The following is a 121,896-nucleotide window of genomic DNA, read 5'->3' as shown; positions in this document are numbered from 1 at the left end:
TTGCCTCTTTGCCTCAGTCTGTTGGCCAAGTGTCTCTTCAAACTGCCAAGCAGGCCGCTCAGAGGCCAGGGTTTCCTATCTGTTGAGGTCCACTCCTGAGGCCTTCAGATCCCTCTTGCACATGTCCTTGTATTGCAGCTGTGGTCTACCTGTAGGGCACTTTCCTTGCACGAGTTCTCCATAGAGGAGATCCTTTGGGATCTGGCCATCATCCATTCTCACGACATGACCGAGCCAACGCAGGTGTCTCTGTTTCAGCAGCGCATACATGCTAGGGATTCCAGAACGTTCCAGGACTGTGTTGTTTGGAATTTTGTCCTTCCAGGTGATGCCGAGAATGCGGCGGGAGGCAGCGCATGTGGAAAGCATTCTGTTTCCTCTCCTGTTGTGAGAGAAGAGTCCATGACTCGCTGCAGTACAGAAGTGTACTCAGGATGCAAGCTCTGTAGACCTGGATCTCGGTATGTTCCGTCAGCTTCTTGTTGGACCAGACTCTCTTTGTGAGTCTGGGAAACGTGTTAGCTGCTTTACTGAGGCTCCCTGCAAAACTTAGTGCTTTGTCCCCCCTCTAGCTACGCCACTGGGTCCCAGGCAGAAGCCTGGACCGAGTGATCCTCATCTTACAGTGTGCTTGCTGCAGGCTACAATCCCATCCATACTTTCCTGAGAGTCAGCCCCATTGACTATAATGGGGCTTACTTTCGAGTAGGCATGCCTAGGACTGGGCTCTGAGGCTGCAATGTTAGCCACAGTTTCCTGGGAGTAAGTCCCATTGACTAGAATGGTACTTACTTCAGTGTAGGCACGCACAGGACTGGGCTCTCAGGCTGGGCAGAAGAGCAACCTCAGCTCCTCACTCCGCCCACGTGGCGTCTCTCGCGCCCCACCCAGGACGCTCCCGTGTCGTCATGTGGGCGTGTCTCTCTCGCCATCGGCTTCCCGTCCCCACTTCCGGCGTGGTCATTTCTACTTCCGGCGGACTGACTGTGCACATCGGTGCGCGGAGCTGCGTCTTAGCTGTGCACGCGAGTGGCGCCGCCTGCCTGGCTGCGGCCGAGGGCTCTGCATGCCTCCCCCCGCGCTCCGGAGGGCTTGCTGGGCAGCAGCCGCGCGCTTCAGCGCTGAGAGCAGGGCGGCCGGAGCCTTCCGCCCCAGGCTGCCGAATTCCGTGTTGGGGAACCTGCGAAGGCCGGTGAGTTTTCCTGGTGAACGCCAGGGACGTGCGGGGGGCGGGGAGGCGGGTGAGGCAGTGCCTCCCCACCGGAGTCCTTCGAAAAGCGCCGCCCCGTGGCAGGGGCCAGGCACCCTCCACCCATGCGGTGAGGTGTGCAAGGTGTGGTGGGTGGGGAGGCAGGTGAGGCAGTGCCTCCCCACCGGAGTCCTTCGAAAAGCGCCACCGCTGTGTGAGGTGAGGCAGAGCCTCCCCACCGGCACCCTTCGATTCCGCAGGATTGGGAGGTGCCCAAGCACCCGCAGCCCACACGAGGCAAGGGGTGCAAGGTGTGGTGGTGGTGGGGGGCACATGAGGCAGAGTTTGCACATCATTGAGTGTGCTTGAGCCCCTCACACGGTGGCAGCTTTTCAAAGGACTTTGGTGGGGAGGCCCTGCCTCCTCACCCACCACACCTTGCAGACCTCAGCGCACGTGGGTTGTGGGTGCTTGGCACCTCCCATGGCTGTGGAGCTTTTCAGAGGACTCTGGTGGGGAGGCTCTGCCTCACCTTGTACACCTCTCTGCATGTGGGTTGTGGGTGCTTGGGCACCTCCCACGGTAGTGGTGCTTTCCCAGGGATTCTGGTGAGTACGGGTTGAGTGTGGGACTGTGGCAAAGCACATGGTTGAGTGTTCTTGAGTGCTTCACACAGTGGCAGCACTTTTTGAAGGGCTCCGGTGGAGAGGCTCTGCCTCACCTGCCTGTCCACCCACTGCATGTCCCTGGTGAATACCCAGGTGATACTTTGCCTCTTCTGTGAGTGCCATGGAACTGTTCAGAAGATGACTCTACTACTATTATTGATTTTCATACAGTTAGGTAGGTGGGATCTTGGTTTGTTTTTATCCACACAGTGAGTTCTTCTCAAGGTCCTTGACTTTTATCCTTATTTTGCTGTTATAAATATCATTACGTCAGCTGTTCCCAGTAATGTTGCTTTTTGCAGTTGATTTATGGTAATTTCTTTGGGGGGGGGGCATTCTGTTCAGGTGCTCTTCCAGCTGTTTTGGAATGGCACCAGGGGTGCCAATCACCACTGAGATCATTTTGATCTTCTGCTACAGCCTTTCAATTTCTATTTGTAAATCTTTTTATTTTGTTTTTTCCCCCTGATCTGCTATCCCCTGGTTCTGCTATTTCAATGATTTTGACTGCTTCTTCTTAACAACAGTGATATCTGGTGTATAGAGTGATAGATGTTTATTTGTCTGTATTGGAAATCCCATAATATTTCAGCATCTTCATTCTCAACAACATTTTCAATTTGTGGTCTCACCAGTTTTTGCTTGTAGGTAGTTTGTATTTTATTTTTTTAACAGATGTGCCAGTGTTGTTACACTATGTTGAATGTAGGTATTCATTGCTGTTACCTTATCATGCCTTTGTCTGTGGTCTGTCTGTCCATTCTTTTTACAGTAACCTATTAGGTGGTGTACTGTTTCATCTCTTTCCTTTCAGAGACTGCACTTGCTGTTTGTCGTTTTTTCACTCTTGCTTTTATTGCATTTGTTCTTAATACCCGTTCTTACGCAGCTATTATTAGCTGTGTCCTTCTTTAAGTTGTTCTGTTTCTTTCTTCTTTGCCCCCCCCCCTTTTTCTGGAGTCACTGCCAGGTCGTGGTGGTAGTAGTAATGATAATAAATATTTGCATTTTTATTTGCAAACTACTTGTAGAAGTTTGAATTCTAACCAAACCTGAGACTTTAGCAATGACTCAGGTTGTCTTAATTTTCTGGGCACTTTGACTGATGTTTAAACAAGCTGCAGAACTTTGTGTACAAGTAACAGCTTAGAATGTGCATATTTTAAATTCTTTTTTTAAAAGTCATCAGGTGTGAATGATGTGTCCCTCAAAGAGAAGCGGCACAAAATCATGGCCAGAGGACTTCCGAAGCAGAAGCCGATGGAAGGAGTTAAGCAAGTCTTGGTTGTAGCTTCTGGGAAAGGGGGTGTTGGAAAGTCAACAACTGCTGGTAAGTCTTTTGCATCTGAGTATGTTATTTTGCAATTTGCTTGTAGATTTTTATACATCACAGTGCAGTTATAGCAATATGGTTGACATGTTTTAATAGAGAAGATAAAAGCTATACTTTTAATCTTCTATATACATTTGATATACAAAATTGATTACAAATGTATCTATATTCTAAGCCAGGGTTTCTCAAACGGTGAGCCATGACCCACTTGGTGGATTGCAACCTGATTGTGGGTGGGTCGCGAAGCTGCAGCTGACAGGCAAAATGCATTGAACCCTATGGAAGGTGAAACAGAGCGATAACATGCATTTACTTGCATGTAGACAAATGTGCCTTGATCCATTGCGGAGGACAGGCCATAACATCACTTCTGGTAGATCTCGAACAGACTGTCATTCTAAAAAGTGGGTCCTGGTGCTAAAAGATTGGTGGGACCACAAAATTGAAAACGTTGAGAATGACGATGCAAAAAGAGAACCACTCGTCTGCGAGCCATGGCTCCCTAGGGAGCTGTTGAAACCAGCCAGGGGAGCACTACAATCCTCGCGAAAAACCCACCATCCTGTACAATGTATAAGATTGTAGCCCTAATGGGGAGCCACAGGCAGTGGCCCAGTAGATTAAGTGAGCCACCAGCCAAAAGCATTTGAGAACCACTGGTCTACTTGACTTAAAATTCCAATTGTAATGTTTAAATAATGGTGAATGCTTGGGATTGTTTTTTAAGCCTGTTGGGCTGTATTTAATTCTAGATCTATATGTTAATTTCATTTTCTGTACTACCAGGCATGAAAGGTCTGAATAGTAGGTTACAATGAACAGAAGAAATTCTTGAGGTTGTTGGTGATTAATTTTATTCAAATATTATATTACAAATGATGTCGGCAACGCATAATCACTTGTCATAAAATTTTGCACGTACAAAAGCACATAACACACTTTTTAGTGACCTCAGGAAGATGAAAATTAAAAGAAAAATAAAATCAATCCTTTTTTTTCTACTGCAGTGAATAAACATGCTACAGTATTGAGCATTTATCAATATGGGGGGGAGAGACTTGGGAGAATTGCATGATCAGTTCTATATTCATGTCAAGACACTAGGAATTTCTGGTTCTTTATCAGTGAGCAAAATAACTATATGTGTATGTAATCATGGATTAAAGCGGTTTTTCAGTCATCAAAGTGCACTTATTCATGAACTGGTGCACTTTGATGGCAGACTCTTAAAAAATGCTAGTATTCATTTAAAGAAAAGTAACAGAATGCCACCTATCAAATAGAACAGTGGTTCTCACACATTTAGCACTGGGACCCACTTTTTAGAATGAGAATCTGTCAGGACCCACTGGAAGTGATGTCATGACCGTAAGTGATATCATCAAGCAGGAAAATTTTTAACAATCCTAAGGCTGCAATCCTACTGCCACTTACTGAGAAGTAAGAAGTTCCATTTCAGTTGTTCAGTTGGCAACCTTCAGTCTCAAAAGACTATGGTATCGCGCTCTGAATGGTGAAGGCCACTGAATCCTATCCCCTGTCCCAGGGCTTAGACGCTCGACTTGGCTTCTTGAGTCTGGGCCTGCTGAATAAATGGTGCAGCTCTGAGAAGTCCCATTGAGCAGGCTGGAGCTTTACTCAGGGTAAGGGGACAGATGTCTTCTTACTCCAAGGAGGCCTCCAGCCTGCTCATATCCAGCACAGGATGCAGCAGTAACTGTTTGGCACTGCTGTTCCTGTGCTGGATAGGATTGGGCTCTTAGGCTGCAATCCTATCCACACTTACTTGGGAGTAAGCCTCATTTACTTTAATGGACATGTCTGAGTAGACATGCGATTGGGCTCTTAGGCCCACTGATCTCAGAGATGCTTCTTCTGAGGATTGCAGCTGGCCATAATTCCTCATTCTTTTGCTATATATTTAGCCAAGGCCCTAGAACTTTCTGGTTATATCCTAGCTAGTCTTGTCATTGTTATATAACTAGATGGGCCTTTAGGGTGAACTATTCCTGTTCTCAGTATTAGTGTCAAAATGATTATTTCATAGATCAAGTTTTAAGCAAATTGGACCTGCTTTCGCAGTCTATATCTGCTATTCATTAGGAATTTTTGTTACTGCAGTAAATGGTTGACTTCAAAGTGTCTCCTCTGCAACCTTCTTTGTTTTTGTTCCCACTGCTCTTTTTTTCTGTGTTTCATTTTGACTTAGTGCCAAAGACTTAAGGCATCTCACAAAATCAAAAACACAGAAACAGTAAGCTTCTTGTTGAAATGTTTGTTTAAACCTGGTGACTATTGTAAATTTCTGAAACAAGGACTTTCCAGTAGCACAACTGATCAGAGTTGTACTACAGCCCATCAGAACATCTGTGTTACTCTAAGGTTACTGTTCACATTTGGCTGGCTGTAGTATTCAGTCGGCTGAATATAGCACATTCCTGAAATAAACTCTTTTATCATCTGATTGCACTAATAATATGGTCAGGTCAGATGGAACGCTGGGTGCAGCACTACTCTGAGCTATATTCCAGAGATAAAGTAGTCACCGAAGAAGCGCTGAACAACATTGAGTGCCTGCCTGTGCTGGAGGAGCTTGACAGTGAACCAACCCTAGAAGAACTTCACGTGGCCCTGGACTCCCTTGCCTTTGGCAAGGCACCTGGAAAAGACAGCATCCCTGCTGAAGTCCTAACGTGCTGCAAAGAGATCATCGTCACTGAGCTGCATGAAATCCTCTGTCTCTGCTGGAGAGAAGGTGGAGTACCTCAAGACATGAGAGATGCAAACATCATCATGCTGTACAAGAACAAAGGCGACAGGGGTGACTGCAACAACTACCATGGCATCTCTCTCCTTAGCGTTGTAGGAAAGTTGTTTGCCCGAGTTGCACTAAAGAGGCTCCAGGTACTTGCAGAGAGCGTCTATCCAGAATCGCAGTGTAGACTCAGAGCCAACAGGTCCACCACTGATATGGTATTCTCCCTTAGACAACTGCAGGAGAAATGCAGGGAGCAACGACAGCCACTCTTTATAGCCTTCATAGATCTCACGAAGGCTTTCGACCTGGTCAGCAGAGACGGCCTCTTCAAGATTCTCCCCAAGATTGGATGTACACCCAGGCTCCTCAGCATCATCAGATCTTTCCACAAGGACATGAAGGGCACTGTTGTCTTTGATGGCTCCACATCAGACCCCTTTGACATCCAAAGCTGAGTGAAGCAGGGCTGTGTTCTTGCACCAACCTTGTTTGGGATTTTCTTCGCTGCCCTGCTGAAGCATGCCTTTGGAACTGCAACAGAAGGCATCTATCTCCAGACCAGATCAGACGGAAAGCTCTTCAACCTCTCCAGACTGAGAGCAAAGTCCAGCTGAAATGTCTGCGTGACTTCCTCTTTGCCGACGATGCAGCTGTCACTACCCACTCTGCCAAAGATCTCCAGCAGCTCATGGATCGTTTTAGCAAGGCCTGCCAAGATTTTCGACTGACAATCAGCCTGAAGAAAACACAGGTCATGGTTCAGGATGTGGACTCACCTCCCTGCATTACAATCTCTGAGCATGAACTGGAGGTTGTCCATGACTTTTTGTACTTTGTCTCAACGATCTCCGACACTCTTTCTCTCGATACTGAGCTAAACAAACGCATCGGTAAAGCAGCTACCACGTTTTCCAGAATCACAGAGCCTGGTCCAACTAGAAGCTGACAGAACATACCAAGATCCAGGTCTACAGAGCTTGCATACTGAGTACACTTCTGTACTGCAGCGAGTCATGGAATCTTCGCTCACAACAGGAGAGGAAACTGAACGCTTTCCACATGCGCTGCCTCCGATGCATCCTCGGCATCACCTGGCAGGACAAAGTTACAAACAACACAGTCCTGGAACGAGCTGGAATCCCTAGCATGTATGCACTGCTGAAACAGACTCCTGCGTTGGTTCAGTCATGTTGTGAGAATGGATGATGGCCGGATCCCAAAGGATCTCCTCTATGGAGAACTTGTGCAAGGAAAGCGCCCTACAGGTAGACCACAGCTGCGATACAAGGACATGTGCAAGAGGGATCTGAAGGCCTTAGGAGTGGACCTCAACAGGTGGGAAGCCCTGGCCTCTGAGCAGCCCGCTTGGAGGCAGGCTGTGCAGCATGGCCTTTCCCAGTTTGAAGAGACACTTGGTCAACAGACTGAGGCTAAGAGGCAAAGAAGGAAGGCCCATAGCCAGGGAGACAGACCAGGGACAGACTGCACTTGCTCCCGGTGTGGAAGGGATTGTCACTCCCGAATCGGTCTTTTCAGCCACACTAGACGCTGTTCCAGAACCACCTTTCAGAGCGCGATACCATAGTCTTTTGAGACTGAAGGTTGCCAACAACATGGTCAGGTTTGTAGAACTGTGCCTTAATAGGATGGTATTTAATATCTGTGTGAGGAATATTAATGACAGTATTTGACTAACTCTCAATAGATTAATGATGTCAATGCAGATGACTTTTTAAAATTTACTGTAGTTGAGCGTGGGTTTCTGATGCACAATAGCTAATCTACTGCAAATCATCCAGAAATCCACCATTGGATCCCTGTCTGCCTTTTACGCCTGCCCCTTCTTTACAGAATATGATAGCCAATATTTGTTTATCCCCTGGGGGCTGGGGATTAGAATAGGCCCTCAGTTTGGCTGTACTTGTCGTAAGAGGCGACTGAACAGCCACCGGGTAGATGGGACTCGTCAGCCTGGGAAGGCAGCTCATCTGAGAGAAGGAAAACTCTGATCCCAAACCTCCACTGCCTTGTGGCTACATCCAGTTAAGGAAAAGGCTTCAGGAGTCAACCTTGAGGCAAAATCCGAAGCCGGAGTCCCTGAGGCAGTTCGTGGCTGAACACAGTCACGTTCTGGCAACTCCTGCGACGCCGCTGGAACCAACCGTATTGGCTTCTGCCTTTCCATTGGACCATTTCAGCGACGTGGAGAGGGGGGATTTGCTGCATGGGTAACAGCCTATCCTCCATACCTACTTTACCCCGGCTTCGCGCACTGGAGAGGACACTCTGTTCTAGAACCACCATTCAGAACGTGACACCATAGTCTTTCGAGACTGAAGGATGCCAACAAGAGATTTGTTTATATCCAGAAACAAAAAATAAATAAATACTGTTATTATTATTATTATTTCAGCTCAGCCATTATTAAGAATTTTTTTCTTGGAGATTATCTTGCTGTAAAATTTTCATAACAATGACATTCTGCTTAATCCTGTCTTCTCTGTTTTCAGTAAATGTTGCCCTTGCACTAGCAGCAAATGATTCGGTAAGTGATCACCTAATGATTGTTTCAATACTATTACTTAATTATTATTATGTAATTATAATACAGAAATATTACAAGGTAATGTAGTAATTAACTTTTAGGTACAGATATTTTAAATGGTTGCTTCTGAACAGGAGGAACAATATAGAAATTTCTTTTTGATGACGATAGCTACTTTTTTTTCTAGAATTCTTGCCATATAGCAGTTCTTGTGTGGGAATGATAGAGAAACTTAAGTAAATGTGTATATTTTTAGTGATGATATATTTTGCTGTGTGTGTGTGTGTATTTCTTCCCAAGGTACAGTTGAAAATTATGGCTATAGTATTATAATAAGAATGCTGTATAACAGGTATACTTGCATAGCACCTTTGACTACTCGAAGCATTTTGTATGCATTATTTTAGTAATTTATAGAGTAACCCTATAACGTAGGTCAGTATTATTATCCTCGTATGGCAGCTGTGGGAGTTGAGCCATGTTTCATGCTTTTGTTGCTAACCCACAATTGTGGTTGCCTCAAAGGCAGGCAGCCCTCTCTCCAGCCCCAGAGCAGGAAAAGCATGGCAGGGGTGGTGGTTCAGTGACTGTACTCGGTGAAGGCACCTTGAGTGCTTCAGTCCAGCATGGCCAAACAACTTAGCCCCACACTTCCCTTTCCTGCTTCAGAGCAGCAAAGGGGAGTGGGGGGGAGGTCTCATTGAGCATGACCATGAACACCTGCCCAGTCTTTCATTCCTTCTCGCTCTGGGGTAGGAACAGAACGTGCAGGGCTCAAGTTCTCTCAGCTGAGGTGTCCATTGTGCTTCCACCGAGTGCAGCCAAGGCTTGCTCAGCCCCTTTTACAAAAGCCATCAGCCTACTTACCATGGTAATGGTAGATTGAACTTATGTGTGGACTCTTGGAGTTGAGGCTGAGAGGTATTAGCTTGCCAAAGGCCATTTCATGAGTTTATGAGACAGGTGTGTTTGGAGAGAGAGGGTTTGGGGCTGTTAGTTCCGCCCCATATACACATTTTGGCTAAAGGTGGGAAAGAGCTGATCTGTGTACAAGCTATGAGCATATACTGTGGTCTTTGCCAACAACCGTCATGGATCCCTGAACAGACAGAATCCATAGTCATGTGAAAGCCATCTATGTACCTGTAGTATGTACATGAGTAGGCTCTTTCACACCTTCCGCCAGATGAATGGGCATGGGGCCAGCAGGCACAATACCACTTACTCTGTTTGGCTGAAAGGGGCTGGTTGGCAACCTTCAGTCTTGAAAGACTATGGTATAAGCCTACAGCACCCGGTATTCCCAGGCGGTCTCCCATCCAAGTACTAACCAGGCCTGACTCTGCTTAGCTTCTGAGATCATGGTATAAGCCTACAGCACCCAGTATTCCCAGGCGGTCTCCCATCCAAGTACTAACCAGGCCTGACTCTGCTTAGCTTCTGAGATCATGGTATAAGCCTACAGCACCCAGTATTCCCAGGCGGTCTCCCATCCAAATACTTACCAGGCCTGACCCTGCTTAGCTTCCGAGATCAGATGAGATTGGGCATGTGCAGGGTAACAGAAAGGGGCTACAGATAACTTTTGAACTGGGGATTTCTGGCTCGCAATCAGCTTCTAAGCTGCAACCTGATGCTGAGCCTTTATGAAGAATAAGGGAGTATTACACCCTAGGAAGTAAAGTGGCAGTATTTTCTCATGTTGGCATTTGAACAATATTTATGTTGTGTTTGAGTTTACAGAAAATAAACTCAGTATTAAATTGAGGCTGATGAAACAAGGTTAAAGTGTACCTCATCAGTTCACCAGATAGCCTGAGAACTGCAGTGAAAAAGTGCCTGTTGGCAGTTGATCTGTCAGGTTTGCAGCAACAAAAGGGGAAAGACAATTTAGGAATAACAGATGTTACATTAATGTTTGATATTTAACTAATTTTTTATCATTTCATATTGGAATTCATTGTTTGACACTAATGGGAGTCACCTGGCAAATCCTCAAAGACTGCATAGAAAATGTTTCCTAATTAAAGACTGATGATATTGCAGAGGGTGCAATTCACAAAAGACATAATTGATTTAGCACTATAGTAAGCAAGCAGAGAATTGTTTTAGTTAACAGTAGTTGATATGGAGTAATTTTTCTGCATCCGTGCTCTTCAAAATAAATAGAAATTCTACAGTCCATTATTTTTCCAGTTTATTTTATCTCATTAAAACAATACAGGTCCAGCCTATTTATACACGGATTTTTTATACACGGATTTGACTCAACACAAATGGTCACTGCAAATAAGAAGGAATATGCTGATCCCTGGAGAAGGGGAAAAATGCATCCCTTTAAAATCAGTTTAAAAAACTGAACAGTCCTTTAACAATAGCCTCGTTAATATATATGAGAGAGAGAGAGAGAGCAGCTGGCTGACAATCCATCAATCCTTCTCTCTCCAGTGGACCCCTCCCTTCCCCATGAGCATGTGAAAGAAAGGTGATCACTTTGCATTGGTGAAGGGAAGGGCTGAGTGGATTGTCTTCTTAATGACTCTTACCTTACACCACAAAGGTCAGCAAGGCTGTTTTTAAATCACTGGAGCAAAAAAACTTTGTTTTTTAAATTGATTTGCTATAGTGCGTTTTTTGCCATCCACGTGAGTGCTTGGAACAGAACCCACGCAAATGAGTCTCAACCTGTATACAGTCAGCCCACCGAATCTGCAGATACCAGAATTCACATTTAAAGCCCTTTAAAAACAAAAAAGGAGCCAAAATAAGGGCTCCAACCTTTTTGCTGCTAAATGGTGCCATTTCCAAACCAGTATTGCTGTTTTTAGCACTGAAAGACCCACCATGATGCTTTCTGGGGCGAGCCAGGAAGATAAATGTAACTTCCATAAGAACATAAGAACAGCCCCACTGGATCAGGCCATAGGCCCATCTAGTCCAGCTTCCTGTATCTCACAGCAGCCCACCAAATGCCCAGGGAGCACACCAGATAACAAGAGACCTCATCCTGGTGCCCTCCCCTACATCTGGCATTCTGACATAACCGACCTCTAAAATCAGGAGGTTGCACATACACATCATGGCTTGTACCCCGTAATGGACCTTTCCTCCAGAAACTTGTCCAATCCCCTTTTAAAGGCGTCCAGGGTAGACACCAGCACCGCATCCTGTGGCAAGGAGTTCCACAGACCAACCACACGCTGAGTCAAGAAATATTTTTTTTTGTCTGCCCTAACCCGCCCAACACTCAATTTTAGTGGATGTCCCCTGGTTCTGGTATTATGTGAGAGTGTAAAGAGCATCTCCCTATCCACTCTGTCCATCCCCTGCATAATTTTGTATGTCTCAATCATGTCCCCCCTCAGGCATCTCTTTTCTAGGCTGAAGAGGCCCAAACGCCGTAGCCTTTCCTCATAAGGAAGGTGCTCCAGCCCCGTAATCAACTTAGTCGCTCTCTTTGCACCTTTTCCATTTCCACTATGTCTTTTTTGAGATGCGGCGACCAGAACTGGACACAATATTCCAGGTGTGGCCTTACCATAGATTTGTACAACAGCATTATAATAATAGCTGTTTTGTTCTCAATACCCTTCCTAATGATTCCAAGCATAGAATTGGCCTTCTTCACTGCCGCCGCACATTGGGTCGACACTTTCATCGACCTGTCCACTACCACCCCAAGATCTCTCTCCTGATCTGTCACAGACAGCTCAGAACCCATCAGCCTATATGTGAAGTTTTGATTTTTTGCCCCAATGTGCATGACTTTACACTTACTGACATTGAAGTGCATCTGCCATTTTGCTGCCCATTCTGCCAGTCTGGAGAGATCCTTCTGGAGCTCCTCACAATCACTTCTGGTCTTCACCACTGGGAAAAGTTTGGTGTCATCTGCAAACTTAGCCACCTCACTGCTCAACCCTGTCTCCAGGTCATTTATGAAGAGGTTGAAAAGCACCGGTCCCAGGACAGATCCTTGGGGCACACCGCTTTTCACCTCTCTCCATTGTGAAAATTGCCCATTGACACCCACTCTCTGCTTCCTGGCCTCCAACCAGTTCTCAATCCATGAGAGGACCTGTCCTCTAATTCCCTGACTGTGGAGTTTTTTCAGTAGCCTTTGGTGAGGGACCATGTCAAACACCTTCTGAAAGTCCAGATATATAATGTCCACGGGTTCTCCCACATCCACATGCCTATTGACCTTTTCAAAGAATTCTATAAGGTTTGTGAGGCAAGACTTACGCTTACAGAAGCCATGCTGACTCTCCCTCAGCAAGGCCTGTTCATCTATGTGTTTTGAGATCCTATCTTTGATGAGGCATTCCACCATCTTACCCGGTATGGATGTTAGGCTGACCGGCCTATAGTTTCCCGGGTCCCCCCTCTTTCCCTTTTTAAAAATAGGCGTGACATTTGCTATCCTCCAATCTTCTGGCACCGTGGCCGTTTTGAGGGACAAGTTGCATACCTTAGTCAAGAGATCTGCAACTTCATTCTTCAATTCCTTAATAACTCTTGGGTGGATGCCATCAGGGCCCGGTGACTTATTGATCTTTAATTTATCAATGAGGTCTGAAACATCTTCTCTTTTAACCTCTATCTGTCTTAACTCCTCGGTCAGGAGGGGCCATTCGGGCAGCGGTATCTGCCCGAGGTCTTCTGCCGTGAAGACAGATGCAAAGAACTCATTTAATTTCTCTGCCATCTCTAAGTCTCCTTTTATCTCCCCTTTCCCTCCCTCACCATCCAGAGGGCCAACCGCTTCTCTGGTGGGTTCCCTGCTTCTAACATATTTGAAGAAGCTTTTATTATTCCCCTTAATGTTGCTGGCCATGCGTTCCTCATAGTCTCGCTTGGCCTCCCGGATCACCTTCTTACATTTCTTTTGCCACAGTTTATGTTCCTTTTTATTCTCCTCATTAGGGCAAGACTTCCATTTACGGAAGGAAGCTTCCTTGCCCTTCACAGCCTCTCTAACTTGGCTGGTTAGCCATGCGGGCACTCTCCTGGATTTAGTGGAACCCTTCTTTCTTTGCGGTATACACCTCTGTTGGGCCTCTATTACTGTTGTTTCAAGCAGCCTCCATGCACTCTGGAGAGATTGGACTCTTTTTACCCTCCCTTTCAACCTCCTTCTAACCAGCCTCCTCATTTGAGGGAAGTCCACTCATCGGAAGTCAAGGGTTTTTGTTAGAGATTTGCCTGGTATTCTTCCCCCAACGTGCATGTCAAAACGGATCGCAGCATGATCACTATTCCCCAATGGCTCAGTAACGTTTACATCTCTAACCAGGTCCTGCATACCGCACAATATTAAATCCAGAGTCACCTGTCCTCTGGTGGGCTCCTTGACTAGCTGCTCTAAGCCACAGTCATTTAGCAAGTCAAGAAATCTGGTTTCCTCATCGTGACCAGAACACAAATTGACCCAGTCAATATGAGGTTAATTGAAGTCCCCCATGATTACAACCCTGTCCCTCCTTGTCACCTCCCTGATCTGTCTCCTCATTTCAAGGTCCCCATCTAATTTCTGGTTTGGAGGACGATAGCACGCCCCCAGTATTACATTGCTGCACAAGCCTGGTAATTTAACCCACAGAGATTCTACGGTGGAGTCGGACCCACCTTCAATCTCTACTTTGCTGGATTCTATCCCTTCCTTAACATAAAGGGCCACCCCACCTCCAACACGCCCCTGCCTGTCCGTCCTGTAGAGTTTATAGCCCGGGATTGCGGTATCCCACTGATTCTCCGCATTCCACCAGGTTTCCGTTATGCCCACTATGTCAATGTTTTCCCTTGTCACCAGACATTCCAGTTCTCCCACCTTTGCTCGTAGACTTCGGGCATTCGCATAAAAGCATTTATACACGGAATGCCCCAGGATGGCCTGCTTATTCGCTCCTTTGTCCCCGCATCCTCTCATTGTGCCAAACCGTCTGTCACATCCAATCACTCTACCTTTGCCAATTTCTTCTCCTACCCTGCCTTTGTCTTGTTGTTCTCTAACCTCCCCATCCTCATCTCATAGGGATGAGGAGTCCCGAACCGGATGCCCCTCGGCTCCTGTCGGCCTTCCCCCAGGGATCAGTTTAAAAGCTGCTCTGCCACCTTTTTAATGTTATGTGCCAGCAGTCTGGTTCCATTCTGGTTCAAGTGGAACCCGTCCCTCTTGTACAGGCCCCGCTTGTCCCAAAAAGTTCCCCAGTACCTAATGAATCTAAACCCCTCCTCCCTACACCACCGTCTCATCCATGCATTGAGACCCCTGATCTCCGCCTGCCTAGCTGGCCCTGCGCGTGGAACAGGTAGCACTTCAGAGAACGCTACCTTTGAAGTCCTGGCTTTCAGCTTCCTGCCTAAAAGCCTAAATTTGGCCTCCAGGACCTCCCAGCTACACTTGCCCACGTCTTTGGTGCCGACATGCACCACAGCTGCTACCTCTCCCCCAGCACTGTCTACTAGCCTGTCTAGACGAGAAGTGATGTCCGCAACCTTCGCACCAGGCAGGCAAGTCACCATGCGGTCCTCACATCCGTCGCAAACCCCCCTCTCTATGTTTCTAATAATCGAATCCCCCACTACAAGAAGCTCCCGAACCCCCTCCTGCCGAGGAGTATCCCGAGTGCGTTCGGATATGGGCCCATCCCCTGGAGAAGGGGTCCTCCCTAGGGGATTGTTTCCCTCTTCTCCAGGATGACGTCCTCCAGTCCCGAGACTTCCCACCCGGGCAGCCGAGGAGCTGCACGCCTGAGGTTGGGACGAAGCCTGATCGTCCCCAGAAGTCTCCCCACGGTCCTCCTTTGCCTGCCTGCGCTTCTCCAGGTCGGCCACCAAGGCTTCAAGGGAGCGGACGCGTTCCCTGAGACCCTGGAGCTCCTTGCACCGAGGACACACCCATGACTTATGCCCCAGAGGCATATAATCATACATGTGGCACTCAATGCAGAACACTGGATAGCCCCCTCCCTGCTGCTGGCTGCCTGACTGCATAGCTTTTTTGTTCTTGTTGTTTTATTTAGGGGTACTTTTATAAACCCTACACTGGTTAGCAGCCCTCTTCTCAAGGGAAGAGGAAGGGCAGTGTATGGGGCCCTGGCCTCCTCGCCCTGCTACTGAACTCGCCTAGATGCTAAACTCTCAGTTTACCTGGCACTTGGGGTCCCAGAGGCACTTAGGGTTCCCAGAGGCCACACACGTCTGGAGAGAGCCTCACACGATGGCAGGCCTAGCTTTATGCTCCTGGCTGGCTCCTCTTCCCTCCTTCTTTCCTGATTGAAAGGGGGGCTGGTCTTCCCATGCCACTGGGAAGTGGGGCTTTTACTACTAAAAATAGCTAGAGACTTGGAAACAGGACCATTTGGCAGCTTAAAGGTAAGAACCCCAATTTTGGCACACTTTTGAAAGTATTTAAGTTCGGGCCCCAGTATCTGCTGGCAGCTACAGTGCGTCAAACCCACAGACACTGGATTCACAGATACTTACCTGTAACAACCTATCTGTTAAAGACTCGAGCAACATGTTAAATTATGTTTTAAACTCATCCAGCCATGAAAGCCTTTGTATGCTTGTAACCTAGCTATTGATTCCATCCATCCTCTACTGGATAAAATAGACACTCTCCTTTAGAAAGGTGTCGTTGAGTCAGTGCCTCTCAGCCAAAATCATTGAGGCATTTACTCAAAGCACTCCATAATATCAGAGCAAGACAGTGGCCTGCGTCCAATATTAGACCTGAAAGATATAAATAATGCTTCTTTATAAACTCCATACCAAGCATCCTGATGTTCCTTTGCAGAGATGCTGTTTGTATAGTTCATTATGTCTACAGCATCATAAGTATTGATGTTTTACAGTCTTCACCAAGTGCTTCCAATAGCAAGCATTTTCCTTCAGCATCTCTATAGAACTGAGGGTGTTCACAAAGTATATGGCTGAGGTCACTGTGTTCTTGTGGTATTGAGAGATAATGATTTTCTATACCTGGATAATTGGCTTGTAGTGGCAGAATCCAAGCAGCATCTTCTAAGATACCTAGACTTCACTGTGACTCTGCTAACATCCTTGAACCACAAGAAGTTTCAATTGAAACAAACTCAGCGGATCCAGTTTATAGAACTACTGCTGGATTATACTCTCTGGCATGCATATTTCCCAGAATCAAAGGGTCAGATAATATATCTCATCACAGAATTTTGTAGACCACAGTCTCGGTTGGCGTTTCAAATCCAGTGACTTTAGCACATGCCATTAATCACTGCAGATGTCCTGTTTGCACAACTGCCAATTAGAGGACAGGTCCTCTCATGGATTGAGAACTGGTTGGAGGCCAGGAAGCAGAGCGTGGGTGTCAATGGGCAATTTTCACAATGGAGAGAGGTGAAAAGTGGTGTGCCCCAAGGATCTGTTCTGGGACCGGTGCTTTTCAACCTCTTCATAAATGACCTGGAGACAGGGTTGAGCAGTGAGGTGGCTAAGTTTGCAGACGACACCAAACTTTTCCGAGTGGTGAAGACCAGAAGTGATTGTGAGGAGCTCCAGAAGGATCTCTCCAGACTGGCAGAATGGGCAGCAAAATGGCAGATGCACTTCAATATCAGTAAGTGTAAAGTCATGCACATTGGGGCAAAAAATCAAAACTTTAGATATAGGCTGATGGGTTCTGAGCTGTCTGTGACAGATCAGGAGAGAGATCTTGGGGGGGGGGGGTGGATAGGTCGATGAAAGTGTCGACCCAATGTGCGGCGGCAGTGAAGAAGGCCAATTCTATGCTTGGGATCATTAGGAAGGGTATTGAGAACAAAACGGCTAGTATTATAATGCCATTGTACAAATCTATGGTAAGGCCACACCTGGAGTATTGTGTCCAGTTCTGGTTGCCGCATCTCAAAAAAGACATAGTGGAAATGGAAAAGGTGCAAAAGAGAGCGACTAAGATGATTACGGGGCTGGGGCACCTTCCTTATGAGGAAAGGCTACGGCGTTTGGGCCTCTTCAGCCTAGAAAAGAGACGCCTGAGGGGGGGAAATGATTGAGACATACAAAATTATGCAGGGGATGGACAGAGTGGATAGAGAGATGCTCTTTACACTCTCACATAATACCAGAACCAGGGGACATCCACTAAAATTGAGTGTTGGGAGGGTTAGGACAGACAAAAGAAAATATTTCTTGACTCAGCGTGTGGTCGGTCTGTGGAACTCCTTGCCACAGGATGTGGTGCTGGCATCTAGCCTAGATGCCTTTAAAAGGGGATTGGACAAGTTTCTGGAGGAAAGGTCCATTATGGGGTACAAGCCATGATGTGTATGCGCAACCTCCTGATTGTAGAAATGGGCTATGTCAGAATGCCAGATGTAGGGGAGGGCACCAGGATGAGGTCTCTTGTTATCTGGTGTGCTCCCTGGGGCATTTGGTGGGCCGCTGTGAGATACAGGAAGCTGGACTAGATGGGCCTATGGCCTGATCCAGTGGGGCTGTTCTTATATTCTTATGTTCTTATACACGATGTACACAAGAAAAGGGGCACAGCTTCAAGGAATCTTTGCTTCCTGATGTGCACAACTTGTGACTCCTGTTTTCAGCAGCACATTGCCTTAATAGCCATTTGTCTGGCCAGGGTATCCAGCAGCTTGGCAGATGCCATCAACGCAAAAAGAATCAAGATGCCTGTCTGCAAATGAAGCATCAACGCTGATGTCTTTCAGTCTGGGATGCATTGCTGCAGTTGCCCTACTGTGGATTTATTTACAACAACCAGTCTCAGTTCCAAGTGCCAGAGCTTTTGCAGCCAAACCAGACATAAACATTCCACAGGGGAAGCATCTCTAATCCTGTGAGAAGGGCCTATGCTCCCCCCCACACACACACACAGATCACCAAGATCATTCATACGATATGGAAGTTCAACTCTGACAGCATTCTGGTAATGCTACGGTGGTCATGGCAGATGTGGTGTGCAGGTAGATCTGGGAAAGTCCTTTGTTTAAATGGAGATCTACTCTCAGAGTAGACAGTACTGAGTGAGGTGGACCAATGGTGTGAGTACAAGGCAGTTTTGTATGTTCAATTACTATTTTTGAAGTTTATTGTTGGTTGTGGTTTTTTTGCTCATCAGATGTAAATAGCTGTGACGGGTGGGGATGAGCAGAGCCATAACACATCTATGGAGGAGTATTTAATCCTTTTTCCTTGCCCCATGATCCAAACAAAGATGAGCTCCATCCCTGAAGCTGCCAGTAGCCCTGGCAGGGAAGCTTCCATGGTTGCTCTTCACCAGTTTTCTGTGTCCTCAGAAGCTTGCCAAAGGAGTAGGTTAATGTTTCTCCTCCCCATTAACTCCACCATAGTGCGGTTTTGATCATGTGGACTCTCCAGCCCATATTTTTCCTAGACTTGATTTTTTTGCAGCAGTCACAGGTATGTATACGGTGGATTGATATCTGTTGCTGCTCAACCCTGCCACGGAGATGTGCCTGACTTTAGTGGGATGTGTGTAGCACTGCACATCTGTAATGACTTCAAGTCAATGCAGGTATCTTCTGTTGAGCTGCTTTTAATACTCATATTCCAAAGCTGCTCCAAATAAAAAAATGCTACCTCTCACTGTGAACAGAACAATTAAGTTGATGGAGAATTTTGCTTAAGTCACTGAATTAACAGATCTGCCATGTCAAGTACAGCTTTAAGCAAATGGAGCATTTGGGCTGTCCTGGGTCACTAGATCTATATCACCCTTGAATTACCAAGTTGTTGTAGCTGACTTTGTTAATTAGCGGCAAGAATGTGTGACTCCTTTAAGGCTGTCCTGAGATTTCTAAATCTTCGCTGCTTTCTTCTGCAGGATAATAGGCTTTGCCCTGGTCTCCTCCTCCCTAATTGCCTGTTTTAGTTTTGACAGCAAATTCTTTTTTAATTCCTTTGGAACAGCAGTAGCCAGTTCCACTCCCCCAGGAGCCCTCCGTGGGACTCTTGGTTCTTCTGCCATGCTGACTCACGTACATACTCAGGCAGCTATTTATGAACGTTATCGCCACAGACAATTTATTATAGCAGAAACAACTCAAATTAATAGAAGCCAACCATAATAGGATTGCGATTGCTTGTTTATGAACAGAGTATTTTAGTGAGCAAACACCAGCTGTGCGTGACTAAGGGTGGCACACATCCAGTTGGGAGATTATGCTTATGTTTCACTGTGTGGGAAAACTCTCTCGTCAACCTGCTTTAAAAATTCCTCCATCGAGAAAGACTGTGATGCAGCCCCGCGTTGCCAGTGATTCTCTGCTATTGTTGCTATTTTGTATGTGAGCAGCAAGCATCATTTGCAGTTTAGTCTCAGGCAAGAATGTGGCAGATGCCAGTCTTGGTGGGTGGGTGTTAGTGCATTTCTTCTGAAATATGAAATGCACAGATCCAGGCTCAGCTTTTGGGAAGCCCATGGGAGGGAGGGGTTATAGAAAGTGAGAGTGAGTGAATTTCATACGCTTCAAGATCTCCCAGATGAAATTGGGATACTCTTGTACGTTTGTAACACCCTGTAACCCTAATCTAAGAGTCACCCCACACCCCACACCCAGTGTTCCTGCTAAGGTGCATGGCAGTGCAGTGGCACACCATCCCATGCAGTGTGGAGCTCAACAAGTCAGAGGTTCAGCGATGGTTTGATGTTGTCTGGAGGCAGCATAGAGGTGCTGAGCAGCTGCCGAAGAGATCCACACACTAGCTCAGACGCCTTGGGAACAGCACCCACATCCTGTTCACACAGCTGAAAACTTTTCTGCTGTTCTACAGGAGCAAATGAAGCAGGGTGGAATAGTGAACAGACTCCTCCTCCGCTCAGAGATTTAATTTATAGAGACCAGACAGGAGATGCTGAAACCTGAAGATTGGCAAGTCTTGTGTGTGTGGGTGTGCATTAGTATGTTATTTAAAAGGCTTCTCCAAAAGGCAAAATAGGGACAGAGTACCGATAGTCTGAAGGCACATGATGCAGCCACATTACTGAAGCTGAACAGGTGCGCGCTTGATCAGTGCAATGAGAGACCACTTGGAAGTCTTGCGTAAACTATCTTAAGGGGTCTCATGGAAGAACTGTGAAGTAAAAAATGCTGGGGAGGTGCCTTAGCTTAGTGGCAGACCCCTGCTTTGCATGCTGCCAATCAGTGTAGACCAGGGGTCTCCAAATTTTTTGACCAGAGGGCCGCATCAAATATGTGGCGTGGTGTGGAGGGCCGGAAAAGAAATTTAAATATAAAATTTAAATAAATAAATAAATTAGAGATGGAACTTAGGTAAGTGAATAAATGAATGAATGAGCTCATTCATTTAACCTCTGTGGTCCTCAGAACACCCTCTGAGCACAGTTCTGGTCAGGTTCAGTTGAGTGGGCCAGAGGCTTTCATGGGACAAGAGGTTGACCGAGGGCTGGAAAGAGGCTTGCTGTGGGCCGCATCTGGCCCCCCGGGCCGGGGTTTGGAGATCCCTGGTGTAGATAATACTGAGTTAGTCAGACCAATGGTCTGACTCGGTTTGAGACAGCTGCATACTCTCAGTACTGGAGACAGTTTCCAGAAAATCATGCTGGCTCTTGCTAAGCATGGATCATTGGACTCTTTGGCATTTATTCCTTTGTCATTGACCACTTCATCCTTCTTCTTAAGCATGAGGGTGAGGCTACTGTGAGACGCGGGCATTTATTTTCTACTGTGAAGAATGGCTTCTGATCTCTAAACTATTCTCTAGTTTTTGAGGAATCTAACAAAATCGAGCACCTTCAGTGAGGGATTTTACTGTAACCGACAGAGGCAGCCAGCAGAGGGAGCGCAACAAACCAAATTCTGTGTCTGCCCATCCCCCCATAACACTTTGATACTGGTCATGACATCATAAAATGATTTTTTTTAAAAAAATGCGGAGCAAAATCCTCTTAACAGAATCTACTTTAAGAACAGGAAATGGGCAAGCCAAGAAGAATGATAAATCACTCCATGTTCAAGAGCTGTTATATAGTGAACCCTTGTATCCACAGGGGATCTGTCCCAGGAGCCCCTGTGGATACTGTGGTCTGAGGAAAGTGCTTAAAGGATTTCCTGCATACAACTAGAAGTGCCTCCTGGTTGCATCTGGGAGGTCAAGTGAGACCTCCAGCACAGGTCGACACCCGCACTGAGTCAAATCCATGGGTTCAGACCCCACAGATAAAGAGGGTCCACTGTAATTGTGATAGACATAAATGGACAAAGAGTTGACACAATTGAAAAAAAATCTACACTTTGGAGAGTGTTGATCAGATTACAGTTTGTTATATACTATTATTATTATTGGCAGCCTTCAGTCTCGAAAGACTCTGGTATCGCGCTCTGGATGGTGGTTCTGGCACAGCGTCTAGTGTGGCTGAAAAGGCCGATTTGGGAGTGACAATCCCTTCCACACTGGGAGCAAGTGCAGTCTGTCCCTGGTCTGTCTCCCTGGCTATGGGCCTTCCTTCTTTGCCTCAGTCTGTTGGCCAAGTGTCTCTTCAAACTGGGAAAGGCCATGCTGCACAGCCTGCCTCCAAGCGGACCGCTCAGAGGCCAGGGTTTCCCACTTGTTGAGGTCCATCCCTAAGGTCTTCATAACATCCCTAAGTTTGTTATATAAGTTTGTCTTATCAATCTACTTCAGGGGTTTGAATGTAATGTATTATGTTTTTTCAGAAGAGTCAGTGATGGCTGGGCATAGATAAAAATATTTGCCTAATTAGTGTAAGTATTAAATAAACTTGAAATGGAAAGATAAGGAGATTTTTTTTTAATGGATCAGTTTGTCCCTTTAGGGAGAAGGGCGAGATATAAATAAAGTTTATTATTATTTATTATTTATTTGTGGAATTCTGATTTCAGTAATAACTTTATATAAAATCAATAGGTCTTACTTTTGGTGCATGTTGACAAAAGCAGCAAGATTGTACATAGGATAAGATTCTTTTAATTTAATGAATGTATATCCTGTCTTTTTCCTAGTACTCAAGGCAGCTTACAGATTAAAAATTTAACAATAATGAAACATTAAAAAGCAAGACAGAAACATCCAGTGGATTGCATAAAATTAAACAGTTAAAATTACAAACAGTTAAAACGCCAGTCCATCATGTCAACCGTCAAAGGCCATCCTGAATCAAAAGGTCTTAAGGCCCCACTGAAAAGTCTCCAAAGAAGGAGCAGTTTTTAATTCCAGGCGGAGGGAATTCCACAATCAGGGTGCCACAGCTGGGAAGGCCCCATTCCTTGCTGCCGCCACCCTCACCTCCATCAATGGATGGATATATATTCTATGCTATCACTTGTGGTTTCATCCCTACCTTGGAATATGTGGGAATATTTACGCTTATCTGCAAATGCACCTTGAAAACTGGAGGCCCAACATTAGGGGCTAAATACATAGAATTCAGAAGAGGTGGGATGAAGGTCAAATGTAATTCTCTAGTAGTGAAAGGGGGCATTCCTAACCAAAACTGTGGTTCATCTTGTGCTTGCCCTTTCCCATTGTTCTCTCTTTTCAGCTAAATACAAATTGCAGCCGGAGGCATAGCTGGAGGGGGGTCGGAGCGCTCAGGCTGGCAGGGAGCCTCAGCGAGGCGGGCAAGCGGCCCCTCCCTTCGGAGCCATTCTGAGCCGCTTGCCCTCCTCTCTGAGGCTCCCTGCCAGCCTGAGCGCTCCGACCCCCCCTCCAGGGACGCCACTGATTGAAGCAAACATCAATTCATGCAAACAGTATAATGATTATAACACGGCATACATAAGCACCATTATAAACGTTTAACACAGGTGAGTGTATCTTTCAGATGATTCCTATGCCTTTTTCCTTCCTTATGCAGGAATACTGTAATTTAAAACTGAGGTTGTGCTCACAGGAACAAATGCAGTAGTGGAGGCCATTCTGGAGGGCATGTTTGTCTTCTGTACTATTCATATATTCTTTGGCCCTAATTTGGAGAAGGGAATCTGCACGACATGGCAGTTTGCATGTACAGATTCGTGTGGGGGCGGGGCGGTTGTAATCGGTGGAGCTTTGTTCCCTGCCCCCCAGACCTTCCCAGCAAGGGAGAGGAGGCCTAACGAAGGGTGGAGGGGAGTGCTTCAGGAGCCTCAGCTGGGTGACCAGAGGGAGGGGGTGACAGCCCCCTTCTCCTCCTCTCTGTCTCTTGAGGGTGGTCTTCACCAGTGGGGCAGCAGGAACTGCTCTACACTTTGCCCCCCTCACCCTCATCACAGGCTTCCCTTATGAAGCCCTCTCTGCTTCCCCCTTCTTCCCTCACCTTCCTCCCACTTCCTTTGTGAGAGCCTTAAAGGGGCCTGGAGCTCTGGTCCCTGCCTCCCTTCTTTCCCTTGTGTTTGGTGGAACGGGCAGCTGGGCGGGCGTGCCCGGGGTCCAGGCAGCCTCTCCACCTCCTCCTGAGGCTTTTGCTGCCAGCCTGGGGACCCTCCTCCAGCCTCTCCAGGTAAGTCAGGGCAGGAGGGAAGCAGCCGACCCTGACACAGATCTTTCTCTGGATTGAGAATTGTGGATTCCTAAATCTGATGTGCATTTATATAAAGATATTGTCCATCAGCATTGTATTGCTTTCAGCGTATCCCTATCTGCGGTCTGACTCGGAGCCCAATCCTATGCATGTATACTCAGATCTATTATAGTCACTGGAGCTTACTCCCAGATAAGTGTGGATAGGATCGCAGCCTCAGGGCCCAATCTTGTCCAACTGTCCAGCACTGGTGCAACCCCAAGGTAAGGAAACAAATGGTTCCATACTTTGAGGAGGTCTCTGTTACTGCCTCCCCACCACAGGATACAGTGCATGTCCCATTGGCACGGCTGCACCGGCACTGGAGAATTGGATAGGATTAGGCGCTTAGTCATCTGCAAATAGAGCTGAGTTGGAGTATTATGTATACAGTAGGAGAACAATCTCTTCCATACATGGAATAAATACCATGTTCAGGGAAATCACATGATATTGTGCCAAAGTTGTTCTGTGCCTTGATTTCTTGAGAGGAACTGGTCTGCTATCAGTTGTTGCTGCAGACTTCAGAACTTGTAAAGCCAGTGGATTACAGCAGTCATGTTTGGAGAATCTCCTCTAGACTGGCATTATTAGCTTAGGTTGCAGTCCTGTATATTTAGTAGTCAGCTCCATTGGACACAGTGGGGTTACTGCTAAATAAACACGTATAGGGCCGAACTGTTAGTGCACCTTAACCTGTTTTGTGTTTGATTCCATGTGTATTTGTGTTAGATGTGTGGAGGACTTAATCTTAAACACAACTCTATAAATAAATAAATAAATAAATAAAATCCACATGCCTTATTGGAATCTTGCAGTAAAGCATACACTTCTGAAGTCATTTTGTAATCTGATGTGTGCCATGTCCAAAGAAGGCACTATCAGTCTTATTCTAAGGCTTTTTCTCCCCAGTCTGTCATAAGAACATAAGAACAGCCCCACTGGATCAGGCCATAGGCCCATCTAGTCCAGCTTCCTGTATCTCACAGCGGCCCACCAAATGCCCCAGGGAGCACACCAGATAACAAGAGACCTCATCCTGGTGCTCTCCCCTACATCTGGCATTCTGACATAACCCATTTCTACAATCAGGAGGTTGCGCATACACATCATGGCTTGTACCCCATAATGGATTTTTCCTCCAGAAACTTGTCCAATCCCCTTTTAAAGGCGTCCAGGCTAGATGCCATCACCACATCCTGTGGCAAGGAGTTCCACAGACCAACCACACGCTGAGTAAAGAAATATTTTCTTTTGTCTGTCCTCACCCTCCCAACACTCAATTTGAGTGGATGTCCCCTGGTTCTGGTGTTATGTGAGAGTGTAAATGTCTTCATTTTCAGACAGTTGTAAGAAAGATGCTTCAGAATCCATGCTTAAGAATCCATTCCAGGGTGTTTCTGGTGGTTAAAAATGAACTTGCAGATTGAACAAGAGTGCTACTTAGATGCAAGCATGAGGCAGGCAGTTCTCTAAATATTTAGTCTTTCAAACAATAATTAGGGAATAAAGCATTAGGGTGCCTATTTGAAGGGATTTGATTAGCTGTGGATGAAGATAAAAGAAATGAGTCATGAATCTTCATAATCAGGTAAATTATGTGTTTTGTCTGAGAACAAAGGAGTTAGAAAATGGTGGTGTAGTCTTCGAAATCTAGCATGAAAATGTGGCTTTCCGATCTTTAAAATTGCAGCTTTCCTCCCGTAGACATGAAACAGCATAATCTGTCAGAGTAACTCCAGTGGGTTTTTAAATAGCTTTGTACAGTATAAAGAAACATGATTTTTTTTCTTACAAAAAGTGCTAAATGAGATATTTGCTTTGATCTGCACGATTCACCTAAATGATACTGTCTCCCAGTTGACATGTGCATTGAGAGGTTTAAGAAAAGGTATTGGTGGATTGTGTAATGATGACTAATGATGGGGGTGTACAGACTATAATTTTTTTAGAGTATTGGATGGTATAATAAAGGTATTGTTGCCCAGGTACACACATCCTTTTTCTGTTCAGTGGTAGAATGTGCAGCTTTTGTAGTGCTTCAGGGTCCGCAGCAAATAGGCTCTGAAAAAGAAACTGTTCTGGGGTGAAGTTGTCAAGAGAAACACCACTCAGTGGCATCATTAAAGGGGGTGGTGCAGTAAATATGGCAGGCGTGGCACTGTGCCGTGTAAGTGGCCCCTTTCACTTGCCGTCAGAGCCATTCTGGGCAGTAATGACAAGTTGCCGTCACTGCACAAAATGGCTCCAACAGCAAGTGGGAGGGGCCCCTAACATGGCACGGTGCCACGCCTGCCATATTTACTGCACCACCCCCCTTTAATGATGCCATGATTGTCACACCTGCAGTACTTACTGCGCTACCCCGTTAGCTATACTACTGATGCCTCTTAACCCAGTTAGCAGAAGTGTAGTACTAGCGCTAGTTTCAGATGAAATCTGCCACCTGCCAGGGCTTGAAGTGACCGAGTGAGTCATGATTTGCTAAGCAGTAACATTTTTTACATTTATGTGTAGTCGTAAAAGGCTGTGGGATAGATGAGAACCGAGGGCGAAGCTTTCAGCAACCTGGGCTTTATAGTTGCATAGAAGAAAGAATTGCTGCAGGTACAGCTTAGGTCACGGTGTGAAAAACTGCACCTGCCAAAATTTTCTCCTACGCAACTATTGAAGATATAGGTGCCATATAGGGAAAACCTACTTATAAATAACGCTCTGATTAGGGGGTCCTAATTAAACCGTAAATACGGTTGCCAGTGGCAACTCTACCTTTAATTCTGGAATCAGCAGGAAAAGTCTTTAATCTGCTTCATCATTACACAAACAACATAAGAACATAAGAACAGCCCCACTGGATCAGGCCATAGGCCCATCTAGTTCAGCTTTCTGTATCTCACAGCGGCCCACCAGATGCCCCAGGGAGCACACCAGATAACAAGAGACCTGCAAGGCATTCTGGGAATTGTAGTTAAGAACATAAGAACAGCCCCACTGGATCAGGCCATGGCCCATCTAGTCCAGCTTCCTGTATCTCACAGCGGCCCACCAAATGCCCCAGGGAGCACACCAGATAACAAGAGACCTCATCCTGGTGCCCTCCCTTGCATCTGGCATTCTGACATAACCCATTTCTACAATCAGGAGGTTGCGCATACACATCATGGCTTGTACCCCGTAATGGATTTTTCCTCCAGAAACTTGTCCAATCCCCTTTTAAAGGTGTCTAGGCTAGACGCCAGCACCACATCCTGCGGCAAGGAGTTCCACAGACAGACCACACGCTGAGTCAAGAAATATTTTCTTTTGTCTGTCCTAACCCGCCCAACACTCAATTTTAGTGGATGTCCCCTGGTTCTGGTATTATGTGAGAGTGTAAAAAGCATGTCCTTATCCACACTGTCCATCCCCTGCATAATTTTGTATGTCTCAATCATGTCCCCCCTTAGGCGTCTCTTTTCTAGGCTGAGGAGGCCCAAACGCCGTAGCCTTTCCTCATAAGGAAAGTGCCCCAGCCCCGTAATCATCTTAGTCGCTCTCTTTTGCACCTTTTCCATTTCCACTATGTGGACATTTTTTGAGATGCGGTGACCAGAACTGGACACAATACTCCAGGTGTGGCCTTACCATAGATTTGTACAACGGCATTATAATACTAGCCGTTTTGTTCTCAATACCCTTCCTAATGATCCCAAGCATAGAATTGGCCTTCTTCACTGGCGCCGCACATTGGGGCGACACTTTCATTGACCTGTCCACCACCACCCCAAGATCTCTCTCCTGTCACAGACAGCTCAGAACCCATCAGCCTATATGTGAAGTTTTGATTTTTTGCCCCAATGTGCATGACTTTACACTTACTGACATTGAAGCGCATCTGCCATTTTGCTGCCCATTCTGCCAGTCTGGAGAGATATTTCTGGAGCTCTTGAAAAGATTCTTGAAAAGATTCTGGCAGAACAGGAAGCCAGAGTGTGCCTCTCAAGATGCTGCTAGTCAGGGAAGAGGGAAGAGGATGCTACAAACTAGGGAGCGCACCCACCACTCCTTCTTTATAAAACCCTCTTCATGGGCAGTGGGTGCAGAAGGAGCACACTTGCTTTGTTTCTGTGTAAGTAAACTTTATGGGCACGCAGGGGACGGGCCTCCGCAGATTTGGATCTATGGTTAACTGAATCTGCTGATACCAGATCTGTGGATACGGGTCCGCCTGTACAGTCTTGGTGGAAACCAATTAGTAGTGCTACAGGAATGATTAACAATAGCGACTTTAAGGTTCATCTTGAAGTTGCTGTGCTTAAACCATAAACCTTATCTAGTCTCATCTTAACCACCCAAAGAAAATAAATGTATATGTTTCCTTAGCTGCTTGCTTCATTGTTCAATCGCTCTTGTAGTTAAAAACCATTCCTAATGTTTTATCTGAAGTTCCTTTCGTGCAGTTTATTGCCTGCTGTCCATCAGTCTCTGGTAATTGAGTCATTACACTCCATCATGCTGGTGGCTATCTCTTTTAAAAACTTTTATAGAATTGTAAAGCTGGGAGGAACCTGAAGGTAATCCTACCACACCCCTTTACAGAATAGCCTGTCTCCTCTCTGGCTAATAGAGTATGGCAAATAAAGATCAGGAACTACTAATGTGCATCCTGTCTGAAGTGCCTTCAGGTTGAAGAAATAACTTGTTAAAGCAAGTAAACTGTATTTGGCTACAGGAAGGAGAACATACCCTGGTCTTCCAGTTCCTTCATGATCCTAGTTGCAGAATTGACAGTTAGAGCTGAGTGTGGATTTAGCATTTTGCAGTCCTATCTCTATAAACGTTTTTTAAGGACGATCATCATTCTTATAAAATTTTGATACGGTTCGCTCTATTTTTATTATAAGTTTACCTCGCTTTTAAAAATAAAATAATTTTAAAGGCAATTTCAAAATTAACAAAACAAACGCCACAAGTTGCAAATGAATTTTATAGCTCTATAAACATGAAACCATCACATTTCTTGAAGCAAGCAGGGTATGCAGTAGATTCACCAAAAAAAAAAAAATTAGAAGTGCTAGCAATTAAAAACATGAGCATCTTTTTATTACAACTTCTGTGCAAAAAAAAGTGGAAAAAAAACACACAAAACCCTGTTTTCACTTGCTATCCAAAACTTGATCCGAGGAGAACATTCCAGAGCTGGGGTGCCATAACAGAGAAGACTCAGTCCTGGGTAGCCATCAGATGAATAGGCAAATTTCTTTTGAAACAGCTGGCCCTTGAGATTTGGCTTTGGAGCAGGCTATACAGCTTCATAGGCAGAAAACAGCACTTTGAATTGAACTTGGAAACCCACAGGGAGCCAGTGAAGCTATTTTAAATAATGGCAATTACCCGTGCATTTTGAACCGGTTGAAATTTCCAAATAGTCTTCAAAGGCAGTTCCACATGAAACCCATTGCAGTTCCACATGAAACTCACTGCATGAATGTTACCAGGGCACAGGTAGTGTTGCTGTTGGTGAATCAGACTTGGCTGACGAAGAGTGTTTTGTGGAATAAATGCCAAATCGAATGACACTCCTGAGGTGTGAGTGAGCCTGACTCTTAATGGGGAGTGTAGCCCCATCTAGGACAGGTTGAAACTGCGCTTCCTTGGCCATCTGCCATCAGTCTTGTGTAGCCTGAGTTTCAGTTTAGACTTGATCATTGCCAGTTGTAGTTTTTACACTAGATAATTGTCCCTCTCTTTGGTATTAGCATAGCAAGAAAGGTAACATTATTGCTAATAGATGCTTTTAGGAGTGGGTCATTCTGACTTACTTCTTATGTAGATAATAAGGCTACAGCGTTTGGGCCTTTTCAGCCTAGAAAAGAGGCGCTTGAGGGGGGACATGATTGAGACATACAAAATTATGCAGGGAATGGACAGAGTGGATAGAGAGATGCTCTTTACACTCTCACATAATACCAGAACCAGGGGACATCCACTAAAATTGAGTGTTGGGCGGGTTAGGACAGACAAAAGAAAATATTTCTTGACTCAGCGTGTGGTCTGTCTGTGGAACTCCTTGCCACAGGATGTGGTGCTGGCGTCTAGCCTAGACGCCTTTAAAAGGGGATTGGACAAGTTTCTGGAGGAAAAATCCATTATGGGGTACAAGCCATGATGTGTATGCGCAACCTCCTGATTTTAGAAATGGGTTATGTCAAAATGCCAGATGCAAGGGAGGGCACCAGGATGAGGTCTCTTGTTATCTGGTGTGCTCCCTGGGGCATTTGGTGGGCCGCTGTGAGATACAGGAAGCTGAACTAGATGGGCCTATGGCCTGATCCAGTGGGGCTGTTCTTATGTTCTTATGTGTTCTGTGTAGAAATGTGTAAAAACCTCTTGCGGTTCACAGCCTTTTGGTCCCCCTATTACCAAAATCTGCTTCCTTCTCTATAATCACGTCTCTCCCAACCTGGACTAGGACACAGCTTCATATACCTGAGAAAATACTCTAGTCCCAACACGGGCAGAGCCTTCAGGTTTATGGAATCTGTTTTGTATTTTACTAGAGCTACTAAAGTCTACTCACGAGTCCTAGCTGTAGAATATTTAATTTTTTCATATTCTACTTTTCTCACTAAAGATAAGTGAAAAATAGGCTCAGGGTAGGGATAGAACCAGACATGAAATGGTGGCTTGGGGTGGAGCCACTTCCCTTCTGAACGCCACGGGCATTCTGGGGTAACTGGGGTTACACACACTGGGGTAAATTGCATATGCAAGTAGAAATCTCCATGTGAGTTACTGCAGAGCAGAGATTTTGAATTCAACTTTTTTTGAGAGCAGAAAGTATTTTTGTTGATAAAACAGTGAGAAACACTTGCTGACCTCCCAGTAGGTCCTAATCATCCTTTCTGCCTGCACTGTTGTTCTACGAAAGCTTGTGCCACAGTAAGCTATTGGCTTTTCAAGGCATTAGAGATGCTGTGTTTGCTGCAACAGATTTAATGTGTCTCCAAAATATGAAGCAATTCACCCTTGTTGGTTTACTGTTAATGTATGTTCATTCTTCATTTTTATTTTCTCATATACTTAAGTTTTGACTTAAGCCTATATTTTTCTAATTGGCCCAGATCCATGCTTTTTTCCATGTAATTGCAGTGGGCTCTCAGAATCCATGGGGATTTGGTTCTGGGGTCACCTTCCCCCACCCCCGCACATGGATGCCAAAATCCGGATACTCAAGTTCCATTTAAAAAACAGCATTCCCTACTTGTGTGTCACGGCCCAATGTGCAAAGCCCAGGACCATGTCGGGCTGCAGTACCATGGGACAGTATCAGGCAGTTCCTGGAAGCCACTTCTGGGTCATGCCAAGGCGTGCAGCCTGCTCCGTTGGCTCTGGTGTCCCCCAAATGCGATGCACATTTGGGAAATGCCTCCTGGGGCGGGTCACACAGATTCAGTGTGACCTGAATCTGGCTTCCGGGAGTGCCTGATATTGCCCCTTGGCGCTGCATCCTCATGGTTGTTTTTGAATCTGTGGGTGCCGTGCCCATATATAAGGAAGGCCCACTGTACTGGACCTGTGTAGGGGGTATGCTTACTTCTTCAGCAAGGGCTGGATTAGTATTGCATTGGAAATTAGCTTACTGTACCACTTGACTGTCTAGAAAGTTAACTAGATTTAAAGCTTGTAACAAACTAATTTTGGTGACCCTTTGGCTTGCATAGTTGTCCTGTTTCTTGAAGAATGTTGTGTGTGTTTTGTTTCCCACAGACCAAATCAGTTGGTTTGCTTGATGCTGATGTGTATGGGCCTTCTATTCCAAAAATGATGAATTTGAAAGGAAGTCCTGAAGTGACGTCAAGTAAGTTCAACTGTGTATCACCTTCTTCATCAAAAGCTGTTGGGTGGACCATTGGCTACAGTTGGGTTCCAATTTTATGTTCAGATCTTAAGTCAGAGGTTCCCAAACTCCTCCAAGGAAGTTGGGAACCTTGTAAGTAATGGTGGGGGTGGGGTTTGCACAGGGCTGTGGCCCTAATGGTGCTGCGGGGACCCAGGGATGGTCCCATGTACATGGGTGGGGGCCTCCGGAAGCCTTCATAAGGGTCCTGAAGGCTTGCAGTCCCCTCTTCAAGCCTCTACCCTGAGCTCCACTCCCTGATTTGAGCTCACTTCCAGTTTGTTACTTTAGAACAGAACTTGCATGTTTCAAATTATTGCATAATAAAATACAGTTAGGACTGTAGCATTTCACATTGGAGACTAGAAATCACATGTTTGAATGTAACGTGTATAATTAGTATGATGGGAGAAAGAGACTTCCTGGCATGGCCATGATTCCTTAAAAATTCAGACATAAAATTCACAAGTGATATTAAATTATTCTGTTTTCAAAGAATTCTTTACTCTGGGAAAGCAACTTCAGACACAGTCTGACTTCTCTTACCTATATACAGGTGGGGCCGTGGTATCTGTAGGGGATCCATTCTCAGACCCCCCTCGCTGATACTGAATTTTGCAGATACTCAAATCCACAATCTTCAGCCCATTAATCATAGGGGACCGGAGGGCTTTCTGAAGCTGAGAGGCAGTCTGCTTGCTGCCTCTCCAGGATTCAGAATAGCCCAGAGAGGCAAAAAAAAAAAAAAAAAAGCCACTTCTGGTTTCTCAAGGAAATGCTTTTCAAGGCAGACTGTTTCAGAGCTTCTTTTGCCTGCAATATATTACCTAAATTCACATCCCATACAGTCTGAGTGGCTGTCATGTAACAGGAGTACAGAGTACATGATACACTGTTCCCTTTGAAAGGTATTGTGGCAAGAGATATTGCTTGTCTTTTGTACTATTCCTGAAAGCATCATGACAAAGTGAGGAGGTGGATAATAATGATTTGAAGGGTGAAAAAAATCTAATGTTTCAGCTGTATAAAATGCTGGTGTTCACCATGCAATGGATTCTGAAGCTTCTGTATAATCCCTGCACATGCCTGATCTTGTCTGATCTCGGAAGCTAAGCAGGATCAGGCCTGGTTAGTACTTGGATGGGAGACCACTTGGGAATACCAGGTGCTGTAGGCTTATACCATAGTCTTTCGAGACTGAAGGTTGCCAACCATTTGTATAATCTTGGAACAAACCCTTGTCTGCTGCAGTCTTATTTCTAAGTGCCTGTGGAGGTGTAACTGTTCTGTCACTATGCACTGGTGTATAATTTTAGAGTAGAGAAATTAATAGTTGTGATCATGAGCTATTGAGAATGGCATCAGCCATTTAAAATGTACCTTTTAAACCTGTGGGTGTTGCCATATTTTATGTTTGACTGTTTTTTAAGTATGGAAGCCGCAGTCCATGACTGAACTTGTATTCATGGGAAGTAACTGGCTGTGCGTGCAGAAAACTTATATGGTCACCCCTTGTCTTACGTGAGGGTTGCATTCTCGAATCAGTGTGTGAAGCTAAAATTGTGCGTACTCAAAATTACAGATATGCGCCACTTATCAGTGGGAATCTGTTCTGCATCCTTTGGTGCATCTGTCATTGTCTGGCGATTGTGAATAGTTGCCGGCTCACACCCCAGAACGCCTTGTAGTATCCCTTTAATACCCCAGAATAGTCAGATGGCAAGAAGGAATGCAGTTATCTGCACTCTTTCCTGAGAAAGCGCCAACAGAAAGTGCGCAAACGGTAGAGCTGGCAAGGAAGAATGGTTGAGCTGGTAAGAAAGCTAGCCTGGTGAGTTCTGCAAGACCAGCATTGGATATGCAGTTAGTGGATTGGTTGGGTGGTCAGTTGGTCAATGGAATGTTGTTACATGGTACATACCATTGAGAACTCATTGAAAATCTCTTGGATTGGAAAAATAGGTAGTGTCTCTTTAAAAACTGCAAGAAGCAAGTTGGAACTGAGACCAGCTGAGGTAGGAACAGCTTCATTCTGTGACCCCAGGCTCACTCTCAGGCATGTATTTTGTAAGTAGAATGGCAGGTGGAATTGCCTGCACTGTTTTTTCCCCCCTGTGTGTTTTTGTTGTGGTGGTGGTTTGCTGTGTGTGCGTACAGGTAGTTGATTGTACACAAGTCAACTGCACCTAAGATGAGGGGCAACTATATGATCAACTTCCCCTTAAAGCCCAAAGGAGTAAGTTTTGTTCTTGTTACTTCTGATAAATGCAAGTTTGGGGCATTCGTGGAAGCTGCTAAATATGTCATACAGGTAACATGAGGAGCATATTGTTATGGCATTGCACTATATGGCTCATCAGGGTGACTCGTCATGAGTCAGATTTCTGTTTATTATCAAGTCCCACTCTTTGTGAGAATCTTACTAAGATTCTTAAAGATGTTCATGGAGTGGGGTGGCTTATAAATACCAGAGTGAAAAATCAATATGTGACTATTGATGCTGCATCTTACTGGGGCTCTTCTTTAAAGAAGTTTCATCTTTCTTGGTTTGTCTGAGGACCTGATTGCACAGTAAGTGTTTAAAGCCCACCTCCTCACTTAGGAAACATTCATAGGACTGATTATGTTTATATGACTTTGTCCAACTACTGATCAAGGACAGAAGCTCTTAGTTTAGCTGTAGGAAGCAAGTTCAACTTTGAACAGATGAAGCTTTTCCATTCTAGTTGAAGGCAGCCGAGTAGGAGAGTTTGCAGTCTTAGATATAAGCTGTCCTCCACTCAGCAGTCTGTTTGAGTAGTCTGTGAGTTAGTGAGCCAGATAGTCCAAAAGTCCGGTTCATTGTTAGCCAGTCCGTTGGTTCGTTAGCAGTCGTGGGACAGTCCATGAGTCAAAAGCCAGCAAGTCAGTTAGCCAAAGGTCAGTCCAAAACACAGAGCCATAAGTTAGCAGTCTAGTAGGTCAGTTAGCCACAAAGTCAGTCAACAGGCAAGTCTCCTTTCCTTCCTTCTCTCTCTCCACTGCAACCCACAAACCCTTCCTGCATCAGTTGCTCCTTATATCCCTAGAGAACTCATTGCCTCTAGTGGCTGCAGCTATGCAGCACACCCTCTGCTGAGAGCCCAGGCCTTAACCCTTGAAGGGGCCACTGCTGACACCACATCCTACCTCCTCGCCAGATCTTCCGCAATTCCAATAAAAGATGGGAGGTTGACAGTTCATATGATGATCTTCTGCAAGTGAAATCATTGCTTAACCATGGTTGAGAATTATTTTTGAGTACCTAAGCCAGTGATTTTTAACCTCTTTCATCTCATGGGACACTGTCAAAGCACTACAATTGTCAAGGCGCACCATCTTTTTTTTTTTTTTTTTTTTTTTTTTATAGTTGACAAGGCACACCACTCTTCCAGTGGGGGGGTTCATATTCCCCAATGGCCCTATTAATAAATGATCTTCTCCCAAACTCCTGTGGCTCACCTGCAGACCATTTGCGGCACATCAATATGCTGTGGCATATTGGTTGAAAATAGCTGACCTTAGCCATGGCTTAAGATCAGTGGCAAATGAGAATATAAAAGTGATGTTTGAAATGAATATGCAAACCATGGTTTAAATGTTATATCTGCTTTAACCCATTTCTGCCCAGCCTACAGGTGTACACATTTGGTCCCTGTTGCGTATATGCAGAGTTGGGTAGAAATGGCTTAAGGTGGGGCCAGTGAATGGTCTGGGAGCTTCTGTCTGTATGATTACTGAAGTTAATAAGATGTGGCTCCAATAACCACATCTGGGTGGCGGTCTACCCTATGTAAGAGTGGAATATACATCACATAAACACATAATTAAAAATTTAATTTTGAAAAAACAAGCAAACTCTTGTAAGGCAGTTTCCATGCCTTTCCTGCTTGCTAGGTCGGACAAGCAGATCTCACCTGTGTCTCCTTATATGTGCCCTCTGGGGCCAGGGCTTAGTTAAACCATGGTTTTGCTTTATATTTCTCATCCAGGCTTAATTACTGCAAACCCTGGTTAGTATACTGTAATACTTAAATATTAAGTGGGTCTATGCTTTTCAGTGAAATCATGGAAGTGCTTTTTAAAAGGGTGTATATAACTTTTCTAAGCTGTTTTTAATGCTGCTATTTCTTTTTCTATGCATTGTTGTGCGTTGCATTGTGTTTCTATTGTGCTAACTCATAAACCACTCTGGAAAGGTTTTCATTGAAAGGTGACATATAAATTCAGAATAAGTTATAGTTGACATGGTTTCTAAGCGTTTCCACACTGATGATGGAACATGAAATGATTGTTCTTCCTAATATTTAAACAATTCTCATTCTAGAAAACTTAATGAGACCCCTTGTGAACTATGGAATTGCATGGTAAGCAATGTGTAAGTTTGAATGGATCTATTTTACATATTTATGTGGTTTATTTTACTCCTTCTGTTGTGTTTAAAAGCTCAGCAAGTTTTTTATTTGCTTTTCTCTTCTAGTATGTCTATGGGATTTTTAGTAGAAGAGGCCGCACCGATTGTCTGGCGAGGACTCATGGTCATGTCGGCCATAGAGAAATTGTTGAGACAGGTAAGGAGTAATGTAAGACAGACAGCACTGAAAATGCAACAAGCAGGAAGTTCTTCATTTTAGTCATTTCCACGTTATATCTTAATACAATTAATTTTCTCCAAGAAAGTTTGAATCTTTTTACAAATGTAGCAGCTTTCCTGGTGACAAATTTCTCATTGATTTTCATGAGAAGTCATGAACTTTCTGAGCTGTAGATCTAGTCTAGTAAATAGTAGATTGGTCATTTCATAGTCCATAGAGAATATTATCGATAAGTAGCAATGAAATGTATTTTTGTGATGTGGTGCCCCGGGGGGGGGGGGGGGCTGAGTCAGGGAAAAAGGAGGAGGGGAATTAAAGCCCTTTTGTCTTAATGGCTCTGAAGAACTGCAGCCCTGCCAGGGCCATGCAGTGCAATCTTGTCGCTGATCTCCTCACCCAATTTGGGCCTCAAACAGCTTGTGAGGAAGAGGTTATATCAGCCCCCAGGCCCTCCGCAGGTTAGGTATACTTCACCAGACTCTCCAGTCTGCTTTCCTAGCCTCTGGTGTAGGTACTCAGTGCTCATCCTCTACTTTTGCTGCCAGCCACCCTCCAGCTCATACCAGGCCAGTGGTAAGACTTTTATGCCTTACTGTCCAGTGTGTGCAGACTCTCCTGCCCGTCTCGCTCCTTTTTCCCCCTTGATGCCTGAATGCAGCAGCCCTTTTGTCACAGTGTCAGAGATTGTTGGTTGTGCTCTGGATGTGCCACCAGACTGGCTGCAATGCAGCCCTCCCCTACCCCCGGGCTTTCAGGGGTATAGTTATAGTGCCCTGCTCAGCATTGCGCCTCATTGTTGAGTGCCATTCCAGCTTCTCCTTTGGAGTAGGAGAAGCCGTGACGGTGCGGCAGGGAGATCGAAAGCACCACAGTATCGAAAGCCCCAAAACCACTGCTTGTTTTCTGTCAAATGATTTTGGCAGGCTCAGAACACGGAAGCCCTCCTGTCTCCTCTGTCTCTGTGGTGCCTGCAAACATTAGTAGGAAAGCAGGAAGAGCTCACAGGAAGCTTGTTGGAGGATGAAAACAATTCAATGCTTAGCTTTCTGTGAGCTCTTCCTGTTTGTGTTTGCAGGCACCAGAGGGGCAGGAGGGCTCAGTCAGCCAAAGAAAAGTCATTTGCACGATGGGGGGAAATTTGCAAGCCGCTTCTTGTAGAGTTTGCTACTATATGCGGTTTCTAGTATCCGTGGTGGCAGCAGGAACTCACCCCCACACTTACAGGGTGTGCGTGCCTGTATTCTCCCTTACTTTCTTCTCTGGTAACATCTGGCCATGCAGATCATATGATGTGTCATCATTGCATGCTGCAGGCCCCAAAAGTGGCTGCCTGTGAAGCAGATAGTGCTAAGCTCCTATTATCAGAAGCAGTCTTGTGTTTCCTGTGCCAGCGAGCTCAAGCTTTAATTTCTTCTGGGCACCTCTAAGTAAGATTTCCCTGCAGCTGTTGCTCTTTGTAGTGCAATGTCAGTGTTGCTTTTTAAGATAATGGTATTATAAATCATTTGCTGGAAATACTTCATCCAATTGGAAGAGGCATCCCCCAAGACTAGGAGTAGATGTGTTTCCTCTCACATAACACCAGAACCAGGGGACATCCACTAAAACTGAGTACTGGGAGAGTTAGGACAGACAAAAGAAAATATTTCTTTACCTAGCGTGTAATTAGTCTGTGGAACTCCTTGCCACAGGAAGCGGTGATGGCATCTCACTTAGATGCCTTTAAAAGGGGGTTGGACACATTTCTGGAGGAAAAGGCCATCATAGGTTACAAGTCATGATGGGTATGTGCAACTTCCTGATTTTAGAGGTGGGCTACTTCAGAATGCCAGATGCAGGGGAGGGCACTAGGTTGCAGGTTGTGTCTTGTTGTCTTGTGTGCTCCCTGAAGCATTTGGTGAGCCACTGTGAGATCCAGGAAGCTGAACTAGATATGCCTTTGGCTTGATGCAGTGGGGCTGTTCTTACGTTACAGTTCTTTTCCAATGTCATGGTTCTTGTACCAGCAATTGTGATTTTTTTGATGTTCTTCCCATGCCTTATTTTTATGAGGTCACTGCAATGTGAAAGCAGAAAGTCATGGTACTGACGTTTACACCTGCTCTACGGACAGATCAGGCCCTGAAAGACCAAGAATGATTTCTTTTTCCATATTGCCTTAGTCAATGAAATTCCCAAATGCGAGGCAGTTCCCACATGCGAGGCAGATGGCAGTTCCTTTCTCCTGTGTGTTGATAATGGCATATGCTGAGTTGGTTGTTACCTAGCAACTAAAGATGCAGTTGTACTCTAGCAGATTCAGAAGCAGAAAAGAAATTGAGTCCCTTAACACAGGGGCCATTAATGATTTTCCCTGACAATGAAATTTCACTTGTGCCTGCAGAAAGCTTTAACAGGACTTTCCTCCCATCAAGCATGATACTTCTGTGAATAAACTAGATATCCCTTAATCCTGCTTCCATACTAGTTTCTTTGCTAGGAAAATAAGTTTGCAGATCCCAGCAACAGTGAGAAGGGTCTGTTGTAGAGGGAACATCTATTTATTTATTTATTTAAAATGCTTTTTGTCTCCTTTCTCCCTAGTCAGGGGGACTTAAGGTGGCTCACAGAAACGAATAAAATGATCAAGCAATCAACAATTAAAATAAAAGAATATCCAAACATCAAAAACATACTTGGAACCACCAAAACCAATAATAGCAAAGTTTCATAACTGCAGAATTTTGTGTGTGATTGTAATTTAAGGAGTTTTAGATCTTATCCTTGCAGTTGTCTGCTGTTGATGAACTATCGGGCATGGACAAAGGGCATGGGGACCCTTATGATGGCACCAGGACACAGATTGTGCCTGTTCTCTGGTGTGCTCCCTGGGGCATTAGGTGGGCCACTGTGAGATACAGGAAGCTGGACTAGATGGGCCTTTGGCCTGATCCAGTGGGGCTGTTCTTATGTTCTTAACTACAATTCCCAGGAGGCCTTGCAGGTCTTCTTGTTATCTGGTGTGCTCCCTGGGGCATTTGGTGGGCTGCTGTGAGATACAGGAAGCTGGACTAGATGGGCCTATGGCCTGATCCAGCGGGGCTGTTCTTATGTCCTTAACTACAATTCGCAGGCAGCCTTGCAGGTCTCTTGTTATCTGGTGTGCTCCCTGGGGCATTTGGTGGGCCGCTGTGAGATACAGGAAGCTGGACTAGATGGGCCTATGGCCTGATCCAGTGGGGCTGTTCTTATGTTCTTAACTACAATTCCCAGGAAGCCTTGCAGGTCTCTTGTTATCTGGTGTGCTCCCTGGGGCATTTGGTGGGCCGCTGTGAGATACAGGAAGCTGGACTAGATGGGCCTTTGGCCTGATCCAGTGGGGCTCTTCTTATATTCTTAAATAAATACTGTATTGTTCCACTGCTGGAGGTTTCATTGTAACGTTCCTGAATCTAGCTCCACAGTCTGTCATTAGTCAGTGTAGGATTCAGCAGGTTCTTTTAGAAGGTGAGAAGCTTTATAGCTTTAAAAAAATATTTTTTTTTATATTTATGCCTTAGCCTCTTAGTTTGGTTTATAGCGAATCTGGAAGAATTAGTTCCATTTTTTTCCTCCTCCACTTCCAGCTACCCATAAGCAATCTGAAACACCCTCTTAATCTTGGTTTATGATTCAATATTGAGTTTAAGGGGCTCCCAGACACTGAGGCAAGGATATAAAATATTAAATAAAGATCTCAAGATAATTAAGTCAGTCAGACCTAATATTCTTAATGCATTTTATTGCCTCCAGTAGAAGGGGTTCATAGACTACGACATAAAATCAGGCAGTATTATGAAATAGTCTTTATCATCTGCTTTAGCATATAAGCTCTCCTCTTCCATAACCGGGTGACACAGCAAACCATGAGGCATATCAAGTAACTGTTCATTTTTCTTGTTATACCAGTTTAACAGAATTAGGTGCTGCAAATATTTCTAAGGTATACTGGTGCAAATATGATTATTATCTGATAAGATTAAACATAATATAGTTCGTTACTGCTGGGATCTAAGGAGACATACCCTGAAATACTACTTGGGAAAAGAGTCTCTACTGCAGTGAAACCATTCTGATACCAGAAAAAATATTGCAGGACAAAATGGTTGAATAGAGATACTATGGTACAGCTCACTGATATCTGTGAGATAATGTCCATTAAAGCCAGTGCAGATGTAATGTTGGGTGTCTCTTAACTACAGATAAGACGTTGGGAGACGGTTGTGGGTGTTGAAGTAGGTCCTTTTCTTCTGTTTGGATCAAAGACCGATATACTTGCTACCCCTTAATTTGATGGTCTCTATCCTTGTTACCACAAATGCCACAATTGTCCCATACAGCTTGACAAAACTGCAGTTGATCTTGTTGCAGTTTAGTAACTATTCCTTTTGCAGTTTGAGATTAACTTCACTGGTTATCAATCCACACAAAAAACAATGTTAGTACTTTTCAGATCTATCTTTGCCCACCTAAGACTTTATTTCATCAGTGAAAAGGCAAGTGAGGTTGGCGACCCAGCTCCGTTGTCTGAACCGCTCCCCAAGCACTGGCCTCACAGTCCTATGCTAATCTGTTTTGCTTTTTAATTTCTCAGAAATGTTGCTTGTTTACATTTCTTAACTGTAAGGAAGCTAGGGATACCCCTGCAGAAGTTAAGACAGTAGGCTTTGTCTGTAGTTCTTGAATTACACTTCCAGTTAAGCCTAGAGAACAACTATTGTACAACCCTCAAATGTGCATACAATCAGAAAAATTTATAGTTCATTATTAGCAGATCATAATTTTAGCTATTTTTTTTCTTAAGATGTGTCACAGTTTAGGACTGATGGTACAGCATATTAAGAATTTATGATGCAAAATACTCAGTATTTATTTAGACTTGAGCAATAACTCCGCCCCTTCTCTGTGGCCCAGAAGACGGATGATAAGAAGGTCATGAAGTTAGTATTTACAAAGCTATTTTAATATAAATGTCTGAAGTTTTTAAAAGGGTCTTGGCCTGTTGTAAATGGAAATAAGTGCTGAAGTTTGAGCTCCAGTTTCTGTTAGGCAGACATTTGACAATAGGCAAGTGCCACAGGCACACACACCCTGTATCTGTGGGGTTGAGTTCCTGCTGCCACCATGGATACTAGAAACCGCATATAGTAGCAAACTCCACAAGAAGCGGCTTGCAAATTTCCCCCCATAGTGCAAATGACTTTTCTTTGGCTGACTGAGCCCTCCTGCCCCTCTGGGGCCTGCAAACACGAACAGGAAGAGCTCACAGAAAGCTAAGCATTGCATTGTTTTTGTCCTCCAATAAGCTTCCTGTGAGCTCTTCCTGCTTTCCTATTAATATTTGCAAGCACCACAGAGACGGAGGAGACAGGAGGGCTTCCGTGTTCTGAGCCTGCCAAAATCATTTGACAGAAAACAAGCAGTGGAGGCAGGTGCTGTGGGGCTTTCGATCTCCCTGCCACACCGTCACGGCTTCTCCTTCCCCATCGCGTGTGGTGCTTACCGTTCTGTGTTGCAGCCTATTATCTTTCCAGTGAATTTCATCAGAAAGTTGTGCTTGGCAACCACTTCCACTACCATTACCCCAGAATGCTCTGCACCCCAGTTTCAGGGTGGAAGCGGCTTACGAGAGCAACTTTCTGACGAGATTGGCTGGCAAGATGACAGGAAACAGAATGGAAAAGTAAGCACTGCACAGAAGGCTTTTTCACAACACAGTAGTCCGCAGTTTGGAGACCGCTGCTTTAGATAATAGAACCTTCCTTAAAGTATGTGGTTATGAGCAATATCCACCCCCATGTGGGACATTCTGCTTCCTCATACCTCAGAAAGCAATTTTGCTTGAAAAGTTATGTGTAGATAAATCCACACTAAATATTTTGTGGCATTTTAATACCTTTTTCACTGTAATAATTCTCAATTGTTAAGCACACATAGGAAAGATAAATGCTTAATTTTTTGCTTGGAAGACCCCAATAGTAAACTGAACATCGCATAAAAATCAAAACATGAACATAAGAACATAAGAACAGCCCCACTGGATCAGGCCATAGGCCCATCTAGTCCAGCTTCCTGTATCTCACAGCGGCCCACCAAATGCCCCAAGGAGCACACCAGATAACAAGAGACCATCACCACATCCTGTGGCAAGGAGTTCCACAGACCAACCACATATAACGTGATGGTATTACTCATACATAACAAGGTTTCTACAATTTGGGCCACTAGTGTCAAACTCCCTTGATGACAACCCCCTGAAGACCTGGTACCCGGGGCAATGTACCCCCTGTCCCTCCCTTTGCTATGCCACTGAGCAGAAGTTGTTTTATATCCCCTGCAACCACAGGATCACAAGGACATGGTGATTGTTATTAGAAACACTACTGTGAACATTGGAGGTGAAACTGAGATTGGAGCAAAGCAGACTGAGGCCAAACTGGGGGAGGGGAGTGATTAGAGTATTGTAAGTGTGAGGTGGAAAGCGGGAATCTGGCCCTGTAGTATGAAGTTTTGTCATCAATTTGACAGCATTCTCACCTGCCCTTTGCTTTTGGGATAATAACCAAGTGATCTTCCTAGAGCTGCTCTCAGGGTGACATTTTGAATTTTTTGACTGCTGCTCAGTCTGTGTCTGGGATCTTGCTTGACTGAAATACTGCAGGGGTGTCACTTAATAAACAATCAAATGAAGAAAATAGTTAATTCAGAAAACCCTGGCATAGCTGCAAAAGAACAATTAGCAACTGCTTTTTGTTTCTCTTTAAGAAATACGTGTGCAGAACATTCTTTTACACATTCCATGCACTCACTTTTCAGATTTGCTTAAGGTTGAAGATGACATTACCTTGCAAGAAATGTGGCATTTAAAATGTTACTTGGAATGCATATTGGAAATACATAGAATTTTTATTTGTCACATATGCCTAGTGATTGATTAGAGCAATTTACACAGAAGCTTTAGTAATATTCCTGAATGGGAGAAAATACACAGAGGCGCATGGCAGTTAATTACATTGCTCTTAACTATAAATGTCAAGAAAATTCTTTTTTTTTTTAAAAATATGAATACTGTGCTTATGCAAAGTGCAATTATATTTTCAGCATGCGAAATGTTTCACAACACTGTACATACTGAAGTAGCAAACATTTTAGCATTTTTCCACACATACACAGCGGCTGACAGATGGAGGGTGTTAACAGGTATAATTTTGTAAGCAGCGCTCACTTGTTTGTTTGCAAAAGGGAATTCCTTTTTACTGTAATGTTTTGTTAATGTGAGCTAATTTATTCCTGCCCAAACATGCATTTGCATATAGACACATTTCTTAAAACCGATCAGTGGGATTAAGACTAATGTCCCATGATGTGATGGAATGTTGATTATGAACAAGACTTGCTTATTTCAAGAAATTTTCATTCTTTTCTGAAATGGTCTTCAGTTTAAATTTGTCTGTTTGGCACATTTTCCATCGCCAGAATCACAAGTGATTATGTGATTTTGCCATCTATGTATGTGGCGCTTTACAAAGAATGAAAGGACAGGTCTTCTGAAGGCTTACCGTCTAGATCAGTAGCCTCCAAACCCTGGCCCTCAAGCTGAATCCAGCATGGTGGAGGCTCTCTGTTCCATGCCAAAGCCTCCTCTTTTCACGCTGGGCAGCCGCTTATAGAACATAAGAACATAAGATCAGCCTCACTGGATCAGGCCATAGGCTTCTCCCTGGAAGTCGGGGTGCAGAGCACTCTGGGACAACAGGCAGAGCAACTGGCTGCCTGGTGTGAGTTTCTGCAAAGATCTGCACCCCCCACACTGACTCTCTGGCAGCAGGAGACATGGACTGACCACTGCTGAGTCATTGTGGCCATTTGCCACTTGTGGAGGCAGCCTGGCTGTGCAAAACAGTGTGCTGCGTTTTGCGGCAGCTGTATCTGCTCCGGCAGAGGAAAGGCAGGATATAAATCTTTTAAATAAAGGACTTTATACTGCCGGAACGCGCATTCCAGCAGCCTAAGTCCCTGTTAGGATTGGGCTGCTTGTGACGTTTCTAAGTTCCTATGTCTGCTGTCTTGAAAAAGATTTGTTGCTTATCTCTTTAGAATTAATTGAAGAAATGTATGTCCTATCTCTCGTAATCATTGCAGGCATTCTTAATATGTTAGAACTGCAAGCTTTTGATTTTTACCTGCTAGAGCATTGCTCCACATCACTTTCTATCATCGCATTAATGTCTTCATCCCATCTTTCAAACAGGGAAAAATGTGGCACATTGATCTTTGTGCATGCCATTAAAAGAAATAAATATTCACAAGGAGAAGCTTCAGCTACCTGACTAATTTGGTACTTGCGTCTCCCAGGACAAGAATGTGGGTGATACTGAGATCCTTTTAAGATACCTTGCATTGTGTTTTTCCTGCTTACAGAAAAGTAGGATCGGTGTGTGAAATAAATCTCCAGAAGCTTTTCTATGCGGTTCTCAAGACTGTAGCATATACGCTATCTAACATGAAACCATGTATTAAAAATACATACAAAACAGAATGTTAAAAGCCGAGCAGCAGCAAAACCAAACAAAAATTCCAATTGGTCTTAAAATTTGCAGCGGTTAATTATAAAACAATCAACCAACAACGTGCAACCAGCAGACATACCCTTGAAGATGTTCAGAAGGCTTTTTTTAACAGAAACATCTTCAAGCCCCACCAGAAGGCTTCCAGTGGTTCTCAACTCAAAGAAGAGGGAATTCCTCAGAACTGGTGCTACTACTGAGAAGGCCCTGTTTTGGGTCACTATCCCCCAGACCTCTCTAAATGGCGGCCCTTCCAGCAGGGCCCTCTCTGATGACCAAAGAGGATGGACCGGATTATGAGGTGATCTCCCAAATTTGTTGGTCATAAAGAGCTTTTTGTTAGACCAACTAACAGTTTTTTCCGCACCAGTTATCTTCTGCCTAAAAGCAAATATCAATTAAGTGAGATAATTTCAGTTGTACTAATACACAGATTGGAGAACAAGGCCTGTTGCCATGATTCTGCTCCCCCACCTCAAGTTAAGTTCCACTGTACACATGTAACTAATCTGAACATGGCTTTTAAGACATTTAAAACTAAAGAACCTGGGGGAGTTTTGAATGCCTTGATTGGCCACTGTATCACTTAAGTACACATGAGTATAGTCTCTTGGCTCATTAATAAGAGTAATTTTCAACTGGTCAACACATTACACATTCTTGAGTGTCTAGGTGACCATTTTCAATCTTTTTCAGCTCACGGCACACTGACAAGGCACTAAAATTGTCAAGGCACACTACCAGTTTTTTACTTACATTAAATTGCTACATTACAATTTATTTTTAATTAATATAATTAATACAATTAAATCATTACATGACAAAGAAACTCACAAGAGGCTTGGAGAGGAAAGTATATGAGATTCTGGAAAGGAGGAAAATGTTTTGAAGTAGGGTGATCAGATTGTTGTTGAAGTGTTATGCCAGAAAGTGTTGGCAAAGAGAGGTCAGTTTGAGCACATAGTGGAGAAATGTTGGGTGAGGGACAATAAAGAGACATGATTGAAACAACTGCAGGATTCAGCTGGAGTGGGGGGAGAAGAGAGAGAATGTGAGACAAGTGATTCTGGACCTTTGGAAAGTGGGGACCAGTGAGGGGAGGGACAGTGAGAGAGGTGCTAACTGCAATTATGAGATTTGGGGAGGGATGTACCTGTGGAAGGGAGAGGGGTGGGGGAGGAGAGAGAAGTGCCAATTGCCTGCTTGTGTATTTGAGAAAAAAGAGTGCGACCTAAAGCCCAATCCTATCCATGTCTACTCAGAAGTAAGCCCCATTATAGCCAATGGGACTTACTACCAGGTAAGTGTGGATAGGATTGTGGCTCAATGCCCTTCCTCTAAAAGGCGAAAGGCAATGCAGGGAGGGTCGCTTTGGGGAGTTGCAGGCAAACTGTGGCAAGGAACTTTCAAGGACTCTTTTAGCCAGCCAATTCTTAAGCTGGTGGCCTCAGCAGACTTGCTCGCTTCCTACCTGCTTGCCTGCTCCTGACTCCTTTGTTGTCCGGACCGCCTCCAGGCTTCTCTGGCTGCCCGATCAGCACGCAGGGCAGGCAACAACTGCCTTAATACCCAAGTCTATGCATGTCTACTCAGAAGTAAGCCCCATAATAGTCAACAGGGCTTGTTCCCAGGTAAATGAGGATAGGGTTTTAGCCTTCGTCTTACTCATAATTGATTTATAAGCAGGAGCAAGCGACAGCAGGAGGTGTAAAGCAGCTGCTACCAGCCTCTCTCTGTCTGCTGCTTTTTCTTCCATGTGAGGGTCAAAGCAGCCACTTCTCCCATGTGCGCGGCTGCTTCCTGTCCCCTCTGGCCCTGCGGCACATCTGAGGCAGCCTCGCAGCACACCAGTTGAAAACCACTGGTCTAGGTTTATAATTATGCCACTGTAAGCAAAGTGAATAAGCTCTATTTGCAATCAACTGTGTAGGTTGTGCAAACAGGAGAATTCAGTTGACCTTTAGGAAGTATCATCTTTTGGAAGGTGTAAAGGATGAATGCACACCTCTTTCTACCGTCCCACCAATATACATGGGCTGTCTCACTGTTCAGTAGCCAACACATTCCTTGGTTAGTGGATTTACCTTTTTAAAGCCATAAAGTTCACTGGGTGGGTAACTTTGGATTAATTGCCCCCCCCCCAACCTTGCCTACTTCACATAGATTGTTGTGAGGATGAAAGTATGGATAATTTATGCCGTCTTCAGCTCCTTAGGGATAAAGATGTAATAAATAAATGAAGAAGAAAGCCTGGTGGCTTAGTGCTTGCCTTGTGAAGCACCATTTCATTATTGAAAAGCATCCTTATGTACTTGGCAGAGTTATTTTTCTGTTGTCTATTACACTCTTCGCTTTCTCTTTAATCTCACAGCACATCTGGTGCTAACTGATGCCAAGAAACATATTTCTTTTATGTAGCTTTTTACTAACATTTTGGGGCATTTTAAAAATAATTTTTAAAAAATCTTATTCTTCCTAAGTCTGTGTCAATAACTCTTCAAGCAGGAATTCTTTTGTAGCAAGGAGTCGGAGGGTAAGAAATTGATTTATAAGCAATATGTATAGCTTCCTGAGGACTTATAAATATCAATCACTTTTAAAAAACCATTTGAAGTACAGTCAGGTGTGGCTTAACGACAGGGATGCCTACCAGCACCCCCGTTGTCAAGCGAGTCTTGACATTATGCAAAACCTCCGAAAGGTGAGGGGAGCCACACTCCCCTTGTCTCCAGGACCTTTTCAGAGCCTCGCAGAGGCAGTGCGCGTCCATGTGCTCTCTCTGCGAGGCTCAGAATGCCATATCTGGTGAAAAGACTCGACTTCTGGAAATCCGAAGTCACGTGTTTTTGGCTGAAATGGCCAGTCTGAGCCTCACAGAGGCAGCACACAGATGCGCACTGCCTCAGAATGGCTTAGAAAAGCATCCAGAGGCAACGGGAGCATGGCTCCAGTCGGCATCGGAGGCTGGGGGGGGGTGTTAACCGGGACCAGCGGTGGCTGTCGTATATGATATCCTACCTGTTCTGGTGATAATTAGTTAACAAACTGCAGTTCCTTGAGTTTGTGTGTAACAGGACACAGCAGTTTTGTTCTTTTAAGAGAAAGCAAAAACTTCCCTTCTGTTCCTCCAGCATCCAAGAGAGAGATGGGGTGCACAAACTGCTCCTGCTTCTGCTGGGGGCCCTGCAGCAAAGTCCTGAATGGGGCCCCTATGATGCCCCCTGCCTTTCCCATCATGGTACACTGGGATGCTATTATTGCCATTGACTGGTATTGAGGAAGCAGGAGTCAGCCTGGCCAAGGGGGCACTCTGGCAGGTGTGGTCCCTTAGCCAGTGCCCAATCTGGCCAACCACTGCCACCGCCCTTGAGGGAATGTGCAGTCCCTTTTGTTCAGGAAAGCACGAAGCCATGCTTTTAGTATGATGTTTCCTGAACCAGCTACATCTTCATGGATATTTATTTTATTTTAAGCCTATCAGTTTCCTAAGATTTCCATCTTTCTGAGGGTAAATTCTGTTTTAATTCATCATGGACTCTTCTGAACTAAATGGATATCAAACTGCAGGATTCGGGGAGAAAGTGGAACAGATCTTTGGTCTCTTAAGGTCGTGCTTTGTAAGAACAGCACATTCCACTCAGAGCTCCAAGTAGTTAATAGCAGTGCAAATTATTTGCTTTTGCTAGCAGTAAATATAGATTAAACCATATTGGTTCCTTTGATCAATATTATGCTTCTCCATGACTCACTCCTCTGATATGTACTTTACTTTAATAAATATTCAGCTGTCAGCCTGATCTCTGGGCCTTTGTGCTAATCTGGCATCAGTAGAGGGCTTGTTCCTGTTTCTGCTGACTCCACTGAGAAGGATTGCCGTTGGTCCAGATGACTGCTGACATGAAAGAGGAGCTATTGTAATCCTCTATTGTCTGTCTGTCAGTTTTCTTTTGCCAGTGGTAACATCTGTTGGTGTTTAGAACGGGATTTTCCCGGCTCCACCCCTACTCAATGACTCCCTTTTCCCACTCTGATTGGATGATCCACAAGGGTGTCTCAACAACAAAAGCAGTGAGCTCTGATGCATAGTATACATGTAAAGCACCCTGCTAGCAATAACACTTGCTAAGCAGCTGTCTATTGACACCGAAGACTGCAGTGCATTTGAGCCTTATGTGAACGATTGCATCTTTGTTCCTAATTACCTGTAACTTTTTCTAGGTGGACTGGCACCAGTTGGATTATTTAGTAATTGACATGCCACCTGGGACAGGAGATGTACAGCTGTCGATATCGCAGAATATCCCTATTGCAGGTACCTTTTTGCAGATCGTGTCTTGCAAATGGTTTGAAAAAGATGACAATGGGAAGGTACTGGAAATAGTGGCGAGATTGTGCTAGCCAAGCACGATTAGAGATGAAAAGTGCCTTTTCAGGTAACAGAGCAATGATCTTTTTTCACAAGAGCAGACAACCCAAGGGGCACAGACATTCCATGTGCATACCAGTCTTTTCCCCTCAGTTGTTCCCATTCAGAATGTTTCCTTTCCCTCTCCAAACAGTGTGTGTTATTTTTGTTAATTCCCCTAAGCTCAAAGCTTGAGCTTGAGCTGGTCAAAGAGAAAACACTTGCCAGTTTCTGTCCTTTTTCCTTTGAACACTAAGGGCGCAATCCTAACCAACTTTCCAGCACTGACATAGCTGTGCCAATGTGGCAGGCACTGCATCCTGCAGTGGGGATGCAGTGAAGGGGGCCTCCTCAAGGTAAGGGCATGTTTGTTACCTTACCTGGGGTCGCATTGCTGCTAGGTCAGTGCTGGAAAGTTGGTTAGGATTGTGCCCTAAACTGCTTAGGCAACTAAAGAGCAGCTTGATGCCTTGCGGAAGGTAAGGAAGAAAGAAACCTTCTGGAAATGAGGTTCTGGAGATAACTGTGTGTGCACCAAACATGGATTCGCACTTGTATGTGTACCAAAGATGGTTTATCTCCATGGATTCTGGTAATAGAAACCTAGGACAAGGGTGGCTCGCATAAAGAGATTACAGTAGTCCAGTCTGTATCATCTGGAGTCCTGTATCACTAAGAATATCCAGCAGTGCACGCAGTCTTAAGTCATCCTTGTTGCTAAGGCAACAGAAGTTACCATCTGTAAATTTCTTAATTCTCCCCTTTCTCAGGAGCGGCGATGACAGCTATAGTTTTTCTATTTTTTTTACCTTTTTTCACCACTCTGGTCAGCAGCACTGGCTTTAGTAATGCTTCAGAAGTATTGATAATATTCCTGGGTGGTGGTTGACCATGTATTTCTGAGCAGTCATGGATTTAGCAGTACTTATTGAAGTGCTGATAATTTTCCCCACAGCTGGCATGTGTTGCCATTTTTTTTTTGATTGGAGCATGCCTTAAGGCAGGGGTTCCTGAACTTTGCAGTGCCTCAACCCACCTTGCAGTGGGTCACGATGCTCCTGGTGATGCTGAAAGCTTCTCCCAACCCAGCAACCCACTCTACAGGCCTCGAAATGGCCCTCAGAAGTCTCCATAAGTAAGCAAACTGGAAGTGGCTTCCAAAAATGGGAAGTGGCTTCTGAGGTCTGTAGAGTGGATTGCCAAGCCGAGAGAGGCCTCCAGAGGCTCCAGTAAATGATTGGGTTCTGGAACGGCTCCTATTTTGAGTCAAAGCAGTGCAAGGGCGGGAGGGCCCAGATCTTGATCCACTGTGCTTGACCTTGTGACCCACCAGTGCGTCATAACTCACACCTTGGGAAGCACTGCCTTAAGGGTAAAAAAAAATTTGTGACTGACATGAGACAGAAAAGATTTTGGCATTTCAAGTTCTGCTAAACATGTCACTGCCTGCAGATAAATATGGTTAGCAACCTTCAGTCTCGAAAGACTGTGGTATAAGCCTGCAGCATCCGGTATTCCCAAGCGGTCTCCCATCCAAGTACTAACCAGGCCTGACCCTGCTTAGCTTCCGAGATCAGGCACATGCAGGGTAACAGTTGCTGCTAGATAAATATGCATGGCAAATAAAAATTTAAAAAAAAAACACACTACAGCAGCAGTAAAGCGTGAATAAAAACACATGGGACTTCATGTCCATATCACCAGTGGCAACTAAATGAGAGTTGAATTCTTACTATCGTAAGAATATATAAAGAGCCCTGCTGGGTCAGACCCAGGGCCTATCTGCTCCAGCTTCCTGCATCTCACAGTGGCCCACCAGAGTAACTTTTGATGCCTCCTTGAGTTTGGTTTAGTTTTATACAACTATGTTCCATAGGTTGATTTCTTTGCTACGTAGGTGTGGACTATATTGGTGAATTGGTTTTTATTAGGGAGTGTTGATGGCAGAAGGATGCATTTTCACTGTCAAGATTATGGAGAAAATGTGAGCCAACTTCCAGATGTGTCAACAGGCACATAATCCATGCGATGTCTTGTTCGTTCAATTATCCTTAATACAGTTCATCTCTGAAAAGTGATTAGACAAAAATTATACATTCCTTTTGAGTCAAGCTGCTTCTCAAGTGAATTTCAGTCACATTTGCTGATTTTAATGATCAAAATAATTTCATACTTATCAATCTTTTTAATCCTGCAGAGGGAACACTGCTTAAGGGAGACGAGTTTGTAGAGTTTAGTTCTTGTTCCTCAATGAGATTGTCATATATTTGAAAAATGAATATTTTACTACAAGAGAATAAATGCATGAGGAACGGTTTTGGAGATGAGATGGAAGAAATAATTTCTGTATCGGAGAGAATACAAAATATAAAGGCAGATTTCTCTGGTGTTGGTTGTGAGTTCCAGAATGGAAGAATAAAAACACCCATTCCTAAAGTGCCATCTGGTATGGTAGTGTAACTTGCAGGTATATAATAATTGCAGAACCAGAAGTATAAAAACAAAATGCAATTGGAGAGAGTTGAAGATGAACAACCCAATCCTATCCACACTTTCCTGGGAGTAAGCCCCATTGATTCTAATGGGACTTACTCCTTAGTAGACATGCCTTAGTAGATTTGGCTTAGTAGATTTGGCTTAGTAGATTTGGCTGTAAGTCATTTGAACCACACTTAAAAGACCCTTTACATTTATTTATTTAGTAGGGGACCTTCCCCACCACCTTTTTCCAGGCTAAAAGTTCCCCACACTCAGGCAGAGTTCCTGAATTGCAATAGATACAGTGTCTCCTGATGGTGATTCTCAGATGTAATGTGAACTCTGCTTGTGAGACTTAATATACAGTCACAGTATTGTTCATTTTTGGTAGCCCCGTAGCCACTTGAGAGATTCTATTCCAAAAGCGAAAGTACCTCATCCTTGCATCATTCTCCGTAGCTACTATTCTCATGGGACAAACTTTTTTTTTGTACAGTAGGTTCTTCTCTGGACTGAAAGAGTTCTAGACCATCATAGGCCTGAAAAGGCCCCAGTTGGCATGTTGCCTTGGTGCCCAGGAAGAGCTGTAGGAACAGCCACCACAGGAATGTTTAAAATACAGGTAGCCCTTGTTTTCGAGGTCCCATTCCAGAATCTTTGCAGACACCAAACTCCATGAATAATAAATCCGTGGGTTAGGGCCCCCCAACCCTCCAACCAGGGCTAGAGCTGTGCTCCAGTCACGTCCAGAGGATGGTCTGAGGACCTGGGAGATCATGTGCTCCCTCTTTGACCCTCAGAATGCTAGTTTGGGGCAAAAACCGCAACTTTCGGTTTCTTGGGGGAAACCAGAAGTGATGTTTTCATGCCCCCATAAGGCATTCTGAGGCCCAGGGAAGTCGTGGATAAAGCGGGCCCACCTGTATATTGTGCTTGTGCCTCCCACACCTTATCTTGTAAGAATGATAGAAAGTCTCCATTGACTGCACATGATCACATCACCAGTCAGTAGCTTCACCCATTTTTTCCTGGTCCACAGGTGTACAAATTTGGTTCCTGTTGCATGTATGCAACGTCAGGCAGAAATAGCTTTACTGTGGTGTTCTTTAAAAATAAATCATGTTGCCATGTTGCACTAGAATAAAAGAAAACCACTGTGTTTCTTGGTAGAGTGAGTCTAACCAATGTGATTCCAGTTTTATTTAATCTTTAAATATAGCTCAGTATGTTTCAGCATGAATTTCTTTCTTCTAGGGAATGAAATATCTCAGTAGTATTGCTTGTAAGAATAATGTACATTTCCTTCCAATGTTTTAGGGGCTGTGATTGTGTCTACTCCTCAGGATATCGCTTTATTGGATGCACGCAGAGGAGCTGAGATGTTTAGAAAAGTGAACGTACCTGTAAGCATTTACAAATGTGCGCCATTTGATGCTCCTAAATCATGGATATGTGTTAAACCAGGAATGGGTGTCCCATGGGCCAGAACATTTCTGAACCAATTTTTATCTGGCCTCAGAGGCCAATAAATATAATTGTATGGCTAAAAAAATTGCCCACAACTTCATTCATACAAAAATTTTAAGTTGTAACCAAAAAAAACTATTCTGTTTTCTGATTTTTGCATGTTGTGCCTTCGCTGTGTCTGAGCTCATATGTTCCAGAATAGAGAGATCTTTATAATGTTAGATCAACAGCAGCTCCATTAAATCAGACAACTTGTAAAGGGATCCATGTATGGGGCAATTAAGTGTCTGAACCTTCCTCCTTCCAACAATTCAGATAAGAGTGACTGGAGAATACAGAAGTGTGCGACACTGGTTTTCGTAATGGCTGTTTTTCACACATTCTGTTTGGTTGATATTTATTTTCAGTACAGATTTGGTTGCATGCTATGAGTTAGAGGTGACTATTGAAAGTGATGATACAAAGCTATTTTAGAAATCACTTGTGGTTATAATATTTGGCTTCACTAAAATACAACCTCGCAATTCTAAATATAGTGGAGTACAAATTAACCTGAAATATGTTAAGTATACACCTACATGTTACATAAGCAGTTTTCACTTAGGGCCCAATCCTGTCCAACTTCCCAGCACCAGTGTAGCCATGTAGCCCCAAGGTAAGGGAACAAATGATCCCATATCTTGAGGAGGCTTCTGTGACTTTCTGCCTACCACAGGATGCAGGAGGCCTCTGTGACTGCTGCCCCACCACAAGATGGAGTGCATGCCCCATTGGCACAGCTGCACTGGCCCTTGAAAATTGGATAGGATTGGGCCCTTAGTTATCTATTTGCTTAGAACAAATAAATGGTTTATTAGATAATTTTACATTTAGCTGAATACTAGTTAGCAGTGGAATTTCTAAGCCACTGGCCAAGAGCAAAAGAATGTGGAATCAGCTGGCCAGAAGGAATAATATCTTGAGAACCAGCCTGGGATGTGATTTGCAGCTGCCTGTAGAAGCTTGGAAAGTGCAAGAGTTTAGCAGCCAGGATGCTGCTTTCCTTTCACACAGGAAAGGAAAATGCCTGAGAAATGGAGGTTTCTATTTGCCCACTGGGGCATTTGGTGGGCCGCTGTGAGATACAGGAAGCTGGACTAGATGGGCCTATGGCCTGATCCAGTGGGGCTGCTCTTATGTTCTTATGCTCCCTGGGGCATTTGGTGGGCCGCTGTGAGATACAGGAAGCTGGACTAGATGGGCCTATGGCCTGATCCAGTGGGGCTGTTCTTATGTTCTATGTGTTTCTGTCTAGAACAGGGGTCTCCAAACCCCGGCCCGGGGGCCAGATGCAGCCCAAAGAGTGCCTCTATCCGGCCCACGGCCAGCCTTTGATCCCCTGAGAGCCTCTGGCCCAGCTGACTAAACACAACCAGAGTTGTGCTTGTGGGTGGGGGAATGGGGGTCCATTTAAGTGTGTGCTTTATTTCTTGGGCTGTGTTGGTGCTTGGAGAAATCCTGGACATTTGAGCCCATTCATTCATTCATTCATTTCAGTTATTCATTCATTTCAGTCATTCATCCAAGTTCCATCTCTAATGTATTTATTTAAGTTTTATATTTAATTTTTTTCCCGGCCCTCAACACCGTACCAGATATTTGATGTGGCCCTTTGGCCAAAAAGTTTAGAGACCCCTGCTCTAGAATAACCCTTGCAAAAAACCCATTTGAACAAAAAATGAGTTTTATGGGTCAGCCTGCCTATGGAAATTGCCTTGAGTCTGTGCAAAAGGTGGTTCTGAGTGGTGGTGAAAACCAGAAGGGGTTGTGAAGAGCTCCAGAAGGATCTCTTCAAACTGGGAGAATGGGCAGTAAAATGGCAGATGCATTTCAATGTAAGTGTAAAGTCATGCACATTGGGGCAAAAAAACCCAAACTTCCATACATAGGTTAATGGGCTCTGATCTGTCTGTGACCGATCAGGAGAGAGGTCTTGGGGTACTGGTGGACATCTCAGTGAAAGTGTTGACCCATTGTGCTGCGGCAGTGAAGAAGGCTTCAGAATAAAATGGCCAGTATTATAATGCCATTGTACAAAGCGATGGTAAGGCCGCACCTGGAGTATAGCGTACAGTTCTGGTCACCACATCTCAAAAAGGTGGAACTGGAGAAGGTGCAGTAGAGAGTGACCAAAATAATTACTGGGCTGGGACACCTCTTTTTTGAGGAAAGGCTACAGCATTTGGGGCTCTTCAGTCTAGAGCAGGGGTGCCCAAAGTTTTTGGCAGGAGGGCCACATCATCTCTCTGCCACAGTGTCGGGGGCCAGGGAAAAAAAGAATTAATTTACATTAAAAATTTGAATAAATTAACATAGGTATACATAAATGAATATATTAAAGATGAACTTATATGAATGAATGAAGGTCTTGCAATAGCTCAAGGCCTATAAAAGGCCTTGCATAAAGCAAGGCCAGCCTTTCCTTTGCTGCCGCTGCTGCATCACAGATGTGAAACAGCAAGCAGTGGAGGAAGCCCTCATCCCACAGCTCATGCGAGAGATCAAACAGTCGCCCTCACGCTGAGAGCAGTTGCATCGGGCCAGTGTGAGCTCCAACAAATCTCCGGAGGGCCAGAGGCTCATTGGAGACTGGGAGCTCCCTGAGGGCTGCATTGAGAGACCTCGAGGGCTGCAAGTGGCCCCAGGGCCGGGGTTTGGGCACCCCTGGTCTAGAGCAGCAGTTCATGGAGAGTTTGAGTGGCTGTAAGTCTTGAAAGGGGCGGGGGGAGAGGCAACAACACAATCCCCAGGATCTCATTGCTCAGGGGGTGCAGGGACTGGCATTTACTTGCATGAGCGTCTGCAGGGCTCCCCAGCCTCCAGAAAGTGAAAGCAGAACGATCGTGCTCCACCTCCGCAAAACCGGAAGTAGAGCACAATCACTCTGCTTTCACTTTTAGAAGGCTGGGGAGCCCTGCAGATGCTCACGCAGGGCTCCCTGCACCCCTAGGATGCTGCTGCCTGGACTGGCAAGTAAATGTCAGTCCCTGCAATCCCCTGAGCAACGCGATCCTGGGGATTGTGTTGCTGCCTCTCCCTGCCCCCGCACCTTAGGGGGAAAGAGGCCAAGGCCCTCTGGCTAGGGCATCACAACGCCCCAGTTTGAGAAGCCCTGGCCTAGAGAAAAAAAGGTGCCTGAGGGGGGACATGATTGAGACGTACAAAATTATGCGGGGGATTATGCAGGGGATAGAGAGATATTCTTTTCTCTCTTACACAACACCAGAACCAGAGGACTTCCACTAAAATTGAGTGTTGGGAGAGTTAGAAAATATTTCTTTACTCAGCTTGTAATTAGTCCGTTGAACTCCTTGCCACAGTGTGTGGTGATGGCATCTGGCCTGGATGCCCTTAAAAGGGGATTGGACAGATTTCTGAAGGAAAAGTCCAGCACGGCTTGTTAGCTGTGATGGGTGTGTGCAACCTCCTGATTTTAGTGCTGGGTTCCTTAGAATGCCAAATGTGGAAGGGAGTGCACCTCAAAGCAGGTCTCCTGTTGTCCTGTGTGCTCCCGGAGGCATCTGGTGGGCCACTGTGAGATACAGGAAGCTGGTCTAGATGGGCCTATGGCCTGATCCAGTGGGGCTCTATGACCTGATCCAGTGGGGCTGTTCTTATGTTCTTATGACCTTTGGCCTGATTCAGTGGGGCTCTTATGTTCTTATGGACATTGTCCTGAGGTGCCGGGGAGGCTGCACACAGCCTCTATGGCCCTCTGAGTGCCTTCTGAAGTCTATGGAAGGCATTAAAACATCACTTCTGATTTTTCAGAAAAAAATTCAAAAGGCTTCTGAGGGTTGGGGAGGCAGCGCACGGCTTCCCAGGCCCTCAGAATGCCTTTTAAAAGCATTAAAATGTCACTTCCAGTTTTTTTTCCAGAAATCCAGATGTGATGTTTTAAGGGCTTCTGGAGGCCTCGGAAGGCATTTTGAGGGCCAGGAAGGCTTCCTGGGCCCTCAGACAGCCTCTGGACACAACTGGAGCACAGCACCGGTCACATTTGAAGGTTGTGGGTGCGGATTTCATTATCTGAGTGTTTCAGCATCCCCAGGGGTTCCAGGAATGGAAGCCCTACGCATGCCGAGGCATGAGTGTATATAAATACTGTAATAAATACACTGGCAGAAAAATAGCTGGTCTGATTCACAGCATTCATTTTCTTCTTCTTCAGTCCTTGTTTCGCGCTTGGGGAGCGGGTTGTCCTCTCAACCAGTACACCGCTGTAGGTGCCACTGGGATCCGTGTGTCATTCATGATATGCTTCCACTCTTGGCGATTGTTGGCGATATTTTTTGCCTTGTTGATGGTCAATTGCTGATTCCTTAGATTTTCCTCAATGTGTCTGAGCCATGTTTCCTTTGGTGCTGCCTATTGAGCCCTGTAGTAGGGACATCACTTTCGCCAGAGGAGCTTGTCTGGCAGCTGACTGGTGTTCATTCTGCAGATGAGGCCAAGCCATTGCAGTCTGCATTTTTGGAATTATTCTTCGACTGACGGTTGATGAAGGCATTCATTATCAAAATGAGAATGAAAGTAGAAGCTTAACAGGGAGCATTTAATGTGAGCTGAAATCTGGAGATGGCCCATCTAAAAGTTTGTGGACGTTTCATATGCCAGTGAACAGGCACTAAATTTGAACTGATGCCAAGAGGATATTATACCGGACCAGGGAGCTATACAGAGAAGAGGGAATGTGTCACTTGTGTGAAGAGGTTGAAAGATGGAAAATATTTTAGGTTTCTTGAGTTAGATTAGAATATAAGGCAGTCAGGAGAAAAAAAAACAACTAAATTTGTAACAACGAAAATGCAAATTTAAGCTTCCAAACTGATAAAGGAAAAAGGGATAAATGATGATATCAGTTGGAAATGAATTGAGGATGTTAGACTGTATTGGATAAAGAGACTGTATTTATAAAGAGACATCTCATGTGTAAGAAGGCCAACTGTGCAAAAAAGGACTGGGCACATTGTGAAGTAGTCTAGAAAAGTGTATAATTGTGCAATCCTATGCATGTCTACACAGAAATAAGCCTCATTAAATTCGGTTGGATTTACTGCCAGGGAGCCTATTATAGGATTGCTGCCTTAGACAAGTGTTACATTTTGGCATTGATTGCTTACTTGGAACTGATGTTCTTGGTGTGTTCATATGTGCAGCAACACAACCCTCCTGCCTCCCTTCTGTAGATTATCTTGTCATTCTGTGGCAGTCTTTCAGAAAATAAGAAGGGAGGGGCTTCACTACTGCTTAGCACGCATACTGGGATAAAGGAGTAAGTCCTCAGCGGCAAGAAAGCTAGCACGTCTAGCTTTTAAAAAGTTCTGAACAATGTATATACGCACAAGAGTCATAAAGGCGGCTGCATAAATAACCATTTCAGTTGTAGATCAGGACAATAAGTTTACACAGTACTTTACAGAGTTTCATAAGCAAAAACTAGAAAGCTTCCTATTTCCCAAGGACCCTGAGCTAGAGAGGTTCCTATCAGACTAAAATAGGCCAGAGGGGAGAGGACATTGAGGACATTGAGGACATGAGAGGTATTGAGAACAAAACGGCTAGTATTATAATGCCGTTGTACAAATCTATGGTAAGGCCACACCTGGAGTAGTGTGTCCAGTTCTGGTCGCCGCATCTCAAAAAAGACATAGTGGAAATGGAAAAGGTGCAAAAGAGAGCGACTAAGATGATTACGGGGCTGGGGCACCTTCCTTATGAGGAAAGGCTACGGCGTTTGGGCCTCTTCAGCCTAGAAAAGAGACGCCTGAGGGGGGACATGATTGAGACATACAAAATTATGCAGGGGATGGACAGAGTGGATAGGGAGATGCTCTTTACACTCTCACATAACACCAGAACCAGGGGACATCCACTAAAATTGAGTGTTGGGCGGGTTAGGACAGACAAAAGAAAATATTTCTTTACTCAGCATGTGGTCGGTCTGTGGAACTCCTTGCCACAGGATGTGGTGCTGGCGTCTAGCCTAGACGCCTTTAAAAGGGGATTGGACAAGTTTCTGGAGGACAAATCCATTATGGGGTACAAGCCATGATGTGTATGCGCAACCTCCTGATTTTAGAAATGGGTTATGTCAGAATGCCAGATGCAAGGGAGGGCACCAGGATGAGGTCTCTTGTTATCTGGTGTGCTCCCTGGGGCATTTGGTGGGCCGCTGTGAGATACAGAAAGCTGGACTAGATGGGCCTATGGCCTGATCCAGTGGGGCTGTTCTTATGTTCTTATGTTATGTTCTTAGGAAAAGATGAGGATAGGAAAATCACGATGAAGGGAAAAGGTTTATTAGAAAGAGACATCATCTTAAAATATTCTCTGTTGTTTTGGTCTGTAATGAAACTTGGCTTGAGCTCTAAGAACGTATCCTCCCCCCCCCAAAAAAAAGTTTTGATATGAAACTTACAAATTAGAAAAGGTGATAACTTCTATTGTCAGAACTATTCATGGTTAGCATATTATTATTATTATTATTATTATTATTATTATTATTATTATTATTATTATTATTATTATTAACAGTATTTATATACCGCTTTTCAACTAAAAGTTCACAAAGCGGTTTACAGAGAAAATCAAACAAACAACTAATATCATTTTTTTAAGGACACAATGAAATATGGGGAAAGCAGAAGTGAAACAAAATAGGTGTTTTGATATTCTGCAGTGCATTATACTGCTTTATCTAAAAGCTGTTTGTCAAAAACCATGAAAAGGCTGTTTATCTTCACTTCAGAATTACTCACAGAATCTGGTATCTGGGACTGAATGTTCCAGAGAACAAAAGACTCGTTAGGAAATGGCAAAGACTGAAAGTTAATGGAAGCCCTTTGTATGTGCAGTACGTATTGTAGCAAGTAAGATACAGAGATTTGCACAGTGCTGGTTTAGGTTTTTTCCTTGTTTTTTAAAAATCTATATCTTGAGGTGCTTGCATCCTAAACAAATGAACAGGAGCTCAGCTAAATGAGCTGCTGTTCTATGGCACTTTTAGCAGCATCAGAAAACTCTAGCAAACACCCAAAAGTGTTTTCCAATTTAGGAGGAGTTGCCCTCACTGTTAACTGGCTTCATTTGCCTTCAGCGATGATGTTGCATAGCCAAATCATGAAATTATCCCATTCTAGGGATAATGGTCAATGGTCTCCAAAGCGATCTCCTGGAAGAAGGTGATCTAGAAAGGGTCAGAGATAAAGTGTCAGCCAGCAAGACTTAAAAAGGCAAACGTTCATACAAAGAGAGCTTGGAGGAAACTATTTTTGCCCCCATCCGAAAGGCTTTATTTTTGGTTATGAAAGTCAAAACAGAAGGCTGGTCAGCGCAACCCTAGTGATGAATTGTAGACAATGGTTTGTTTGTTTGTTTTTTGCCTAACCTTATCCTATAAGGTTAGGATAATTCTTATCCTATAAGAATTACAGTTACTCTTGATCGGATGAATGGTTAATTAAGAGTAATATCAATCAAATGTATAGAGAGGGTTTTTTGAGGTTGTTTTTTAAAGAACTGCTTATTGAACCAAGGCGGTGGTGATGCTTATCCAAACCTGAGGAGTTCAATTGCCTTGTCTCCAGTCTGACAATACAGTCAGTGGTCTTGTGCAGTATCACATCCTAGAAAGCAACAGCAACTTACTAAACAGGACATAGGGTAGGGAAAGGGGCAAGAAGAAACCTTGCTGTATGTTGGGCCCAGGTCTAACGCAGTCCCAGCCCCGATCCTTCTACCTTCCTGCCCCACCCTGACTCACAGGCAGTAACAGTAGGCCCTCATGACCTCCCCATGGGGGGAATTTTCTCTTGGTGTCATTAGTGGTGACTGGCCGGCAGCAACCTGCCTTAGAGGCTGCTGCTGTGCTGGAAGAGACCACCCACCCCCCGAAGATGACAAATCCAGAGGGGGCAGGGTTTCCCCCTTGGCCAAGGGAAAGTATGCGCTGCTTCTGCTGCCTCTTGCCACCTGTGCTCTTGTTCTTATTCTCTTTTCTCCCCCGCTTTTCTCTCCTCCCCTCTCAGCATGCAAAGGGCTGGTGGTGGAGTTGGCTGTTGATGTCAGTGCTAGAGGGTGCCAAGTGGGTCTCAACCCAATTTTTGGTGGGCTGCAGGGCCAGTGCTACCTAGTATCACACCCCAGAATGCTGGCATACAACCCACTTTGTTGAACCACTTCAAGTCCCAGAATACTTTGCAGCCTTCCATTCTTGGGGCACAACCCAGAAGCCACTAGGCATTCTGGTGCATGATGCAGCTTCCGTAGTGGGTCATGGTGGTGGAATGCTTTGAGAACCCCTACAATCAATCAATCAATAGGAACGTTACCAAAGTGAAATAAAGGTATTTTTTAGGAAGTTACAATCAAAATCTCGTGGCATGTCAGAATCTCACTAGGACACAAAGGACACATTTTATGAAACTAAGGCCTGAGCATGTGGTGTGAGCAGAAAGAAGCAGTTACCCACAGCAACCAAAAGGTGGATCTGTGGTCTGAATCTCCTGGGCTCCAGGGTCCATCATTGTATAGAGAAAAGCTGTCAGGATATGGGGAAAGGATTCCCATTCCTTTGGTGACTATGAACTGGTAATTAATTTTACACCAAGTAAGACTTGTGAAAAATCAGTGACAAATTTATGCTCATAAGCATGATGAATAATTTGAACTAAGCGCTCTTAAATATTGAGTGATGACAAAAACAGGGCATGGTTTTTATAATGGTTCTCATCCGTCCCAAGTGGGGTGATGTGATGGCAATTGCAGGACTCTTCACTTGCTGAGTAAAGGAGGAGAAGAGGGAAGGAAAGAGGCTCTTTGGCCTAAAAAACACGGACTTCATATACTAAAGAATGGAATTCTGCTTTTGCTCCTTGTTTAGGCCCTTTGAAAAATAAATGCTGAGCAAACCATATAAATTAGAGCCAGATCAGTGTCCTGATATAAATCCTGATATCAGTGTCCTGATATCAGTGTCCTGATATAAATTATATATCAGGATATAAGCCCTGATATCAGTGTCCTGATATAAATTAGAGCCAGATCAGATAAGTGAGGTGGGGGTGTTTTGATGGTTTTTTTATTGCAGCCAGTTCACGAGAATAAAACAACAAATCACAGAAAACGCAATAAAGTTCTAGCAGAGAAACCAAAGTGAAACTATTCTGCCTCAGCCAATCCTAAGCGCTTGATGAAATGGAACATTTTTCCTCTTGTCAGTAGGACAAGTTATGAGCCAAAAACCTTGAGTTTTTCTCACTCCCACCCAGAAACTCTTCATATAATTTCAGCTGTCATTTGTAGGATTGTAAGTAAGGTTTGGTATAGACCAGCACACTGTGGAGCAAATGTCATGCAATGAGAACATCTAAGCTAGAACTACATCCTGATGAAAGATGACCCCAGTACAACTGTTGAAAGCATATTTATTATGAAATGTCACTTGTGTGTGTGTGTGTGCGAGAGAGAGAGAGCGAGAGAGAGAGAGCATGTTTCATTAATCCAAAATTCCGTTTCTGTTGATATTCACAACAGTCAGATATTGGTCATATTCAGCTGGGTTGGTGAAATTAAAAATAATGATATAGGTGTGTGGAAGTTGGTAGGCGGTGTTGACATTAAGGGAAGATATATCACTATTTTTTGTGTACGGGCGACTGAATTTTAAAAAGGAAACTGTGCCATTTGACTACTGTTGTTGGCAACCTTCAGTCTCAAGAGACTCTGGTATTGCACTCTGAATGGTGGTTCTGGAACAGCATCTAGTGTGGCTGAAAAGGCTGATTCGGGAGTGACAATCCCTTCCACACCGGGAGCAAGTGCAGTCTGTCCCTGGTCTGTCTCCCTGGCTATGGGCCTTCCTTCTTTGCCTCTTAGCCTCAGACTGTTGGCCAAGTGTCTCTTCAAACTGGGAAAGGCCATGCTGCACAGCCTGCCTCCAAGCTCAGAGGCCAGGGTTTCCCACCTGTTGAGGTCCACTCCTAAGGCCTTCAGATCCCTCTTGCAGATGTCCCTGTATCGCAGCTGTGGTCTACCTGTAGGGCACTTTCCTTGCACGAGTTCTCCATAGAGGAGATCCTTTGGGATCCGGCCATCCTCCATTCTCACGACATGACCGAGCCAACGCAGGCGTCTCTGTTTCAGCAGTGCATACATGCTAGGGATTCCAGCACGTTCCAGGACTGTGTTGTTAGGAACTTTGTCCTGCCAGGTGATGCCGAGGATTCGCCGGAGGCAGCGCATGTGGAAAGCATTCAGTTTCCTCTCCTGTTGTGAGTGAAGAGTCCATGACTCGCTGCAGTACAGAAGTGTACTCAGGACGAAAGCTCTGTAGACCTGGATCTTGGTATGTTCCGTCAGCTACTGGTTGGACCAGACTCTCTTTGTGAGTCTGGAAAACGTGGTAGCTGCTTTACCGATGCGTTTGTTTAGCTCGGTATCGAGAGAAAGAGTGTCGGAGATCGTTGAGCCAAGGTACACAAAGTCATGGACAACCTCCAGTTCATGCGCAGAGATTGTAATGCAGGGAGGTGAGTCCACATCCTGAACCATGACCTGTGTTTTCTTCAGGCTGATTGTCAGTCCAAAATCTTGGCAGGCCTTGCTAAAACGATCCATGAGCTGCTGGAGATCTTTGGCAGAGTGGGTAGTGATAGCTGCATCGTCGGCAAAGAGGAAGTCACGAAGACATTTCAGCTGGACTTTGCTCTCAGTCTGGAGAGGTTGAAGAGCTTTCTGTCTGATCTGGTCCAGAGATAGTTGCCTTCTGTTGCAGTTCCAAAGGCATGCTTCAGCAGAACAGCGAAGAAAATCCCAAACAAGGTTGGTGTAAGAACACAGCCCTGCTTCACGCCGCTTTGGATGTCAAAGGGGTCTGATGTGGAGCCATCAAAGACAACAGTGCCCTTCATGTCCTTGTGGAAAGATCTGATGATGCTGAGGAGCCTGGGTGGACATCCGATCTTGGGGAGAATCTTGAAGAGGCCGTCCCTGCTGGCCAGGTCGAAAGGATTTTGTGAGATCTATGAAGGCTATAAAGAGTCGCTGTCGTCGTTCCCTGCATTTTTCCTGCAGTTGTCTAAGGGAGACTACCATATCAGTGGTGGACCTGTTGGCTCGGAAGCCGCACTGCGATTCTGGATAGACGCTCTCTGAAAGTACCTGGAGTCTCTTTAGTGCAACTCGGGCAAACAGCTTTCCTACAACGTTAAGGAGAGAGATGCCGCGGTAGTTGTTGCAGTCACCCTGTTGCCTTTGTTTTTGTACAGCGTGATGATGTTTGCATCCCTCATGTCTTGAGGTACTCCACCTTCTCTCCAGCAGAGACAGAGGATTTCATGCAGCTCAGTGACGATGATCTCTTTGCAGCACTTTAGGACTTCAGCAGGGATGCTGTCTTTTCCAGGTGCCTTGCCAAAGACAAGGGAGTCCAGGGCCACGTGAAGTTCTTCTAGGGTTGGTTCACTGTCAAGCTCCTCCAGCACAGGCAGGCACTCAATGTTGTTCAGCGCTTCTTCGGTGACTACATTTTCTCTGGAATATAGCTCAGAGCAGTGCTGCACCCAGCGTTCCATCTGCTGCGCCCGATCATGGATGACCTTGCCTGTGGCAGACTTCAGAGGGGCAATTTTCTTCTGTGTTGGACCTACGGCCTGCTTGATACCATCATACATCCCCTTGATGTTGCCCGTGTCAGCTGCTATCTGTATCTGGGAACAGAGCTGGAGCCAGTAGTCGTTAGCACATCTCCTGGCAGTCTGCTGGACTTTGCTGCGAGCAGTTCGGAGGACCTGCAGGTTGCGCTCACTGGGACAGGCCTTGTATGCTGCTTGAGCTCTCCTCTTTTCCTCAATGACTGGTGTCAACTCCTCAGAGTGGGCTTCAAACCAGTCTGCCATCTTGTTGGTCTTCTTGCCGAATATGGACAAGGCTTTGTTGTAAACGGCATTCTTGAAATGTTCCCATCTGTTGGATGCGTTTGCGTCGGCCGGGCCTGGAACAAAAACAACAACAGTATTTATATACCGCTTTTCAACAAAAAGTTCACAAAGCGGTTTACAGAGAAAATCAAATATCTAATGGCTCCCTGTCCCAAAAGGGCTCACAATCTAAAAAGATGCAACACCAGCAGACAGCCACTAGAAAAGACACTGCTGGGGTGAGGTGGGCCAGTTACTCTCCCCCTGCTAAATAAAAGAGGAGCACCCACTTGAAAAAGTGCCTCCTAACCAGGAAGAGATTCCTCAAGCGCTTGTGCAAATTCCTCCACTTTTCTCTGATCTAGGTCTTGCTGGTGTCTTCCTTCCTTTTTCATGTGATACAGTCGCTTTGCTTGCAGTTTCACTCTGCTGCATACCAGGGAGTGGTCAGTGTCACAGGCAGCACCCTGATAACTGCGTGTGATCTTGATGCTGGGAAGGCTGGAGCATCTGATGAGAATCAGGTCGAGCTGGCGCCAGTGCTTTGATCTTGGGTGTCTCCACTACCCTGCTGCAGAACACAACTGTGTATCAGTGGCATTATGTTCTGAAGGGGAAGTGTTATAACTGTTACAATGTTCAAGTCTTCGGAAAATGGAAACATTGCAGAATGTTCTCTATAGGCAAGCATGGAGTTCTCTTCCCTTTATTTCTGCAGAATTTTCTATTGTTGTGTCCTCAGAGGGAGCCTAGAAAAGAGGCACCTGAGGGGGAACATGATTGAGACAATCAAAATTATGCCGGGGCTGGATAAAGTGGATAGAAAGATGCTCTTTTCCCTCTCATATAACACCAGAACCAGGGGACATCAACTAAAGTTGAGTGTTGGGAGAGTTAAGACAGACAAAAGAAAATATTTCTTTACTCAGCATGTAATTAGTTTGTGGAACTCATTGCCACAGGAAGTAGTGATGGCATCTTACCTAGATGCCTTTAAGAGGGGATTAGACAAATTTCTGGAGGAAAAGTTTATCATGGGTTACAAGTCATGGTAGGTATATGCAGGGTAGAATTAGGCTGCTTCTGATTGCCAGATGCGGGGGAGAGCACCAGGACACAGGCTGTGTCTGTTGTCTAGTGTGTTCCCTGAAGCATCTGGTGGGCCACTGTGAGATACATGAAGCAGGACTAGATGGGCCTTTGGACTTGTCAGGGCAGCAGGGGAGGATAGCCCTTGCTTTCCTGGTAGCAGAGTGGCACAGGAGTGTAGGGAGATAGCACAAGAAGCAGGCGATCCCAAACAGAGCCAAAGAAGCAGACACAGGCTTGTTTGTTGCAGAAGCAGGTATTTGTAGAGGAGCAGGCAGAAGAGTAGTCAGTCAAACGGTCCAGAAGTCAGGGATCAGAATCAGAAGTCAGCCAATCAGAATGGAGCAACCTCATCGTCACAAGACTGTCTTGTGACCCTTTCTGATTGGCTGTCAGGTGGTGCATTACACCACTCCACCATAGCCTAAATAACTCTGCACACATCTCCCCAGGTCACATGGCTCCCACCTAACTCAGGTGCATCTGATTGCTAAACACATACATATACAGTACTGCTGTTCCTTTGTTTACATTTCATACCAGGCCTGGACATCAAGGCCCCTCCTGCCACATCCTGGCTTACAACGGTTCAGGGCCTGGGATGCCAAAGTCCTGACAGGACTGATCCAGCAGGGCTCTTCTTATGTTCTTATAGTCTTGAATATCTGAACCTTTTCTGAAAAATGCCTGGACACGTTTGTGTGTTTCTATTTCCTTGCCTCATTTTCTTGCACAGTAGCTTTCACTTCCATTGTATTAGGGATTTCTCCGCTGTCGGTTCACACTCTTAGCCATCATACTACACCATATATGGTGATGCTTATAAGTGTCCCTTCTGTATCCTGGGGAGATGCACTTCTAGTCCTTCCCTCCTGCTGCTACAGAACCGCGGACATGGGGGAACCCTATCTCTGCACCCCTGCACCCATTAACTTAAGAACATAAGAACAGCCCCACTGGCTCAGGCCATAGGCCCATCTAGTTCCTGTATCTCACAGTGGCCCACCAAATGCCCCAGGGAGCACACCAGATAACAAGAGTCCTGCATCCTGGTGCCCTCCCTTGCATCTGACATAGCCTATTTCTAAAATCAGGAGGTTGCACATACACATCATGGCTTGTAATCTGTAATGGATTTTTCCTCCAGAAACTTGTCCAATCCCCTTTTAAAGGCATCTAGGCCAGATGCCGTCATCACATCCTGCAGCACGGAGTTCCACAGACCAACCACACGCTGAGTAAAGAAATATTTTCTTTTGTCTGTCCTAACCCTCCCAACACTCAATTTTAGTGGATGGCCTCTGGTTCTGGTGTTATGTGAGAGTGTAAAGAGCATCTCTCTCTCCACTCTGTCCATCCCCTGCATAATTTTGTATGTCTCAATCATTCCCCCCCCCCTCAGGCATCTTTTTTCTAGGCTGTAGAGGCCCAAATGCCGTAGCCTTTCCTCATAAGGAAGGTGTCCCAGCCCAGTAATCATCTTAGTTGCTCTCTTTTGCACCTTTTCCGTTTCCACTATGTCCTTTTTGAGATGTGGTGACCAGAACTGGACACAGTACTCCAGGTGTGGCCTAAGCATCGATTTGTACAACAGCATTATAATATTAGCTGTTTTGTTCTCAATACCTTTTCTAATGATCCCAAGCATAGAATTGGCCTTCTTCACTGCCGCCGCACATTGGGTCGACACTTTCATCGACGTGTCCACCACCACCCCAAGATCTCTCTCCTGATCTGTTACATACAGCTCAGAACCCATCAGCCTATATGTGACGTTTTGATTTTTTGCCCCAATGTGCATGACTTTACACTTACTGACATTGAAGCGCATCTGCCATTTTGCTGCCCATACTGACAGTTTGGAGAGATCCTACTGGAACTCCTCACAATCACTTCTGGTCTTCACCACTTGGTGTCATCTGCAAACTTTGCCACCTCACTGCTCACCCCTGTCTCCAGGTCTCAATCCAGGAGAGGACCTGCCCTCTAATTCTCTGCCTGTGGAGTTTTCTCAGTAGCCTTTGGTGAGGGACCATGTCAGACGCCTTCTGAAAGTCCAGATATATAATGTCCACGGGTTCTCCCACATCCACATGCCTGTTGACCTTTTCAAAGAATTCTAAAAGGTTTGTGAAGCAAGACTTACCCTTACAGAAGCCAGGCTGATTCTCCCTCAGCAAAGCCTCTTCGTCTATGTGTTTTGAGATTCTATCTTTGATGAAACTTGTTTTTAGTCTTACCACTAGTTCCAAGGTTGAAAGTCTTGCTTTTACTGATCGCTATAAGCATGAAGCTTATAGACAAACAAGCAGGCAGGAAGCCTGCATGCTAGAGGGGACAACTCAGAGAATGTTAACAGGAAGCAGCTTCCTGTGTATGTTCTCTGAGTCATTTCGACCAGTGTTTCTCAGACTGTGGGTCAGGACCCACCAGGTGGGTCATGAGCCAATTTTAGGTGGGTCCCTATTCATTTCAATGTTTTATTTTTAATATGTTAGACTTGATGCTATCATGGTATGCGACTGCATTTGGGGAAATGTTACAGACCTGTACTTTTAACAAGCTACTATGTATATTCTTTTAACAATGATAGTCAATGGGACTCACTCCTGGGTAAGTGTGGATTGCAAGTGTAAGATTGCAGCCTTGGATTGTTAACAATTTTCCTGCTTGTTGACGTCACTTCCAGTCATGAGATCACTTCCGGTGGGTCCTGACAGATTCTCATTCTAAAAAGTGGGTCCCAGTGCTAAATGTGTGAGAACCGCTGATCTAGGCAGTTCTCCTGTCTAGCATGCAGGCTTCCTTCCTGTTTATCTATAAGCTTCATGTTTATAGCAACCAGTAAGAGCAAGACATGTTCATCCATGTTTCTCCCCTCCCCCCATCCATGGTCAAGTGAAACTGCAGATATTGGATCTACATATATCGGGGGGGGCACCTGTACTTGCAAAAGGCACTAAAAAAAATTAGGGAGTCACACATGCATCCCTAAATTCTCTTTTGAGAACATCTCTTGAGCATTGGCCTTCAGAACAGTGGTGAACTATTTTTGTTTGTCTGCACACACCCTAAATTGAGCAGGTCCTTGGCCTAGGAATTACCCCGACTCCTTAGATGTATAAACAAGTTTGACAGACCTCCTGTTTTGTGACAAATGTTAATTGCCCTGTGCATTTAGAGAAAGCGACACATGTTTACTTTTAATTAAGCACAGTGTATGTTATGCTATTTGTGAATGTGGTCCACGCCCCACTGTGAGCTACACCCAAGAGTATGATATGAAACTCTTGTAAATTTAACGTTTTTGGAAATAATAGGCTTCGTGCCGAGGCAGTTTCTGCTGTTTTGAATGTTTTTCTAAGCTGAGAAAGAGACAGGGGAATGTAGTGTGTAGTAATTGGCTTAAGTAATGAATAAAATATAATTGGTTTTTTCCTTTGCCGTCTTTAAAAGAGGAAGAATCAATGTGTAATGCATAGTAGCTAACTTTCCTGACAGGTTTTCTAAGTTAATGTGGACCATTTAGCATTTGAAAAGGTATGTCTAATATAAGTGCATTACATTTTCCTTCAATAATCTGTCACTTTGTGCCTTATGTAATTATTTCTGTTACTTGATCTTTAAATGTGCCTCTACTCATCAGAGGGAATAGTAAATTATGGTTCTTTTTTTTTTTAAAGGACATTTCTTGTAAATAGCCAGTGAACCAGCCTTTGTGGTGTGAGAAAGGGGAAAAAAGATATTGTTAAGGACCATGATGTTCAAAGATTGCTTTGTCTCTGGCCTGACTTTGCTACTAACAGAGAATAATAATTAATGGGCAGTCAAGACAGGAGATCACCTCTGCCATTCAAATGATGGGCCTGTCTCTTCCTGCAGGGTGGGAAGATGTTGTGAAGCTCATTAGCTAGCATGAGTTTGAAGCTGGGGCCAAGGGAATTGGAAAACTGGCAGTCCTGAATTTGGTGAGAGAGGGCACAAAAGCAGCTCAGACTTTTAAGAGCTTATGGCTACTACTGTTGCTTTTGGGGTACTGGTGAAATTGTCATTGCTTCTCTGCTTGTTTCCTTCCTACTCTTCCTGTGTGTTTTGTTGTTAAACAGTCATGTTAGTCATGTTAGTCAAGTCACCCACCCTTACCAGTTGGTGGAATGAAGAGTGTGAAAAATATGATTGCAATATATTTAATAGGATGTTTAATTATCTGGTTCAGAACATCAAATTGTACATGGTAAACAGACACATTTTACCGCAGTTAGAGTGAGAAGTCACCTGTTCTATTCTGTGATGGGGTCAAAATTAGTGTTTGCTTCTGTGAAGTCTTCTGGATGCTTGGAGGATGTTGCTTTCAAATCACTGCATTTTTTTTTAATTCTCCAGGTTTTAGGGCTTGTTCAAAACATGAGCATTTTCCAGTGCCCAAAATGCAAACATGAAACTCATATTTTTGGAGCTGATGGTGTGAGGAACTTAGCAAATGAACTTGGCCTGGATGTTTTAGGTAAGATGAGATTTAAATTAATTCTTTTTTTAAAAAGTAGTTGAAAGAAACATGGGACTCAATGCAGAGTGCTTGCTTGCTGCGTTGTCTCACTGAAATAGACTTTAAACACTTAACAGTGGGCAATAAGCAATCCAGGTTGTGGCCCTGCATAGTGTATTTATGGCTAATACAAAATGTGGAAGGAAGTACTGGAATATATTCATTTGACCTTGACCTTCAATGCATCCACTTATTTCAGCATTTCCAAATGGAGATGTTACATTTCATCCCCCCCCCAAGACTGAAGTTTATTAGGATTGCATGGGTGTCCCCCTGTATCCACGGGTCTAGTATTATTAACAGTATTTATATACCGCTTTTAGTAGCCACAGTTTCAATAATCCAGTGTTCAAAAATCCATTGTACCTGTCCCTGACTGTAAAATGGAAGCACTGAGCACTCACAGGAAGTGAGGTAGAAGGCTGAAAAGAATGCGACGCTTATCATAAAGTTAAAAGAACATAAGAAGAGCCCTGCTGGATCAGCCCACAGGCCCATCTAGTCCAGCTTCCTGTATCTCACAGTGGCCCACCAAATGCCCCAGAGCTTAGTGTTGGGTTCTTTTCATTCCTCTGCCTCACTTCCTGTGAGTGCTGAGCGCTTCCTGCTTCATTTTACAGAAAGCAAAGAGGCTGTGAGACCCAGGAGCAGCAACAGGCAGGCTGCAATCTGAAGCTGATAGTTATTTTGTGCGATGGGGGGACTTTTGAAAGTTTTTGTAGAGTCCCTTTATCCACAGGGGACGGGGACAGGAAACGTATCAGTGTAACCTGTACAGTGTGGAAGGAACTGTTTTCTAATGAAACTTGTATTAGAAAGCATATGGTTGTAGCAAAACTGAAAAGTAGTGCAGGTGTGTGCCACTTAATGACCTTCCACTTTATGACACCCTGCATATATGATGGTGGTCAAAGCACATCAGTGAGGCTCTTAATGAGGCAGTCAGGTTTCCCATAGCCTGCAGCAGAGTGTCTGTTTACACAGGAAAGAGGCTCTTAATGGAAAGAAGAGGCAATCTATTTCCAGTAGCTGTGCAGCCAGCAAGTGTCTGGCAGGAGTGTCTGTTTGCACAACAAAGGCACTAGTTTGGGCTGAATATTTGCTTAACAACCTAATCACATAACAATGGGGAGGACGCATCCCCATCGTTAAGTGAGGCACACCTGTAATTGAGAATGTACTCCTTCCTGTGGTACTCATTGTACAATGACTGCCTCCTAGGAATACTGTCTCTACAGCTATACAGTGTCTTTCAAAGAAATGCATGCAGTGACAATTCTTACCTTCTCTGTGTTATAACATTCCTCTTCTCATCTAGCTGACACTCTTCCCTTCAACCCACTGGGAAATGTGAGAATGTCCCAGAGGCCATTGGGGTGTGTGCAAGGAAGGAATATGTTGGCTAGCTTAGAAGCAGCCCACCAAAGTCTTCAGCCGGGGGGAGCAGGGACGGAGACTGGTTGTCCAAGTGGCCCGTGAAGGGAAAGATGCCATTGCAGCCAGAAAGAATGGCGTTGAGGCAGCTTAGCTCAGGTTCACCCAGGCTAAAGACATCAGCAATTGCAGATGCATTTCATTCTCCATTCTATGTTGAAGCCTGCGATGCTTCAGGTGTAAGTCGCCAATGAAAGATCAAACATATCTTAATTTCACTGGTAAATGAGATAATTGTACCTGCTAATGATATATTTTTTCATGCTCTGCTATAGTTTCATCATCCACAGAGACTGTTCATTAAGAGCCATGAAGCTGACTTCACAAAAATCTTCATAGGAACATCAGGGGTTGACAGAGACCAAGCAGAGCAAGGAAGTCCCTAATTAAAAGTACACAATTGGGTTAGCTGAGCTGTCCTCTAGAAGCGTAATGAGGATTAGAGTCCAGGACCTTGTTTCAGCCTCAAGTTATGCCAGTCAGCAGGAAGCCTCTAGTGACAACATTTCCTACAATTAGAGGAGATGCATGGCTCTTCTGATGTTCTCCAAGATGCACAGAAGCAAATGACTAGTGAAGAATGAATTGCACTGGCCACAAAACAAGCGGCCCATGCTGTAAGCTAGTATGGAAAAGTATGAAGGGCAGAAAGCTATGCAGGCACTAGATGTTTAACCAGAATATTTGACTGACTTTCATGCTGTGCGTGGTGTTTTTTTTTTTTAAGTTATATTAGGAATCAGTATTTTGACATCCTTCCCAGAGTGCCATAACGTTCCCTTAACTTTCCTGCTGCTTTTTCCTTCACTTCAAGCTAAAGCCCCCTTTTACTTCCTTAACAAATGGATTTGTGACCTGGGTTGTCCAGCAAAAGTAAGGAGGAGATGGGATCACTGCAGAATCCTGAGAGTATTTTCTCATACTCATCATGTGTCTGTTGGCACAGCCATTTTTTTTGGGGGGGGGGCATCATGTGGCTCAGGATTTAATTCAGTTTCAGTACCTTTACTGGCATACAGTTACAAAAACATTAAGCACTTTCATACATAAAAACTTAAAGGAGCTGACTAGAGATTCGTTTGCTAATAACATACCAAGCTACAATTGACACCTATAAACCAAGGACTTCAAGAAATAGGGGCACGCTTCAAATTGGACGCCACAATTTGTGAAATGAGCTCAGGCTTTATGTAGTTCAGCATGTTTCTTTTACTGTGTCAGTCCCAGCAAGACTTTATACTCTCATTGGAAAAGTAGACTTTATAGAATCCTACTGGGGTGCAAAGTGCTAAGTTTTGCAGGTGGCTCACCGCAGCATGCAAGTAGCCCCTCCCCTACGGAGCCATTGTACTCGGAGGAGCAAAATGGAGGCATTTGCCTCTATATTGCTCTCCCTGCCCAGAATGGCTCTGAAGATAAGAGGGAGGGGTTACTTGCACGCTGCAGTCAGGCTCCCTGCAAAACAGCGCTTTACACCCCGTCTAGCTATGCCACTGCACAGCAGTCTATGCATGCAATTCTTCGATGGGCTTACTTTGCTTTAGCATAGCACTTAAATACAGCTATGGAGGAGAATTTGGATAGATTGGGAAAAGCCACTCTTAAATTTTTCCTAACTTGGGTTTTCATTTTTAATTTAGTTTCCAAACAAATTTATAGCCCATGCCTGCTCTTTGTGTGTGTTGTTGGAGGTAATTAAAATAGTTTCCTCTTTGGGAAGCAGAGTAGCTTAAGCAGCAGACCCCCCCCCTTTTTGGGTATCACCCCAGGGAATCTCCCTCACCCGGCTGACTGCTAATCAATAAAAAAGACAAGAGGCAATGGCTTGTTAAAGTTGCAAAGAAGTTATTTACTTACAGCTTCATTGAGTGAATATTTACAGCATCTGATTAGGATTGGAGGTTCAGCTAATACTTAGCGATAGCAAGGCCCTAGAGCTGCCTTGCCCTGCATGCCTTGTGCTCAAGATGGCCTGGGCATCAGAGCCCAGGTGTGCGCATCTTGACAGGTCGGTGGTCAGAGGACAAAGAGGAGGTGCTCAGAGGAGAAGGGAAGGATGAAAGGTTAGGGCCACACCCCACAAGGATCAGAGAGAACGGATAGAAAGGTCAGGGTCACTGTACCATAGTTTGACCCTTTTTTAGACAGCATCCTGCCCCCTCTGGACAGCAGAAGGAGTTGCACCAACTCCAGTTTGTGTGTGTGTGTGTGTGTGTGTGTGTTTTGCATTGGATGCTTTGAGAACTAGGTTGTATGTTACTTATGCAGTTAAGTATATAATTATGCCTTAAGTTGTTGTCTGTACAACTCTATCATCAAGAAACAAAAATCCCTTATTCTTTGCCACATACGTATATATTTGATTTATGATTTCTGTGATAGTATAATGTTGCAGTTGTTGAAATCTAAATGCTTTATTTTCCACAGGGAGTTTTTTTTAATGAGTCCATCCAGCATGTTAATGTGTCATTTCTCTTTATTTTGGTGGCATCCCCCTGCTGTAGCAAAGCACAATATAGAATTGTTAACTGTTGGAGGAAAAAAAACAAACACCTACCTAGCACTTCATTGAATCTGTAGTCTTCTAATAACAATAACGGTTCCTTTCATTCTGGCAATTAAATATTTAAGCATGTATTTGAATATTGAGTAGAATGTCGTAGCACTGGAAATTGGTATGGAATGAACAACTGTATTGGAAAAATGTGCAACAGATGTTTCAGATATCACACACGTGGGTTGTGAGTGCTTGTGCACCTCACACGGTGGTGGCGATTTTCAAAGAACTGCCTCACCTGCCTCCCCACCCACCATACATCCCTGCTTCATAGCCTGCTGGTGGTTGCAGAGTAGGGAGAATTTTGGTTGCTCAGCTGAGAAGACAAAGTGCCCTGTGGTGCTTGGAAGGGGGACCGACATTCTTTTGTCACCCTAAATAGGTCATAAATGAATTTTCAATCCCTTTCTCAGACAAGTACAGTACAGAAGGAAGGGGCCTCTCTTCCATCTATACTCGATTGCAAAGAAGTTTGCTGCCTGCCCAAAAGTTATATGACGACTTTTTAGAAAATAGTTCTAATGATTGGTATTTTACTTGATTTTATTATCAAATACCAATGACAGTATTGCTCTGTGGCATTTTATGTATCTTCACCTTTCATTCAGTTAAGGGCATTTAAAAATTATACTTTTAATACAGGGGACATTCCACTCCATCCTCACATAAGAGAGACGTCTGACGCAGGCAAGCCAGTTGTCATTTCACAGCCTCAGAGCGATGTGGTGAGTTTTATGTAATCATCCTTGTTAAGGTTGAAAAATGACTTTGTTGTTGTGTTTTTCATCAGTTACAAAACTTAATTCTTCTGCTAACAGGTGGGATTTCAACTGAGTTCATCCACTTCTGCTTGGGTGTATATTGCACCAACCTGGGCTGCCTCTCTGTATATCTGTTCAATTATTGTTTTGCCATGACATGAATAGGAAGCAATTCACTTTTGTATACTAAGAAACAAACATTGGGGTGAGGCATATGACAGGCCATGAAAAATGTCTTTTGGTTTATTCTTTTATTCATTTATTCTCGGGAGCCACATGTGGCTCTTTGGCATATAGCGTGTGACTCTTGGAAATTAGTTAGCTGAGTTCCTTTTTGCATCACAATTAATATAAAAGGTAAATAAGACAAATAAATAAGGTTTATAATTATCTGCTGTTTATAAACTGAGAGTCCACGTACATTTAATGTTCATGGTGAGTAAACGTATTTGAGAATTTTATTATTTCTTAAATATTGTGGCTCTCAAATCTCTCTCTTCTCAAGCATCTGACGTTCATTGTATGTGGCTCTTACATTGAGCAAGTTTAATGTACCCTGCTACCTGTACAGCTTTCACTAGGAAATGAAGTTGACAAATAGGAGGCACCCTCAGCTAGCATTTTATGGCTCCAAAGTGTTTCAAAGGAGGGAAAAGAGAAGCTTATATTTAATGTGTCGGTAACCAAGAGAAAATCTAACTTGTCCATCATCTTTATAAAATAATGCTTAATTAAAAAAAAAAAAGATTTCTAGGGATCAAATCAACTGAAAAGACCTTGCAAGATTTTTTAAAATCTTCATTCAATCTTATAACATTGGGGAAAGTCAGAGGTTTTTCACAAGGAATCAGTTTTGAGGTCACAGTTCTGACTTCCTTAGTTGTATGGCGTACTTCTGTTCACTTAAAAATGACCCATTTCTTTTCATAGTCCACATCAGTTCCATTGATATGTTAATAAACAGGGGTTCAGCAGTATTTCAAGCAGTTGTTGGGTATTATGCCAACTGCTGACATGAATTTTGACATGAGTTCAAAGTAGATTTGACCATCCATCTGGAGTAGCCATAGAGCAAAGTTATCTTGAATTTTAGAATGCAGTAAAATAGCGGACACTTGTGATAATCCGTTTCAAAATAAAATTTTCCCAGCTCATAATGCTGGAATGTGTTACAAATGGGATAGCTGTTCACTGAGTTCTTTTATAGCGCCTTGGGATATAAAAATTACTCTTTGGGGGTCATTTGCAATATCCTGTCTAAGCTTTGATTCATGCCCAGAATTTGGACAAAAATTAATTAAATAAATTAAAATCTTGAGGGAGTTCACCTGCCATGAGATAAAAGCAACGAAAATATATTATTGTACTCGGAATCTGAAATCACCAGCCCGTCTGTCGCAAGAACCACTTCCTTTGCTCTCATCGCATTCTTGTACTTGATTGCGCCCTACTGTGTTCAGCAGGGCTTACTTCAATCTTAAGTATGCGTGGGATTGCAGTCTATGTCTTTTTGTTTACAGAAGTGCACCCGCTTGTCACTGCTGTGACAATTATAATATAGGAACCTGCATCTACTCTGAATTAAAGGAGTTTTTGTAGAATTTTCCTCTGGATCTTCTGTCTTTCTATACGTCTAGTTCGCTGCGCTGACTTGAATCTGTGATTTGTGCTTGACTCATGAATTTGGCTGCATCCTAAAGGAGCCACTTACATGCATGCAGGCCAGGGAATCATACATGCAAATTGGCCTTGCTTGTAGGTTTTCATGGCTTCATCTCCTGCAGCTGGCAAAGCAAATTGCTTTTCAGTCTGAAAGTGCCTTTCCTCATTGATTGTGGGAACTGCTTCTGTAAAAATGATAAAGAGCTGGCAGTGCAAGTGATTTTTTTTTTACAGTACACAGAAATGGCTCCTTTGGATTGTGGCCATTGTACTTTTTCTCCAGGGAGTGATTTTTGCAAGTGTTCTGGTGAATTGAAACTGTAATTTAGGAAGTGGCTACTGGAGCCGGGTCTTAACCCCGTGCATCTGTCAAGCTTTCAGGCAAAGGAACTCAGGTCTGATTTCTGGAGAAACAAAAGCAGCAAAGAGAACGTGGTGGGTCTTTAGTGTTCATGGTTTACCATTATTTACTCCTCAAGCAAACCTCTTCTTCCTTGTTCTGTTTTATTTCTGTTTTCACTGTAGGACAGGCCTTTGACCTATACTTGATTGGTCAGCAATTTGTTACTGTTAAGCTGTCTTCTTTTTTCCTTTGCTTGGGAAAATGTGCCATGTGCCTTGCAGAAAGATGAGCAATAACTAAATCTTGTTTAAATTAAATCTTGTTTTAATTGTTTTTAAGTGTTTTGTATTTTTAATGTTTATCTGTATTTTTAAACTTGATTGTTAGCCGCCTTGGGTACCTTTCAGGGAGAAAGGAAGAATACAAATCCAATAAATAAATAAATAAACTATATTCCTGTTAGAAAATTCAAATGAAAAAGTGGGAGAAAATCTCTACATCTAGTGCATTAATATGAAAACCATTCTGGATGGTAAATAAGAATTGTCAACTTCTCCTTTCTGTTCCCCCAGTTAAAGCCCCTTTGTTTCATTTCAATCTGTCCTGTATTATGTAGTAGTGATGGCATAAAAGTTGAATCCAACGTAATTATCAAGTGGCCCATTAACAAGAATATGAGTGGGAGGAAAAGTTCAGAATGTGTAGATGTTAAGTTTATGTGTAAGATAAAATTGAGGCTCTCTTTTGATTCTCTCTTATCTGTTGATGAAGAATGCAACAAGATAAAGCATCTTTGGTGAGAAATTCAGAGGTCAATTCCCCAGTTCTGTATATTATTTTATTTTTCTCCAGACTGCTAATGATGATACCTAAGGGGATCTGCAGCTAGCATGTTTGAGGCCAAGCAAAATCCTTTATTTTGCCTATTCATCTTCTCTACCACATGAGCTGGCTGGACCTCTAAGTGGAACCAGAGGCCTACTTGGGGGGACATGCAGGGGGATATCCCATGAGCTTATTGCCCATCAACACTGTGCATGCTTCTCTTTCTGTGCTTCTGCTTTCTAGTTCTATGGCAGTAATTCATATACTGGCGAGACAGGATGGCACAGAATGTGAACTAAGTCATTAGTGGGCATTTCTGCCGTTTGGTTTCCCTTCCAAGGACTGTGTCGTTCTGTTGACACTGCAGCTGTTTCCACCTGGGAGTAACAGAGGGCAAAGCAAGACAGTGAGGCTGCCTCCACGGGCCTGGCCAAGACAGAATGATACAGGAACTAAACCCAAGTACATATGCATCAGATAACTGTATACGTATTCTTCTTCTCCTGGGTTCCCTGCCTTCATATTCCTCTGCATCTCTTCTCGGATTATGAGCCCTTTTGGGACAGGGAAACATCTTCTCATTCCTTCACTATGTAAACTACTTGTAACACTTTTTTAAAAGTGGTATATAAATATACCTAAGAGTAAATTAAGGCCGGTGATCCTGGTGCCTCTCTCCCTCTTGGCTTCTGGTTCACAGTCTGCAAATTTCACAGGCTAGCTTGCCTACCCTTTCTGCCTTGTCAGGTAACAAGCCTCTCCTGCATGATGTTTTCCTTGCTTCATTTTTCCTCAGGCCTTGACCCTCTTCTTCTCTGAGTAGTTGGCTATTTCCTACTACCTGTTATCCCTTTCAAGCTGCAATCCTAACCTCAGTTTCCTGGGAGTAAGTCCCATTGAACACAATAGGACTTACTTCTGAGTAGACCTGGTTAGGATTGTGCCCTCAGTTACCTCTGTGCCCCTTTTCTCACCATCTCTACCTGTCTAACATTCCTGCCTCTGGTCCCATCCTACTGATAACACAGAGTTTTTCTAGTGTCTGGAACCAATGGAAGGTCTTCCCAGCCTCCATCCTGCCCAGCCACACTGACCTTTGACTTGTTGGAATCTACATTATTTGTCAGCTTTATGTTGAATCCCTAGAAGTTAATCATGACTGAACACCATTGAAATGCATGAGACAAGTCATAAGCTGTTAATTTCCACGGGACAAGTTAGTCATGACTGACTTTCTTTGGATGCAATCCGTTATGTTGCAAACACATTTCCCCCTTAGAACCCTAAGCATTTTAGTGTTCTGTGACATAACAGCATAGAATGTTTAGGGGTGAGGGGGTGGCTTGCTAATGACATTGTTTAGATTTTATGCTATTCCACTCTGATCTAAGAGATGAATTATTGGAATGTTTTAAATATCTTTTCAGGCCCAAGCGTATTTGAAGATTGCAGCTGAAATAGTGAAAAGGTTACCGGATTCTCCAACCTGAAGTAATCATTTTCTGTATCTGGGACTGGAATTGTACCCTTGAATATGCAGCATAGGGTGTGTAACAGATCATGTTTTGTTTGTAAGAATAAAAATGGAATTATATATCATAGAAAGTACTGCTGCTAAATATTTTAATGTGAGCACGGAGGTACGTCTGTTTGAGTTACCACATTGCTCCAATTCACTGTGTACTTCAGTATCCCCAACTGCACAAATAGCTAAAAATCCAAACACGCAATCTTCAACGCAGACTTTGGTAGCCCTGAAATATGAAGTGGGAGGGGGGGACTGATATTCATTCCAGATTATTATATCTGTATATGTAGATTGCCAAATACCAAAATGAGCAAGTGCATTTGAACAGTTTACCTGTGTTGGGCATGTGCAATAATGATGAAGGCATTAGAAATTTTAAGTTTTGCTTCCCTGTGAAGAGTTATTGTCAAATTACCAGAAAACATACACCTCTTAGCCATCGAGCAATTAACTGAGAACCCGAAGAACTGGCCTTTTTTGTTTTTATGCATTCTTATCAGCTGATGCTTGATCACGAGATATTTCCTTATTGTTATTGTCAAAGCAAATTGCTCCATTTCCCTGCATCCTGTTGGGCCTGAATAAGACCAAACTGCAGCAACAAGCTCTTCATTAAAATTAGATGTATCTGAGATCAGGTTGCCAAGGGAGGAAATAAATGATAAAAATTAATTACTCATGATTGCATATATGAATATATTCCCACTAGGAAGTAATAGCCCTGAATCCATAAACAAAAGATCTAATTGCAATTCTTTATCCACCATGTACTGAGAAGTTTTTCTTTTTCTGCTGCCTCAAATTTTGCGTCGTTGTTTTTGTGCTGATAGAGCTGGTCACGGTGCTGAACAAGGAGACAGCCAGGATTTGAGCTTACATAATCTGAATATATGTGTATATATTAGTGTGTGGTTCTGCAATTCCTCATCTTTTTAGTATAGGCCACTATTTTGTTACTGTTGTTCTATATCAGGGGTGCCCGAACCCTGGCCCTGGGGCCACTTGCGGCCCTCGAGGCCTCTCAATGCAGCCCTCAGGGAGCCCCCAGTCTCTGGCTCTCCAGAGATTTTTTGGAGCCCACACTGGCCCGATGCAACTGCTCTCAGCGTGAGGGCGATTGTTTGACCTCTCACGTGAGCTGTGGGATGAGGGCTCCCTCCACAGCTTGTTGTTTCAGGTCTATGATGCAGTAGCGGCAGCAAAGGAAAGGCCAGCCTTGCTTTGTGCAAGGCCTTTTATAGGCCTTGAGCTATTGCAAGACCTTCATTCATTCATATAAGTTCATCTTTAATACATTATGTAAACTTATGTAAATTTATTCAAATTTTAAATGTAAGCTAATTCTTCCCCCCCCCGGCCCCCGACACAGTGTCAGAGAGACGATGTGGCCCTCTTACCAAATACTTTGGACACCCCTGTTCTATATGAACAAATGAGGCAACATAATGGCGCAGATACTTCAAGCGAGCAAGACGGTGTTTTACTGAGCAAAGCCGTGTTGGTAAAGTGTGAACTTCAGAGTTTAAGTTCATCTCCATGCCGCTTTTTGCTTCAGTTGATGCTTGTGAAATAAAAGGAATTGCTTTGTGAGTGCTGCTGTGTTAGTAGAAAAGGGGGGCAGAGCTTTCTACAATGATATTGAGTGAATACTGGGGCAAATTGCAGACCCGTCCCCCAGCATAGTATCTCTCACCATCTAGTGGTGCTGGAGTGGGGGGGGCAAGGTACATCCAATTGTTTGCTGCCTTCCACCTGACCCACAAGTGCTTGACCGTGAAGACTTACACAGCCCAGCCTGCTATTGGAGCGGCTGCGGAGAGGGTCAGCTTCCAGAATGAGTCTAGATGACCCCTTTCCCAGCTTCCATCTGTCTCACAGCTCATCACAAGGACAAAGGCACACCTTCTCTTTCTCCTTGTAGTTCAGTGAGATACATTGAATCTCTGATTCAAGACTGCAGTAGGGTCTGGAAAGTTTTTAATTGTTCTGCATGTATTTACTTCCTGTTTTGGAAGCAAAAACATGACATTGCCGATGTTTAGTAGCAGTAGCATTTTGCATCCTTTGATGTAAGTAAGTATCTAGTAACTCAGGCCTGCAAAACAGAGGGCCAGAAAAACTTTTTTCAAAATTTATGGTGGTTTTCTTTTAATTTGGAGTGCTGAGTCAAATAAAATGGCATCAGTTTTGCCCTAACGCATCCCTTTTTGGAGATACGATATAGCTTCATTAGTTAATGGTTCAAACAGTTACCTTGTGAGGAAGCCGTGGCATAGACTTCCTCATGAGGAAGCTACTTGAACCATTCACTAATGAGGCTATGCCTTATCTCTGAAATTAGACGTAATAGGGCAAAACCGATGCCATTTTATGAATCAGTGCTCCAAATAAACCCAGGAATAGGTCTAACTTTTAAGACAGCAGAATGAGTGTTGGCCTGTGTAATTATCAAATGAAGGTTTAAAATGTCATGGCGTGATTAATTGCCTGGAGGGGGGAATCAGGCCTGAAATAGAGGTGCTTTGGAGGATATGGTTTACAACTGGGAACAGACAAATGGGAGGGGGAGGCTAAAGGTGCCCCTTCTTGCTTTTTCCATCGTGGTTCTATTAGTCATCTGGTTCAAAGTCTTGTATATTTGAATTCCCAAGCAATTGCAAATCCCTAGCATGTATGCACTGCTGAAACAGAGACGCCTGCGTTGGCTCGGTCATGTCGTGAGAATAGATGATGGCCGGATCCCAAAGGATCTCCTCTATGGAGAACTCGTGCAAGGAAAGCGCCCTACAGGTAGACCACAGCTGCGATACAAGGACATCTGCAAGAGGGATCTGAAGGCCTTAGGAGTGGACCTCAACAGGTGGGAAACCCTGGCCTCTGAGCGGCCCGCTTGGAGGCAGGCTGTGCAGCATGGCCTTTCCCAGTTTGAAGAGACGCTTGGCCAACAGACTGAGGCAAAGAGGCAAAGAAGGAAGGCCCATAGCCAGGGAGACAGACCAGGGACAGACTGCACTTGCTCCCAGTTTGGAAGAGACTGTCACTCCCGAATCGGCCTTTTCAGCCACACTAGATGCTGTTCCAGAACCACCTTTCAGAGCGCGATACCATAGTCTTTCGAGACTGAAGGTTGTCAACAACAACAAAGCAATTGCAGGTTCCAGGCTGACTCTGTCCCCCCATCTGCTCACTGTTGCCTTGGCATTTGTTACTGAGGAAAAGGAGATTTAATGCCACAGTGCAAGTGGCAATGCCCTCTTACAGTATGAAAGGTGGTGGTGTTTACACATTCTAAGGAGCGTGTCTCAGGATGACTGACCAATTCCATCACCTGATCGAGACTTGTTTGCAGCAAGCCTTCCCCAGTGGAGTGAATCACAGTCTTTTAAAATGTTGTTTTTCTCGCTTAGAAATTGATTGATGTAAGCTGCTTGGGCATCCAAAAGGCATTGTATAAACATTTTAATAAAAGAAAATAATGCTAAAGTTTTGAGGCTTTTGTGAGTAAATAATGAAACTCGTATTGCACAAATATGCATTTTATTGTCAAGAATAGAACAAGTGGACCTTCCTCCGGTTTTGGCAAATAGCACCATAGTGGCATTAGTGTTAGGCACTTGCACTGATTGCTTATAATAAATTAATCTTTAGTACTGCTGAAGTAACAAAATATTCTGATGGAATGCTGTTTTTCTTGCTGATGTCCACTTTAAGTGATATGGTCACAATATACAGCATTTTGAAACATTGACTGTAGTGAAAGGGATCTTGGGAGTCATTTTGTACTTCATTCTCAAGTGATTTTACGCTTTTGCAATAGTCCCTGATTTTAGTCCCTGATATGCGCAGCCTCCTGATTTTAGAAATGGGTTATGTCAGAATGCCAGATGCAGGGGAGGGCACCAGGATGAGGTCTCTTGTTATCTGGTGTGCTCCCTGGGGCATTTGGTGGGCCGCTGTGAGATACAGGAAGCTGGACTAGATGGGCCTATGGCCTGATCCAGTGGGGCTGTTCTTATGTTCTTAACTACAATTCCCAGAATGCCTTGCAGGTCTCTTGTTGTCTGGTGTGCTCCCTGGGGCATTTGGTGGGCCGCTGTGAGATACAGGAAGCTGGACTAGATGGGCCTATGGCCTGATCCAGTGGGGCTGTTCTTATGTTCTTATGTTCTTATGTCCCATTGAAGGCCAAAATCCTTTGCATTCTTATTTGGAAGTAAACGTCATAGAAGAGCCCCGCTGGAGCAGGCCACAGGTCTATCTAGTCCAGCCTATCTCACAGTGGCCCACCAGATGCATCAGGGAGCACACAAGACAACAAGAAAACTGCATCCTGTTGCCACTTCCTTGCACCTAGCATTCTGTGGTAACATACTTCTAAAACCAGGAGGTGGCACATATCCATCATGGCTTGTAACCTGTGATGGACATTTCCTCCAGAAATCTGTCTAATCCCCTTTTAAAGACATCTAGGCCAGATGCCATCACCACATCCTGTGGCAAGGTGTTCCACAGATTAAGAACATAAGAACAGCCCCACTGGATTAGGCCATAGGCCCATCTAGTCCAGCTTCCTGTATCTTACAGCGGCCCACCAAATGCCCAGGGAGCACACCAGATAACAAGAGACCTCATCTTGGTGCCCTCCCTTGCATCTGGCATTCTGACATATTAATGACATGCTGGGTAAATAAATATTTTCTTTCGCCTGTCCTAACTCTCCCACCACTCAATTTTAGAACACCAAGGGACTTATATCTAAATAAATATAGAATTGAGCTTTCATTTTTAAACTACTTTAACACTGGGGTTAGTCCACCACCACATCTGGGAAATATTTTTAAGAATTGGTGGAACAGCGTCAGAGTGGCTGTTTTGATGAGAAAAAAGGTGAGGTAAAGCAGCTTTTTCCTCTACACAAGCTGTTAGTTTTCCACAGTTGCTTCCCCTTTCTCTCTCTTTAAGTCAGACTGACCTTAAGTCTAGGTTCACTCTAAACTCTTCCCTAGGCTGAAGATGTGGTGCATCCAAGCCCTGTGTCTCATATCTGTTTAGTGACAGAATTATGGTAGCAGTGCCAATCCAGCTGGGTGTGATAATGTGAGAATAATTACATCAAAGTACCAACCATGCTGTGCAATTAAACTTTTCCTGCAAAGGAGGAAGATAGTTTTTAGAGAAGTATTAGTCATAGCATAATTGCAATACGTCACATAATTGTGCTATTCCTGCAATTAAATGTGTATTTCTCTTAAGCTGGCTGCTGCAAAGATTTTATTTTTAGCCAGTGTTCCAAATAAAACTACTGATTGGGAAGCAAATTAACCTTGAGTGTCTCTTCTTCTGCTTCCCCCCCCACCCCGAAAACACACAAATAGCAGTTTGAGGCTGAAATCTTATGCAGCCTTATCTGAGAGTAAGTCCCACTGAGCACTTGAATTAACCGAACAGGGGATTGAGCTGCAAATTGGAGTTCTTGCATTATTTTGAAAAGTATTTTTCCCCTAGTGTTTTGTTTGGCCACGTGTATTTTTAATTAGCAACATAAATGATGTTTTACTGGATGGAAATAAAATGCCTGTATGAGTATCTTCAAATTATGGTAAATAATGAAAAAATCTGATAAACTTCTTACCAATCCCAAAATTTGTTAGAATTTGTTCTTTTGGTGTAGCTTCAGGCAGCAAAGATACTGCATCTTTTTGAGAGAGTCAGTGGCACAAGACAAGCCTTTTCACATGAACCTGTGTAGCTTGTGACAAGCTGAAGTCTGCTACCTGTTGATGCTTCAGTAATCCATGAATGTGCATACATTAACACGGGCAAAAGAGGAACTGGAGAAATGTTTCCCATATATAACGTATATGCATTTTCTCAAAAAATGTGTTAATAGGTGGCTCACCCTGTAAACAGAGCTGGGTTGACTTGCTTAAGGAGCAAGCCTAATTCAGATTAAACAATGTCTAAAACGAGCAGCGCTGAACAATATTGTTCAGCAGCAATGAACAATAAAACAATAATAATAAATCTGCCTCACTCACTGTTCCAACCTAGGTCTTGCGGTCTACTCCAATGCCAGCCTGCCCTGTTTTTGAGGTCTGCTGCGGAGGCCCTGCTGCTTGAACCAGCACGGTTGGAGATGTATCTGACAGGCAGGTGCTGGGGTTAGGCTTTTTTAGTGGTCACCATAGCCTTCCATAGGAGGCTATGGAACTCCCTCCTTAAAGAGACTGGAACAGCTGTGTCACGCTTGTTTTTTTGAGAACCTTGTGCCCAATTTGCTGTCACTGCTTTTAGAATGTTTGATTCTGAGTGTTTTGCATATATTCATATTTTAAGTTTTAATTGTGAATTGCCTTAATTTTTTAAGGCAGTGATATAAAAATATTGTAAATAAATAGTGCTATAGTTGGTCAGTCCTAGTTTGGGGGAGGGGGGTCACCTGGGAGACGGAACCTTAACAGTGGCAGTGGATATCCATTGCTTGCAGAAAGTCCCAGATTCAACCTCTGGTGTTTGCAGGTAGGGCTGGAAAAGACCCTGGCCCCACCATCTGAAACCGTAGAACTGCTGCTGGTCAGTGCAGAGACAATATTGGCTTAGATGGACCAGTGGCAGAAGAGTGCCTTGTGCTCCTAATTTATAATAATAATAATAGTAGTAGTATTTATATACCGCCTTTCTGGTCATCGGATTACTCCTCTGACTTTATTCAAGGCAGTTCACATAGGCAGGTTATCTCTAAACCCCCGAGGGGATTTCTACAATAACAGAAAGGTTCTGTCTTTCAAGAACCGCACAATGCTTCAGATGGATCTTTCATGGTCTGGTATCACTTCTGGCCCCCAGTTGCCTCCCACGCTGGCCGACAAGCAGCTCCTTCGTCTCCCATTTGAAGGGCAGCCAAGACGCATCTTTGCTCACACCAAAGAGCAGGTGGAATAACTCAGCTCAGCTTGTCAACTGCTTCAAGGTCTTGCCATTCACGGAGCTGCTGGTGGCCTCGAACCTTCAGATGTTATCTTTGGGCTAACAGAGGCTCTACCCTCTAGACCAGACCTCCTGCCTTGAAGCACTTATACACTTGAAGCTCAAACATGCACCTGCAGGGACCAAACTGCCAAAGGATCTGTGGTCAAGAAGGTTAAGTGGCCAAATTGTCTTAGACAAGAAGACATTTGGCTTCAGGAGCTGGCCTAAGGCAACAAATGTTAAGTGGTGTCAAACTATTTGGCCGGCCAGCCCGGCCTGCCTAATACTTTACTAATACTTTACTAATACTAATACCTGTTTCATGCACCTGCTATTTATGGCGGCCTCTGGCCCTAAAACCTTTGGTAGACTAGTGGTGCTGGGAGGTCTTGGAAAGGAATGAAGGAGAGGAGAGGCTTGAAGAGCCATGTGAACCTGGCATGGCTCATAGACTCGCTAATACGTTGTAGGAGTCACTGTGCTCCTCGCTAGCAGTGGCCATCATACAGCTTATTTATGGCCATTAACTTTCTGCAGCAGAAATTCATAGCTGTACTTCTGCCTGGTTCTAAATCAAGTCCTCCTACTCTGAGTTACGGAGGTCTTCAGCAGTCAATCATTCAAAGACTGCAGCCAAAATTGCAAATGTCAGGCAAAGCTTGGCTGGGCCACCAAATAGCCGGCCCGGTTCACTGGATAAAGGAGAGTCACCTTCAACTCTCCCTTCCCCCAAAGCTTTGTAAAAGACCTTCCGCAAACCCCTCTATCTCTCTGCTTCTCCCCCCCCCCTCGCAAGCTTTGGAGGATAAGTCAGCAAAATGGCATTCTGAGGAACAGAACAAGATTTGAAAACTGTGTTCTGGGAAACCCTGGAAGTTTGTTTATTTGATTTGTACCCCACCTTTTTCCCCAGAGGGCATCCAAAGCAGCTAGCAACAGTTAAAATACATGAAAGATATATATATAAAACTATAAAATGCAAATAAAACTATAAAATAGACAAGAAAATCCAAACAGCAGCAGCAATAAAAGCCATCAGTTATAAAACATCAATTACTAAAAGAGCAGCCATTATACCCTCTACCAGGCATCAAAGGCTTTCCAGAATAAAAAAAAGTCTTCAGGTCTCACCACAAGGTTAGCAATGAAGGAGCTGTTTTAAAGGGGTGGAAATTCCCCCTTACAGGTGGAAAAGAGAGAGAGAGTTTATTGGGGAAATGTAGGCAAGCATCCCTACAACTCAGCTTGCCTGCTAGCTGTCAATCGTGCTCTACAAAGCGCATCCACATGAATGGTATGTTTTATAGGTCACATTTTTGGCAAGATGATGGGGAAAACTTATGTGAATGCCCCACACAAACAAAGGAAGTTGCCTAAGCCCTGTCCAGAGTCCACTGCAGCTTGTGGGATGGAGACACCAGCATGGAAAGGATCCCAGTGTGGGGCGCGCTGAGCTGCAGCGTGAACAGAGGTGTGCTTTTAAGACACAAGTAACATACACATGGGAACACTGTGTGTGAGTATGTGTGCCTGGATAAGTGCAGTGGCCAGCAGCACAGCTCAGTGCAATGTCTTTTAGAAAAGAGGAGGAAGAGAAGATTAGAGGTGTAAAATAACGGGGAGGAAGGATCACAAATAAAATATCTAGGGCTGCAGTTCGATACACTTAACTGAGAGTAATTCTCACTGAACTCTCTGGGATTGTGCTACCCTTGATTCACTATTGTGCGCACACAGAACGCTTGCACAAAAGAGGAAAAGAGAGAGGCTGTAGTATATAGTGAGAGGTGGTGCAAAGCACTAGATTCTGCAGGCTCCTGAACGTGCCATGAAAGCAACCCACTCCCCCTCAAATGCCTCTGTTTTGCTCCCCCTGTCCGGAATGGCTCCAAAGGCGAGGGGATGGGGCCGCTTGCATGGGGCATTCAGGCACCTGCAAAACTTAGTGCTTTGCACCCCCTCTAGCTACGCACTGGAGAGAGGCATTCAGCATGTTGTCAGTTTGACTGCACATGAGACACCAAAGATGAGGGTTTTCTCCTCTAGCTCTGCTGGAGCCCCTTTGCCCACTTCTTACCCCTTTTCCTCCTTACTCTTCTGTGGTTTGCAATAGAGCAGCAGAGAACAGCTGGGACAAGGAAGGTTGGGAGATGCACCCCCCTCCTTCCAAAAAGAAGCCCCCCCTTTCTGAGGAGTGGCTAGTCAGTACCCCCTTGGGAAAATCATTGCAGAGACGAAAAGGGGAAACTGGAGGGAAGGTAGCTGAGGAGGAAGACAAAGCAGTGGATGGAGGAAGCATCCAGCCTCACCCCAGTCTTGGCTTGAAATTGCATCCCCACCCCCAGCTATTGGCAACAATGTGTGTTCAAAAATGTGAACTCTACATTTTGTTGCTGATGTTTAATTTTTTCCTGAATGTTTTAGCTATTAAGACATATATCTCTTATTTCCAAGTGGATCTGCCCCAGAGGTGAGAGAGCTGTATAAGAGACCATAACAATATTTTTCGGCATTCATTTTCATCTATCTGCCTCCTTCGGTCTCCCTGTTACCCTTGTGTCTGCTTTAGATTAGGGAAAGAGGCTGGTCATCTCATATTGCTCTCTATCGGTGCCAAGACTCTCAAAAGCATCTCCGTAAGATCTATGGAATTAGGGCCATATTTTATGAGCTGCTATATCTTTAGCCAAGCAGGAAAAGTACTTCTAGGAACCAGTCAGTAACTAGATGGAAACATCACAGATGTGGTATTCGTAACATTGACTTGTTTTGTCTTCGTCTTTCACATTGAGGTTTAGATCTTAACGAAATTTAATATAGTCAAGCAGCTTCACCTTTCTGTTGTAGTTCAATCAAGGTTTTCTTACCAACAAAGAGAAGTCCAGTTTCCCTTTGCTAATGTATATTATTACTTATATCTGTTTAAAATATAAACAGATTTTATATTGAATATTTATATTGAATATTTGAGATTGAATATTCACTTCTATCCCATTTTGGGTCCATACTGATCTTTGAGCAAGTTTGTTGGGAAAACATCTGTTGTTGTTTCTGTTATATTTAGGAAGCGGTACTAAAATTCTTTTGACTTCAATACTACTAAGATTTTGAAACTTATTTCCTGTGGCTCAGAGATTTGTTTAATTTCCCTGTAAGAAAAAAACAAAACAATCAAAAATGTGAAAATAGTGATTTTTTTTCTTCTTCAGAGTAAAGGGTTTTATTTTTACACCGAGTTTGTTTATAAGAGCAAATATATGCGGTCAGCGTTCTTAACTGAAAGATTTACAGTGGGGTGCAAAGCGGCTATTTTAATCCATGAACTATGTCTGTTTTGGCTAACTTTTAAAGAAATATGTGACAGCTGTTTAACTGGTATTGTGGGGAAGAATAACGCCTTGGACAGAGGATTGTGCTCTAACAGAATTCAAGCCCATAAACGGCACTTATTTTCAAAGTGCTTGCCCTTAAGCAAAGATGTTTCGGTCCGCTTCAGAACAAATTGGCCTCGTAAATTATATACAGTGCGTTTGAATGAGATTAACTAACAGCCTACAATGCTGTGAGCCCAGAGGTGCAGCTTGTAGAAGGCAGGTACGGGGACGGTATAAGAACATAAGAAGAGCTCTGCTGGATCAGGCCAAAGGCCCATCTAGTCCAGCCTCCTGTAGCTCACTGTGGCCCACCACATGCCTCAGGAGAGCACAAAGACAACAAGAGATTTGGACGCTGGTGCCGTCCCTTGCATCTGGCATTCTGAGGTAGCCTACTTCTAAAAACCAGGAGCTTGCACATACCCATGATTGTATGATTGTGCATGATTCTGCTTCAGGATTATGTGTGGCTGCGCATAGATTTCATACACTGAGAAGCAGTGCTCTGTTTTGCTCCCCCCACCGAGAATGGCTCCGAAGGGAGGGGCCGCTTACTCGCCCCGCTGAGGCTCCCTCCCAGGCTGAGTTCTCCGCCTCCCTCCACTATGCCCCCAATCCTGTGAAATATAGTCCACTTAAAGCACCTCACAGAGAGTTCTGGAACCCCATCTGACTGCAGGTGGGGCGTCCTGTTTTTAAATCCTTTGCAATGCAGAAAACATGCTGCATGTAGTGAATTAGCAAATCAAGTATAGTGCTAATGCATTTTCCTTCAGTATGTTCATTCACTGGACACAGTGGGTTTTTCTCTTCTTTTGCATGGCAAAATAGTCTTAAAAATGACTTGTCATCTTCTGTCTGAAACGAAACAGTCCAGAATTCTACCACTTTTCGGCACAGTAACTCACTTGAGGCACTGTAGACGTGACTGGCCAGAGCAATGCATCATCCAGACCTGGGGACATGAAGTCCTGCAGTGCACCAGAACTGTAAGCGCATGCCTGGCGCGCAGCACTTGTGACTTTGAGCGCAGGTGCTGTAGCGAATGGCTCATTTGAATTGGTTTTTTAACAGAAGAGCCAATCTGGTAGCTTCATATTCATTTATTATTTGAAAGCAGTGCTTGCTTCCTAAACCTTTTTAGTACCGGGACTCACTTTTTAAAACGATAATCTATTTCGACCACTAGACAACAAAAGAGTTCTAAAAAGAACTATTATTAATTATTAAATTATTATTAATTAGTTATTAAAATTATTAAATTATTAATAAAATCATTATTAAAATTATTAATTAATGATCGAGGTCATGTTCTCTTGAGGCTGCTAGAAACATTGCATATACTTTTTGAGTATAGACACTTGGTGGACCCTCTCTGGAAATGGAGTTCAAGAACTGTTTCCGCAAACCTTTTCAGTCGTTCCCTAGAACCCAGAAGGCTGAACTTGAGAGCAAGATATTCAGTCAGGGGCTTCCAGGCCAGACAAAAGGCTGAAACTGAATTCACGCTAATTACTAGAGAAAATCAGAAAATATGACATGTTAATTTGGGGTTATGAAGATTACCTCATACCACAGGTTAGCATTCCAGCTAACAATTTTCTTCTGTAAACCAGGCAAGGGTGCTTGAGAAGTTTTTTTAAAAATATATATTTCAAAAACATTTTGCGACCCACCAAAAATCAACTGGTGGGTCCCAACCCACAGTTTGGGAAACAAAGATTAACATTAGGGACAGGGGGGGGAAACTATGGTTGTGGCACACTTTGTGAGATGTATGTCTCACCTGCGGTGGGAAGGTAACAGTGTTCCATGCGCTTCGGCATTTAGTTATGCTGGCCACGTGACCATGGAAGATGCCTTCAGACAACGCTGGCTCCCTTGGCTTGGAGATGAGCCAAGAGATGAGCTTGGAGCTGAGCACCGCCCCCTAGAGTTGGATACGACTGTGCAGGGTAAACCTTTACCTTTTATGTGAGATGTGCTGATGGAACATACCAAGATCCAGGTCTACAGAGCTTGCGTCTTGAGTACGCTTCTGTACTGCAGCGAGTCATGGACTCTCCGCTCACAACAGGAGAGGAAACTGAACGCTTTCCACATGCGCTGCCTCCGGCGCATTCTCGGCATCATCTGGCAGGACAAAGTTCCAGACAACACAGTCCTGGAATGTGCTGGAATCCCTAGCATGTATGCACTGCTGAAACAGACGCCTGCGTTGGCTCGGTCATGTCGTGAGAATGGATGATGGCCGGATCCCAAAGGATCTCCTCTATGGAGAACTCGTGCAAGGAAAGCGCCCTACAGGTAGACCACAGCTGCGATACAAGGACATCTGCAAGAGGGATCTGAAGGCCTTAGGAGTGGACCTCAACAGGTGGGAAACCCTGGCCTCTGAGTGGCCCACTTGGAGGCAGGCTGTGCAGCATGGCCTTTCCCAGTTTGAAGAGACACTTGCCCAACAGACTGAGGCAAAGAGGCAAAGAAGGAAGGCCCACAGCCAGGGAGACAGACCAGGGACAGACTACATTTGCTCCCGTTGTGGAAAGGATTGTCACTCCCGAATTGGCCTTTTCAGCCACACTAGACGCTGTTCCAGAACCCCTTTTCAGAGCACGATACCAGAGTCTTCCAAGACTGAAGGATGCCAATGATGATGCATATGTTTCCTCTTAATACCACACCTATCCATTGGGGGTGAGTTTGTTTAGATTGACATATGCGCAGTAGGTAGCTGGGAGGCTGCAGTAAATACTGCAGCGGCCACATTGTGCACAATTCAGGCCAACGCACATTGGCGTTGCTGCCAGGTGGTTTTGACGGCAAGTGGGAGGGGCCACTTACATGGTGCCTGCAGTACTTCCTGCCCCCTGGCTATGCTACTACATACATGTCTGCTTGAGTGTGTTCTAAAGACATCTCTCTGGTGCTCTCGCGAGTGACTGATAATCTTGAAGTGAAATAAAATAATTGTAAATTGACAGTTTTTTTTTTAAAAAGGAGCTGTCTCTTTTCACACCAGTTGTAGCTTGTACTTGCCGTATTCAGCAGCAAAAGGCACTAAACACTCATCTTGCTCCTGTCTCACATGTGCTGCTTGGAGAGGGTTCTGCTAATAACCCGTTGCAATGACACTGTGCTGTTTTACTGTCAGACAAGCACGGGGAGAGAGAGAGAGAGAGAGAGAGAGAGAGTTTAGTCACCAGATTCTTAACTGCAGTTGTAGCCATTACATTGGCTTACTTTGAATGCAGCTCCTGCTTACACAGGCACTTCCAAACGAAAATTTATGGCTCTTGGTGCCTTAGTAACTTCACCGCTGCCTTTGTGGGAGGTCTGTTGCCACTTGATGCTGGTGGCAGCTCTAAAAATGAAGTTTGTTAGCAGCAAATTGATTATGTTTATTGCCTGTTGATGAAGACAAATAGTCCATGTTTAGTGATACAGTACGAAGACAACTTGGACCAATTCCTGGAATCCATCAGTTATTGTAAGAGTAACCAGAGTGACGCTTCCCGAGCAGTGGAATGTGTGCCTAAAGGGATTTTAGAAAGTGTCGACTCAGAAGGAGGTGTGGCAAAGCCTCAGAAGTGCAAATGCTTTGGAGAGGGAAAAATCTGGTTGCATCTCTCTGTAAGTCCGATGAGGAATGGTTAAAAGAGCTTGCTTTGCTTAGCCTGGAGCAGACAAAGGTGAGCTATGACAGCCATCTTCAAGTGTCTGAAAGGCTGTCATGCAGAAGGGGAGGACAGGGCCTCAGAGAGGGGGGTAAAGGGGGTAATTTGTACTGGGGCCAAGGGCAAAAAGGGGGGCCCAGGAGCCAAAGGAGGGGGCCCAGAAATTTCCTGGGATCTGACATTTTCCTATCTGCTGGGGACACTACCTTGACTGGGGATGCTGGGGACACTACTGATGCCACATGGGTGGGTAGACCTGGGCTCCAAAGACTTTTCCAGCTGTCTTGACCCTCCCCTCACCCTGCTTTGTCCCTCCCTGCCCCTATTCTGCTCGCCCGTCACCACCCTCCTCCGCTCTGTTTCACCCCTCCCCCTTTGCAAAGGGACCCCCAAAAAACTTTGTACCCCCTGATAAAATTCCTCTCAGAGGCCCTGGTTGATAGCACTGGTGTTGCCATTAGGAGACCCCAGAGGCTTCCTCCACACTACACACACTGAGGCACACAGAGGCCTGGCGTGATGTAGAAGATGTGTGTTTCACCCCCCCCCCGCTCCCCCACAATTTGCAAAGGGGCCTAAAAGAAATTTTGTACCCCCTGATAAAATGTCCCGTGGGAGGACATGATCTCTGTGGCTCCTGAGGGTAGCCTAGGACCAGCAGGTTGAAACTACAGGGAAGCACATTGAGGCTAGGCATTCGGAAGAATTTTCTAACTGTAGAAGCTGTTTGGCATTGACAGTGGTGTCACCTGGTGTGGGAGGCCAGCACATCACCCCATGATGGATCTCCTCCCGTGCAGTGGGTGTGGCAACAGCCTGGGTGGTGCACATGGCAATGCGTCATTGCCCCATCCGCGTTGGCTTTTTGGCTATAACTTTTGATAGAATAGAGATATTTCAACATGGTTTGTTTCATTGCATTCTGCGTAAAATTACAAATCAAATAATATATAACTTGACTGTATTATTCCTAAAAACTGCAATTTTAACCATTTTGGCCAGTAGTGGTGTCACACACACACACACACACACACACCCCGGTGCACATCACCTGGTGCGGCCCACAGCCCTCTCGGAATGCCACTGGGCACTGGAACAATCTGCCTTGTGCAGTTGTGGACTTCTCCTCATGGAGGTCTTCAAGCAGAGATTGGATTGCCACTTGTCAGGGATGCTATAGTCGTTGCCTGCCCTGGACTAGAAGATCTCCAAGATCCCTTCCAACTCTAACATTCTGTGAATGAGTCATACTCAACGGCTTCAATCCCAGAATGTGAAAAGCAGAACTCAGCACAACAGGACTCTCCTCTCCTCCACTGCTGGAACAGAAACTTCCTCCAGAAAGCTGATCGTGAAGTTGTGGAACCCTTGAGAACAGTGTGGGATGGGACCCTGGGGACTAAAGATTGGAGGAGGAAGACTTCCATATCACCTTCCTACCTACAACTGTAGAAAGGCAAAAAAAGCCTGCGTGCATAGATGGTAAGTGGGGGAAAAATAAATAAAATGCCATCCAAGCTCCATTTAGCCTGCAAAGGCCAAAGGTCAATGATCTGCAGTCATTGCTTGTTCTCTGTTATAAATCACTCTTTCAGGTCTTGTTTTGTTTTGGCATTAGTAAACAGAGATATTTTGCCCACTTATGACTGTATTTTTCATAAATGCTGTGCTCCATTAGCCAGATTCTTTTTTTAAGTGTTTAGAACAAGTCAAATAACACCCAAGCTGTTTATCTTATGATTATCTAATTAGGTTTGATTTGACTTTAATAGGGTTTTTTAAAAAAAAAAATCAGATTATATTTGGTCCTTATGTTTACTGCTCCTCATAACTAATCACCACATGCATGTTCGCTCTTGTCATTGAAGCAAGCGAATTGCAATCAAGAGAATGATTTGTATTGTGACAATACCTCCTTCTGAAAAGAGCGCCTTTGTGCAGAATTAGATCTCATTTGTATGTAATTTCATTTCTGCATTTTGAGCTTCTTTCTTAAATGGCTGGAATCGCATGGCAAATGATCACCGAGAGCAAATTTTGCAAGGGCCAGAGAATGGCAGTATTTCAGTAGCATTGGATGGAGCAAACTGGGCAGAAAAAGATGCTGTCTCATAATGTTAGAATCTGGGGTCACTGCAGTCGTTTTTGGATAGACAAAAGAAAAATACTTCTGCAGACATCACATAATGAATTTGTGGAATGGGGATAGTGTCTATTTTGGGTGACCTTCAAAAGGGATTGTTGAGGTCTGAACCCAGGAAATCACTCAGGTCCTGTGCACAGGAGGGAATGTAACAAACGCTGTGGTGAACAGTCAGTTTGTAGCAAGTAACAGGGAGCAGCTGTTCCTGATTGCTGACTCTGTGCAGCTGATTGTGGGTGTGCCTTGTGCATATAACAAGGCCACAGACAATCACTCCTTGGTGAGTGAGGGGGTGAGTGAGGGTGAGCGTGTAGGGTGGTGAGTGTTAGGGAATAGGAATCAGGATGCCGTAATGTGTGTTGCTGTATGACTGACCAGTGTTGCTGTAAATATCCTTGTATATAATATATCTTGGTGATGGAACCTAACTCTCATGTCAAGTGCCTCTTTGCCTTCTGAGAGTTTGCCTTGGACATCAGCCTCGAGTTTCTGTTGTGCTGCCGTTTGATTTTGCTCTGCTGGAGACTCCTACACTCCACCCCTAAACCTCCCCGCAACAGGGATGATACAAATTAATGAAATATATGAATAGGATGGCTTGATAGAACCTCATGTTCAGAGACGTTCCACCTCTAAACAATGATGTAGTGGAAAATGTTGGAGTGCAGGAGTTTATCACAACACCCTCATAGCCAAGCTCCACTTATACAATGACAACACACTCAACTTTAAACTTCTTCCTTGGAGTATTTTCTTCTCCTACCGCTTATACCTACTTTAAAATTTATTATGGGCCAGCACCCAGCACCTGCAAGCACGGCCTGGCCTCAGCTGCAACTGGTCAGGTCCACACGATGACAGACAGAGGACGCCTGCCACTAATGGTAAGATTGTGCAGGGGCGGGGAGAGAGGGTGGGGAAAGGAGGGGGAGAATGGGGAGGTGACAGGGGTGGGGGCAAGTTTGGTGGCAGTGGCACCCATCAAATCCTAAACCCCTTCCTGTGCCTGATCCACCTTCACCAGTCAATGCAGACTTGTGATATTGCTGACACAGATCCAAGTTCACCCACGGTGGCAGCGGGGGCTTATCTTGGGGGAAGGGAACCTCAATGTGCTGGCCCCTCCCCCACGGGATTCAGCAGACGCCATGTGAATGGGGCTCTGAGTGGGGATTTGGGGCATAAGACAGTATTTTGAGGGGGCACTGTGGAAAATGAATGGAGAAGGTGTTGCTGTTAAAATGTCAAGGAGTTGTGTGGTCCATGTTTCCATAGCTGGCTGCAGAGGAAGTCATGCAGAAAGGAAGGGGCTGGGCTAGCCCATCCTTCTTGCTTTTCAGTGTCATGTTCAAGTCCATCCTGGTCACATCAATTGCACACTATGGATTTGAACCTGGCTATTCCATGTCCAAAGTCAACCTACTGTATACTGCACTGTCTTGCGATGTGAGTTGCCAACTTTTCTTGTTCCGCTGCAGTGTTGGCATCAGGCCCCCAGGGCAAAGTCCTGCACTGAGCTCCCCATGACATTTCCACCTGCTGCCTGAGGGTGCATCTGGTGCTATTACTGCACCTGGAACTGAGAGTTCAGGGGCTGACTTGGCCAGGTGGGTCCTTCGATGGTCGTGGCCCTCCCCCCCACTGATGCCACCCTTGTTCCTGTGCCTTGAACAGTAATAATAATAATAATAATAATAATAATAATAATAATACAGGTATTTATATACCGCCTTTCTTGGTCTTTATTCAAGACTTTATTCAAGGTGGTTTACATAGGCAGGCTAATTTAAATCCCCGTAGGGATTTTTACAATTGAAAGAAGGTTTCTATCTTTCAAGAAACCACAACATTCAGGTGTTTCTTTCTTGATCTGGTCGCACATTCTGGCCTCCATCCTCCCACGCTCAGAGCAGATGGAATAACTTGGCTCAGCTTGTCAGCTGCTTCAAGGTCGCACGATGCCGGTGGCCTCGAACTGGCGACCTTGTGGATGTTATCTTCAAGCAAATGGAGGTTCTACCCTCTGGACCAGACCTCCTGCCCATAGGCAGGAGTAGGCAAGTAGGCAAACTTGCAGGAATATGCGAAGGAAGCTTGTTCAGGTCTTCTCTTAACAGGATGAACAGTGGTCTTCCCACATTTCTTACCTTTATCCCCAACCTGCAAGGTGCAAAGCATTTAGGCCAGCGGTTCCCAAACTTACCCTGGCCATGGCGCCCTGTCACAAAGGCGCTGTGCTGCACTCCCCCATGATCTCAAGCAAATGTGTGAGATTTCATGTCATCCTAGCTGGCCAAGATGGTGGCACCCAGGAGACTGAAGAAGAAAGGGCCGCTGGGAACATCCTGTGGCGCCCTTGTGAGTGTGCTGCAGTGCAGTTTGGGAACCACTGATTAGGCTGATGAAATTTTGAAGTTTGGATAATCTGCAAGGATAGAGGGGCCTTCTATACCTAGCCTCTATCCTACAGAACAGAGGACAGAATAGAACAAGGAAGGCTGAGAAGAAAATTATATCAGAATTTCAGAGGATCAAGTAGTAAAACAGTGATGAGTGTAGTAGGTTTTAGTTTCCTACACACAGTGACTAAGCCAAACAGGGGGTGGAAAGCAATTGGGGAAAAAATGCGAGTTCTGTGAAGGTGGTGTGAAAATGTAGTAGGAGGTTGCTTTGGAGAAAGGACTTAGAGTCTAGCAGTAACTCTATACGTTTATAGGAATACAAAATTCTATAAAAATTTTCTTTCTGTTCATAAGATTTTTTAAATCTAGTTGCAGAGGTCCAGCCTATTTATACACGGATTTGACTCAACACGAATGGCCCCGGCAAATGAGAAGGAATGTGCTGACCCCTGGAGAAGGGGAAAATGCACCCTTTAAAATCAGTTTAAAAAACTGAACAGTCCTTTAACAATAGCCTCCTTAATGAGAGAGAGAGAGAGAGAGAGAGAGGGCAGCTGGCTGACAATTCATCAATCCTTCTCTCTCCAAGGGACCCATCCCTTCCCCCTGAGCACGTGAAAGAAAGGTGATCATTTGCATTGGTGAAGGGAGGGGCTGAGTGAAGCTCTTTCTAAGCTCTTGGAGGAGTACTGATTGATAGATTTCTTAATGACTCTTATCTTACATCAGGAAGGTCAGCAAGGCTGTTTTTAAATCATCGGAGCAAAGAAACTTTGTTTTTTAAATTGATTTGCTATAGTGCGTTTTTTGCCATCCACGTGAGTGCTTGGAACGGAACTCCACGCGAATAATGAGGCTCAACCTGTACATTGATTTTCAAAACAACAATTATAAATCCTAAATTATACAAGTCAAGTCCATCCTAATCATTCCATCATCTACTATTCTATATCTACACCAAATGATTGTCCCTGCCTGACCCTTTTACTGGATGATCATTCTTTTAAGGAGACGTTAATGAAGGAACAGAGGAAAAGTGAGGAAGGAAAAACTATGGACGTCTAAGGGTGCAATCCTACCCTGTGCTGGAACAGGCAAGCCAAGAGGCTTGTGCTGTATCCAGAGCAGGATAGGGGCCAGAATCGGCTCAGCCAGAGATAAGGGGAAACTTTTCCCCTTACCCCTGTGCAAGGCGCCCTGGCCCCTATGGGTCTCCTTGAACCCGTGCCACCTCCGGAGGGAGTTCAAGCTGCTCCGAACTCCCCAGGAACAGGGGTTGGAATCTGGCATAACTGGATTCAGCCTCCTTGTGCCAGTGCACCTCCATGCACCTGCGCGGCTTGCTCATGAGGAGGCACAAATGTGCTTTACGGCACGTTTGCGAACCTCCTGGACCTGCGCAAGAGACTTGCGCCAGCCCAAGTGCAGTTTAGGATTGCACTGCACATCAGGATTACAACTCAGGTTTGCAGTATAGTTACAAGTGGGCTTGGAAGAGCCATGACTCAGTGATGGTGCATGTGCATTAAGTTCTAGATTAAATCTCTGGCATCTTCAGAGGGAAAGACACTTATCTGGACCCACAGAGGTTCTGTCAATCAGTGTAGACAACACTGAGCTCAATGGATGAATGGTCTAACTCAGCATATGACAGCAATCCACGTTCCTCTAGTTTAGTGTTTCCCAAACTGTGGGACACGACCCACAAGTGAGTCTCACCTTGATTTTTGGTGGCTTGCGGGCCCACTGACGCCAGGATGCTACAAGGTAAAATGGTAGACAACCCAGACATTGCATCCAGGTCTCGTGTGTGTGTGTGTGTGTGTGTGTGTGTGTGTGCCACGTCATTGGCCGCGTCACACTACGTTTTCCAAAGTGTGTGACACACTGGTGGGTCACAACATGCAGTTTGATAAACCTGGTGCAACATACTGGATTGTGGCACACACTTTGAGAAACGTGGGGCAGGGGCATGCACAACCTGGAAGCGATTTCCAGGTCATCCACCATTTTACCGTGCAGAATCCTGGCCTCAGCAGGCCCCAGATCCACCACGGACAATGCAGTGGATCACAAAAGTAAGGCATTGGGGAACCCCTGCTCTAGTTGCTCTGATCATTTACAGAAGCATCCCCCAAAATGTCTTCTGGGTCTTGTCTGAGGTTTCCTACCAGTTGCATTTTTCCTTTAATTTTTAAATCGCTTGATTTAAATTGATTGTTGGAGCTTCCTTAGATGTTATGTTGTAAAATGCTACATTTGGCTGCGTGTTTAGCTTCATACTGTTTTGCGAAAGCACAAACTGCAGGCATTTAGCCTGAAATGAGGTACTTGAGTGAGAATTGCCTGCAGGTTGGCAGAACCAGGTTAATCCAGCTTCCCAGTTTTTACCAGAATGTTGTAATTCATGGACACAGTCAAAATATACATACCAAGTTAGCCTGAGGCGCTTTGCATCTGCAGCATTGATTGTTGCGAGCACCACCTGAAGAATTTGATTGGATGCTAATGCAATCTCTGCAGGGCGTGTGGTGGGTGGGGAGGCTCTCCACCCGAGTCCTTCAAAAAGCGCTGCCATGCTCTGCGCGTGGGTTGTGGCTGCTTGGGTGCCTCACACGGCGGCAGCACTTTTAGAAGGCCTCCATTGGGGAGACTCTGCCTCACATGCCTCCCCACCCACTGCACATCCCTGAATGTCAGTACGTGTAGCTGTCCCACTGGGAGCCCCCCCTGCCCAGCAGCCCTGTACCCTGTATTTTCAGTGATGGTTGAGCTAGGTGTTATGTAACCCACCTGAAATTAGCTTGTGACCCACCTAGTGGGTCCCAACCCACGGTTTGAGAAACACTGGTCTAAACAAACATTTAGTCACAGCATGTTATTCCAGGCAACATCAGAGTTGGATGTTCTAAAAGAACACTTGCAACTGGCTGAACATTAAGACAAAAGAACTTAAGAACAGCCCCACTGGATCAGGCCACAGACCCATCTAGTCCAGCTTCCTGTATCTCACAGTGGCCCACCAGATGCCCCAGGGAGCACACCAGATAACAAGAGACCTGCAAGGCTTCTTGGGAATTGTAGTTAAGAGCATAAGAACAGCCCCACTGGATCAGGCCATAGGCCCATCTAGTCCAGCTTCCTGTATCTCACAGTGGCCCACCAGATGCCCCAGGGAGCACACCAGATAACAAGAGACCTGCAAGGCTTCCTGGGAATTGTAGTTAAGAGCATAAGAACAGCCCCACTGGATCAGGCCATAGGCCCATCTAGTCCAGCTTCCTGTATCTCACAGTGGCCCACCAGATGCCCCAGGGAGCACACCAGATAACAAGAGACCTCATCCTGGTGCCCTCCCTTCCATCTGACATAGCCCACTTCTAAAATCAGGAGGTTGCACATACACATCATGGCTTGTACCCCGTAATGGATTTTTCCTCCAGAAACTTGTCCAATCCCCTTTTAAAGGCGTCCAGGCTAGACGCCATCACCACATCCTGTGGCAAGGAGTTCCACAGACCGACCACACGCTGAGTAAAGAAATATTTTCTTTTGTCTGTTCTAACTCTCCCAACGCTCAATTTTAGTGGATGTCCCCTGGTTCTGGTGTTATGTGAGAGTGTAAAGAGCATCTCTCTATCCACTCTGTCCATCCCCTGCATAATTTTGTATGTCTCAATCATTTCCCCCCCTCAGGCGTCTTTTTTCTAGGCTTTTTTCACTTGCACACAGTCCCATCTCACCTTGCATGTTCTTTACATAAGAACATAAGAACAGCCCCACTGGATCAGGCCATAGGCCCATCTAGTCCAGCTTCCTGTATCTCATAGCGGCCCACCAAATGCCCCAGGGAGCACACCAGATAACAAGAGACCTGCATCGTGGTGCCCTCCCTTGCATCTGACATAGCCCATTTCTAAAATCAGGAGGTTGCGCATACACATCATGGCTTGTAACCTGTAATGGATTTTTCCTCCAGAAACTTGACCAATTCCCTTTTGAAGGCATCTAGGCCAGATGCCATCACCACATCCTATGGCAAGGAGTTCCACAGACCAACATTCTCAAATAATGTTCCTGGTTGGTCAACTGGTGGATTTATTTTTTTGTTCACTTCTTCCATATGATCACTTGCTCTCCATGTTCACTAAAGGATTCTTCAAATGAATCAAGTCTGCATGGTAAAATGAGTCAAAGGACTTTTATGCTTTTCTGGTTACAATGAATGCTAAGGCTAGGAATGTGTGGCTGCGTGAGATGCATGGAACCCAGCAGAAGGCTTACAATGAAAGTGTTAATGGAAAGTGTACCTGAAAACAGTATGAAAACATAGTTCCATTCAAAATGGTACAATGCGGCTTTTGATAATAAGGTCACCAAATGGGAAGATGGTCTCTTCTAGTTAATGCAAGATTTTTATCCCTATACGTTTTATTGCATAAAAATTGAGCTTATATCATTTTTCAATCTGCAGTAATTGGGCCGCACTTAATTCCCAGTTACGATTGGTGAAGACACTGCAAGTAAGTGGCTTCTTCAATTCACATGAAATGTGTTGCAAGGTGGCAGTGTAGATAAGCCATTGAATAGAAATGAATTACCAAGAGCTTGGCGCAACAATGCAACAGCGTTGTGGCACTCATCGGCCAATCTCTGTTTCCAGTGTAAATGCTGCATTCTGGGCTAAACATTATCTTAGTCTTTTCCAGTGTGAGATGTATGTATTCCAAAACCGTAGGCAAATCCTCTCACACTCCGCTGCTGCTCTCAGTCTCAACAAAGCAGCCTGTCTCTTTTAAAAGCCTCTATCAGCTGACTTTTTGGCCGTACAAAAAAGCCCAAATCCTGGCAATGAAGCTGTCATATGAGATCAGCTAAAGAAAAGTGAAATGAGAAGTGAAAACCAGAAGTGAGAACTGGAAGTGGCTTTCTAAGGTATCCAGGAGGCCTCTTAGGCCTTCTGAGATGCAGGGAGGCCTTGTGCAGCCTCCCCGTGCCCCAGACCACCTCTTGAACAACCTGGGGGTGTTCTGGGCATCTGGGCCCTGGGGTGTTAAAAGGTTTTTTGCCCCTGCATGCCAGATCCCTAGGCTTTGCCAATGGTCATGAGTGTATGGGCTCCAGAACAGTGCTTCCCAAACTTTTTAGCATCAGGACCCGCTTTTAAAAACAACAACCTATCATGATGCACTAGACAAAAGAAGAGATCTAGAAGGAAATAATTTATTTATTAATAAAAATTAAAAAATTCATAAGTAATAATTGAGTCCAGTGCTCCCAAGCCTGCTAGTATAGTATGCATATCCCTGATGAACTCATTTTCTGCACTCAGGGAGATTTTTCCATGCGCATACATGCACCCATAGAATGCTTACTCGCATACTGCAGTAGTAGCATCCAATCAAAGCCCTGCCCTTTCCGCAGTTGCTATGACAGAGCCCATTTGTCCAGCGCTGCCTTTTCCCCCTACTCTCTGGGTTAAGAGGAGCAGGAAAGACCACTGGTCCTATAGTACTGGATGCAATTGCCTGTTGCATGCTTGTGCCCCACTTCTCCAAGTAGTTCCAGGAGCTGCAGCCAGTGGCATAGCCAGAGGGGGTGCAAAGCACTAAGTTTTGCAGGGAGCCTTACCACAGCGTGCAAGAGGCCCCGCCTCCTTGCCTTTGAGCCAGGCGAATGCCTCGGTTTTGCTTCCCCTTGCCCAGTATTGCTCCAAAGGGGAGGGACCACGTGCATGTTGCGGTGAGGCTCCCTGGAAGACATAGGGCACAATCCTAACCCCTTATGTCAGTGCTTTCCAGCAGTGCCAGTGGGACATGTGCTGCATCCTGCAGTTGGGTGTCACTCATGGAGGCCTCTGTAATGGAAGATCAGAAGATCATCAGGTGGATCATGTGGTGTTGCCAGCGATTCCATGTTTTGACAGCTGGTTGACAGCTCTGGGAAGGGCAGGGCTGGCTCCACAGCTGTAATCAATCAAGGCCAATGGAGACTCTGATGGACACCTGAGCTTCATTTGACCTTGATGAGACTTTGAATGGACATGGACTCATGGACTGAAGAGATGGCTCAGCTGAGCCTAACTTGGACTTAACAAGGTAGCTCACAGCTGAGCAGAATTTGGACTTAACAAGGGGCTGCAGGATAAAAGGCAGCTTCAGAAGGAGCAAAGAGCTGGCCAGAAGCTGGACCCTGACCCAGAGAGAGGAGCAGGATGCTGGCCAGAAGCAGGACACTGACCCAGCTGGATGCTGACCAAGAGGGCTACCTGACCCAGACCTACAGTAGAAGGGGACTGCCAGGAACCCGGCTGGAGGACACAGAAGAGAGGACTGCCAGGACCCTGCTGGAGGAGACACTCTGCTGGAGAGGACACTGCTGGAGAGGAGGGACTCTTCTTCAGAAAACTGGACTGTGCTTTGGAGACTGGATTGGACTTGGACTGGAGGATTCAGACCTTTACTCACTAAGTTAAGTGGAGTTCTGCAGACGCGTGTGGCCTCTGGGAACCAAGTGCCTCTGGGAACTAAGTGCCAGGTAAGGCACAAGAGTTTAGCATCTGGGCGAGGAGAAGGCAAGGAGACCTCTGAGTTTTGGAGAAGGAGAGGAGGAGGAGCAGGAGCAGGAGCAGGAGGAGGAGGTAAGTGTACTCATTCTAACGCTTTGTCTTTCTAACTCCCTGTCTTCTAACCTTAACCTTACCTTTAAAGCAACCTTAAATCAAAATTGAAAGTTAGCACCTAAGGGAGGTACATAGGGCTACTCTGAGCAGGAGCAGAGTCCTACACGTGAGTAAGAGCAGCGTCCTACTCGTGAGTAAGTGCCCAAGGGTCAGGCATTTAAATCAAAATTGAAAGTTAGCTGCACCTAAGGTAGCACTTAATCGAAGGAAGGGAGGAGGATAAAGTGAAAAGCAGGTTTTCTACTTGTTTAAATTAAACCTATACTTAACCCAGGTTAAACCTAATCTAAGTTAGAACATAACCTAAACAGGTCAGTAAATTGGGACACAGGATCTAGAGAGCAATAAATAATTAAACAAACCCAAATAAAAACTAGCTTGAGGTTACAAAAACAGTCCAGCCTAAGAGAACAGAACTAGGAGGGAAAGGACCTAGGAAGGGCCAATTCCCAACCCATTAAGAGCCCCATTAGGCTAATCCAAGCAGTCCATTCAGGAGCCTGCAGAGTAGGTCAGGCCCATCAGCAGCCATTTGCCTTCCTGAGCTTTTGTAAACTCACCTGGGAAGGCCAGCCCCCTTTCAATCAGGAAGGAAGGAGGGGGGAGGAGCCAGCCAGGAGTATAAAGCTAGGTGGGCCATCGCGTGAGGCTCTCTGCAGACGCGTGTGGCCTCTGGGAACCAAGTGCCTCGGGAATTAAGTGCCAGGTAAGGCACAAGAGTTTAGCATCTGGGCGAGTTCAGTAGCAGGGCGAGGAGGCCAGGGCCCCATACGCTGCCCTTCCTTTTCCCTAGAGAAAAGGGCTGCTATCCAGTGTACGGTTTGTAAAAGGACCCCTAAATAAAACAACAACAACAAAAAAAAGCTATGCAGTCAGACAGCCAGCAGCAGGGTGGGGGCTATCCAGTGTTCTGCATCGAGTGCCACATGTATGATTATATGCCTCTGGGGCATAAGTCATGGGTGTGTCCTCGGTGCAAGGAGCTCCAGGCTCTCAGGGAACGCGTCCGCTCCCTTGAAGCCTTGGTGGCCGACCTGGAGAAGCGCAGGCAGCCAGAGGAGGACCGTGGGGAGACTTCTGGGGACGATCAGGCTTCGTCCCAACCTCAGGCGTGCAGCTCCTCGGCTGCCCGGGTGGGAAGTCTCGGGACTGGAGGACGTCATCCTGGAGAGGAGGGAAACAATCCCCTAGGGGGGATCCCTTCTCCAGGGGATGGGCCCGTATCCGAGCGCACTCGGGATACTCCTCGGCGGGAGGGGGGTCGGGGGCTTCTTGTAGTGGGGGATTCGATTATTAGAAACATAGAGAGGGGGGTTTGCGACGGATGTGAGGACCGCATGGTGACTTGCCTGCCTGGTGCGAAGGTTGCGGACATCACTTCTCGTCTAGACAGGCTAGTAGACAGTGCTGGGGGAGAGGTAGCGGCTGTGGTGCATGTCGGCACCAACGACGTGGGCAAGTGTAGCTGGGAGGTCCTGGAGGCCAAATTTAGGCTTTTAGGCAGGAAGCTGAAAGCCAGGACCTCAAAGGTAGCGTTCTCTGAAGTGCTACCTGTTCCACGTGCAGGGCCAGCTAGGCAGGCGGAGATCAGGGGTCTCAATGCGTGGATGAGACGGTGGTGTAGGGAGGAGGGGTTTAGTTTCGTTAGGCACTGGGGAACGTTTTGGGACACGCGGGGCCTGTACAAGAGGGACGGGCTCCATTTGAACCAGAATGGAACCAGACTGCTGGCGCATAACATTAAAAAGGTGGCAGAGCAGCTTTTAAACTGATCCCTGGGGGAAGGCCGACAGGAGCCGAGGGGCATCCGGTTCGGGACTCCTCATCCCTATGGGATGAGGATGGGGAGGTTAGAGAACAACAAGACAAAGGCAGGGTAGGAGAAGAAATTGGGAAAGGTAGGGTGATGGGATGTGATAGACGGTTTGGCACAATGAGAGGATGCGGGGACAAAGGAGCAAATAAGCAGCCCATCCTGGGGCATTCCGTGTATAAATGCTTTTATGCGAATGCCCGAAGTCTACGAGCAAAGGTGGGAGAACTGGAATGTCTGGTGACAAGGGAAAATATTGACATAGTGGGCATAACGGAAACCTGGTGGAATGCGGAGAATCAGTGGGATACCGCAATCCCGGGCTATAAACTCTACAGGAGGGACAGGCAGGGGCGTGTTGGAGGTGGGGTGGCCCTTTATGTTAAGGAAGGGATAGAATCCAGCAAAGTAGAGATTGAAGGTGGGTCCGACTCCACCGTAGAATCTCTGTGGGTTAAATTACCAGGCTTGTGCAGCGATGTAATACTGGGGGCGTGCTATCGTCCTCCAGACCAGAAATCTGATGGGGACCTTGAAATGAGGAAACAGATCAGGGAGGTGACAAGGAAGGACAGGGTTGTAATCATGGGGGACTTCAATTATCCTCATATTGACTGGGTCAATTTGTGTTCTGGTCACGATAAGGAAACCGGATTTCTTGACTTGCTAAATGACTGTGGCTTAGATCAGCTAGTCAAGGAGCCCACCAGAGGACAGGTGACTCTGGATTTAATTTTGTGCGGTACGCAGGACCTGGTTAGAGATGTGAACGTTACTGAGCCATTGGGGAACAGTGATCATGCTGCGATCCGTTTTGATGTGCACGTTGGGGGAAGAATACCAGGCAAATCTCTAACAAAAACCCTTGACTTCCGACGGGCGGACTTCCCTCAAATGAGGAGGCTGGTTAGAAGGAGGTTGAAAGGGAGGGTAAAAAGAGTCCAGTCTCTCCAGAGTGCATGGAGGCTGCTTAAAACAACAGTAATAGAGGCCCAGCAGAGGTGTATACCGCAAAGAAAGAAGGGTTCCACTAAATCCAGGAGAGTGCCCGCATGGCTAACCAGCCAAGTTAGAGAGGCTGTGAAGGGCAAGGAAGCTTCCTTCCGTAAATGGAAGTCTTGCCCTAATGAAGAGAATAAAAAGGAACATAAACTGTGGCAAAAGAAATGTAAGAAGGTGATAGGGGAGGCCAAGCGAGACTATGAGGAACGCATGGCCAGCAACATTAAGGGGAATAATAAAAGCTTCTTCAAATATGTTAGAAGCAGGAAACCCGCCAGAGAAGCGGTTGGCCCTCTGGATGGTGAGGGAGGGAAAGGGGAGATAAAAGGAGACTTAGAGATGGCAGAGAAATTAAATGAGTTCTTTGCATCTGTCTTCACGGCAGAAGACCTCGGGCAGATACCGCTGCCCGAACGGCCCCTCCTGACCGAGGAGTTAAGTCAGATAGAGGTTAAAAGAGAAGATGTTTCAGACCTCATTGATAAATTAAAGATCAATAAGTCACCGGGCCCTGATGGCATACACCCGAGGGTTATTAAGGAATTGAAGAATGAAGTTGCAGATCTCTTGACTAAGGTATGCAACTTGTCCCTCAAAACAGCCACGGTACCAGAAGATTGGAGGATAGCAAATGTCACGCCTATTTTTAAAAAGGGAAAGAGGGGGGACCCGGGAAACTATAGGCCGGTCAGCCTAACATCCATACCGGGTAAGATGGTGGAATGCCTCATCAAAGATAGGATCTCAAAACACATAGACGAACAGGCCTTGCTGAGGGAGAGTCAGCATGGCTTCTGTAAGGGTAAGTCTTGCCTCACAAACCTTATAGAATTCTTTGAAAAGGTCAACAGGCATGTGGATGCGGGAGAACCCGTGGACATTATATATCTGGACTTTCAGAAGGCGTTTGACACGGTCCCTCACCAAAGGCTACTGAAAAAACTCCACAGTCAGGGAATTAGAGGACAGGTCCTCTCGTGGATTGAGAACTGGTTGGAGGCCAGGAAGCAGAGAGTGGGTGTCAATGGGCAATTTTCACAATGGAGAGAGGTGAAAAGCGGTGTGCCCCAAGGATCTGTCCTGGGACCGGTGCTTTTCAACCTCTTCATAAATGACCTGGAGACAGGGTTGAGCAGTGAAGTGGCTAAGTTTGCAGACGACACCAAACTTTTCCGAGTGGTAAAGACCAGAAGTGATTTTGAGGAGCTCCAGAAGGATCTCTCCAGACTGGCAGAATGGGCAGCAAAATGGCAGATGCGCTTCAATGTCAGTAAGTGTAAAGTCATGCACATTGGGGCAAAAAATCAAAACTTTAGATATAGGCTGATGGGTTCTGAGCTGTCTGTGACAGATCAGGAGAGAGATCTTGGGGTGGTGGTGGACAGGTCGATGAAAGTGTCGACCCAATGTGCGGCGGCAGTGAAGAAGGCCAATTCTATGCTTGGGATCATTAGGAAGGGTATTGAGAACAAAATGGCTAATATTATAATGCCGTTGTACAAATCGATGGTAAGGCCACACCTGGAGTATTGTGTCCAGTTCTGGTCGCCGCATCTCAAAAAAGACATAGTGGAAATGGAGAAGGTGCAAAAGAGAGCGACTAAGATGATTACGGGGCTGGGGCACCTTCCTTATGAGGAAAGGCTACGGCGTTTGGGCCTCTTCAGCCTAGAAAAGAGACGCTTGAGGGGGGACATGATTGAGACATACAAAATTATGCAGGGGATGGACAGAGTGGATAGGGAGATGCTCTTTACACTCTCACATAATACCAGAACCAGGGGACATCCACTAAAATTGAGTGTTGGGCGGGTTAGGACAGACAAAAGAAAATATTTCTTTACTCAGCGCGTGGTCGGTCTGTGGAACTCCTTGCCGCAGGATGTGGTGCTGGCGTCTAGCCTAGACGCCTTTAAAAGTGGATTGGACGAGTTTCTGGAGGAAAAATCCATTATGGGGTACAAGCCATGATGTGTATGCGCAACCTCCTGATTTTAGGAATGGGTTAAGTCAGAATGCCAGATGTAGGGGAGAGCACCAGGACGAGGTCTCTTGTTATCTGGTGTGCTCCCTGGGGCATTTGGTGGGCCGCTGTGAGATACAGGAAGCTGGACTAGATGGGCCTATGGCCTGATCCAGTGGGGCTGTTCTTATGTTCTTATGTTTGGGGAGGGAAAACCTCTGGACTAGAGGACTTGCAGGGAGTGTATGTAGCAATAAATTCTTGTTAATTGCTATAGATAAGGAGTTCTGTGCTCATTCCTTTGCACACCACAGCTGTTGTTTCTTGGAAAAGGAGGGTGTTAATTAGCCAAAAAGCGGGCATTAGAAGAGAGTTGATATATTTGGAAGGGACAAATTGGCGTGGTCGGCAGGAGTCGAAAATTGGGACAGAACAGCCTCCTCAAAGTTAGGGAATGTTTGTTCCCTTACATCAGAGCTGCATTGCCCTTCTGTCAGTGCTGGAAAGCACTAACATAAGGGCTTAGGATTGCGCCCTTAGGGCTTTGCACTGGCTGCAGCAGCACAAAGCAGGGTTTTGCTTGATTTACAAACATTCGGCTGTGTGGACTTGGGTACAATGTGTCCTGCAGGCAGTATGTCTGCAGCAGCCAATTCCTTCTCGTGGCGTTCATGGCTCTCTCATATTAAATTCTAGCACTCTGTCGCTTCCAGAATCTTCAGCTCATGCAGCAGACACTAGTCCAGCGGAGTCAAACATAAGGCCCGGGGACTGGATGTGGCTCTTTATCCAGCCCTCGGGCTCTCCCAGTACTAACGTTGGCTGCTCTCAGCTGCTGAGCTGTGCTGCGGTATTACTGCTGGAAGGGCAGCCTGCATAATTGGGCTGTCCCATACCTTGAAAATATTATCAGTGTTATTATTTGCATAATTTCCCTTCTGTCATTTGGAGGTAATGAGTTCCTAAGCAAAAAAAAGTGCTTATTTCTGATCATTGCCTGCTTAATGACATCACTTCCAGCTTAATGATGTCACTTCTGGCCCTCAGCAGGCATCACGAATGCTATACAGCCCATGGTACGAAATAGGTTTGATACCCCTGCACTGGTCTGTCTTTTCCTGTCCCCACTACCCGCACAGAGGGGTGAAGTCAGTCACTTGACACTCATCTTCTCCTCACAAGTAGATGTGCAGGGTTCTGAGGGCACAATTGGAGGCCCCCATTCAGAACCCTGAAAGAGTCGTTAAGAATCATTAATTAGACTCAGCTTATTTGTTAACGCAGGGGTGCCCAAACCCCGGCCCGGGGGCCACTTGCGGCCCTTGGGGACTCCCAATTCAGCCTGCGGGGAGCCCCTAGTCTCCAATGAGTTTCTGGCCCTCTGGATACTTGCTACAGCCCACACTGCTCTCAAGGGCTCCCTCCACTGCTTGCAGTTTCACATGTGTGTTGCAGCAGCAGCAGTGAAGGAAAAGCCTTGCCTTGCTATTGCAAAGCCTTTTATAGGACTTGAGCTATTGCAAGACCTTCATTCATTTATATAAGTTCCATCTCTAATATATTCAGTTATGTAAATTTATTTAAATTTGAAATGTTAGTTAATTCTTTTTTTCCCCTGGCCCTGACACAATGACAGAGAGATGATGTGGCCCTCCTGCCAAAAAGTTTGGACACCCCTGGTCTAGAGCAGGTTTCCTAAACCTGTAACAATACCTTATGCAGCTGAGGACATACAGCTGAGAAACTGAATCCAAAATAACTAGGACATATTTGATATGAAAAGCACAAGGAGAACCTAACACAGAAAGGAGTGTGCAAACATGCCGACACTGGGAGAGAACTCTCTGCATTCTCCTCTGGTCTTCAAATACAGGCTATATTGGGAAAGTTGCTCAGACAACAATGGCCATCCATTGTGTGGAGCTCAAACAACTGCAGCCCAAAAATGACTGAAATGATTTATCCCAGCTGCCAAAGAATTCACTGAACAGAATGTTCACATGGTGGATACAGACCGTGAAGGTACCTGAGATTTGCAGAACATCTTTCTGCAGAAAATCTGTCACTATAATTCGAAAGAAAGAAAGAAAGAAAGTGCTGCAGCAGCAGCACATGAAGCACGAACTTCTGAGGGTAAATGAGAATTGATGCACTTGGTGTGAGCTCATGCCTCCAAAATCTGGAAATACACACAAACCTCCTGGTAATACCATTCTGGGTGCCCCACTGCAATTGAATGAAGTTGCATATAATAGTAGTAGTTGGCAACCTTCAGTCTCGAAAGACTATGGTATCGCGCTCTGAATGGTAGTTCTGGAACAGCATCTAGTGTGGCTGAAAAGGCCGATTTGGGAGTGACAATCCCTTCCACACCGGGAGCAAGTGCAGTCTGTCCCTGGTCTGTCTCCCTGGCTATGGGCCTTCCTTCTTTGCCTCTTAGCCTCAGACTGTTGGCCAAGTGTCTCTTCAAACTGGGAAAGGCCATGTTGCACAGCCTGCCTCCAAGCGGGCCACTCAGAGGCCAGGGTTTCCCACCTGTTGAGGTCCACTCCTAAGGCCTTCAGATCCCTCTTGCAGATGTCCTTGTATCGCAGCTGTGGTCTACCTGTAGGGCGCTTTCCTTGCACGAGTTCTCCATAGAGGAGATCCTTTGGGATCTGGCCATCATCCATTCTCACGACATGACCGAGCCAACGCAGGCGTCATAATAAAGCTGAAACTAATATGGGGGGGGGGCAGAAGGCAAACCGAAGGTATGTAAAAAACTTTTTTACTTGGCTATGGGTCTCCTTGGACCCATGGCAGCTATGGAGCTGGGTTATGTCAAGGGATAGCCAGGGGTCATTCCAGGGCAGGGCTTTGGGGATAGGATCTGGTGTGAGCATCTGCTCTCCCCTCTCTCCCCTGACACACCCCCAGTTCCTCCCCTGAAATGCCCCAATCCTTCCCTTTCCTGCCTGCTAACTTACCAGCAGTGGTGAAGTATCCAGCTGACTCTAGTGTGAACATGGAGCTACTGGCTGTTTCTGCCAGTGGGTCTGCTGTACACATTGTCGGCATGAACTTTCCGCCATTGCTGAGCCATTTGCGCCAGGAAATTGCAAGCTCAGCTGATGCAGAAAGCCCATGGGATTGGGCTGCAAGGCTACAAACCTTTATATGTTTTCCTGGAAATAAGTTCCACTGAACACAACAGAACTTACTTCTGAGTAGATATGCCAGGAGCTGTGTTGTAGATCACTGTAGACACAACTGAGGCAAAAACTACATTCTGAAACATTGGTCTACTGCTATCCTCCTGCATAGTCTGTCCCTAATAACAACATCAAAGTGCATCCACCTATGAGTTCTGAAGTGCTTTAGGAAGAAAGTAAAACAGCTGGGTGCATGGCAAACATGCACCATTGCTGTGCCAAAGCGGAACCTCTTAGAGGAACATCCACTGGAAAAAGGAACTGGCTGCACTACATGCTTGGCTGACTTAAGCCCTTCATGTAACCGTGATCGGTACTTCTCTGTACTTAGTGTCCAAAAGGCTGCTACTTTCTTGCATGTAAATGATGTTTTGCTCAGTTTCTGGGCAGTTTCCCTTTTTGGATTGTTGTGTTGCTACAGTTCCTTTAAAAAAAAAAAAAAGACACAGATGTTTACAGCATAACTAAATTAAAATTCCAAACAGCTTTTCAAAGCCACAACAACTTTGACCACATTAATTCTTGATGCTTTTCTGTAGAAAAAATTCATGCTGTAAGCCATGCTTGGTGTTTAACGTACACAAACACCACACAGAGGGCAAAGTTTCCTTTCAATGAGTTGAAGTTTTTTTCCCCACTACATTTGATCAGCAGTTAGGAAGGTGTTTAAGGAAAGTGACTTCATGATCTTGGGCCAAGAGTTATAGTCGTGCTAGTTAGTTGTTCTAAAATAATAGTTGGCCGAGTTTCATGGAAGTCAACCTTCCTCTGAAGAAACTGTTTGCAGATGCTATTTTTAAGGTTCATTATTGGAACTTCCCTCTACTGCTCATTGCTTCTGAATGTTGTGGAAGTAGAACATCCCCCAAGCAAGTACAGTAAGAGCATCATTGGACAAGTTTCTGGAGGAAAAATCCATTACGGGTTACAAGCCATGATGTGTATGTACAACCTCCTGATTTTAGAAATGGGCAAGGGAGGGCACCAGGATGAGGTCTCTTGTTATCTGTTGTGCTCCCTGGGGCATTTGGTGGGCCGCTGTGAGATACAGGAAGCTGGACTAGATGGGCCTATGGCCTGATCCAGTGGGGCTGTTCTTATGTTCTTATGTTCATCTGCTGCCCCTGGTTCAATAAAAGCTACTGCATTATAGATTTCAGGCTGCAATCCTCTACACTCTTTCCTGAGAGTACACCACACTGAACGCCGGGGGGGGGGGTGTGACTTCTGAGTAAGCATGCAGCAGAAGTGTATGCACTGTGTCGAATGCCACTTACTCCCAGGCAAGTGAGTGTAGGATTGCAGTCTTATTCTAATAACCAGGCTTGTGAAAAATCCTCGGGCTTGACAGAACTCCATGGTGTGCACTGTTGCCCTTTGGACTTGCTGAAGAAAGATCTCATCAGTGATATCACCCTCAGAGAACATAAGAAAAGCCCCACTGGATCAGGCCAGAGGCCCATCTAGTCCAGCTTCCTGCATCTCACAGCGGCCCACCAAATGCCCAGGGAACACACCAGATAACAAGAGACCTGCAAGGCTTCCTGGGAATTGTAGTTAAGAACATAAGAACAGCCCCACTGGAGCAGGCCATAGGCCCATCTAGTCCAGCTTCCTGTATCTCACAGCGGCCCACCAAATGCCCCAGGGAGCACACCAGATAACAAGAGACCTGCAAGGCTTCCTGGGAATTGTAGTTAAGAGCATAAGAACAGCCCCACTGGATCAGGCCAGAGGCCCATCTAGTCCAGCTTCCTGTATCTCACAGCGGCCCACCAAATGCCCCAGGGAGCACACCAGATAACAAGAGACTTGCAAGACTTCCTGGGAATTGTAGTTAAGAACATAAGAACAGCCCCACTGGATCAGGCCATAGGCCCATCTAGTCCAGCTTCCTGTATCTCACAGCGGCCCACCAAATGCCCCAGGGAGCACACCAGATAACAAGAGACCTGCAAGGCTTCCTGGGAATTGTAGTTAAGAGCATAAGAACAGCCCCACTGGATCAGGCCAGAGGCCCATCTAGTCCAGCTTCCTGTATCTCACAGCGGCCCACCAAATGCCCCAGGGAGCACACCAGATAACAAGAGACTTGCAAGGCTTCCTGGGAATTGTAGTTAAGAACATAAGAACAGCCCCACTGGATCAGGCCATAGGCCCATCTAGTCCAGCTTCCTGTATCTCACAGCGGCCCACCAAATGCCCCAGGGAGCACACCAGATAACAAGAGACCTGCAAGGCTTCCTGGGAATTGTAGTTAAGAACATAAGAACAGCCCCACTGGATCAGGCCATAGGTCCATCTAGTCCAGCTTCCTGTATCTCACAGCGGCCCACCAAATGCCCCAGGGAGCACACCAGATAACAAGAGACCTGCAAGGCCTCCTGGGAATTGTAGTTAAGAACATAAGAACAGCCCCACTGGATCAGGCCACAGGCCCATCTAGTCCAGCTTCCTGTATCTCACGGCGGCCCACCAAATGCCCCAGGGAGCACACCAGATAACAAGAGACCTGCAAGGCCTCCTGGGAATTGTAGTTTAAGAACATAAGAACAGCCCCACTGGATCAGGCCAGAGGCCCATCTAGTCCAGCTTCCTGTATCTCACAGCGGCCCACCAAATGCCCCAAGAGGCATGCTGGCCAGGCATGCTGGAAAATCCCTTTGTTACATTTGCATATCATCCTTCCTTCCTCCTAGGCCCTAAAAAACTAGTTCTGACTCAACCTGGGCAAAAAGAAATCCATTGAGGAAGCCAGGTGTTTGTTTGTTTGTTTTTTCATTTCTTTCTTTTTATTCAAGGTGATGCCTGACATTGCCCTTCCATTCAGTTTTAACTCTCCTGGCAGGAGAATTACTGAACTGTTCTTTATTTGTACACTAACTTAAGGTTTCCTGATAAATACCATATAACTACATGCAGATTACCAGGCAATTACCTTTCAAACATCCCAAACTAATTAGCATGGAACCTGCATTACAGTGTTGTGGGTTAGAGGGGTATAATCCTATAATGATAGGTTTCTAGCTCTGTTGTTAGTCCATTAGCGCATGATAATTTTCACATAGCAAAGAAGTCAATCATTTCCATATGGGCGATACTGTCAGTTTGCAACTTAAAAGTCCTTCCGGTGGTTTTCACCAATGGCATTTCAAATTGGCTTTGTTTTCAGGTTGTTGAATCTCACAGTTTTCAGCAAGGCATCGAAGTCTCTGTTTTGAAGTATCCAGGTAGCAGGCAGCTGTAAAAGAAGTGATAAGAGAGGCTGCTTAATTAGCTCCTTTGCAACGCAGGTCAAGTGCGCACTAGATGTGCTCTTGGGAAGCGAATAATTTGCAGGCTATGAAGTGTGGAGAATGATCCCGTTAAAAAGCAATGCACATTAGCAAGAATCTAGCAAATGCCCCTTCCTCCCAGCCACTGTCCATCAAATAGCCTCTGGGGGAGGGATGTTCAGCAGGAAAATCATGCAGGGAAGAAATGTGAATTGCCTCCTTGTGTACCACAGTCCCAGGCAAAATCAGCTGTCAGCTGCCTTTTTCTTAAGACAAAGTTACACATGCACAGCCTCTAGTGTGCCTGCATGTTGCATTCTTCACTTAAGCAAGAAAATGTGTGCTTGCTAATAAAGAAAAACATGTATTATAGGCTTGTACTCACTGCTTGTTCTCTTTGTTGTGTTGCGTTTGTGTTTGTTATGTATGCCAATAAAGGTCCTATCTATCTATCTATCTATCTATCTATCTATCTATCTATCTATCTATCTATCTATCTAATAAAGAAAAACCAAGTTAAGGGGTCCCAAGTATTGTATCTTTGGCACTTTGGATCAGGTGGCTTGGATCAGAGTTCCCCTGTATCCATGGTTTCCATATCTGTGGTGGTGGGGGAGGCCGGAATACACTCCTATGGATACCGGGGGTGTCTGTACATTTGTTCTTTTAGTGTATAGCTCTCTATTGTCTTGTTTGTATGAGATTTTTCTAAGTAACCTTTAATGGGAAATGTCTAAGATGACATGCTGAAATAAAATGGATGTTTCACCTTCTAAAATGAGCTGCAATTATGTAACATCACTCTGAACACTATGTGGAAGTCAAAAGGGCTCTTTACATCCTACCAAGAGTTACTTGGTGGAACCCTGAGCAGTATCCGTGTGTATTCGTCTTGCTTACAAGCATTTTGGATTTCCTTTCCTTGCCATTCACCATATCTATAAATAGAAAGTTCAAACCATTGCTACAAAGAACATAAGAACATAAGAAAAGCCCCACTGGATCAGGCCGAAGGCCCATCTAGTCCAACTTCCTGTAACTCACAGTGGCCCACCAAATGCTTCAGGGAGCACACAAGACAACAAGACACAACCTGTGTCCTGGTGCCCTCCCCTGCATCTGGCACTCTGAGGTAGTCCACCTCTAAAACCAGGAGCTTGCACATAACTATCAGGACTTGAACCCGTGATGGACTTTTTCTCCAGAAATTTGTCTAATTCTCTCTTAAAGGCATGTAGGCAAGGTGCCATCACTACTTCCTGTGGCACACATGACTGACACACATTCCTGTTTGACACACATGGTAGTTTGTTCTTTTCTAAAAAAAAAAAGAAAAAAGAAAATAATTTTAAAAAATGCCATTTCTGCCTCTCACTGGCCAGGTGCTGAACTTGTGCTTGTGCCTTCCTCCACTGTTCAGACTGGTGGCTTGGACCAGGACCAAGGGTGGAGCTTGCCAGAGAGAAGACGTCATGCTGCTAGCAGAGGGTTTGAAGTTTGTTGGCTGGATGAAGTGGCTGCCTCCCCTGGCCTGCCACCTGCCCAGCTGCCTTATGCAGCTGCTGCCCCATCTTCTTCTCACGCACAATCCATACTCAGTGCTGCGGTCCAAAACCATTGTGGCAGTGCTGCCCCATCTTCTTCTCACGCACAATCCATACTCAGTGCTGCGGTCCAAAACCATTGTGGCAGTGTGGGGGCAGAGCTAGCCAGCCACTGCTGCAATCCTGTTCCCACTGGCACTCGGGCAGACACCTCCTTTCCTCCTCTGCTTTCTTTCCTCTCTCACCACCCACTACTTCTGAACAGATGGGGAGGCTGCTGGCAGGATCTGTTCTGCGCAACCAAATCAGAAGAAGCGGAACTAGTGGAGGAGGAGTGTGTACATGCTGGGGGTGGCGGCAACATATGGCAGCCCTTCAGGCACCAGGTCAGCCTGGGCTGGGCCCACCCTCTCCTCTGCCTGAAGCCTGTTTATTGGAACGGAAGCATGTCCACTGCCTTAGTCCTTGCTGAGCCGCCTGCCTCTCCCCGTTCACACGATGTGCTTCTGATTGGCTGCTGCGACTCACATGTGTTGATTGGTGATTTCAGGAACAGCAAGGATACCAGGCTGGCATTGGGGCCCTCCATATTTTTGTCTTTTTCCTAGCAACCCTCGTTTTCCCAGGATGGTTTGGAGATACAGTTTGCACAACTGCTGGTTCTGTTTCAATATGGTTGCCAGTTTGTAAAAAAACCAACCTCTTTCCTCTGGATGCAAAGCAGGGAAGAGCGGCTAGATCTTTTAATATTAGCGCAGAAGAGTAATTTTCACGAGTATGTCATGCAGGGTTGAGAAAAGCTGCATCTGCTGAACTTCTCTCTCTTCAGCATTCATGACTATTGAAGACACAGGAGTCCTGTTTTCTTTTCCGTCTGATGTCCCCCACCCACTACACCCTCAAGTCCTTTTTGCATGGAATCTGCTGGTGTTTAATTCCTAAATGTCATCACAGTACGTCAGCAGATGAGCGACTTCTCATCTCGTGACGGGTTGACTGGGACGCTCTGCAGGCAGAATAGATGAGTTCATTTGAGTACTTCATTTTCCACACAGTAATAAGAAAAAGTGCATGCCCTGCAGCACATGCTGGGAAATGCTGTTTCTCCCTGTCTAGATGCGTTATTTTAAATAAGATGTTATTCATAAGGATTTCAGGCAGATGGTTCCCTGCCCTTCAAGCTTGCAGTCGTTTTGCAGTCCAGTGAGAGAGACTGATGTCCAGCTTCCATGCTGATTGCAATTATGGTGGCCATCCAGAGTCTTTCTGCAATGTTCGCTTTTTGCTTGAGGCTTTTAAAGAAAAATATGTGGATGCTTATGTTAAGATGCAATTTAATACTCCATGTTTTCGCACACAAGTGCAGCTGAGGCCGGCCTTAGAGTCTCTGGAGGGGCACCAGCAAATCATCCAAGCCAGGCAATGGCACTGGAAATGAATAAGTCTGTGTCTCACTATGGATGCTGAAAATGAACATTTGAATTATTTTGGCAATATCATCAGGCTTGTTCAGTTATACTAGGAATCCATAAGTAGCTGTCTCCCCTCTCCCGACCCATCCTGAGCAGAATATTATATTGACTGAAAATGATATGCACCTACTTAAAAATGCAACTATTAGATTTCCAGCATGTCCTTAACCCCAAAGTAGGTTACAACGAGAGAGAGAGAGAGAGAGAGAGAGAGAGAGAGAGAGACAGACAGACAGACAGACAGACAGACAGACACTCTGTAAAAATAAATATTAATTGGTGGTGGTGACATCTTCTCTCCTTATTTTACTGGAAAGCAGCCAAAAAGATGGTTTAAAAAAAATGGAAGATTATTATTTTTTTAATGGGTTGATCAGCAACCCAAACCTTTACTGTTAGACCCATGTATGATTGCGATTTCAGTGTAATGTCAATGGACAACTACATCTCCAATGGACCACTACATCTTTTGGTCTGTTGACTCTTGCGAAGGCCTAGTCTGCTTTGTTCTCCTTTGCATTTCAGCTTTAATTGCAATTATTTACTGTTGATATTCGGCTATTGTTTTCAGGTAAGTTTTCTCATTTGATCCAATTTCCAGAGGTGGAAAGAGCTCATTTGTTCTTTCATTGCAATGTAAATAATTATCCCCTTGTTTCTGGTTTAATGCCTAACAGTAGGGTTTTCTGAGCCACCCAAGAGACTAGGACTTTATTGGCTTTGGGAAGCCCACTCATGAGCTTCCTGGTGCCCACTGGAGCAGCAATGCCAAAGTGGCTACACTAAATCCAGCAGGTGCTGGGAAGGATGCGCAAAGCACGAAGTAATGCGTTTTTGCAAGAGCATGTACTGTGACAGAACTTTTCATGGACTAGAGCTCATTTTGTCAGCTGGGTGAAGACACCTGAGTAGGGTTGTGTGCCATACATACATACATACATACAGTGGCATTGCTGGGGGGTGCAGGCCGCACCGGATGACGTGCACGGGGGGGGGGTGACACGCTAAAATTATGGTGGTTAGGAATAACCCCATCATGTTATAATGGATGTGGAATTTCGAGAGGAATGTAATACAGAAAACCAGAGTGAAATATCTCCTTTCCATCAAAAGTTATAGCCAAAAAACCGGAAACAAAAAAATGCATAGAGCCCTATGGAAAGTGAAACTGAGCTGTATCACACGTTTACTCGTGAGTAGGTGGACTTGCCTTAGTCCTTCGGAAAGGGCAGGCTGAGAGGAATCCAATGACACCAGAATGGTCCTGATCCAATGAATGCAGCCCCCCAAAACACCTGAGAAGGCCCTCCCTCCAAGCAGACAAATGTACTGAGCCCTATGGAAAGCAAAACTAAGGGTGCAACCCTAACCCTTTATGTCAGTGCTTTCCAGCACTGACCTAAGGGCAATGCAGCTCTGAGGTAAGGGAACAAACATTCCCTTCCTTTGAGGAGGCCTCCGTGAGTGACACCCAACTGCAGGATGCAGCACACGTCCCATTGGCACCGCTATGCCAGTGCTGGAAAGCACTGATATAAGGGGTTAGGATTGTGCCTCACAGTCACATTTACTCACAAGTAAGCAAACATGCCTTGGCTGGTGGTCAGGCTGAAAATCTTACTGATTTTGGAGGAGGGGTGTTATTGCAGGCGGGCTAAAGAGGAAATTCACTTGGTGGACCAGGGCTGACTTATTTAATCATTTGTTTTACTTTAATTATTTATACTTATTTATTTTAATCTGCCTGATGATGTCACTTCCACCATGACATCACTTCTGGTGGGTCTTGGACAGACTGTCATTCTAAAAAGTGGGTCCCAGTGCTAAAAGTTTGAGAACTGCTACAATAAGGTGTTAGTAAGTTGACACCCTGGGGTGTGTGTGACACCACTAGTGACCAAAATCACTTAAAATCACAGTTTGGATGAATAATACCATCATGTTATATATCAATCAATGCGTAATTTCATGCAGAATGTGCTCTATCTTTGTTCTATCAAAAGGTACAGCCATAAAACCAGTGGGGGCGGAGTGAGGGTACATCACCATGCCCACCACCTGGGGTTTTGCCCTGCCCACTGCATGGGGGGGTGGTGAAGCGCTGGCACGCCGCACTGGATGACGCGATCCCTAGTGAGGCCACTGCCCACATACACCATGAATACAACAAGGAGCAAAAACATGTTTTTTGTTTGTTCACAGTTTGACCTTCACTTT

At 45.0% G+C, this 121,896-nt stretch overlaps 1 protein-coding gene across 3 annotated transcripts; it reads left to right on the top strand.

Annotated features, from left to right (window-relative positions):
• Positions 1–983: 983 nt before the first annotated feature.
• Positions 984–81,759, top strand: NUBPL (NUBP iron-sulfur cluster assembly factor, mitochondrial). 3 transcript variants are annotated; one of them, XM_066630717.1, is made up of 11 exons: positions 984–1,192; positions 3,040–3,187; positions 8,459–8,493; positions 31,787–31,877; positions 36,262–36,301; positions 36,415–36,505; positions 49,333–49,426; positions 53,315–53,400; positions 70,897–71,017; positions 75,693–75,775; positions 80,069–81,759. In XM_066630717.1, the coding sequence occupies exons 1-11, from the start codon at positions 1,067–1,069 to the stop codon at positions 80,129–80,131; spliced, it is 978 nt and encodes a 325-aa protein (XP_066486814.1). In that variant the 5' UTR covers positions 984–1,066; the 3' UTR covers positions 80,132–81,759. The 3 variants fall into 3 exon arrangements, with proteins under 3 accessions (XP_066486814.1, XP_066486827.1, XP_066486821.1); XM_066630730.1 differs by lacking the exons at positions 984–1,192; positions 3,040–3,187; positions 31,787–31,877 and having other exon boundaries at positions 8,461–8,493; XM_066630724.1 differs by lacking the exons at positions 984–1,192; positions 3,040–3,187; positions 31,787–31,877 and having other exon boundaries at positions 8,471–8,493; positions 36,262–36,312.
• The last annotated feature ends 40,137 nt before the right edge of the window (positions 81,760–121,896 follow it).

The sequence above is a fragment of the Tiliqua scincoides genome, chromosome 1, assembly GCF_035046505.1.
Source record: "Tiliqua scincoides isolate rTilSci1 chromosome 1, rTilSci1.hap2, whole genome shotgun sequence".
Lineage (NCBI taxonomy): Eukaryota > Metazoa > Chordata > Lepidosauria > Squamata > Scincidae > Tiliqua > Tiliqua scincoides.
Note: the sequence above shows the minus strand (reverse complement) of the source record. Positions and strands in the feature narration are given on the sequence as shown.

Bases quoted from the DNA above. Each gene is read 5' to 3' on its own strand.
- NUBPL (XM_066630717.1), top strand. From the start codon at position 1,067: ATGCCTCCCCCCGCGCTCCGGAGGGCTTGCTGGGCAGCAGCCGCGCGC. The intron at 1,193-3,039 runs GTGAGTTTTCCT...TTTTTTTAAAAG, and splicing joins TGGGGAACCTGCGAAGGCCG to TCATCAGGTGTGAATGATGT. The intron at 75,776-80,068 runs GTGAGTTTTATG...ATATCTTTTCAG, and splicing joins CACAGCCTCAGAGCGATGTG to GCCCAAGCGTATTTGAAGAT.